Consider the following 144179-nt stretch of genomic DNA (forward strand, 5'->3'; position numbering starts at 1 on the left):
GAGTAAAGTGTAGGTGGTACTTGATTCCGACAGTGGCAGTCTCCTGTTGTGTGCAACCTTCTCCTGCAAGAAATAAATTAATATATTAGTGACAGTTTAGTGAGGTGTTTGGAGATGTATCTGTCACAGATGAATAGTTTGTATGCAGCCTATAAAATGTGCGGTGTGGGGAAGTGAAGGTTGCATTCGTGCTAAGTGTGTGAGTATGAGTAAAAGAGGTGGAAGGAAGTGGGGTCTTTAATATTGGGAGAATGAAGGGTTGCATTAAATTAACTGAGGATAAAGGTGAGATAGGTTTTAGCAATTAGCTTTTCCAAAATTGCATGGTGTCCTGAGTGCTGATATATTGGCATTAACCTCCTTTGCTGCCTGATCTTGTTGGATGTACAGGAAGAAGTCTTACAACACCAGGTTAAAGTCCAACAAGCTTGTTTCAGATCACTAGTTTTAGGAGCACTGCTCCTTCCTCAGGTGAATCCTCAGGATTCCGAATCATTATAATGAGGCTGCAACTTGCTCTCACTTGCTCCTCAGTACCATCTGAGCAGGCGATTACAGCGCACACCTTCTCTATCATTTTCAGGCATGATTGGATTTCCATTTTTTTTTACCTGATGCTTCCTGAGTATTAAGTACATCTTCCTTTCTGAATATAGTTAACCAACTACATCTAAGAGCAGCAAATTCTTTGATTACAAAATGCTAAAATTAATGGTGCAAAATATCCAGATCTCTCCGTCAAGTATATAAAGTCTAGTAACTAACTTGCATGGATGAAGAATTCATTAAAATTTCCTCCTGTGGAGCGGCATGTGGTGCAGTGGTTAGCACTGGGACTGCGGCGCTGAGGACCCGGGTTCGAATCCTGGACCTGGGTCACTATCCGTGTGGAGTTTGCACATTCTCCCCATGTCTGCATGGGTTTCATCACCATAATCCAAAGATGTGCAGGTTAATTGGATTGGTCACACTAAATTGCCCCTAAAATTGGAAGAAAAATAATTGGGTGCTCTAAATTTACAAAAAGAAATTTCCTCCTGAAAAAATATTGATGCCGTTCGATTTGAGAACATTAACGGCAACTGTATTTGCCTAATAACCGTGTTCTTGGCATTTTACTGAGATGATAGACCATGCATCGACTGTTCCACAAGGCCTTGAAGCCTACTACCTCCACTGTTTTTCAGAACACACAGCAGATTTAGAGCTTGCTATCTTGAGTGGCCTCTGCCATGTGCTGTCCAACTTCAAGTTCTTTCAGCTGTTCTTATCAGCAAATGGACAAATAGTTGGGGAGGTTCAGAATGCGCCCCCTCAGCTCTTTTGCTCAAAGTAATCTAATTTTATTTTTAAAAATCATTAGCTTTCTTTCAGAAAACCTTTTTTCAGATAAGAGAAAATTGAATTTAGTGAAAAAAAAGTCATCAGGCAAAAATCATTAATTCTCAGAAATATTTGGTAGTCTTTTTGAATTTGAATTAGGTTTACTCGCCATCAATGTATTTTAAGTAAATTCCCATGGGAATAAATTACATTCAGCCACATTAACATTCATGCTGTTGCCATAGAATACAATCAGTCATTATCAGAACATAGGAACACAGGAGCAGTAGGAGGCTTTCAGCCTATCAAGGATGCTCTGCCATTCAAACAGATCATGGCTGATCAGATTTACCTAGATGCCATTTTTCCCCACTATCACAATATCCCCTGATGTCATTGGCATCCTGAAACTATTCATATCTGCACTTGACATGCTCAATGGTTGAGCTTCTAGACTCACCTGGGGTAGTGAATTCCAAATATTTCCTACCTTCTGAGTAAAGAAATCGCTCCTTATCCCGACTTAAAAGGCCTACCACTTAGCAATACTGAGAGACTTAATTACTTAGCATGAATACATCAGCTTTTAAAAAAATATTCTCTCAAGGGATATGGGTGTTGATGGCCATGCCAGCATATATTGCTGATCCCAATTGCTTTTGAGAAAGTGGTGGTGAACTGCCTTCACGAACCGCTGCAGTCCATGTTGGTACACCCGCAATGCTGTTACGAAGGGAGTTCCAGGATTTTGACCCAGCGACAGTGAAGGAATGGTGATAAATGTCCAAGTCTAGGGTGGTAACTGGCTTGGAGGGGAACTACCAGGTGGTGGTATTCCCATGTAAACGCTGCTCTTGTTCTTCCAGATTGTAGTGGTTGTGTGGGTTTGGAAGGTAGTGTCTGAGGAGCCTTGACGAGTTCCTGCAGCGTATCTTGTAGATGGTGCACATGCCTGCCACTGTGCATTGGTGATTGAGGAAGTGAGTGTTTTTGGATGGGGTGCCAATCAAGTTCTGGAGCACAAGTCTTCTGTACTATTGCCAGAATATTGTCAGGGTCTATATCCTTTGTAGTATCTACTGCCTTCAGCCGTTTCTCGCTATCAGATGGAATGAATCGAATTGGCTGAAGATTGACATCTGTAAAGTTGGGATCTCTGGAGGAAGCACATCATGTTGGGAAAAGCTATAAAACCATATTTTTTATTTAAAGGCTCACTCACAGATAACTTTACACATCACTGGGTTATAGTATGCGGATGAAAATGACTGTAATATAATAAAATGAATTGGGAGAGGGTTAACTGGTGAAGCCCAGTGAATAATGCTCCTATTATTTTCAGCTGGTGTTATGATCCCAGTTGATGTCACTGGTGGGCAAGACAGATCCCAACATGGAACCCAGAGTCAAAGCACTGCCGATGAACTTTTAACAAAAGAATAAAACATTTAATAAACAAGAAGATAAACTATTATCCACTACCTCACCTATACCTTCACATATATATTCAGCTTTGTATGGATAACATCACCTACAAAATCTGTCTTATACTCTAATGTCCTAAGTAAGTACACAATCCATGTAAATCAATAGGAAAACTGCAGCCTGTCACACCACACTCAGATGCTAGCCAAAACAACTTCTTGGATTTCTCAATAAATTTCCCCAAGATGCTTGTCACACTGTGAACCAATAGTTTCCAAACTGCCATTTCAAAGAACATGCCTTGGAATTTTCTTCCACACAATGCTTTCTCTCAGATCCACCTCCAGTATTTCACAACTTGTGCAGGTGACGACAAGAGATGAAGATGTAAAAAAGTGTGTCTGAAAGAATCAGCAGTGATGTTCCTTGTGCTGGTAGTGTGTGGGAGCCCTGTGGACTGTAACCCTGCAAAGGTCTGATGGCATTCTGAGAGTGGGAGCTGAGAGGGGGAGATTGACATAGCCTGCTGGAACAAATGAGATAATTCATCCTCTTACTGCAATGAAGAGTGTTCTTCATCCAGGGACCACTCTGGCCAACTCCTATCAGGCCTTGATGCTGAGGTTGGCGGAACTTGGGCTCCAATCACGGTGGAAGAGGACCTCCCAGCTGGTCCACAACTGCCTGGAGGAGTGCTATCAGTGCCTTGTCACTGAACACCAGGGCAAAGCATTTGTTTCTTCTGGGGGTTATCATCTGCAACATTACTCTTTGGCAGCAGAGAGTGAATGTGTGCGCGGGTACTCTTTAAATATGACGTCCGGAGCGGCATCCCAACGTGGTAATGGTGAGGTGGATGTATTCCAGCCCACCACATCACTACATACAACTTGCTGCTGTAGCCACCGAAGCTGGCCACTTCCCGACCTAAAATGGAGAATTGAAATGCATGCAGGGAAAATTGGACAATGTCAGAAAGACAAGCAGGCTGCAGAATCTCTCTGTGTATTCTGCCTGCAAAGAAACCAGACAGCACTGAAACTAACAGCTGCGCATATTAATTGAGCGATTCCCGGTGATTCCCGGGCACAATGGACACAATTAAGAATAACAAAGGCCAGGCTAGACTCTTCGGCGCCAGCAGGAGTCCCGGACAATACGTTACAAACAGCCCCAAGAACCGCCCAGTGGTCGGGAAACAGCCCCAGTATTGGGGAATTCAAACCAATCGATTGGTATGAGGTCCAATCGATTGCAAGCAGGTACAGGGCCTGCCCAGATGGGCGCAAAGTCCCTGTGACCTATAAAGGACAGATCCCAAGTCCAGCTCTCTCTCTTAGCCGGCCCTCCCAGCAGAACACCTTTGCAGCAGCTCTCTAAGAACTCGAACGTGAGAAGGAGAGGCCTGGCCAATTGCTACACCGACAAGTAGTGTCATACAACGGCTGCTACGAGAATAGACACTCCTTACCCCTTTAGTCCACACCAATTGGAAGCCTGTGGATCCAGGACAGAGCAAGAGGCCATTGTTCCCTGATCCGGCAGTTCCCTTATTCCAGATAAGTATTGGCCTAGTAGTGGTAGGAATAGTTTAGTCTTAGTATTATATGCATGAGTAGTAAATAACTGTGTAATAATAAACGTGTCTTGTTTTGAACTTACTAACTGGTGTATTGAGTCATTGATCTGAACTTGAACCTCGTGGCGGTATCATAAAGATACCTGGCGACTCTAGAGCTAAAGAATAAAACAGAGCCAATTGAATGTAAAGCACACTCACCCAGAACGAGCAACACTGTTTGTTTATGCATACATGAGGTGAAAGCCGTATGATCTGGTATTGGCAACCTGCCCCGCTGACCACCCGTCACCGGACTTAGTTTATAGAACATACAGTGCAGAAGGAGTCTGCACTGACCCACTTGGCCCATCGAATCTGCACTGACCCACTTGAGCTCTCACTTATATCCTATCCCCGTAACCCAATAACCCCTCCTAACCTTTTATTTCTGGACATTAAGGACAATTTAGCATGTTCAATCCACCTAACCTGCACATCTTTGGACTTTGGGGTGAAACCGGAGCACCCGGAGGAAACCCACGCAGACACGGGGAGAACGTACGGACTCCGCACAGACAGTGACCCAGCGGCGAATCGAACCTCTGACCCTGGCGCTGTGAAGCCACAGTGCTAACCACTGTGATACTATGCTGCCCACTTTTTTAAAGTGGAGAATATGGAGCAGAAAATTCCACACGATGAGCAAATTTATATACAGTACATGAGAGCTGAAAATATATATTTGACAAATTAATTTGTTCACACACTCGATCTAATTGAAGAATATCTATTTAAAAGGTAAGATGATCACTGCTTCTTTTGTTTTGATAATGTGCCTCCAAATGAAAGAAAACTCAACCCAATATTTGGTTTACATTCCTAAAGGAGTACAACAGACAAAGGAAAAATTGTGCACAAACAAAAATCCTATAAAAGCCTCTAGAAATGACAAGGAACTCTCTACCTTCCAATAAAGCATCTCATTTAATAGTCTGAGCTCGAAATCTGTTAGTTGCTATGTATTTGTCTTCAGTCCCTCTGGAACAGATGTGAGGAGGACTGGGAGCTATCTGGAGACGGCAGAAGTATTTGTAACACATTAAAAAGACCCAAGAGGATATTAAAAGAAAGCAAAGAAAGTCACTGTGGAATGTAGCAATCTGACAAGGTGCGAGTTCAGGCTGTTTGTGCATATTTGCAGTGAGCATCTTTATTGTGCAGTGGAGGCAATCTTATGTTCAACTGCCAGTCACCATCAGTTGTTTGTGTACAATAGAGATGGATATTTTCAATATACGTTAGTAGCCTTAACTCGACGTGTGTTGATTTTTTTTTTACATTTGACTCGCAATGTTGTTTCCTGAAAGTAGGAAATTAATAGTGACAACTTAATAAGTGATGAAATCGTTTCATAATTTTGATAGGTCCATCCATGGTTCTTCACTTATAAACATATTTCTCTTCCATTCCTCACTCAGTAAGTTTGCCTGCAGAACACTCAACTTCTCCTTTCTGTCTCCTTCTATAATTCCGAAGACTTGGGCATGAATTTTTGCAATGATCGAGACCACCTAGGTCATGGTGAAAATGCAGGAAGAGGCCAGAAATGGGCATTTCTGCGCCCAAACAGGATACCTATCATGTTTGTGGGGATGGAAATAAGCCTGGGTTAGGTTGTGCACTTATCTTCCGTGGAGGTAACATCCCATAAAAATCAGCTGCTGCCTCCACTCATGTCTAACTTTGGTGACCCAGGCATGTGAAGCACGGCAGGTACTGGGTAGAAGCCGGTCTGAACTTTGTGGAGTCCTTTGGAGAGGTGAGGTAACCTTTTGGAGAGGCAGGATACCACTCTGGATATGGCCGCAGGACACATTTGGGTTGTTCAGGCAATCTTTGGTGGAAGTCAGGTGCCCTTCGAGAGAGGCAGGCGCGCCTTTGAAGAGGCCACATGTCCCTTGGGAGAGGTCAGGTACCATTTGGGTTGCTTAGAGTAAGCATGAATATGCATAAACAGTGTATAAAATTATTAACTGCCAAGTGCATTGGAACTTCCAAAGGTAACTGTCAAATGTGTCAAATTAACTGTCAAAGGCAACTGTCAAGCTGGTAAAGTTTTCCCCTTTAAAACCTTGAAAAGGACATCTGGGGTGCTTAAAAAAGTAATTTATTTCTATTTCACTCGATCTATTGATATAAAACTGGGGAACGAACAGGGAAGCTCATGCTCCCAAAAGGATCGAAGTTCAGTACTGTCGTGCGTGTCTTCCTCTGCAAGGAGACGTTTCCCCAGATATCTGGATATAACATACTGGACAGATTGCTAGCACCCGTCTTGCTAGGTGGAGATAAATGTGGTGACATATACGGACAACTGTTAGAAGAGATAAGGGCCCCAATTGCCGAGTCGCAAATTAAATGGGAGGAGGAGCTGGACCCAGAGATTGGGGGGGGGGGGAGAACTCTGAATCGAAGCTCTGCACAGGATCAACTCCACGTCCTCATAGGCAGGGCTGAATCTAACGCAGCTGGTGCACAACACGCACCTAACCAGGACACACAAGTGGGTTCTTCCCAGAGGTGGAGGATAGGTACGAGCGATGTCAGGGTGGGGGGGGGGCAACCACATCCACATGTTTGGTTGTGCGCCAAACTCATCAGGTTTTGGACTGCCTTCTTTGAGGCCAGGTCCAGAGTGGTGGGGGTAAAGATGGAGCCAATGCTCGTAAGCCCGAGCTCTTTATGGGGAGAGGGGCCACGCCCTGACATTCACCTTCCTGATTGCCTGGCGGGGAATTCTGCTTAGTTGGAGATTGACAGCACAAGCCAGAGCCTCAGCTGCCTCTCCAAACTAGTGGAGTTCTTAAAGTTAAGAAAATTAATTTTGTCATTAGGAGATCGGATGAAGGATTCCACCAGGTGTGGAAACCATTCACCAGCCTTTTCGAAGATCTGTTCATGACCAGATACGAGGGGAAGGGGGAGCAAGCGAGGGAGGAGGGAGTTGGTGGGGGGGTGGGGGAGGGGTAGAGAGGTAGGAACAACCAGTGAAAGGAATGGAGGGGAGAGTCAAGGCATGTGGGGAGTAGGGAACACCTACACCATAGAGAGGAAAAGGGGAAATCGGCCCAATGCACTGAGGGGCGCAGGTGCAAATTGTATGTAATCCTGAGTGTAAAGAAGCAAAAGGGGCTTAAAAAATGAAGCCATCCATCTATATTTGTACTCATGCCAGTAAAAACAATGTAAATAGATCACCAGGTTTTTGCTATAGTATTTGTGTTCTATCTCATAAGTTTATTCTATGTGTTTATTTTATTTATTTTCTTTTCTTTATCTTTTTTAAATACTATTCTGTTTTTCTATTGATCTCCCAATATGCTTGATAACACTAATGTAAACTTTGACAACTTGTATAGCAAGAGATGTAAATCACTTATAACCTTGGTTAGAAGGGACAAAATGTTAAGATGGAACAAGACAAAGCAAAAACTCCTAGTAACAAATGAAACTCCAGGAAAAACATTTTTTAAGAATGCATGGTGCGTGACTTGGAGGGATACTTGCAGGTGGTCATGTTACCATGCATTTGCCGCCTTTGTCCTTCTAAATGGTAGAGTCTGAGTTTGGAAGATGGTGTCTAGGGAGGCTTGGTGACTTATTGCAGTGCATGTTGTAGATAGTACACACTGCTGCCACAGGGCATCAATGGTGGTGGGAGTGAATGTTAAAGGTCTTCGACAGGATGCCAATCAAATGTGTGGTGTTCTTTATGATTCTTATTATCAGGATGGATGTCAAAGTGTTCATAAAGACCACAGAAGCTAAGTTCAATAACACAGTTAACATTTATTCCACTACTTATTAAAGCTCGACCACTTACTTCTATAATGTGGAAATGCCGGTGTTGAACTGGGGTGAGCACAGTAAGAAGTCTTACACCAGGTTAAAGGCCAACATGTTTGTTTCAGACACGAGCTTTCGGAGGACTGCTCCTTCCTCAGGTGAATGACATGAAGGGATGACTTACTTCTATAGCAAGCAATAATCTAGTAATCTACACTTTACTAACACTAGTCTCCACACTCTATCTATAACTGTACTCTGCACTCTCTGGACCTCTCCTCTGCATTCTCTCCAGCCTTCTCCCAGAAGCCTGAGAGTCAGTGCTTTATATAGTTCTGCATCTAAATGAAATAAAAAATGAAATGCAAATCGCTTATTGTCACAAGTAGGCTTCAGTGAAGTTACTGTGAAAAGCCCCTAGTCGCCACATTCCGGTGCCTGTTCGGGGAGCATCTAGCTCCACCTAGTGGCCAATTATGATATTACATTAATTATTTATACTGTAGATATTCTACATAATGTCACAAAGTGGGCCCCTTTTTTCTGGATGATGTTGAGTTTTGTGAGTGTTATTGGAGATGTACTGATGCAGACAAGTGGAGAATATTCCATCACGCTCCTGACATGTGAGTTGTAGAAAGTGGACAGGCTTTGGGGAGCCAGGAAGTGAGTTATTGTCTGCAGAATTCCCGCTCCTGACCTGCTCTTGTAGCCACAATATTTATGTGGCTGCTCCAGTTCAGTTTCTGGTCAAAGGCAACCCTCAGATGTTAATTGTGGGGGATTCAGTGATGGTAATGTTAATGAATATCAAGTGGAGATTATTAGATTCTCTCTTGTTGGAGATATTCATTGCCTTGTACTTATGTGAGACAAATGCTACCTACCACTTATCAGTGTCACGACAGCCTGGGCTAGTGTGTAGTCAATTCCAGTCACACTTGACCCACAGTGGCAACACAGGTAAAATTAGATTTTATTTCGATAGATAGAGAAATACAGCACAGAACGGGCCCTTCGGCCCACGATGTTGTGCCGAACTTTTGTCCTAGGTTAATCATAGATCATAGAATTTTGGACACTAAGGGCAATTTATCATGGCCAATCCACCCAACCTGCACATCTTTGGACTGTGGGAGGAAACCGGAGTACCCGGAGGAAACCCACGCACACACGGGGAGGATGTGCAGACTCCACACAGACAGTGACCCAAGCCGAAATTGAACCTGGAACTCTGGAGCTGTGAAGCAATTGTGCTAACCACAATGCTACCGTGCTGCCCTTAGTATTTTAAGGGTATTTTATTTAAAATACCTGGTGTCCTTGGCTGAGCCCAATAAACTGCAGTCACCAACTTTAACACAAGTAACCTTTTACTATATGCAGTATTATAATTAAACTGGCAGAAAGTGTACCAGACTGTCTAATAACCTTTCCCAACCTTCCTTTGGAATTCCCCCGACTTTCTGCGCACACACACACACACACAAACAAACAACAAAGAGGGTAAAGGGTGGTTGACAGATAAAGAAAATGAAGGATAAAGAATCTTAAAGTAGAGGCATCGTGGTATTGCCACTGGACTAGAAATCCAGAATAATCCAGAACCCTAGGATAATGATATATGGGCCCGGGTTCGAATCCCACCATGCCAGGTGATTGAATTTAAACTCAACAAAATATCTGGAATTAAAAGTCCAATGATGACCATAGAACCATTGGTGATAGTTGTAAAAAATCATTAATGTCCTTTAGGAAAGGAAATCTGTCGTCTTTACCTGGTCTGGCCTACATGTGACGCCAGACCGATAGCAATGTGGTTGACTTGTAAATCCCCTCTGAAATGGCCTAGAAGCCACATAGTTGTTTTCAACTTCTACGAAAACACAAAAAAGCAATGAAACCAGACAGACCACCCAACATCGAACCAGGCACCGGAAACGACAACGGAAAACCTAGCCCTGTCGACCCTGCAAAGTCCTCTTTACTAACATCTGGGGGCTTGTTCCAAAGTTGGGAGAACTGTCTCATAGACTAGCTAAACAACAGTCTGATATAGTCATATTTCATATAAAACACAAAAAAGCAATGAAACCAGACGGACCGCCCGACATCGAACAATTTGGATTTTACCAGGATGTTACCTGGTATGGAGGGAAGATCTTATGAGGGAAGGTTGAGGGACTTGAGGCTGTTTTCGTTAGAGAGAAGAAGGTTAAGAGGTGACTTAATTGAGGCATGCAAGATGATCAGCGTATTAGATAGGGTGGATAGTGGGAGCCTTTTTCCTCGGATGGTGATGTCTAGCATGAGGGGACATAGCTTTAAATTGAGGGGAGATAGATACAGGACAGATGTCAGAGGTTGGTTCTTTACTCAGAGAGTAGTAAGGGCGTGGAATGCCCTGTCTGCAACAGTAGTGGACCCGCCAGCACTAAGGGCATTCAAATGGTCATTGGATAAACATATGGATGATAAGGGAATAGTCTAGGTGGGCTTTAGAGTGGTTTCACAGGTCGGCGCAACATCAAGGACCCAAAGGCCTGTACTGCGCTGTAATGTTCTATGTTCTATGTTCTATTCACAGAATTGTACCTTACAGACAATGTCCCAGGCAGCACAATAACCATTCCTGGGTATGTCCTGTCTCACCAGCAGGACAGATCCAGCAGAGGTGTCGGCACATTGGTATACAGTTGGAAGGGAGTTGCCCTGGGTGTCCTCAACATTGACTCTGGACCCTATGAAGTCCCATGGCTTCAGTTAATCATGGGCAAAGAAACCTCCTGCTAATTACCACGTGCGGGCCACCATCAACTGAAGAATCAGTACTCCTCCACGTTGAACACCACTTAGAGGAAGCATTGAGGGTGGCAATGACGCAGAATATGCTCCAGGTGGGGGATTTCAATGTCCATCACCAAGAGTGGTTCAGTAGTACCACCACAGACTGAGCTGGCTGGGTCCTGAAGGACATAGCTGCTGGACTGGGACTGTAGCAGGTGGTGAGGGAACCAACAAAAGTGAAAAACTTACTTGACCTCATCCTCACCAACCTGCCTGCTGCAGATGCATCTGTCCATGACAGTATCAGTAGAAGTGACAACTTTTCAGTCCTTGCGGAGACAAAGTCCCGTCTTCACATTGAGGATACCCTCCATCGTGTTGTCTTGCATTACCACAATGTTAAATGGGATAGATTTCGGACGGATCTAGCAACTCAAGACTGGGCCATCTGCTGCAGCACAACTGTATTAAACCATAAACACAGTAGCACAGTGTTTAGCATTGTTACTTCACAGCGCCAGGGACCCGGGTTCGATTCCCGGCTTGGGTCACTGTCTATGCGGAGTCTGCACGTTCTGCCCATGTCTACGCGGGTTTCCTCCGGGCTTTCCCGTTTCCCCCCACAAGTCCCAAAGGTTGTGCTTATCAGGTGAATGGAACAGTCTGAATACATCCTCAGTGTATCCGAATTCTGTTTCATTTCTATTAAATCATGCCTGTGGCAACTAGGGGATTTTCACAGTAACTTAATTGCAGTGTTAATGTAAGCCTACTTGTGACACTACTAAAGATTATTATTATTATTGCAGTTGGGTCAGCTTGGCTGAAACCAATTTGCTTGGTTGAAGAGATGGCAATGGAAAGTGCCTGAGCAGCTCCCTATTGGTGATGGTGAATTGCCAGTAGCAGGTGATGAAGGCAGTGCCAAATGCGCCTTGGAACATGGTGGTATTGGTTGCGGTCATGAGGACATTGACATGACAGGAAGTGCAAGGACGTGGTTGCACCATAATGGCAGAGCATCCATGATTAATGCAGTAGTGAGCAACAGAGTGTGCTTTTACAATGAGAAGGGTTATAGCTGAATGACTCCTGTGTCTCACATAGATTCTAGCCCTGCTCCCTCACCACTCTGGGCCAAATCATACTTTGGGAATCAAGAGGAGGAGACATCTGAGGACGAAGCATCACATCTGACTAGCCCACACACTGCCAACTCAGGCGCCAGCTTTTTGGATGGATGTAACGTGTGTGCAGAGTCTATCACGATCGAGGACCAGACGCCAACATTTGCTGGCATATGGGATAGGAACTCTGATCACTGTTTACAAATTTGCAAAACTGTAAGGAAAGGATATGTCGCTGGCACAAAGGAAGATGGTTGCGATGGTTGGAGGTCAATCATCTCAGCTTCAGGACACCACTGTAAGAGTGCTTCAGGGTAGTGTCCTTGGCCTAACCATCTTCAGCTGCATCATCAATAACTTTCTTTCCCCTAGTTGCCACAGTCATAAGGTCAGAAGGGGGGGATGTTCGCAGATGACTGTATAATGTTCACAACACTTCTGACTCCTCAGATACTGAAGCAGTTCATGTCCAAATACAGCAAGACCTGGACAATATCCTGACTTTGGCTGACAAGTGACAAGTAACATTCACTCCACACAAGTGCCAGGCAATGACCATCTCCAACAAGAGAGCATCTAACCATCACCGCTCAGAATTCAAAGACATTACTAGCGCTGAATCTCCCACTATCGTCACCATGAAGTTTACCATTGATCAGAACTGAACTGGACTAGCTATATAACTACCATGGCTACCATAGCAATCAAAGGCTAGGAATCCTATGGGGTATAACTCACCCCCGACCCCCCCCCCCCCCCCCCCCCCCCCCCCCCCCCCCCCACCCCCAAAGCCTTGCCACCATCTACAAGGTACAAGTCAGGAGTTTAATGGAATGCTTTCCACTTGCCTGGATGAGTGCAGCTCCAACAACACTCAAGAAACTCGGCACCATCCAGGACAAAGCATCCCCCTTGATTGCTTCCCCTTCCACAAACATTCAATCCCTCCACCAATGATGAACAGTAGCAGCCGTGTGTACCATCTACATGATGCACTGCAGGAACTCGGCAATATTCCTTAAGCAGCCTCTACCATCTAGGACAGGGGCAGCAGATACATGGGAACACCACCACCTGGAAGTTCCCCTCCATGTCACTCACCACCCTGACTTGGAAATATATTGCCTTTCTTCAGTGTCGCAGGTCAAATTCCTGGAATTCCCCACCTAACAGCACCGTGGGTGCACCTACTCCTCAGGAATTGCAGCAGCTCACCACTTTCTGAAGGGCAACTCGGGATGGGCAATAAATGCTGGCTGAACCAGTGACACCCACATCACGTAAAATTATTTAAAAGTCTGGTTTTAAACTGTCATTTTAATCCTAATTGCAGGTTGGCATAATTTGAATTGATCTGGAGGTGCTAAAGCAGACACCTGAAGGGTCAGTCAAACGCTGATCAGCTGCAATTTCCGTGCAGCAGTATACAAGATCTCCATGCACTGAAGCTGTGGAGTTAGCTAGCTGACACATGATGATAGGTTTCAGGATGGCTCTGAGTTCAAGTGAGACAATACACAGCTTCTTGGATGCAACACTGGACATTTCAATGGAGGAGGTCAGGAGGAGAAAGCATGTTCCCGTACCCACCTGATGGGGGGATGGGGCACTGGGACAGGTCCACCTCAACATTTTATCCATTCTTTAACTCAAGAGCTGCTGGTGCTGTTCTGCCTGGCCTTCTGCTCTCCTCCAAATCACCTACTAACATAGCTGGACACCTATCAAGATATCAATAACAAGCAATCCTGTTCCTCCCTTGATTCCCATAAGGTGCCCAGTATAATAACACAGCGCTGAATGCTTTCTAATTTCATTTGTCAAAGAACTTCCAGTTTAAATGTTGAAAGAGGCTTAGTGAAGTATTGATGAAGTGTCCTAGAAAGTCTTCTAATGTGTTTTAAAGTCCTCTTCAAACTTCCAGCAATAATTTAACAGTAAAGGGTGAGCGATCTTTAAGTAGTTCTTAAAACCTTCAGCAATGATTGGCTTACATCCAATTAGATGGTCGCTGTGAGGAGAGAGCACTAAGTTAAATGCTATGCACCAAAATGTCATGGGTCTCCTTAATGGTGATAGTAAACAATTAAGTGTTAATCAGCTCCTTTACAATCATAAGGGAAGCTACTGATGCTTCAACTACTTTACCAAAATGGTATCTTGCGCTCAGCGTGGGCAAAAACCATGTTTCAGCTTACGACCAACCCAGAGACTCTTTGATGACTACATTATTGGAGGAAATTTGCCCACCCCATCAGTCTATTTACGATTTGAATATATCGGCTGTTTCGGGGAACATGTCACATTCTAAGAGTAAAAACAAGAAAAATAATCTCTCATCTACAACTTCCTATTGCTTTGATTCTAGCCTGTTATGTTTTGGTCTTTCTCTTCTTCCCACTCTTCTTTGTCGGTCAAACTTTACAGGAATGATTTAATGGAAATGAAACAGATTGTCATTTTGGGCGCGGGTGCATTTAAAGAGGTGTTTCCCAGCGCTTTCAGTGCGAGAATGACCACACTATTAAATGGGACTCTGCTTCACTTTTAGGCCTCAGCGAGGAATGCCCCACCAAGGCTGGACATCGGCTCATTTCCTGCAGAAACAAGCTCAGCTCACCAGTGTAGGAAGCGAACATTTCATCATTAAATTACCACAACTTGATGCATCTTAACTACTCTCATTCTTTTTTTTCAATGCTAGTGATGATTTGAACAATTGAGTGTGAATTAAAATGTCTGAATATTCAACAAAGGATCTGGACCTGAGATTTCACCCTCTGGATGGACCATCAGTAATCATCAGAGGGTGGGTTCTGGTAGGACCATCAATAATCATCAGAGGGGTGGGTTCTGGCCGGACCATCAATAACTATCAGAGGTGTGGGTTCTGGCTGGACCCTCAAAGGGGTGGGTTCTGGATGGACCACTAATGATCATCAGCTGCCAGGCTGACTGACTGCAGACTCCAGTGATTTTTTAGGCAACACTTAACTGATTTTACTGGGCTCCTGAGGTCTTCCTTTGGTTTTATGTTCTTTGCAACTTGCCACTAAAGGGCATTGAAAATGATTGTTACAAAAGGCTCAGGAAAATGCAGGATCTTAATAGCAGGGCTTAACTGTGGAGATGTTCACTGCTGTTGAGGACTGCAATAGAATCATGAGTTCTGGTGGAGTTGACTTATGTTGGAACCCGGAATTTGCAGTTCTTCAGGAAAGGTGAAGGGGGAGCAGATGGTAACCATGACCTATGAGCTTCCACTAATTAACTTAGGCTTTTAAATCAGCAGACGTATGAAAGCATTCCCATATCTCCACCACTGCCCCATCCCATCACCGCTCTCCCAACTTCTGGTTCTGCCCGCAACACGCTCCTCACCTACCCCCATCTCTCAGCTTCCTCTCCTCCAATCACCCATGGATCCTCAGTGTCGCTGATGGTCAAAAAGAGGCAAGGCTGCGGGAGTGGGGAGGGCAGAGCCTGGGCTGCAAGGGGAGGGGAGTGACTAGAGCTTGGAGTGCAGGGAGGTGGGGTGTGCAGAGCCTGGAGTGCAGGGGGTGTGGGGAGCAGGGAACAGGGTGTGGGGGATATCAGAGCCTGGAGTACCAGAGGGAGCATGAAAGATCAGAGCCTGGGTTGCAAAGGTAGGGGCAAAACAGAGCAGGGGTAGCAGAGACTGAGGTGCCAGGGGAAATGGTGGGGAGAGAGATGAGCAGAACCAGAGGGGCCAGGGGAGGGTAGAGTGATGATAAGAGCCAGAAGTGTGGGGAGTGGAAGGGTGAGCAGAGCTTGTGGTGTAATGTGGGGTAAGGAGTGTCGGGCCTGGGATGGGGGGAGGGAGGCACTGGGGTGAGCAGAATTTTGGAGACGACTGATGGGGCTCTAGAATTAAAAGTTAAATAAAGGAAATATTTAAAGCATTTCAAAGCACTGTAGCACTTATAAACACCTGTGGAAACAGGAAAACCGTTAACAGCCCCTTTAAATACCTGCAACAGCTTGAAAGCGATTGTAAACATTTAAAAACAATGAAGTAATTCAACTAAGACAGACCAGAAAGGGGGTGTCCTTGTCTCATGATGTCAAAGGGGGCATGACATTACTGTGACTGCACCTTACCGTTAGGCCTGGTCATTAGACCCAGGCTGCAGCCAGCAATATAGTTCATATATGACTTAAATATCACCGCTGACAGAATGATCTGGAACTTTAAAAATGTGCACAAAATCCAGAGATGCATATCTCCATTCTATCTGCTACACATTGATTGCCAATCTTGCTTTGAACTATAAAATACTTAAAAATGTGGGGCTGGATTCTCCATCCGGTGCGCCCGAAATGCGTTCCCCGATGGGATGCAGAAATGGACGTCGGGGCAAAACCGGGATCAACACCCGAACGCCATGCTTCGCCATGCCCAGTAGGGGCATGAACAAGTACCATGTTGCATGCAAGCAGGAGCATGTAAATAATTGCAAATAAGTCGTCCTATGAGATGGAAGTATACTAAGTGCATTCCAATCACCCAAATATCTGATTTCACTGCACTTACTTCTCTTTGATGTGGTCATTGTTTACAAATACTGAGGTTTCACCACTTGGGGCCCTGAAGCTGAAAGGATATAAATGGATCTGATGGTTTTTACAATCTGTCAAACACTGACCACTATTCGGAAGCTCTGAATGGCTTGCCGATAGTGGATATTTGGGAACCAGATGCGGGGAGGGACCATGGGGTCAGGCAAGAACAGAACTTTAAGAAACAGGGCAAATCTCTTGCTTCCCACTCGGGAGAAACTTTCCCAAATGGGCATATATTTTTTCCAGGACAGTGGGTGCTAACTGGAGTTGGGTCCGCTGCCCTGGGAACAGAGCTGAGGGAGCCACCAGGACTGCTGAGTGCTGTGGTGTGCTGATTAAAAGGCCCGTCTCAGTACTCTGGGACTTTCAGTAAAAATAAAAACAGAAAGGCCCTCTATCCCTCATCTCTCATACTCTACATTTTACCATACCCCAACAATGCCAAACCTTGCCACCTTGTGCCTCTACCCAGCCCCATAGTCTCTCATAAATTCTATGACAAACTGTCCCTCATACCCTACATGACAACCCAAGACACCCCTCCAATCACCATGGTCCTTTTACCGCATGTGTCAATTTAGGCTCATGTTAACCCATGACACCACACCTTTGCCCATTCATCCTCCATGCCAACTCACCCAATATCCACCTTGGGGAGATCAAAGGAACCATGCTGAGATGAAATAAAATAAAACTCTAAGTATCTAACACAGACTTCACTGCATTAAAACCTCTCATTGATAAGTACCTATCGAAAACATTTAAATCCCTTAATTAAGTAATTATAAAAACAGACATAGAATTCTTAAAGAACTATAGAATTTCTACACGCAGAAGGAAGCCACTGGCCTATCGAGTCTGGACCAACCCTCTGAAAGAGCCCCCTACCTAGGCCCACTCCTCCACCCTATCTCCGTAACCCCACCTAACCTGCACATCTTTGGACACTAAGGGGCAATTTAGCATGGCTAGTCCACCCAGCCTGCACATCTTTGGACTGTGGGAGGAAACCAGAGTACCCGGAAGAAACCCATGCAGACACGGGGAGAACGTGCAAACTCCGCACAATCATCCAAGGCATGAATTGAACCATGTCCATGGCACTTTGAGACACAGGGAGATCAATCAGAGTATCTCCGTGGGTCTTATGGGGCATTATTACACCATGATTATGAACTTTTTATGCTCAAACTCATTAAAAGTGTCTAGCTGTCTAGAAATTGTCAAGCTGTGCTGAAAGTATAAATCTGACCAGGAACTGTCAAGCTGACAAGAAACTGATAAAGCTGTGAAATTGTCCAGGAATTGTCAAAGCTAGCACACTGTCAGAAAATGATGGGAGCATTGATGTAGAAGGGTAAGGACAATGGGTGATACCATGAGTTGTCACTAAGTTGGCATGGGGGGTATGAGGGGCAATGGGGTTGGTAGATGGACATAGGCTAGTGTAGGGAAACAAGGGGTCATGTGGGCATATTTATTGTCATAGGTTTGCATGGAGGGGGTATAGGGAGTGTATGCGGGATGAGAGTGGTGAGGGCTGGGCGGTTATCTTTTGATTTACTATTTTTAAAATTTAAACACAGTGCCAGAAAACAGAGGTTCTTGAAACCAGCTTACCTCCACACCCGGTAGCGTCCACGCTTGACCTGGGGTTGCCCACCACCACCACCAGTGACCCTCTCCCACCACATGACCAAAACTATGACCTGCAGGCAATCATTTTTAAAGGTCAAGTTCACCAGGAAATCTGCCAACTCTGCAAACCAGACCTGGTTGACGGCTTTCTGGGCCCAAAAGAGTTTTACCTGAATTTGGTGGTGAGTTTCTGTTGAACTTCTACTTTCAGTACTCAGTGATGAGATGCTTCCAGGACACAGAACTTAAATTGTGCGTGATGTGCAAATATTCTTTCACCCATTCAAAATTATTTTCAGACAGTATCAGTTATCACATAGCAAACTTTGCTCCCAAGTAAATGAAGAATCTGCCCTTCAGACATGAACTCCTTGGTGAAGGTTTAGGGAAGTAAGTTTTCATTCTATATTGGGATACAATACAAATTTTGAGAGTAGCAGATTGATTAAAAAAACGGTGAAAAATCAGTTATTGTCCATTGAAATAAAATGATGCTCCAATAGTACTGTACACAACTATTCAAATATACTCTGACTTGAATTTTACACGTTAAAATACTTTAGCAAACAATTTCTGGAACGATTAAATTCACAAATTAGATTATTATGCAACTGCAGTTCCTTTCCAGTAAAATGTAACTAATTTGCATAATGATCCATGTCTATGATTTTAAACTCTGTTATCAAATTTATCAACTTAGAACATTTTTCGTTCTTCTGACAAAATGAAAGAAGTCATGTTGCTTAGCGAGATATTTAAGTATGTAGTGCATCTTGATTATGTCAGTGAAAGGATCATTGCTTGATGAAAGCAAAGCTTTTCATAAGCTTCCACTGTGCTTTATGTTTCAAGTAAGCTACAGCAATATCTTTCTTTATTGAGAAACCAAGGTTATGGGTCAAAGCCCATCGTGAAGGACACAACTAAGATTGAAAATCCTGCAATGCAGCAAAGATGATGAGTTAAATCAGGAAGTAGTGATTAAGTGCCACTTTGCTAGGATTTCAGTAACTTCAATAACATAGTAGTGGGAAAGACTGAGGGAAACCATCTGGGGAGACATTTATCTTGGGTGTGTTTGTGGGAAAATGAAATGGATTCCTTTATGCAATTTAAATCTGTCACCTCGCAAGCAGGGCACTAACCAAAACTTTGTAATGAATCAGTTAAGTCAAATATAGCTAAGGGGATGTCAGTGATTGGGGAAATAATGAAAATTGTGACTTCATAACTACTACCAATATAATCACAACATGATTGACATTAGTATATTTACCTGGCCTACATACTCTTGTTGCAGTCAGCCAGGAGGTAAGTTTAATAAGGACATGGGGAGTTCACATCGAGTAAAAATAAGAAAGAAGTTTTATTCACAAACGAGATATGTACACTTCCCAGTAGACCCCTACCAGGTTCCTTTCTGGTCGGTACCTTACTGGTCGGCCTTATACACTCTGGGTAATTGGGCTACCGGCCCCTAGAGATGGAGCTCATACTCTGTAAGGAGCACAGGTAGACAGGCATTCCCACCCCGTAGGTCCCGTGCGGGATGTTCCAGTAAAAAAAGGAGAATGTTATCCCACATCATCAATCCCCATCCATAACAATGCGTACCATTACTAGTTGTTTTGCACACAGCCATTTTTGCCTATGTATGTTTCTCTAGTGTTAGAAGTCGTGACCAAGAACTGGAGGATTGTAGGTATAACAAATCTTTTCAAGGTGGGAGGAAGGGAGAAATAATAAACTGTGAATAAAATTGTAGCCGTAAATTGGTCAGCCTAAGGTTGGACATGGGTCGGCTTCTACAAGGCACTGTATGGGATAAAAGTAATAGTCAGTGAGATAGAAAATACATTGAGTACCAGGCTGAGTATGAAAGATAAAGAGGGGAGGCGAAGAAATAAATAAAAGGAGAAAAGAAGGGGGTATGATAAGAGACTGGGAGTCAACACAAAAGGAAATCCTCAGTCTTCTTAAGACATATAAATAGTGAAAGAGTAGTAAAAGGAGGAGTAGTACTGATTGATTATCAAAACATGGAGAGATAGTATAAATTAAAAAGCACAATTCTAACTTGGGTGCAGAGCAGAGGGATCAGGGTGTATATGTCATTGAAGCTGTAGAACAGGTCAAGAGCTGCAGTTATTAAAGCATATAGTATCCTAGGCCTTATTAACAGGGACACAAGGGTACAAGAGCAAAAAGGTGATATTGAACTTATATAAGACACTAATGTGGCATCAGCCAAAGTATTGTGCCCAGTTCTGGGTATCACACTTCAGGAAGGATGTAAATGCATTGGAGTGAATACAGATATGTAGATTGATTCAAAAAGTAGGGACTCTTTTCCTTGGAGAACAGAAGGCTGAGAGGAGAATTGTAAGACCTATTCAAATTCAGGGGGGGTCTGGACAGAGTAGATAGGGGGAAACTTTCCCCACTTGTGAAAGGATCAAAAACAAGAGGACACAGGTTTAAAGTAATTAGCAAGGAAGCCAAAGCAACATGAGGAAATTTTTTATCGTGCAGTGAGTGGTTAAGGTCTGGAATGCACTGCCTGAGAAGATGTTGGAGGCAGGTTCAATTGATGCATACAAAAGGGAATTAGACTTATCAGAAAAGTACGAATGCGCAGGGTTACGGAGAGAAGGCAGGGGAATTACGCAATTGGAAAACATAATTGGGTACTCTAAATTTAAAAAATAAAAATAAAAAATATGTGCAGATTAGGTGGGAATTGATCATTCAGTGTGCCAGTGCAGACAAAATGGACTCAATTACCTCCTTCGGTGTCGTAACAATTCTATGATTCCTTGATGTAGGTGGATTTTTCAAAGGCATTCAATAAAGTATCACAACGAAGGTTTGTTGATTTAAAAAAAGAGATGCTGTATTATTGAGAATGTAGCAACATGGATAGAGAGTTGGCTAAATGACAGTAAACAAAATAATGATTCATGAATTCACTTTGGCAACACACCTTGGCATGATCATTGCTCTTCTTAATATATATGACCTAGGCTCAACTATGGGTCACGATATTAAAATTTGCTGATAACATAACAGCAGTAAGCATGGTAAACTGCGAAAGGGACTGCAAGTGACATGAGGAGGATGGATAGGTTAATAAATTCTGTTAATAGATCTTGTGTACAATTTAATGTGGACAAATGTGAGGTTATATATTTTGGGAGGAAAGGTAAAGAGAGAAATAAATAATTAACAATAAAACTGAACAGAGAGGTAAAGCTTTTAAAATGGTTGATAAAACTGATAAAGAAAGAAATCTTATTTTTTATTGCATCAGTTTCTTACCGATCATGATAGTGAGCTAGCAGCCCAGAGGAAATTAATTCTAAATTCCACAATGACAGGTTGTGATAAGCTACATTGGAAATAGTTATTCCTGCTGGTTGGTGGGCTTGAAACCAAAGGACATCAGCTTAAGATCTTCACAACGAACAAAGGGAACGGTAAGGAGAACTTTTTTTAATGCAGACTTCTTAGAATACAAACTGCTCAATCAGAACCTACAATCGATGAGAGCCATTAAAGAACAAAATGGTTAAATATTTTTAATAGAAAAATCTAAACTGGTCAGGAGAAAAAAATGGGAAGGCAACTCAATGGGTTCAACAAGCTCTCACAGGCACACAGGAAGCCATATGTTTTCTGCTGTGCTGTAAAATCCTCTGAGTCCTGGATTTAACACTTTGTGCGCAGAGTTTGAAATGCAAGCCCTGTAGAATCAAGGTTGTTAAAATATGCATTTGACTTAGTCAACCTAATTTCACCATTCCTGCACTGGAACAATTTCTCAAGGTGCTCTGCGCTAGAGCTAATTCATAAACCATTTTTTTGCTTTAGCCTTGGGCTCTGCCCTTTTGTTACATGGTGTGATTTACAAAAACAACTCAAATACAGAAGCAGTTTTGTGATATTAGGAATATCTCTGGCATTTTACACATTTGAGCACTTGTAAGAAGCTGAAGGAGGCTATGAAATTTAAACTTGAGAATTGCAGTATTTAACCTAAAGCCAATGTGTGAATAAGCACTGGGATATTAAAAATTACTCCTCCATCTTAATCACTGTTCTTAAATATTATTCACAGTTACTTCAGTTTGAAATCACAAGGTAAACCTCATAATCATTTTTCTTGTAACAACTATTTTAAATATTAGGGTCCGTGCTGTTGTTTTTGAAGACAAATTTAGAAATCATGGGCTATTTACCAAAAGAAAATTGCATTCTTCTCATATCTAGAACATAGAAAATGTTTTCCCAGGTTAATGCACCCATATTAATCTATCGACTAGCTATTGATTATGCAAATAGAGAATACAGCAAGGTCATTTGCAACATCTACTTTCTGTCCTGTACTTCTTTGCTATGTATATTACTTCGGTCAGGCATTAGAAAATACAATTAACGTATCAGTAACGAAAGCTGAGGGATGAAATAATTTCATATATTCAACCTGGAGTGACCACAGCCACAATTTATGCTAGCTTCAATTCTGAAGATAACTTTTTTTTAAATTAGCACTTCAGCTCTAAAATGGTGTTCTTCAATATACACAGCACGTAATTTGGATGGTAGAAGTTGTTGAAACTGTGTCGTGATCTTTTTCTGTGAAGTTCAGGTGTTCTGTCCAATTAAAAGTTAAGGTAAATGTCACTCCAATGACAAAATGGCTCTACAATATAAATCTATTAATAATATGAAAGTCATCAGACAGAGAAAGCTAAATGAAGATCCTAAACTTGTATTCATTGAAGATTAAATTGACATTATTGTCAGGAATTTATCTAGGTTCTTTTCACCTGAGAAACATAACAACATCCAAGTAGATGAGGGATCTATAGAATCCATAGAATACCGACAATGCAGTAGGAGGCCATTCCACCCACTGAGCCTGCATCCACCCTCTGAAAGAGCTCTCTAACTAGGCCCTAGCTCTATAATCCTGCAATCCCACCTAATCTGCACATATTTTAATTTTTATTTTTTAAATTTAGAGTACCCAATAATTTTTTCCAATTAAGGGACAATTTAGCGTGGCCAATCCACCTACCCTGCAAATCTTTGGATTGTGGGGGTGAAACCCACGCAGACACGGGGAGAATGTGCAAACTCCACACGGACAGTGACCCAGGGTCGGGATTCAATCCCAGGTCCTCAGTGCTGTAGGCAGCAATGCTAACCACTGTGCCACCGTGCTGCCCCATCTGCACATATTTGGACACTAAAGAACAATTTTAGCATGGCCAATCCATCTCATTTGCACATCTTTTGGGTGGCATTTAGTCATCGAGATTAGTTCCTGATCTATGGAAAGGTACCTGATATCAACCAGATGGTGGCAGGGATAATAAAACTAACCACATGGAAATGAGTAACTTGACACCAGGTTGAATACACCACTAATATTTACCTTGTTATGAAGGTAGATTTATCTGTTCTGCAATCTGCCAATTATCAGCAGACTATCCCAGAGGTGTCTGTTGGGAGGTTGGGATGTTTGTAGTCCCCTGTCCACGACATGATTAGACATGGATGGTTTTATATGTATTAGTGGATATCTGTTGTAACCCCAATGGAGGTCCCGGGATCAGGACAATACGAACTTCCATGACCTCCCCGGAATATGAACTTTGCCTTTAAGTGAGGGGGGGGGACATGAATTCCCCTTCAAGGGGCATGGCTTCCCCTCTAATAGGAGAGCCACAGCATAGGTGAAAGTCGGGAAGGAGACTCTTAGGGAAGTGGATGAGTATTAGAATTGAACGGAAATAAACCTTGTACATAATTTCGAATATTGTCTATGCATTCTACTTATTGTGGATTCAACACCATCCCAAGGCATTTCTTATGCTGAATTACAGATTAGAAAAAAAATGATGCAAAGTAGTTCCGTTTTAAATGCTGTTCATTGAATTTTGAAAAAGGCTCTTTACCCAACCATCTCTTATAAACAGCCGGGCTTCCTGTCCAAAATATATATGTGTCAAAATAGTCTCAGGTAACAATGCGAGAGACATTAACTTTCTCAATCTGGTGGCAACTGACTGATAGGAGCAGAGTTCAAAGAGAAATTCTACCCGCCTCTGGATGGTGGAATGGGAAGCAGTTTGACGGTAAATGCCAGGGAACCACATCAGGACAGCTTCGCAACACAGTCATAGAACATAGAACAGTACAGCACAGAACAGGCCCTTCGGCCCTCGATGTTGTGCCGAGCCATGATCACCCTACTCAAACCCACGGATCCACCCGTAACCCAACAGCCCCACCCCCCCCTTAACCTTACTTTTTAGGACACTACGGGCAATTTAGCATGGCCAATCCACCTAACCCGCACATCTTTGGACTGTGGGAGGAAACCGGAGCACCCGGAGGAAACCCACGCACACACGGGGAGGACGTGCAGACTCCGCACAGACAGTGACCCAGCCGGGAATCGAACCTGGGACCTTGGAGCTGTGAAGCATTTATGCTAACCACCATGCTACCATGTTGCCCTTAGTCCTGCTGCCAGGGAAGTCATTCAATAGTCGTAACAGTGGCAACTTAGCTTCCCGCTGACTGGAGGTGGGTGGCAGATTTAGACAATTCAAGGCGCAATTTAGAATCATTTTCCCTTGGACTGGTGGCATTTTGCCACGCAGAGACACTGCCAGTTGCAAGGAGGCAAGCTTCCAAGCTTCCCTGAGTGGGTGGAATCCATCACAGCTACAGACGCCAAGTGCCCAAGATGGGCACTGGCCATTCACGTGGCCCAAACACTACAAAGGAGGGGTTTCCGCTCTGATCATCGGTGTCTGTCTGCTTAGCCCCAGCAAAAACAAACCAACTCTCCACTGTCCCTGATGGCACCTCAAAATGGAGTCACCCTCAGGTTTCTCTTGCTACCTTGGCAATGGCCACCTCCCTCAGTGGCCCTGCTGAAGCTGAAGAGCTGCCAGCCCTCCGATTGGGCAGCTATCCTTTTTTGGATGCATGTCAGCTCTTGATTGTTCCCTCCTGGCAATATCACAGGGGAAGAGGGAAGACCCTTCCGCTACCCCAAGTACACTTGCCACCCAAAAATCTGCCAGGAATCAGGATTTCCGGGGAAGATCCCCCATACTCTTCTCCTGCAATCTTCCTTTGGGCCTTTGACTGAGCAGTTCAGATGCTGTCCTGAATCAAGCGGCAGCCACATTAACCTGTGCTAATCAATGTTCTATGGCAAGCAGATGACACAATGCGTTTTTCAACTGTCAACATTTGACCATCTGCTCAGAACAAACTCTGGCCGTCCAACACAAGAGTCTGGAAAGGTAAGTGGTAAAAGTAGTGGGACTACGGAAAGCTGACAAGCTACACCTGATGCTCCTTTGACAGAAGCAGCTCACCGCATATATGTAAATGAGGACCAGCTCTTATAGTGGATCAGGTATCCTGCCAGAATGGTTGGCCAACTGGGGCACTCCACCTGTGAGTCACCAAAAAATTAAAATTGATCCCACTGTTTACTTAAGAACCCCAATGCATAATTCTTGGATTAAGAGGATGGGAACAACCGAATGGTAATGTTATTAGATTCATACGTTAAGAAAATTACCTTATATGGTTTCAGTATCCTCACTGAACAACAAGTAATTAAAATTTCACTCATAGCAGATGTATAAACAGATCTCCATTTCCTAATGCTGTTTTGTGATTTTCTGATAACTACCAGCTATTCTGGGCAATCGCAAGTCATAATCGTAAGCTTTAGTGCCTTCCAACATCCTTCCGACAATGCACATCAAATTAATGGGACTATCATTCTCAGGGCTGCTTTCTTCCCTTTTCAAAATGTTGTGGTCACATGAGCTTTTAACCTTACTATTTGAACTAACATTGACCTCAAAAGGCTGTTAAGTATATGGACCAATGACTACTAAATGTCTGAGTCAATGGTTTGTATTATACCATTCCCATTCCTTTCAGCAGCCCAATCAGCATTCAGTCCCTTAATTCTAGTTATGATAATTTCTATATTTATTGTTTTCCATACAAAATCACCTCAGTACAGCACCACTGGTAGCTCTGCATTATCTTCAACAGTGAAAATTGGTGCTAAGTATTACCTCAGCCATATTCTGGTCTTTAAATTTAACCTGCCCTGCTAAATCTCAGAAACCTCAGAAGGGATCGATGCCATCTTAAATTATTTTCTGACTTCTGACCTAACTAACAAAAAAAGCTTTATCATCACTGCCGCACGGGTCCATATTTCATTTCTGAAATGCCCTTTTGGCATTTGCAATGATGGTTTTAGTTATCCCTTCATTGAAGAAAATCTGAAGGTTCTGCTGGAGGAGATGTCATTAGGGAAGTGGCCATTTTGGGGTCAAAAGGGAATCCTCATCTCAAAGTAACTATACAGTAAGAGGTGAATTCAGGGTCAATGCAATCTCTAACATCCAAAGTGATTGGGAAGAAATATGCAAGAAACTCTCAGGGCTGAGGAAAGATGTTAAGGTAAGCTTTAGTAAATGCTGCCCATTGAAGAGAGGATGGAGGCAGTTGCGTAATGTTATTGTCGCTTGGCTAGTAATCCTGAGAACCCAGATAATGCTCTGGGGACCTGGTTCAAATCCCATCATGGCAGGTGTTGAAATTTTAATTCAATAAAAATCTGAAATTAAAAGTCTAATGATGACCATCATAAAAACCCACTTGGTTCACTAATGTCCTGAAGGAAATCTGTCATCTATCACCAGGTTTGGCCTACATGTGACTCCTGATCCATAGCAATGTGGGTGACTCTTAATTTCCCTTGGAGATAAGCAATAAATGCTGGCCCAGTCAGCGGCAGCCACATCCCATGAATTAATAAAGCGAAAGGAATGATTGTGTTGTCCGTGCGTCAAATCTCAGACCACGAAATGGCATTACATCACAAGCCCTCAAAACAGTGATGCCAAGGGCTGGATTGTCCTTTTCTTGATCGGGCCGGGACAGAGGCAGGGAAGTAAAACAATGACCACGACTTTGCTTGGGGGTGAGTCGGAGCTTCAGAATAGGCTCGCACCTGAAATTGATTAAGATCATAGATCATAGAATTTACAGTGCAGAAGGAGGCCATTCGGCCCATCGAGTCTGCACTGGCTCTTGGAAAGAGCACCCTACCCAAGTTCAACACCTCCACCCTATCCTAATAACCCAGTAACCCCACCCAACACTAAGGGAAATTTTGGACACTAAGGGCAATTTATCATGGCCAATCCACCTAACCTGCACATCTTTGGATTGTGGGAGGAAACCGGGGCACCTGGAGGAAACCCACGCACACACGGGGAGGATGTGCAGACTCCGCACAGACAGTGACCCAAGCTAGAATCGAACCTGGGACCCTGGAGCTGTGAAGCCATTGTTCTATCCACAATGCTACCGTGCTGCCCTTTTGATAATCTTTTCCTGACACTTCTTCTATATTCCCAGTGAGGTTAGTGTTTGGCAAATGTTTGAGTCATATGAACTGCATGGAGATGAGGAGCATCACAAAGGTGGGAAGAGTCAGTCATGGAGTTTTACAGTGCAAAAAGAGGCCCCTTGGCCCATCATGTCTATGCTGGCCATCAAGCACCAACTTTTCAAACCCTATTTTCCAGCACTTGGTCCATAGCCTTGTAAGCGATGGCATTTCAAATACTCACCAAAATGCCTCTTAAATGTTGTGAGGGTTCCCGCCTCGACTAATCTTTCTGGAAGTGATTTCCAGATTCTCACCACCCTCTGGGTGGTAAAGCTTTTGCTCAAATCCGCTTTAAATCTCCTGTCCCTTACCTTAAATCTATGCCTCATGGATATTGACCCCTCTGCTAAGGGGGAAATGTCTTTCCTATTTACCCTATCTATGTCCTTTCTCTCAATCAGGTCCCCCTCAGCCTTCTCTGCATTGAGGAAAACCACTGGAGCCTAAACAACCTTTCTTCACAGGTGAAATGCTCCATCCCAGGCAAATTCCTGGTCAATCTCTTCTGCACACTCCCTAGATATAAATATCACTATCAGGCCTTTATGCCCAGAAGCAAACTCCACCCCCCCCCCGCCAACATTTAGGGTACACTTTAACCACCGTCTTGCGGAATAAGTCGCAGCGGGAAAGGCCAAAATCTAGATTTGCGCTGGGCATGAACCAGTGTGCAATTCACCCTGCCCACTCAAGATAGAGTGTTCAAGATCTCACCCAAAAATGCCAAGCATATCATTAACCCTCATTTGCATTTATTTGAATCTCATTAGTGAGATTGAAGTCAAATACAGCGGCCTCCTGGGAATTACCGGACTTCCTAGCTGGAAATCACACGGCATCTTTTAAATACTCCTTTTAAAAACTAGAAGCTGGTGCAATGGGTGCTGAGGGGAAGTGAGAAGGTGACTAGCCATTTCCATTTTCCGGCATGCAGCACAAGGGCACCGGAGCTGTTGGCCCAGTGCTCGTGGGTGGTGGAAGACCCCTCAGGGGGGTTGGGCTTGGTCTTGGGGTTGAAGAATTCCGGGTCGAGAGTCGCCCCTGGGCCGGAGGAGGTGGTGAGAGGTTTTGTGTCTGTGAGGCCTTTAAGCCACCTTTAAGTATTGTAGAGACCCATAGCAAGGGCAACCACAGCTGCAGCCTGTCTGTCCAAACTCATCCAGGATGGAGACCTGCTGTGGCTTCAAAGCTGAAAGTCAATTTCACTCCCTTTGAGCAGCCTTCAGCTTCACAGCTGAATGCTATTGCAAATGAGGAATTAGCCTTGTTAGTTCTGTGCAGGGTTGACGAACTTCACCAGTTGAGCCGGGAAACATGGTGCCAGCTATGCTGTAACCCTAACCTGCCCATCCCCACCCCCCAGCCCAACCCCTGGACACCTGCCACCACTCTTCCCAGCACTAGCAGTAGCCCCCCCCCCACTCCGAACATCCCACCCCCCGCCTCCCCCCGGCCAGTGGAACGGATCCTCGACAAGTGTGGCGGTGCTGGACACTGTCCGCAGCCGGCAGGACTTGTTCCGGACCGCTGGGACCACACGTCGCCTGCGCTGTTTGGAACCTGGCCCACCAGGGACAGAGCATCGTGGGTGGGTCGGCTGATGACAGCCTTGCAACTGTGCACGGCGCGTGGCCCGATGACGCGGGTTTGGAGCATCGCGAACCAACGTCAAACTGGCAGCTGCCCCGAATCTGGCATCAGAAGACATTCTCCGCCCGATTGCCGAATTCGATGTCAATATCGGGCTATGGAGAATCCCGCCCCTTGTCTCAGAGGATGATTAGTGAATTGAATTTCAAACAACCTTTGATGCCTGAAAAATGTGCCTGAACCTCAGAAGTATCAGGACCATAGAGACAGCTGCCAACAATGAAATACTGAAGAGCAGAGCTACAGCACTGGGGACCCTCTCACGTGTGTGGACCTGGGAAGGGCACCTGAGCACGGTCTCCCTAATGTTCCCAGCAGAGGTCTCGGGTCTAGGAGCTCCTGGTGTGGCCAGGGGTGAACGTGCAGGGCAAGGTTTTACAGCACAGCTGGCTCACTGGATGGCACTCTGAGAGAAGGCGAGACACTTAAGCGTGTGGGAGGCTTGTGAGATTTGACGGATGGAAAGCTGAACTGATTGTCAGTTTATCACCTCCAATACTTTCCAGATACCAAAGTGGTTGGTGGTATCTGTCCCGTATGGCTGGCCTTGTAATGCTGGTGGCAGCCCAGGTGGACAGACGCTGGAGAAAGCTGCAACATCGAGGGCTGGAGGAGGTACCCCATGTGCAGGGGGCCGCCTCATAGCCTGAAGACTTGGCCGCCTATCAGGTTGAGGAGGAATCCAGAAGTGGAGACCAGTGATGGCCCAAGGTGCACAGACGTCATTGGTCTTTCAATGAGATGACAGACAGCAGGTGCCGCAGAAGCATTCCTCCCAGGACAGAGAGTACGACATTGGTGCCACGTATTTCCAGACTTGGCACTCCATGGAGGAGGAAGACACCCGCTCCTGGTGACCGTGAAGTTCACCACGGCTGCAGAATGTGCTGCCATCGCTGGGATACCCCAGGTTCAGGGGGCAATCAATGGCACGCATGTCACCCTTCATGCATCAAGGAGTGCCCTATATTAACGGGAAGGAGTTCCACTCGCTGAATGTTAAGATTGTGTGCGATCACCACCTCCGAATCATGCATGTTTGTGCCAATTACCCAGGGAAGATGCATGCTAGCTGCATCCTGCAGGACGCGGAGATCCCTGGCATCTTCACCAGGATGGTGGGTTGGCTCTTGGGGGACAAGGGATACCCGCTGAAGTTCTGGCTGTTGATGCCAGAGCGGAGGATTGAAACCAATGCGGAAATCCATTATAATGAGCCCCAGGTGGCCACCCGTGTTGTCATTGATCGGTACATCGGACTGCTGAAAGTGCAGTTCTGATGACTGGGCCGCTCTGCAGTACACCCCCTCAAGAGGGTCTCCTGTTTTGTGATCATTTTCTGAGACCTCCGCAACCTGGCACAGTAGCAAGGCCACATGCTAAAGAAGGAAGAAGAGGAACATGCAGCCTCATCTGAGGAGGAGGCGGCAGGAGGACGACCCCAGGGAGGAGCTGGAGGAAGAGCCAGAGGATTGAGGACAGGCAAGGATCCAATACGTCTAGAGGACCAGGGACGCTCTCATCCTCACCAGATTCTCACGGGATGAGGCTGTGTTCATCAGCTGAATGCCTCCCCAAATTTTCCTTCCTCCCCCATTTCCCTCCTCAACCCTCCCCTCCCCCATTTCCCTCCTTCCCTCTCCAATCCCCAACCCCAATTACCCCATTCCCCACACCCTATCACACCGCAACCCCCACCCCACCCCGACATGACAGAGGCTTCACATGTATCGGGTAACGTGTAACCTGTATTAATGGTGAACATTTGACATTTTATTTCCCCTAGCTACAGATAGTGAACGCCCAGTGCTCACTCGGTGCACCTCTATCTTCTTGATCTTTTGTGGTCTACTACTACATCTATGTGTATTCCCAGGATGCACATCAGACGTGGAGGCAGCCTGCTGCTTTCAGCAACCTATGGCATTTTATGCCTCTGGTGGGCATGCTCTGGAGGGCCTGGAGTTGAGGAGGGGGGCTGCCCGACCGGCTTACTACCCTGTTCTGTCCACTTGTGATGCTTCGGTATCAGGGGGGGCATTCGGAAGAACTGGAGACCACCATTGTGGCGAGCTCTGGGTTGGCCTCCAGGGCTTCCTACTCCCTGACGGTGCCTGAAGAGCCCTGGGGGACTCTATGGGACAGAGTGGCAGCTGGAGTGTGCTCCAGAGGCCTCTACGTTATCTGGACTGCAAGTCCTGGTGCTTCCCCATTGTCTGCAGCATGGTGTCGATGCCCTCAGTGATGGTCCTCGGTGACTGGGCCATGCTCTGCAGTGACGCAGCAATATCCACCGGCATCTGGGACCTGTCCCTCATCAACTGCGACATGATGTCGAGGCCCTCAGCCATGGTCATCACAGACTGGGCCATGCCTTGCGCATCACCACTCAAGACACGGATGGCGTGCTCCAAGATTTCCACTGCGGTCGCCATCCTAGCAGTGCTTACCTCAGCGCCACACGTTGCCGTCACTATCTCCTGTGCTGAAAGCCTTTGGGACTCCTCCAATCGGTTACGTAGTCTCTGGGATGTACCTGACATCCCTTCCTGGATGTCATGGCTCTGGACTATCATCTGCATCAGTTCTGGGAGAACCTTGTCCAGAGGCACAGCATCTGACTGGGTCACAGCTGAGTGCTGGGATCCAGCAGATGTCCGACTGCTGACTTCCTTGGATGTTACTTGGATGTTACTGCCTCCATCTGATGTGAGTCAGCAACTGTATGGTGCTCACCAAATTATCCCCAAAAGCCTATTGACTAATGTCGCCCACCGACATAGTGTCACTGCGCTGGTGGAAGGTGGGGTTGATTACCATGACGCCGCGATGGTGGTTTCCTCGGAGCTCTTCTCTGAGGTAATCTATTAGGTTGCAGCGAAGGGGGAATAACTCCAGATGGCCCGGCCTCAGCAGATGGAGATCCTGCGAGATAATGGACATGTGGTCAGTGAGAGGGAAGGATCATTTTGTCTGACATGAACTACTCAAGACAGTCCATCTGGTTGAAGGGGCATTGGATCATCATCTCTGTGGCCAGACCAACTTCGCTGTCAGTGACTGCTCACTCCTCGGTCAACACCTCAGTCTCCAGGGCTCATTCCTCATAAGGGGTGAGGACTCAGATCTCTGGCATCCTACCTCCTGTCTTGGCCCTTTCCTGCTTATTATGGGCTGTCTTCTCGTGCGTGGACAAAAGAGAGGGTATTGTGAACCACCACTTTATGGGTCAGGATGGTCTATACCAGGTGGCATGTATGGACACAGCACCTGGACATGAAGGGGTTGTGCTGGTAGGTTCCAGGGGGTTCTGAGAAACAAGCATGAAGATCGGATGTGGGGAGGGTGCGAGATGACAGCCAGTGATTTGTGGGGGTGAGGATTTGGATATTTGAGGGGTGGTTGGTAGAACTGATGTCAGGAGAGAGGTGGTAACTTACCCTTGCAGCTCGGTGGAGGTCATTGGTCTTCTTCCAACATTGGACGGTGGTCCTCCTTTCATGCTGTCCTCACTGATAGTCACTGCCACTGCCTCACCGGTGGCTTTGCTGACCCTGCTGCTGGTCATCTGACCCACTCGGGATGCTCTGCCTCTCATTTAGAGCATTGAGAAGCCTGGTCAGGTCACCATCCCCAAAGCGAGGAGCAGGTCTGCGCGCTGCCATGCTTGTACGCTGACTGGGAGCGTGGTGAGGGAGCATTTAAACGCTGCTCCCCCTTGTTAGTGGCAAGAAGCTGAGGTGTAATGGCATGATGTTCATGGGGGATTATTTTCCGCACTAATTGTCTTTGAATATGAGCCGTGATCTCGCCAACACGGCCGCCGAGGAACACCCCGCCAAACACATCCAAAATAACACTAAGAAATGTTTCCGTTGAATTGTGCCTTTAAGGTTTCTTGCTCTCACTGATCTGGGGGATGAGACCATTGCTTCCTTTAAGAGAAAGGTGGTTCAATATGTGAAGCAGAGAAAGATGTAGGACAAGATGCTCGGCACAACCTGTTACGTGTTTCCCGGTGGCAAAAACGGCCTGCCTTTTGCTGACAGTGGGATCATCTCTAACTTCTTTCAATTTGGATAACCTGAAATGCTAACTCTGTTTCTTGCTCCTCGGATATTTCTCTAGGCATGCTGACTGTAGCATGTTCTGTTTTCTTTTATGAGTGTGGTGTGCAATTCTGAGCACTCCATTATTGGTATATTGAACAACGGGCACAGAGAAAACTCAGAAGAATTCTGTCAGTTAAGAAAGGCTCAAGGAATTGTTTTATTTTAACTGAAACAGAGGTTAAGAGGAAAATAAGCAATGTTTCCAAATTATTTGCGTTGGGTGCTGAATTGCTCACAAAAGGATTGGTGAGAAAGTAGAGTGTGGAACTTGGGCATTGACCTGATTCCAAAGAGCCTCCAATTTATTTTGTTCCTCGCAACATCTTCCGACAGAGGTGACAGCGAGCACTTCTTATGTCATCTCCACAACATCACTGAAATCATAAGATGAAGGTGGATTGGCAGCTTGGCATCATTAGTCAAAAACTCCGCCAATTCCTCCTCAGTGGCATCAGGTTTGAAATATCCCCCCCCCCCGGGATGAAGGCGTACTTTTGTACCAGGTTGAAAGTACTGGCAACTGCAGTCTTTGTTCCTTCATGATGACCAATTCACCAACTGTTAGGTTTTGAGCTCAGTGTAACAAAGCAATAAACACCTTCATAACGAATGAATTGTGCTACACACAATATACAGTGGAAATCTGTCTCCTTGTTAATTAGTTCTGCGTTCCATTATTCCATGCTACAGGACTTTCTGTCTATAATATGTTGGGCATAATCTTTTCTTCTGTACATTGCCCAATATAGATTTGATTCTTTCTCCCATTTCTTGGTTGCGAGCAATAAATAGAAAAATAACTTGCATTTATGTAGTACCTACAACTACCTCAGGATGTTCCAAAGTGCTTCTCAGTTGATTATGTAATTTTGAAGTGTAATCATGTGGTAATGTAGGAATCCAATTTCTACAAGCAAACCCTCAGTAAGACTAAGGAGCTAATGACCACATAATCTGTTTCAGTGACATTGGTTGAGGAATTAAAATGTGCTAAAGCTCTTTTGCTTTTCTTCAAATAGGGTCAAATGTCTCATTCAATAACTGGCACCTTGGCCAATTCAATACTCCCCAGTACTGCACTGAAGTATCAACCAAGGTGCTGGTTGAAGTCTCTGGAGTTGAACTTGCAACCACATCCTTCTGACGCAAAGGTGAGAGTGCTGTCATTGACACCAAGGCTTAGCAATAGGGTTAACATGCATGAGGAGCCTGGAAACTAGAACATTTATTTCAGCAACAGTTAAGAATCAATACTAGTTTGCAGTTCTTTGAAGGCAAATATAACTCGGACTAGATAGAAAGTAACGTGTCCTCTGTTCTAACCCAGAAAGTCCTTTTTCACACCTATTAGATTGGAAGAAAATCAGCCCCAGGAGTTACTGACTAAAGACAATTTGTTTCCCTGTGAATTCTATATAATTTATTTTGCTCAAATCGATAAAAGGCAGAGTGTGTCACATTGTCAAATTTAATTATTTTTCCATTAAGAAAATAATTTTCTTGAGTGTTACTCAACTGACATGTCAAAGGCAATCAATTGTTTTTCAAAAGCTGTACAAACTGTGAGTGATACATCTTTCTGAACATTGAACTTGAATGTAACCGGTGGATAATTAATGGTATAGAAAGTATACTAATAGATGAGAGAGTGACCGATCAAAATGCTTTCAGACTATGCTGGATTAAAATATAATTTTCACTAGTTTTCTATGCCAGGGCATCTGTGGCATAGTAGAGTGTTGAATGCATCTCTGGGTGCCACAGTTCAATAATGGCTTTAATTAATATCCCTTTTTGATTTTGTATTTGCTTTACTTGTTTATGTTAAAAAGAAAGTTATTTCTTTAATGCTCAACAAGGTAAAGAATGTTAATATTGTGGAACTAAAAAATTTCCACTTACGTCATTTCGTGTCAGCGTGTAATTAAATATACAGTAAATGTCACTGCTGGATGTCAGAAGATAGTTTCCTTTCCCAATCCAGAGCCCTCATGGCCTCTATTTTTAAAAAATAAATTTAGAGTATCCAATTATTGTGGTGATATAACCACTGTAGTGATGTGTACTTGCAGTAGGGGGATGTATGCTTGTACCTGTAATACAGGTTCCTCCGGTAAGCCCCTGCCGGCTAGCTCCGCCCACAGGGAGCTTGTGTATAAATATGCGTGTGAGTCACTCAGACCCTCGTCTACAGTTGCAGATGGAGGAATAGCATCGCACAGCAATAAAACCTCTATTGTACTACTCTCTCGTCTTTGAGTATAATTGTTAGCGCTGCAATTTATTGCTGTGTGATTTTCCGTTCACCATGGACATCAGAATCAAGCCTGACCGTCTGCAGCTGGATCCGCAGTCGCCTCATGCCAGAAAAGACTCTGTTCACTGGCTGGCAGTCTTCGAAGCCTACATCTCTTCAGCGGACCCTCCCCCGATGGAGGCTCAGAAAAGGCAACTCCTGTACTCCAGACTTAGCTCCAGTGTCTTTCCGCTAATTCGAGATGCGACTGACTGCACCACAGCTATGAAACTGCTCAAGGAGAACTATGCACAGTCGGCGAACACCCTGTTTGCAAGGCATCAACTCTCTACTTGCGTCCAGCAGCCGGGTGAGTCGATTGAGGACTTCTGGAGGGCCCTTATACCTCTGGTACGAGACCGCGACTGCCGGGCCCTCACAGCCACGGAACACTCTGACTTACTCATGCACGATCTTACGCCGCTAGCCACTCAGCACACCCGTCCTACCCCTCGTGGACCCTGCAAATGGCCCCCCAGGCCCACCCGTCCTTGTGGCAAGAAAGGCCACTTTGCAGTGGTGTGTCAGTCCCGGACGGTTACCGCTATCGCGCCCCCGGTCCCCTCGCTTCAGCCGCTCGCTCAATGGGCCCCGCCGTTCGCTTCCCCCGACCCCACGTGGGATCAGTGGGCACCGCCATCTTTCGCCGCCCCCGCCACGTGCGCTCCATGGGCGCCGCCATCTTCATCCAACACCGCCATGTGCGTTCCATGGGCGCCGCCATTGTGTCCCGACCCCACAACGTGCGCTCCATGGGCGCCGCCATTTTACCCACAGGTACTCCAGACGCCGTCATTTTGTCCTCCCCCCGGGACAGAGCCACGGGACACGGGTCGCTACCGCTCCTCGCCGGACTCATCTGACTCGACCACCGATCGCCTGCTACTCGCCTCCGTTACGCTCGACCAGTCGCGTCCACGCAACCTGGCACCCTCTTCCACATCGGTGCTGGTCAATGGCCGCGTGACCTCCTGCCTCATCGACTCCAGGAGCACCGAGAGCTTCGTCCACCCGGACACGGTAATGCGCTATTCCCTTGCGATCCATCCCGCCGACCGGCAGATCTCCCTTGCCTCCGGGTCCCACTCTGTCCCGATCTGGGGTTTCTGCCTGGTTAAACTTACTGTACAGGGTGTGGAATTCGACCGTTTCTGTGTGTACGTTCTCCCCAACCTCTGCGCGTCACTCTTACTAAGCCTGGATTTCCAGTGCAATCTCCAGAGCCTCACCTCAAATTCGGCAGACCCCTACCTCCCCTCACCGTTTGCGGCCTCGTGACCCTCAAGGTCGAGCCTCCCTCACTCTTTGCCAATCTGACCGCAAACTGCAAGCCCGTCGCCACCAGGAGCAGACGGTACAGCACCCAGAACAAGGCCTTCATCAGGTCCGAAGTCCAGCGGCTGCTTCGGGAGGGTATCATCGAGGCCAGCAACAGCCCTTGGAGAGCCCAGGTGGTAGTGGTTAAGACCGGGGAGAAGCACAGGATGGTCGTGGACTACAGCCAGACCATCAACCGGTACACGCAGCTCGACGCGTACCCCCTCCCCCACATTTCTGATATGGTCAATCAGATTGCACAGTACCGGGTCTTCTCTACTATTGACCTGAAATCCGCCTACCACCAGCTCCCCATCTGTAAATCGGACCGTCCCTACACTGCCTTCGAGGCAGACGGTCATCTGTACCAATTTCTTAGGGTTCCCTTTGGCGTCATGAATGGAGTTTCGGTATTTCAACGAGAAATGGACCGAATGGTTGACCGGTACGGACTGCAGGCCACCTTCCCGTACCTCGACAATGTCACCATCTGCGGCCATGACCAGTAGGACCATGATGCCAACCTTTCTAAATTCCTCCACACCGCATCGCTCCTTAATCTCACGTACAACAAGGAGAAGTGCGTGTTCCGCACAGACCGCTTAGCCATCCTCAGCTACGTAGTCCAAAACAGACTACTGGGGCCCGACCCCGACCGCATGTGCCCCCTCATGGAGCTCCCCCTCCCCCACTGCCCCAAGGCCCTCAAACGCTGCCTTGGGTTCTTTTCTTATTACGCCCAGTGGGTCCCACAATACGCGGTCAAGGCCCATCCACTTATCCAGTCCACACATTTTCCCCTCTCGGCCGAGGCACAACAGGCCTTCGCCCGTATGAGAGCAGACATAGCCAGGGCTGAGATGCACGCAGTAGACAAGACACTGCCTTTCCAAGTAGAAAGCGACGCTTCAGATGTTGCACTTGCCGCCACGCTGAATCAGGCAGGCAGACCCGTGGCATTCTTTTCACGCACCCTCCACGCCTCTGAAATTCGGCATTCCTCTGTTGAAAAGGAGGCCCAGGCAATCGTTGAAGCGGTGCGGCACTGGAGGCATTACCTGGCCGGCAGGAGATTCACTCTCCTCACTGACCAACGGTCGGTAGCCTTCATGTTCAACAAAATGCAGCGGGGCAAGATCAAGAATGACAAAATCTTGCGGTGGAGAATCGAGCTCTCCACCTTCAACTACGAGATCTTGTATCGCCCCGGCAAGCTCAACGAGCCCCCAGACGCCCTCTCCCGAGGTACATGTGCCAGCGCACAAGTGAACCAGCTCCGTGCCTTGCACGAGAGCCTTTGCCATCCGGGGGTCACTCGCTTGTACCATCTAATCAAAGCCCGCAATCTGCCCTACTCCGTCGAGGAAGTACGGACAGTCACCAGAGACTGCCAGATCTGTGCCGAGTGCAAGCTGCACTTCTACCAGCCAGATCGCGCGCGCCTGGTGAAAGCATCCCGTCCCTTTGAACGCCTCAGTGTGGATTTCAAAGGGCCCCTCCCCTCCACCGACCGCAACACCTACATCCTTAGTGTGGTCGATGAATTTTCTAGGTTCCCCTTCACCATCCCATGCCCGGATAGGACGTCTGCCACCGTCATCAAGGCCCTGGATTCCATTTTCGCACTGTTCGGTTTCCCCGACTACATCCACAGTGACAGGGGATCCTCGTTCATGAGCGATGATCTGCATAATTTCCTGCTCAGCAGAGGTATCGCCTCCAGCAGGACGACCAGCTACAACCCCTGGGGAAACGGGCAGGTAGAGAGGGAGAACGGGACGGTATGGAGGGCCGTCCAGCTGGCCCTATGGTCCAGGAACCTCCCAGCCGCTCGCTGGCAGCAGGTCCTCCCTGACGTGCTCCATTCCATTCGGTCGCTACTGTGCACCGCAACTAGTAGTACACCCAATGAACGTGTTTTTGCCTTATCTCGGAAGTCTACATCCAGGGTGTTGCTCCCGACGTGGCTCACAACTCTGGGCCCAGTCCTTCTCCGTAGGCATGTCCGGCACCACAAGGCGGAACCCCTGGTGGACAAAGTACGCCTTCTCCACGCCAACCCTCAGTATGCCTACGTGGAGTTCCCCGACGGCCGCCAGAACACAGTCTCACTCCCGGACCTGGCTCCCTCAGGTGCCAATCCCATGCCCCCTTTCCCCCCCGCGCCACCCTCCTTTTCCCCAGCGCCCCCCTATTCGTCCCCACCAGGTCCATTCCCCGTCCCCCTGCCCACACTGGAGGACACGGAAGATTTCGGCTCGCTCTCGGAAGGCTTCGGCTCGCTCTCGGAGTCATCCCGCCAGCAGCCAGCACCAACACCGCCAGCACCTGCACCGACGTCGCCCCCACAGCTACGCTCTTGGTTTTCTTTGTTTGGACCCTCTTGTAAATAGCTCATCCTTTGTTTTACAGTTACACGTCACCCCCGCCGGACTCATTTTTTTACAGGGGGTGAATGTGGTGATATAACCACTGTAGTGACGTGTACTTGCAGTAGGGGGATGTATGCCTGTACCTGTAATACAGGTTCCTCCGGTAAGCCCCTGCCGGCTAGCTCCGCCCATAGGGAGCTTGTGTATAAATATGCGTGTGAGTCACTCAGATCCTAGTCTACAGTTGCAGCCAGAGGAATAGCATCGCACAGCAATAAAGCCTCTATTGTACTACTCTCTGATCTTTGAGTATAATTGTTAGCGCTACAATTATATTTTCCAATTAAGGGGCAATTTAGCATTGCCAATCCTGCACATCTTTTGGGTTGTGGGGGTGAACCCCACGCAGACAGAGGGAGAACGTGCAAACTCCACATGGACAGTGACCCAGGGCCTGGATTCGAACCCAGGTTCTTAGTGCCATAGGTAGCAATGCTAACCACTGTGCCACCGTGCTGCCCTACCCCATGGCCTCTCTGAGTGAGAATGCCAATTTAATCTAAATTATCACTAAATTACAACAAGGTTTGTGCTAAGGTTTAAGCTCCATTTGGAACTGATTTGAGGCTTATCAACTCATTTCACTTAGCAGATTCAGCCATTGGAAAGGAAAGACATTCTCCCTGCATCAGAATTGGAGTCTAAATCCCCCAGGCTGAGTCCACATTATGTTAACTTAGTGTTCCACCCAATTTCCTCCATAGCTGTTACTTAACTAGTTGCAAAGAGTACTGAAAAAATCCAAAGCAATTTAATCAGATTATGTAAAGAACTTACAAGATACGCTTGAATCATTTCCATATGATGGTTGCAGAAAATAATTGTAACAAAGTAGAAATTTAACCTGTTGCAGGAGATGGTTACCTTTTGGGATTGAGATATTCTTTGCTGGAGCTTGTAAAAAAATCACAAGTGTGAATACCCTTTTGAAGGTCTCGGTAGTGTAACCTTAAATCCAAGCACAAGAGATTTCTTCGCCTCCTCGAGTGTGAGAATTGGGCTTAACATCGAGAATGAAAATATGCACAGTTGTTTTTCCTGGGTCTAAAGTCCTATCATTAGTTTATTAATGATCAGTAATTTCAGATACGTGGAGAGACTAGAGAAACTGGGTTTGTTCTCACTAGAGTAGAGAAGGTTAAAGGGAGACTTAATTAAAGTGCTCAAGGTCATGAAAGGTTTTGATACAGTAACTCGGGAGAAATTATTTCCGATGGCAGAAACATTGATAATCAGAGGACATAGATTGAAGGTGTTCGGTAAAAGGACCAGCGATATATGGGAGGACTTTTTTTTTTGCTCTGTTATTTGTTAGGATCCGGAATGCATGCCTGAAAGAGTGGTGGAAACAGATTCAATGATAACTTTCAAAAAGGGATTGGATAAGTACTCAGAAGGAAATAATTTGCGAGGTTATGTGGAAATATGAGGGGAAAGGGACAATTTGTGTAGCTATGTGGCAAACAGTGAAGATGATATAGATAGCCTGCCGTAGAACATAGATCGACTGGTAGAAAGCGCAGACAAGTGGCAAAATGGAATTTAATTTAACTGTGAGATGATACATTTGGCAACAGGGATTTGGATAGGCAATATAATTGTAAAGAGTGTGCAGGCAGGCCGAATTATCTAGGGATGCATGTGTATGGATCTTTGAAGGTGACTGTACATATTGAGAGAGTTTTTAGCAAAGCGTATGGGATCTTGGGCTTCATAAATAGAAGCACGGAGTACAAAAGCAGGGAAGTTATTCTGAATTTATATGAACCTCGTTAGTGTTATGTATGCATTGTGCACACATTTATGCTTAATTTTAACAATTTCAAAGGGATTACCTTTCCCAAGTGCACTTGGCCTCTCCCAAATGTGTCCTGGGACCATGTCCAACAGGGTGCCATACCTCTTCAAAACGGTATCCTACCTCTTCAAAGGATGTTGGCAGCTTTAGACCCAGTTCTCCTACCCAGTTCTCAAGTACACAAGTCATGTTTTGGGCATCTCACTAGCTCAGAACAGATCTGACTAGATGTGCACATTAGAAACTACCCCTAAACCCTTGGCCCCATGTGAAAATGGTGGAGCCTGGGTTCAGGGATGGGATTTCTAGATCCAGGCCTCTGCCATCATTTTCGCTTTTTCATGTGTGCAAAAAATCTGGTTATGGCCTCAGCCAGATTCCAGAATGCTTTGTATGATGTCAGCTACTTAACTCTACAGCTCCACCCACAGGCTTATTCCAACAAGTAAAAAATAATAATAATAATCACTTATTGCCACAAGTAGGTTTCAATGAAGTTACTGTGAAAAGCCCCTCGTCGCCACATTCCGCCGCCTGTTCGGGGAGGCCGGTACGAGAATTGAACCTGCGCTTCTGGACTTGTTTTGCATTACAAACCAGCTGTTTAGCCCACTGTGCTAAACTAGCCCCAAGTACAGTAAACATAGATCAGTGAAAATATTAGCATAATCAAACAGAGACCAATTAAACCATTAAGCACCACAGTCAGGCTCCAACTAGAGTATTGCATTCAGTCCTAGCCACCACACTTTAGGAAATATGTGAATGTCCTTGACACGTGGGTACAAAGGAGATTTACCATACTATTTCCAGAAATGGTGTAGGTGGGTTAGTTACAAAGTCAGGTTGGATAGGTTGGAGTTTTTTTTCCTTCGAGAAAAGCAATTGGGGTAAGTTTTGATAGAGATGTACAAGATTATGATTGACTTAGATAAGTTGGACAAGAGAAAACTCTTCCCAGTAGATGATGACTTAAGAACTAGGTGACACAGATTTGTGATTTTGAGTAAGAGATGTAGGGGGCTGTGAAGAAGAACTTTCTAATCCATCAACTGGTAATAACCTGAAACTTGCTGTCCATGAAGGTGATGGCAGTGGAAACAATCAATGATTTCATTGTTGAGGAGACAATGGCGTAGTGGTATTGTCATTGGACTATTAATCCGGAGGTCTGGAGCAATGTTTAGCGGACCTGGGTTCAAAGAAATTGAAATTTGAATTCAATAAAAATATTTGGAATTAAAAACTCTACTAAGACCGTGAGACCTCTCTGTCTTAAAGACACATCTTCTCCGTGGCATCTAGGGATGGGCAATGAATGCTGCCCTAAGCAGCAACGCCACATCCCAGAAATGAATTTTAAAGCACAAAAGGAGAAGGGAGAAGATTGAGGGAAGTGTTCCCGAACACTTTGACTGAGATCAACTTTAGGGAAGGAAAACTGCCATCCTTACCTGGTCTGGCATACATGTGACTTCAGACCCATAGCATTGTGATTGACTCTTAACTTCCCTCAGAAATGGCCTAGCAAAGCACTCGGTTTAAGGGAAATTAGGGATGGGCAATGAATTCTGGTCTAGCCAGCGACACCCGCATTCCATGAATGAATTAGAAAAATACCATATAAACTGCACCCACTGTTACAGGTCAGATACTTTTTCTGTCTTATAAGTTAATGTATTGTATCTAAACTGTTGTTAAGCTACCTTAAAATTCTTTATGATTAGTCAACTGATTATTTAGGTATCTGGCGTTCCAAACACTTAACATTTTACAGTAATATTATATGCATTATAATTCATTTGTGCACAAAAATGATGAAATATCTGTTCGCTCCAGCACTTGCAAAGCCCTCAGTAATTTCAGCCTGAAAGTCTCTACGAGTTTCCATCTCTAATATATCCATCATTATTTCCATAAATTTACACATGCCACTCTGTGCTTTGATGGCCGGAATTTTCCAGTCCCCCTGCAGCAGGCTTTCTGCACCGCTGGAGAAAGCACGGCTAATGGCGACTTGCCTCCACACCAGTGGGGTGCAGGGGCAAAAAATCCCGACTGAGGTTTTTGAAGTTTACTCTTTAAGCAGAGAACATTATGGATTGAGGCAGGATAGTTTGCCCTGAAATTTTGCACCATATGTATTACTAGTCCAGTGACAATGCCATTAGGCTACATTCCCCCGCCTCTGTTCATTTATGAACAATCTTCATGCCTTCATGTTTCAGAAAAATTGGGCACTTTCTCTGCACGTCCCACTAAATCATCAAAAGTCCATGAGTTATGCGACAAATTGCCATGTTTGTTGTCTCGATGGAATGTTTGAAGGTATGTACCGTGTAAGGGCATGCCATTTCCCTCGAACATAGGAGACAAGGACATAAGCTTATCCAACTCTCTGCTTTGACATTCCACGAAATATTGTGCATCTCAAAGTTGAATATCCTAATTTTTCTTTAGATTTATGCCGGTTGAACCCTCATTATTTGCCTGGGAAGTGTTGACAGAACAATATTACATGTGCATTATAACAAATTCACAATAGTCAAAATAGTCCATTTCCACCATTTGGGGCATAAATACCAATGAAGAATGTATATTTTAAACAAACAAATATAGTTTCTTGAATACCTTTGTATAGATGCCACTTTTAGTAATATATTTTCTGCCTTGAGAGTGAGCTACCAGTCAACTATCTCCATACGAAAACACTGACTCTCTTCAATGTAATTGAAAAACATAACCTGTATGAAATATAAATGTGGCCTGTTAAATTGGCTTTTTTACACTAAAAAGGTCACATACATCCCCAAGGTAACTTTTACATATTTATTTGTTTTCAGCGCTCGCTGCTCGCATTGTTAGCTTGCCTCATAACATGGATTCTGTTGCACTGAGCTACGCTCAACCAACATTATTTAATGGCTAACACTGACTGAAATGTCAACATTTGCAATTCTGAAGCTTTATTTAAGCAATAAAAAAATAATTAAAAGGGTAGCCCCTTGGAGAGATTGTGTCAATTTTATCTGGTGCAAAGAAACGTACAGACGAGACAAATTCAAACAGAGTGCAAAAGAATTAATTTTTGATTGCTTAAGCTCAACAAACTGTGCAAGTTAATGAAGTCGAACGAAAATGTCTTCCCTGAGACCTGAAGCTATTCAGACTGTGATAAAATAGACTCTTTATTTCCCTCCACACTAAACTGTTTTAATCCCTGCTTGAAAATCGATGCTAATGACATTGATTCAGTGGGAAATGCAATAGAATAATAACATGAAAAGTAACGTGTTTAATGGGGTTCAGTTAGATGTTAGTACTCTAGCATGTCAGCAGGTTTCAGTTTTATAAATCTCATGGTTCCAGAGAATGAGAAAGAAAATTTTAAATTAGCAGCACTGTTATAAAGCAGGCATGAATGTATTCAAAGTTAAAACCCATAACTAACACACTGTGACATTTTGTGTTCACTGTTATTTAACTTTCTGCGAGCTAGAAATTTTCCAATATGGCTGCCCAAATTCCGAATTGTGGAACTGCCTTTGCTGAGCCGCTGCATCACTGTCAATGTTTGTACAAACAAAAATTTCCACCCTGTCAGCGAGCTGTAGCTTGCAACAAGAAAATTGTCAATTGGCAGCAGAGTTTACATGTACATTCAACCTGCTCATCTGTACCTGCCTTAACCTATTATGTGACAGTCTTTCTCTTGACTGTCCCAGAAGGAGTTATTTATATATTTTCTCTACTAGTGGTAGAGGAGGGATGATTTTACCAGGAAATGCTACATCAATTGAATATGTCCAATTATTATATTCATTCATGGGATGTGGGCACCGCTGACCGGACCAGCATTTATTGCCCATCCTTTAACGGAATGGCTTGCTGAGCCATTTCAGAGGGTAATTAGGAATCAACCACAGCCTTTTTAAAAATTTATTCATGGGATGTGGGTGTCGCTGGCTAGGCCAGCATTTATTGCCCATCCCTGAGGGCATTTAAGAGTCAATCACATTGCTGCGGATCTGGAGTCACATGTTGGCCAGACCAGGGTTAGGACAGTAGATTTCCTTCCCTAAAGGACATTAGTGAGCCAGATGGATTTTCACGACAATCAACAATGGTTTTATGGTCATCATTAGACTAGGGGATCAGGGGTTATGTGGAGAATGCAGGAGAATGGGGATGAGAAAAATATCAGCCATGATTGAATGGTGGAGCAGACTCGATGGGCAAGTGGCCTAATTCTGCCCCTATGTCTTATGGTTTTATGGTTTTGAGCTGCTACTTGAACTGCTACAGTCCCTGTGGTATAGGTATACCCACAGTGCAGCTAGGGAAGAAATCTCAGGATTTTGACACAGGAACAGTGAAGAAATGGCAATATATTTCCAAGTCAAAATAGTAAGTGACTGGAGAGGACTTTCAGGTGGTAGTATTCCAAGGTAACTACTGCCCTTGTGCTTGTAGATGGTAGTGGACATGGATTTGGAAGATGCTGCCTAAGTGAATTCCTGCAGTGCATTTTGGAGATGGGACATGGTTCGCCAATGGTGGTGGGATTGAGTATTTGTGGGAAGGGTAGCAATCAAGCATGCTGCTTTGTTCTGGATAACGTCAAGCTTCTTGAATGTTGTTTTAGCTGCATTCATCCAGGCAAATGGAGAGTATTCCATTACACTCCTGTCTTGTGCCTTGTAGCTCGTGGACTTTGGCTTTGGGAGTCAGGAGGTGAGTTACTCAACGCAGGACTCCACAATCTGACTTGCTCTTGTAGTCACAGTATTTGTATGGCTAGTCCAGTTCAGTTTCTGGTCAATGGTAATCCCAGAATTTTGATTGTGGGTACTTCAGCGATGGTAATGCCACTGAAAGTCAAAGGGTGATGGCTAAATCCTCTTTTACTGGAGATGGTTATTGACTGGGAAACATGTAACATGTAAAATAGGAGCAGGAGGAGGAGGCCATTCGCCCATTTGGGCCTGCTCCACCATTCATTATAATCATGGCTGATCATCCAACTCAATAGCCTGATCCTGCCTTCCCCCCATATCTTTTGATCCCCTTCGCCGCAAATGCTATACCTAACTGCTTCTTGAAAACATATGGGGCTACATTCTCCGCTGGTGGTAGTCTCTGTTGCGCCGACAGCACACCACGCCGGGTATTTCCCAACGGCATGGGGCTGCCCACAATGCAAAACCTCATCGACCAGCTTGCAGGACGGAGAATCCCGCTGCCGGCGTTGGCACGCTGTACCAGAAAACTGATGTGGTGGAACGGAGATTTCTGCCCATAATGTTTTGTCTTCAGCTACTTCCTGGGTAACAAACTCCACTGGCTAACCACTCTTGGGTGAAGAAACCTCTCCTCATCTCTGTCCTAAATGGTCTACCCCGTATCCTCAGAGTGTGACCCCTGGTTCTGGACACACCCACCATCAGGCATATCCTTCCTGCATCTACCATGTCTAGTCCTGTTAGAATTTTATAGGTTTCTATGAGACCCCCCTCATGCTTCTGAACGCCTGCAAATATAATCCTGACCGACTCAATCTTTCCTCGTACGTCAGTCCTGCCAACCCCGGAATCAGTATGGTAAACCTTCGCTGCACTCCTTCGAGAGCAAGAACATCCATCCTCAGATAAGGACACCAAAACTGCAGACAATATTCCACGCGTGGTCTCACCAAGGCCCTGTAGAACTGCAGTAAGACATTCCTGCTCCTGTACGCGGATCCCTCGCTATGAAATCCAACATACAATTTGCCTTCTTTGCTGCCTGCCGACTGCTGCACCTGCATGCTTACCTTCAGTGACTGGTGTATGTGGACACCCAGGTCCCATTTCACATTTCCCTCTCCTAATTTATCGTCATTCAGATTAGAATAATATCTTTATTAGTGTCACAAGTCGGCTTACACGAACACTGCAATGAAGTTACTGTGAAAATCCCCTAGTCGCCACATTCTGGCACCTGTTTGGATACACTGAGGGAGAATTCCAAATGTCCAATTCACCCAACCAGTACGTCTTTAGGGACTTGTGGGGGAAAACCGGTGCACTTGGAGGAAACCCACGTAGACACAGGGAGAATATGCAGACTCTGCACAGCCAGTGACCCAAGCTAGGAATCGAACCTGGCACCTTGGTGCTGTGAAGCAACAGTCATTTTGATTTGATTTATTATTGTCACATGTATTACTATACAGTGAAAAGTATTGTTTCTTGCATGCTGTACAAACAATGTATACTGTACATAGGGAAGGAAGGAGAGACTGCAGAATATAATGTTACAGTCATAGCAAGGTGTAGAGAAAAGATCAACTTAATACAAGGTAGGTCCATTCAAACGTCTGATGGCAGTACGGAAGAAGCTGTTCTTGAGTCAGTTGGTACGTGACCTCAAGCTTTGGTATCTTTTTCCTGACGGAAAAAGGTGGAAGAAAGTAGTCCGGGGTGCATGGGGTCCTTAATTATGCTGGCTGCCTTTCCAAGGCAGCAGGAATTGTAGACGGAGTCGATGGATGGGAGGCTGGTTTGCGTGATGGATTGGGCTACATTCACGGACTTTTGTAGTTTCTTGCGGTCTTGGGCCGAGCAGGACCCATACCACGCTGTTATACAACCAGAAAGAATGCTTTCTATGGTGCATCTGTGGAAGTTGGTGAGAGTCGTAGGTGACATGCCAAATTTCCTTAGTCTTCTGAGAAAGTAGAGTCGTTGGTGGGCTTTCTTAACTATAGTGTCGGCATGGGGGAACCAGGACAGGCTGTTGGAGATCTGTACACCTAAAAACTTGAAGCTCTGGACCCTTTCTACTTCATTTCCATTGATGTGGACAGGGGCATGTTCTCCACTACGCTTCCTGAATTCGATGACAATCTCCTTCATTTTGTTGACATTGAGGGAGAGATTATTGTCGGCGCACCAGTTCACCAGATTCTCTATCTCATTCCTGTACTCTGTCTAGTCATTGTTAAAAATCCGACCCACTACTGTGGTGTCATCAGCAAATTTGAAAATCGAGTTGGAGGGGAATTTGGCCACAGTCATAGGTGTATAAGGAGTATAGTAGGGGGCTGAGGACACAGCCTTGTGGGGCATCGGTGTTGAGGATGATTGTGGAGGAGGTGCTATTGCCTATCCTTTTTTTTTTAAAATTTAGATTAGCCAATTATTTTTTCCAATTAAGGGGCAATTTAGCGTGGCCAATCCACCTACTCTGCACATTTTTGGGTTGTGGGGGCGAAACCCACGCAGACACGGGGAGAACGTGCAAACTCAACACGGACAGTGACCCAGAGCCGGTATCGAACCTGGGACCTCAGCGCCGTGAGGCGGTTGTGTTAACCACTAGGCCACCGTGCTTCCCTTCTATTGCCTATCCTTACTGATTATGGCTTGTGGGTTCGAAAGTTCAGGATCCAGTCGCAGAGGGAGGAGCCTGGCCAAGGGCACGGAGTTTGGAGATGTATTTCGTAGGAATAATGGTGTTGAAGGCCGTGCTGTAGTCAATAAATAGGAGTCTGACACAGGTATCTTTGTTATCTAGGTGTTCCAGGGTAGAGTGCAGGGCCATAGAGATGGTGTCTGCTGTGGACCTGTTGCAGCGGTAGGTTAACTGTAGTGGATCAAGGCAATCCGGGAGACTGGAGTTAATTTGTGCCATGTCTAGCCTTTCGAAGCACTTCATGATGATGGATGTCAGAGCCACTGGACGACAGTCATTGAGGCATGCTGCTTGACTTTTTTGTGGTACAGGGATGATGTGATGGATGTCTTCTTGAAGCAGATAGGTACCTCAGGTTGTTGTAAAGAGAGGTTGAAGATGTCTGCGAATACCCCCACCAGCTGATAAGCGCAAGACCTGAGTGCCCGGCCATGTACCCCATCCGGTCCAGTGGCTTTCCGCGGGTTGACCTTCGAGAAGGCTGCTCTAAAACCTGCAATGGTGATCTCACATACAAGTTCACCCGAGGCTTCTGGGGTGGAGGGTTTGCTCTCGCTGACCTCTTGTTCAAAGCGTGCAGAGAATGCGTTGAGCTCATCGGGGAGGGGTGCATTGGAGCCGTGATTTTACATCCCTGCATCTTGTAGCCCGTTATGTCTTGCAGACCTTGCCATAGACGGCGGGGATCCGTGTGGCTAGCCTGGGACTCGAGCTTGGTCCGGTACTGTCTTTTGGCATCTTTGATGGATCTCCTTGGATCATATCTGGCTTTCTTGAATAGGTCAGGGTCGCCTGACCTGAATGCGTCAGACCTAGACTTCAGCAATCAGTGGATATCCCTCTTCATCCAGGGTTTCCGGTTGGGAAACACACGGATTTGTTTCTTTCGCACAGTCTTCTACACACTTACTAATTAAGTCAGTTCCTATAGTGGCGTACCCGTTCAGGCTGGTCGCAGAGTTTTTAAACACTGACTCTAAGCAGTCCCGTCGGAGATCATCCGATTCCTCGGACCAAAAATGCACAACTTTCTTTGATGAATTGTCCCGCTTCAGTTTTTGCTTGTAGGCTGGGAGAACAGCCTTGTGGTCAGATTTGCCAAAGTGTGGGCGGGCGATAGAGTGGTAGGCATGTTTGATATTTGTGTAGCAGTGGTCCAGGATGTTTGGGCCTCTGGTGGAACAGGTGACATGTTGGTGGTAACTTGGTAGTACGCTCTTGAGCTTGGCCTGATTGAAGTCCCCAGCTACAATGAACAAAACATTGGTGCCAAAGCCAATTTAATCAGCATGACTGATATAAAAAAAACTAAAAATTCAGCCAATTAGAAGAAATCACAAGATGTCTTTGAGGGATTATAATGGTTCAAGCATTAAATGTGACATGAATGTGGTGGTGAAAAACACTGTTTATTCCATCCCATTCTGTACTATATCCAAGGGATTGGATTCATTATTCGCTAATCAGTCCTGTGAGGAACTATGCCTAGTACAGTTGGTATATAGCACCCACAAAGGATTGTATCAACACTCCGATGATTCTGAGAACATTATCAGCAAATTTAATGATGTGTTCACTGATTTTAGTGCACTACCATTTGCCCAGATACAATTTAAAAAGATGCATTATCTAAAGCACTGATACAAAATATTAGTAGTAAAATTGCTGAAGATGTAGATCTGCATGTCAATCTCATTTCTATCCTACCACTCATATCAGATCTGAAACCACAAGTTATCAAGAAGATAGAAGAACCGACCAATGAGGTAAATTCCATGGTATGTGTGAAACAAAAAAATGGTGATGCTCATAGAGGTATGGATCCCAATGATCTCAACAAAAGTATACATATTGTCAAACAATCATTGCAGAAAGCAACGAACAGCCATTCTGATCCATATCTCATGAAATCACGTTACAAGCGTTACCTTGTCACATGGTAGATCAACAGCAGAGTTAGTCATGAATAGAAGATGGCGTACCACACTTCCATACTTGGAAAAGAAGGAGGAGAATGAAGTGGTACTGCAGGAAATGCAACACATTAAAGCAAAACAAAAGCAGTTATCTGATAGAGGGTCCAGAACTATTCCATTTCTGAGTAGTAATGACATTGTGAGAATAGAAATTTCAGGCAATTGTTCAAGAAAAGCCATTGTACTTGAAGAAGTAGCACCTCGTTCCTACAATGTACAGACAGAGGAAGGGTTGGTTTTAACAAGAAATCGTCGCAAGCTCTTGAAAACCAGTGAAGGCTTTCACAATAACATGATGGATGATGAATCAACGTCAGAATGAAACGTCAGCTGCAGTGTCAGATAGTTAGCAGTTCCTGAGCATGAGAATGTCAAAGAGAACATTGAAGCTACAAGTTCAAAGCAGCAAGGTCAAGCTTTGAGAAGATGAATCAGAGTCAGGAGAAAACCTGATCGACTCAATTTGTAGATTTGGACTATTTTTACATACTATGCTTGCTGTTCTTGTGTGTGTAGATTTATACAATTTATATATATTATATATTTGTTAAACCAGTTTAAAGAAACAAATTAATACTGTTAGACTCACAGGCTAATGATATCACATGTAATTATACTGATGATAATGTATTAATATATTCCTTCAAAGGAAAGGGGATGTACTGATATCATGATTGAGTTGTAATTCACCGACTGACCACTAGGAGTCTCATTAGTATATAAATTAATGTTAGAGTCAGGTGACGAGGGAGCTGGGAGAAAGGTTGCTTGTGCATGTTCATACTATTATTGATCTGTTGTTTGTATATATTTGACCCACAGTTAATATTAATAAATCATTTATAGCTTTATCGACGAGTCTTCATCTAATATAAATCAGGCCAGTTGACAAGAACATTACAGAGTCTTGAGTTGCTTGATCAGTTCGAAGTCTATCCCATTTAGCATGATGGTAGTGCCACACAACACGATGGAAGGTATCCTCAATATAAAGACAGAATTCTGTCTCCGCAAGGACTGTGTGGTGGTCACTCCTACCGATATTGTCATGGACTAATTCATCTGCGGCAGGCAGGTTTGTGAGGATGGGTTCAAGTATGTTTTTCTGTCTTGTTGGTTCCATCCCCAGCTGCCACAGAGCCAACCTAGCAGCTCATATCTCATTGTAATTGATAGATCCCAGCCAGCTCGGTCTGTGGTGGGACTACCGAGCCACTCTTTGTGATGGACATTGAAGTTTCCCCACCCAGAGTACATTCTGTGCCCTTGCCACCCTCAGTGTTTCCTCCAAGTGATGTTCAACATGGAGGAGTACTGATTCATTAGCTGATGGTGAACAGTATGTGATAATCAGCAGGAGGTTTCCTTGCCCATGTTTAAGCTGGTGCTATGAGACATCATGGGATCCAGAGTTGATGTGTGGACTCCCGTGGCAGCTTCCTCCCATCCGTCACTGTGCAACCATCTATGCTGAGTCAGTTCTACCAATAAGACAGGGATGTACCCAGGAATAATGATCGGGGTGTCTGGGACATTATCTGTGATGTATGATTCCATGAGTATGTCTGTGTCAGGATGTTGCTTGACTAATCTGTGAGACAACTCTCCCAATATTGGCACAAGCCCCCATATGATAGTAAGGAGGACTTTGCAGGGTTAAGAGGGCTAAGTTTGCCATTGAGAGGGCTGGGTTTGCCGTTGTGTTTTCCAGAACCAATTTCGATGTCAGTTAGTCTGTCCGATTTCATTCCATTTTGTTAACCTGGTAATGATTAAATACAACTGAGTGGCTTGCTCGGTAATTTTGGAGGCCATTTAAGAGTCAACCACATTGCTGTAAGCCTGGAGTTACATGTAAGCCAGACCATGTAAGGACGGCAGAGTTTCCCAAAAGGACTTGTGAAGAAGCTAGCTGTCCTAAGAGCATTGCCACCTGACCAGCAACTCAGCCCCTCCCACCAGTATAACACTAATATATACATATAGGCCGGGATTCTTTGTTGCCCGGCGCCAAAATTGGGAAGAAAATGGCTCCCGGCACCAGTTTGATGCTGAGTCACGATTCTCCGTGCCCTCCAAATCGGTGTCATTGAGACGCGTGCTGTGCGCAGTCGCAACCACGTTTGAATATCATTATCGGGCCCGCTCGCGCTGCTCCGCCTCCAATGGCCCGTATTATACTGTATATATGGGTTTTACGGTAAGGCTCCTGTACTACAGGTAAGGGCGTAGATCCCTGCCTGCTGGCTCCGCCCAGAGGGCAGTGTATAAATGTGTGTGCTCGCCGTGCAGCAGCCATTTCGTCAGCTGCTGTAGGAGGCCAGACATCTCTGTGTAATAAAGCCTCAATTACATTCTACTCTCTTCTCATTGTAATTGATAGTACATCAATTTATCACACAGAGATTTTTCAGAGATGGACCTCTGCATCAAGCTGGATCGCCTGCAGCTGCATCCTCAAGCAGACAACGCCAAAAAAAGACTGAACATTGGCGAGCCTTTTTTCAAGCTTACATCGGGTCTGCGCCAGACGCAATCCAGAAGCACAGAAGCTCCAGATTATGTACACACGGCTGAGCTCCAATGTTTTTCCCCTCGTCCAGGACGTGCCGACCTACGCAGAAGCCATGGCGCTGCTGAAGGAGAATTACGCTTAGCGGACCAACACAATCTACGCCAGGTATCTCCTATCCACGTGGCACCAAATTCCAGGTGAGTCTGTGGAAGATTTCTGGCCTGCCCTGCTTGCCCTAGTTAGAGACTGTGACTGCCAGGCCGTTTCGACCAATGAACATTCAAACCTGCTGATGAGAGACGCGTTCGTTACGGGTGTAGGGTGTAGGGTGTAGCGACCAAAAAACTAGCGCTCTTGCTTACAGTCGCCTCACACAGCGTACAGGCCTATGCCCCCAACCGCGCGGCCCACCCTCCCTGTGTATTGTGGACCCCGCCGACGGCCACCCCTTCATGGACCCTAACCAACCCCATGCCTGCGCCGCGGCAGCCAACCAACCCTGGGGGACCCAAATGCTACATCTGCGGACAGTCAAAAGACCGCCGGCAGCACGGCCCGGCGCGGAGCACGCTCTGCAAGGCCTGTGGCAAGAATGGACATTTCGCTGCAGTGTGCCAGGCCCGCTCAATCGCCGCTATTGTCCCGACACCCCCCATGTGCGGTCAGTGGGCGCCGCCATCTTCCCCACCTCGGACCACGTTCGGCCTGTGGGCGCCGCCATCTTGCTCTACTCACAACACGTGCGACCCGTGGGCGCCGCCATCTTGCCTGCCTCAGAACCAATGGGCGCCGCCATCTTGCCTGCCCCAGGACACGTGTGGCCCGACGGCGCCGCCATCTTAACCGACTCAGGACCCCTGCCCATTGGGCACCTCATCAGGCCGCTCATCGCCTAGGTCACGATTGACGAGTCTCGACCGCACAACCTCACGACCGCTTCGACAAAGGTGAACGTCGACGGGCACGAGATATCCCGCCTTCTGGACTCCGGGAGCACTGAGAGCTTCATCCACCCTGACACAGTAAGGCGCTGCTCCCTCGTGGTACATCCCGCTAACCAGAGAATCTCCCTGGCCTCTGGATCCCACTCCGTGGCAATCCGGGGGTAGTGCATTACCACCCTCACTGTCCAGGGCATAGAGTTCAGCGGCTTCCGCCTCTACATTCCCCCCCCCCCAACCTCTGGGTTACTATTGCCTTACTACTCGGCCTGGACTTCCAGTGCAACCTCCAGAGTCTAACCCTGAAATGTGGTGTGCCCTTACCACCCCTTACTGTTTGTGGCCTCATGACCCTTAAAGTCGACCCGCCTTCCCTTTTTGCTAAACTAACCCTGGTTTGCAAACCCGTCGGCACCAGGAACAGACAGCACAGCGCCCAGGACAGGACCTTCATCGGGTCTGAGGTCCAGCGGCTGCTGCGGGAAGGTATCATCGAGGCCAGCAACAGCCCCTGGAGAGCCCAAGTGGTAGTGGTGAAAACCGGGGAGAAAAACAGGATGGTCGTTGACTGCAGTCAGACCATCAATTAGTACACGCAGCTCGACGCGTACCCCCTCCCACGCATATCTGATATGGTCAATCAGATTGCACAGTACCGGGTCTTCTCGACAGTGGACTTGAAATCAGCCTACCACCAGCTCACCATCTGTTAGGCGGACCACCCATACACTGCATTTGAAGCGGACGGCCGCCGTTACCATTTCCTTAGGGTTTCCTGCGGCATCACCAACGGGAGATGGACCGAATGGTTGACCGGTACAGACTGCGGGCCACTTTCCCATACCAACGTCACCATCTGCGGCCACGACCAGCAGAACCACGACGTTAACCTTTCCAATTTCTCCATCCCGCCACTCTCCTCAACCCCACTTACAACAAGGAGAAGTGTGTGTTCAGCACGAACCGATTAGCCATCCTCGGCTATTTGCTTCAGAACGGAGTTTGAGGGCCCAACACCGATCGCATGCGCCCCCTCATGGAACTCCCCCTCCCCCACTGCCCCTAGGCCCTCAAACGATGCCTGGGGTTCTTTCCGTATTACGCACAGTGGGTCCCAAACTATGCGGACAAGGCCCGCCCACTCATTCAATCCACTGTTTTCCCACTGACGGCCGAGGCTCATCAGGTCTTCGACTGTATCAGGGCCGACATCACCAAGGCCGCGATGCACGCGGTCGACGAGACGCTCCCCTCAAGTCGAGAACGATGCATCAGACGTCGCTCTGGCCGCCAGCCTGAACCAGGCAGGCAGGCCCGTGCCTTCCCGCACCCTCCATGCCTCTGAAATTCGGCACTCCTCTGTCGAAAAGGAGGTCCAAGCGATCGTTGAAGCTGTGCGACATTGGAGGCATTACCTGGCCGGCAGGAGATTCACTCTCCTCACTGACCAACGGTCGGTTGCCTTCATGTTCGGGTAGCACGGTAGCATTGTGGTTAGCACAATTGCTTCACAACTCCAGGGCCCAGGTTCGATTCCCAGCTTGGGTCACTGTCTGTACGGAGTCTGCACATTCTCCCCGTGTGTGTGTGGATTTCCTCCGTGTGCTCCGGTTTCCTCCCACAGCCCAAAGATGTGCAGGTTAGGTGGATTGGCCATGATAAATTGCCCTTAGTGTCCAAAATTGCCCTTAGTGTTGGGTGGGGTTACTGGGTTATGGGGATAGGGTGGAGGTGTGGACCATGGGTAGGGTGCTCTTTCCAGGAGCCGTTGCAGACTCAATGGGCCGAATGGCATCCTTCTGCACTGTAAATTCTATGATGTTCAACAACACACAGTGGGTCAAGATCAAAAACGATAAAATCTTGAGGTGGAGGATTGAGCTCTCCATCTGCAATTACGAGATTTTGTATCGCCCCGGTAAGATCAACGAGCCCCCCGATGCCCTATCCGAGGTACATGTGCCAGCGTACAAGTGGACCGACTCCGGACCTTGCACGACAATCACTGTCACCCAGGAGTCACCCGTTTTTACTACTTCATTAAGACCCGCAATCTGTCCTACTCCATCGAGGAAGTCAGGACTATCACCAGAGACTGCCAGGTCTGCACGGAGTGTAAACCGCACTTCTACCGGCCAGACCGTGCGTGCCTGGTGAAGGCCTCCCACCCCTTTGAACGCCTCAACGTGGACTTGAAAGGGCCCCTTCCCTCCACCGATCAAAACACGTACTTCCTCACTGTGGTCGACGATTATTCCCGACTCCCCTTTGCCGTCCCATGCCCTGATATGACGTCTGCCACCGTCATCAAAGCCCTCAACACCATCTTCGCTCTGTTCGGTTTCCCCGCCTATGTCCACAGCGACCGGGGATCCTCATTTAAGAGTGATGAGCTGTGTCATTTCCGGCTCAACAGGGGCATTGCCTCAAGCAGGATGACCAGCTACAACCCCAGGGGCAACGGGCAGACGGAGGGGGAGAATGGGACGGTCTGGAGGCCTGTCCAGCTGGCCCTGCGGTCCAGAAATCTCCCGGCCTCCCGCTAGCAGGAGGTCCTCCCCGGCGCACTTCACTCCATTCAGTCACTCCTGTGCACCGCGACTAATGAAACCCCCCATGAATGTCTCTTTGCCTTCCTCAGGAAGTCCACCTCCGGGGTTTCGCTCCCAACGTGGCTGGCAGCTCCAGGACCCATTCTCCTCCATAAACACATGCGACTCCACAAGGCGGACCCGTTGGTTGAGAGGGTACAGCTACTCCACGCCAACCCGCAGTACGCTTACGTAGCGTACCCCAACGGCCGCCAAGACACAGTCTTCCCCAGGGACCTGGCACCAGCTGGTTCCCCACACACCCCACCTCTGCCCCGGTGCCATCCTCCCTTCCCCCGGCGCACCCCACCACAGCCCCCGCTCCAGGACAATCCGTCCTCCCCTTGCTCCTTTGTCTGGGCAGCAAGGTAGCACAAATGATTAGCACTGTGGCTTCACAGCGCCAGGGTGCCAGGTTCGATTCCCTGCTGGGTCACTGTCTGTGCGGAGTCTGCACGTTCTCCCCGTGTCTACATTGGTTTCCTCCGGGTGCTCCGGTTTCCTCCAACAGTCCACAGACGTGCAGGTTAGGTGGATTGGCCATGATCAATTGCCCTTAGTGACCAAGAAAGGTTAGGAGGGGTTATTGGGTTACGGGATAGGGTGGAAGTGAGGGCTTAAGTGGGTTGGTGCAGACTTGATGGGCTGAATGGCCTCCTTCTGCACTGTATGTTCTATGTTCTCCCACCCGGGGAGTCACTGAAGACCAAGCCGACGCCAGAGTGGCCACCAGCACTGCGGCGCTCTCGACGACAGATCAGGGCACCGGACCGCCTAAATTTGTAACCTTCTATGTAATTTTAAAACCAATCTGTATGTATATAGTTCTCCACCACCCCCGCTGGAATCATTTTTAACAGGGGGTGAATGTGGTTGTCACCACTGATGTATTATGTTGTATATATGGGTTTTACGGTGAGGCCCCTGTACTACAGGTACGGGGGTAGATCCCTGCCTGCTGGCCCCGCCTAGTAGGTGGAGTATAAATGGGTGTGCTCTCCATACAGTAGCCATTTCGTCAGCTGCTGTAGGAGGCCACACATCTCTGTGTAATAAAGCCTCGATTACATTCTACTCTCATCTCGTCGTAATTGATAGTGCATCACCGTGTTACCAATGGCGCGATCACGGTCTCAGCGGTCGTGAGCCTGGCATGGTGGCTACAGAGCAAGAGAGAGGGTGTGCGGACAGTCTCCAGCATAGCCATACTCCGCTGAGAGTCGTGCCGCTGGTGTGGGGGGTGTCTGCCAGGATTGGGGGGAGTAGTGGGGGATAGCCAGGAGGTCGGGGTGGACGGGTACATGGTCCAGCACAACCAGCGCCATCTTTTCCAGCGCGATCGGTGCACGTTTGGGGAATGTAGGCGTATGTGCGGCTGCAGTTTGTCAGTCCTGCACATGTCCAGCATGAACCCGGCGATCCTCCCACCACTTTTTGCGCATTCTGCAGGTGTTTCACACAATGCTGGTCCTAACCCCTCACTGGTAGCGGAGTCGGTGCGTGTGTGGAGCCGATTTTTCTGTCATGAAATACCTTAGATGTAGAAATGGAGAATCCTTACTCATTTCTGGGTACTGGTAGCTACCCCACTGTCAGTAATCTTGCTATCTTTTCTGAGGAATGGATCTCGGACATATATTCCAAAAATCAGAGTTTTTATCACTCCCCTATGCATCTCCCTGCTCGAGGTCAGCATTTTTACTTCACATCCTGTGTGATGTTCTTGTGTTCATAGTATCATTTTATTCATTTTTGTTATGTCTTCCTTTATGGTACCTTTGGATTATGACCAGATTCAATTTAAGCAATGACCAGCCAGCATGACATGAGTGTAGGAACCGAGATGATGTGCCAAGATCCTGCTTGTGCCAAGATTGTGACATGAGCTAATTTTAACATCATATTGCCTGTTAAGAAACTCAACTTGTGTTGTACTGCCTGATATGTTGAGGTATCAATCTATTCCAACCAGCTGATTTTTAGAGGTGACTACAGCGATTGACCATTGTGATTGTGAGGAAAAACATAATTTTGATTCTCTTTTTTGTCGGGAATCAAATGCAAACTCGAGTCAGGTCTGTACAAAGAGGAGCTAATATTTCTTCTCATCCATTTAATGCAAAATTCAGTCAACTTATTCAGTCCTTCTGAAACCATTAGAGAAAGAAAGGCAACAGAAGAGAATCACTTGGTTTACAGGAAGTTAGTCGCAAATCTCTATGTAAAGCTACGGTGAAGGATATTGGTTCACATCCAGTTTCATATGATGTCTCAGTACAGGAGGGAGTAATGTTTGGTAATTTTTTCATTCCGAGGAGCAATGTTTCAACTCTATGTTCGTGGAATCTGTTGCTCGATTTTGCTACTGGCTACTTACTATTTATTTTTAATGAATCTGCTTGTTTAGTTTATTATCTGAGCTATCATTTGTTAGACAGGTTGTGAAATTCTCCAGAGCTGGTTCTGATCTGCTGTTGAAACAACAAAAGAAAATCTACAGCACAGGCAAAAATGAAATAGGGTAGTTTAAGCATTTCTTGATGCATTATAATAGCATAGGGCTTATGGCAGTAGCCTAACACAAAGGTTCGGATTTCAAAATGCAACTGGACGAGTCTGGTTTTATATATCGGCTGACACCAGAAGTGCTGACCTTTGGGGAAAAAAACTCAATTCGTTCACCGATATCCTTCTTGCAGCCCCACCATCTGGGCTGGTTAAACGTGGGCCGGGATTCTCCCCTATCTGGCGGAGCGGGGGGTGACGGCGGGATGGAGTGGCGTGAACCACTCCGGCGTCGGGCCTCCCCAAAGGTGCGGAATTCTCTAGGCCCGCGCTGGAGTGGCTCCCGCTCCGCCGGCCGGCATGAACGGCCTTTGGCGCTCCGCCAGCCGGGGCCAAAAAGCCTTAGCCGGCCGGCAGAGATCCGCGCATGCGCCGGTGCGTCAGCGGCTGCTGACTTCATACTGGCGCAGGGGAGGGGGTCTCTTCCGCCCCCACCATGGTGAAGGCTATGGCGGGGTGGAAGAAAAAGAGTGCCCCCACGGCGCAGGCCCGCCCGCCGATCGGTGTGCCCCGATCGCAGGCCAGGCCACCATGGGGGCACACCCCAGGGCCAGATTACCCCGTGCCCCACCCCCAGGACCCCAGCGTCCGCCCGCGCCGCCAATCCCGCCGGCACCAGACGTGCTTTGATTCCCGCCAACGGGAAATGCCTGCCATTGCGGGCCGGAGAATCGCCGCGGGGTGCCCGCCGACTGGCGCGGCGCAATTCCCGCCCCCGCCGATTCCCGGGTGCCGGAGAATTCGGGCCACGGCAGGGGTGGGATTGACCGCCGGCCCTGGGCGATTCACCGATGCCCGGGGGGTCAGAGAATTCCGCCCGTTGTTCCTGTTTGACGCTGTTTATCTAACCAAATTTACATCAGACAAAGAGTAGAAACCGTATGGGAATACGCACTCACACACTCACTACTTGAGCCCTGAGCTCACGACAGTACCCAGGACATTTTCTCGGAGACATTCACTGCTCCACTTTTGTAACTTTGCTGGAAACATATTTTCACTGTGACATCAGTGAAGCTATGATGATAGAGCAAGATTGAATTTAGGGGAATTACTGGCTATCCTGTGTATGAAGAAAAACTGCATTGTAGGTATACAGGGCTGACTTTCAGGAATAGAATTAAACATAGTTCATCAGGAAAGCCTCTCAGGCAGAAGTTCTGACATGCAATCCACTGTCCTTACCGATTTTTGAAAAAAGGGTAGTGATCTGCATGAAACACTTGAAAAGCACCATCACTATCCATCTGTCAGCATTGGTTCATTAGCAGCACTGGCAAGTCTGAATCAGAAGTCTGTGGGTCCAGGGCCCACTCTGGTAACTTGAGGACATGATCTTGCATTGGCTTTTCAGTGCAATTTTGAGGGAATGTTGCACTGTCGGAGATGCTACATTTTACTGAGATATTTATCTCCAATCCTATTTACCTTCTTGGGTGGATAGAATCATAGAATGGTTATTGCACAGATGAGGCCATTTTGGCCATTACGCCAATGCCAGCTCCCTGCATGAGCATCACAGCTGGTCCCACTGCCTTGCCTTTTCCACACACCTGAAATACTTTTCTTCCCATCTGATAATTCTAAATTCCTGATTGAAACCGCTTCCACCATTCCCTCAGGTGATGCATTCCAGATCCTTCCAACCTGCTGTGCTTAAAAATAGTTACTTCTCATGTCACATTTGATTCTTTGGTCATTCACCTTAAATCCATGTCATCTGGTTCTCAGCCCTCCCCCAATCTACTCTGTTGGGCCCTCCATGATTTTAACACCTCAATCAAATTCCATCCCTCTCTTCTTGTCTGTATGGTAAACAGCACCAGCATCTTCAATCTGTTCTCATAACTGAAGCAATTGAATGTAAAAGATTTCACAGTTCTGTTTGGTGTCCTGATCAATATAACCAACGCACCATTAGTTAAAAGAAAGATTAGCTGGACATTTATCTCATTGTTGATCAAACCAAGTTTCTGAACAAAGCTATTTAGTATTGCACAGGTATTTCAATTACAAGCCTATATGACGCTCCCCTATCCAATAAACATTGAAGGATGGATAAATGAATTCAATAAATTCTGCCAAATGCTGCAACTAATATCCGACACCATGCAAAATAATAATAATAAAAAAGAATGCCTTGCATTCGTATTGTGCCTTTCATGACCTAAGAATGTGCCAAAGCTCTTTCCAGCCAATATAGTAATTTTGAAACAAAAACGGAAAATGCTGGACAATCTCAGTAGGTCTGACAGCATTTGTGGAGAGGAAGGGAGCTAACGTTTCGAGTCTGGATGACTCTTTGTCAAAACGCTTTGAAATATAGTCAAGTAATGTTGGAAAAGTGGCCACCAGTTGGTGCATTGCAAGGTTCCGTAAACAGTAATTAAATAAATAACCAGCCTTTCTGTGATTTTTTTAGGCATTGATTGAGTTGTATCGGTCAGGGTACCAGCAAGAAACTCCACTCATCATCTTTGGAATAGATTCTTCGCTCCATTAACATCCACTTCAGAGGGCAACTGGTACCTCGGTTCAATGTCTCATCTGAAAAACAGTGCAGTACTTTGTCAGTATTGCAGTCTAGATTGTATGCTTAAGTCTGAGTCTATCACAATTGTGAAATCCAAACCAAAAATTGGAACATTTAGGAGGACTATTTGTGAACAAAGTATTGGAATCATTTTCTTTCAAGATCTTTCTTTTTAGATCAGTACTTCTTGTTCTCACATGCATGATTGCAATTTATAACTTAATTTTTGTAGAATCACAAAATTGTTCTCGCGCAGAAGGAGACCATTTGAACCATTGTGTCCATACTGGCTCTCCGAATGAACATTTGACCAAGTACCATTTTCCCACCTTCGTTCGACCTGTAACCCTGCGGATTGTTTATTTTCAAATAGTCACCTAATTCTGTCGTGAATGCCTCACTTGAACCGACCTCCACTACACTTTCAGGGAGTGCCTTCAAAACTCTAAACATTCGCTGTGTGAAAATGTTTTTATGTCTGATCGATTTTGTTTCTTTTACCAATTACCTTAAATCTGTGCCCTTTGGTTCTCGATCCTTTTTTCACTGGGATCAGTTTCTATATCTACTCTCTCCAGTTACCTCATGATTTTGAAAACCTCTGTCAAATCTACCCTCCGCTTCCTTTTCTCCAAGGAAAACAGTCCCAACTTCTTCAATCTATCTTAATTACTGAAGATCCTCATCCCTGGAACCTCTCGTGAATCCTTTCAGCGCTCTCTTCAATGAATTCACATCCTTTCTGAAGTGTGGCATCCAGAACTGGACACAATACTCTGACTGCTGTTGAACTAGTGTATTTTACATAACCTCCTCGCTCTTGTACTCTATGCCCCTATTGATAAAGCCCGAGATACTGCATGCTTTGTTAACTGCTCTCTCAACCTGTCCTGTCACATTAAGTGACCTACACACATATACATTTATGTCATTTAAGGTCTTGAGCTGTATTGACAGGGTGAATATGGGGTGGATCTTTCTCTTGTCAGAGAATCTAGAACTAAGGGGCCACTGTTTAAAAATAAGGGGTTGCTCATTTAAGATGAAGGACATTTTTTCTCTCAGTGGGTCATGAACCTCTGGCTCTCCCTCAAAAGGCAGCAGAAGAAAAATCTTCAAATATTGTTCAGGTAGAGCTACGTAGATTCTTGATTAACAAGGGGGTGAAAGGTTATCCAGGGGTAGGCAGCAATGTGGAGTTGAGGTTACAATTAAATCAGCCATGATCTTATTGAATGGTGGAGAACAGGCTCGAGGGAAAGAGTGGCCTACTCCCTGTCCTAATTCATATGTTTATACGTCCCTCTACTCTTGCACCCCCTTTAGAGTTGTACACTTTATTTTATACTGTCTTTCCATGCTTTTCCTACCAAAATGAGTTACTTCACATTTCTCTGCATTAAACTTCATCTGTCACATATCAGCCCATTTCACCAACTTGTCTGTCTTTTTGAAGTCCTACACTGTCCTCCTCACAAGTTGTAATGCTTCCAAGTTTTGTATTGTATGCAAATTTTGGAATTGTTCCCGCTATGCCAAGGTCTAGGACATTAGTATATATATATCAGGAAAAGCAAGGGTGCTTCCTTTCTCATTGTACTGGCCACATCCAGCTGTACAAAATTCTCCAATACAGACTCTAGGAGCTCTTGCCCTTTTCTGCCCTTTACACTGCCACTATCGCAGTCCATATTTAGAGAATTGAAGTCCCCATTATAATTACTCCATAATATTTGGACCTCTCTGTAATTTTCTTGCAGATTTGCTCCTTTACATCCTCCTCACTAGTTGGTGGTCTATAGACTATGCAAAACAATCTAATTGCACCCCTTTTGTTCATTAGCTCTATCCAAATAGATTCTGTCCTTGACCCCTCTGGGGACATTCTCTTTCTCCACCACTGCATGCTCTCCTTAATCAACGCCGCCACTTCTCCTCCTTTTGTTCCTTTCCTAACTTCCTGTAAACCTTGTATCCAGAGATATTTAACATCCAGTGCTGCCCTTCCTTGAGCCAGGTCTCTGTTATTGCTACAACATTGTATTTCCATAAGGCCTGTATCTCATCAATCTTATTCACTCTGCATGTGCATTTGCATACATGCATAGTAACCCTGATTTAAACTTTATTTCTCTCTCCCTCACTCTGACCCCACCTATTAATTTTCAATTCTCTTTTCTTGTGCTATTTTTCTATCCTAGTATTTTGTGCATCTTGGTATTCCTCTTTGACATTTTCTCATACCCTTGCCGAGTTGGTTTAAATCCTCCAGGCAGCACTAGCAAAACTCATTCCTGTTCAGGCCCTTCTCTCCCAGAGCCTGTCCCAAAAGCCCTCCCTCGTCCACCATCTTCCAGACACATTCATCTCTCTTATCCTCCCATGCCTGTGCTCATTTCTATGTGACACTGGGAGTAATCTGGAGATTACTACATTTGAGGTTCTCCTTACTAATTTTCTACCTAGCTCCTTAAATTCTGAGTGCAGTACCACATCCCTTTTTCAACCTATGTCATTGGTACTGATGTGGACCATGAATGCGGGATGTATAAAATTGTGGGTCATGACTGCATGAATTTGTATGTATGAAATGTAGCTTTCAAATAACCTATCCCTATTCTTCTCTAGACATTCTTATAATCTCCTGAGCCTGCCATGGATTTGGCTCTGGTTGCACTCCCTTTATGAACTACCACTCTCATCAGTATTCAGAACTTAATACTGTTTGGAGAGTGGAATGCATGAAGGAGAATCCTGCTCCTTTTTGACTGCCTGGTGGTCATCCATTCCCTCTTTCCTGGCATAATCTTAAACTGTGGGGTGGCCACATCTAGAAACAATCTATCCGCATAGCTTTCAGCCTCAAAGATACTTCATAGTGACACCAGCTGCTGCCTAGGTTTCAAAACTTAGAGCTTAAGTTGCTGCAACTGATTGCACAAATTATTTTCCAGGACATGAAATGAAATGAAATGAAAATCGCTTATTGTCACAAGTAGGCTTCAATGAAGTTACTGTGAAAAGCCCCTAGTCGCCACATTCCGGCACCTGTCCGGGAAGGCTGGAGTTCCCACTTAGCACAGGATGTGCATTTAGGAGGTTAGAGCAGCCTTGCCATTGTTTCATTTATTAGTTAACCTTAATTAGTAATAATATTTATTGTCATAAGTAGGCTTACATTAACACTGCAATGAAGTTACTGTGAAAAGCCCCTAGTCGCCACATTCCGGCACACAGAGAGAGAATTCAGAATTCTCAGCTGCTACGGGAATTGAACCCGCACTGCTGGCCTTGTTCCATATCACAAACCAGCTGTCTAGTGCACTGAGCTAAACCAGCCCCTTTACCCCTGCTAAAAGAAACTTAGCAATACGCATACATCTTACCAGTATAGATAAATTCCAGTACGATTTAACAAGTTACTGTTATAACAAACATTACTTAAAAATAAAATGATAATACTCACCAACCTACTTGTTTCTTATTATTATTAGCCAATAGTTTTATCATTTATAACTTTCCTGCAGTACCAAGAAAGACCCCGCTATTTAACATCACTTTCCCTTTTTTCTGCGCTTGGCGAGGAACTCTCCATCGAGGCCACTCTTTAAGTAATTTTCTGCCACAAGCTCATCGGTGCACCATTTATAAAGGCAGCCCTGATCTTTCAACCTCCCCCCACTGCGGCCTCGGGACCTCCCCCCCCCCCAACTTCATCCAGCTTACCTGTTCTGGGTTCTTGCGTTCCATCCCTTATGAGCCATGCCCCTCGTCCCAACCCCTGGCACAGGTAACCTTGCACGTGGGCATCCTGGCACTGCCAGTTTGGCATGCTAACATTGCCACCCAGGCATTGCCAGGGTGCACATGTGCACTGCCAGGGGTGCCAGGCTGGCAGTACCCAGGTGCTAGGGTACCACCTTGCCCAATGTCCAACCAGATGGGGGCCTCAACTCCCCAGCGGGATCCCCCCAGCTGTGCCTGGATCTCACGCAGTGAGAGTGAAATCCAGATCCCAAAGCCTTCAATCTAGTAAGACATTTTGAGCATAGCAAATCACGCAAGAGGCCTCTCTCGAGATTCAATGCTTTGGTCCCGACACCAAGTCATGCGCACAAGGTCGCTGAATCATGCCGCGAATCAAAAGGAAAGGCAAACTCGGAATAGAGCATAGCTCAAAGATTACTCAGCTCAAAAATTAGTTAGATCAAAGATTACAGTGGTAAGAGTCTTCCCAACTGAGCCGAGTAATTGTTGAGCGGAGTAAACTTTGAGCTGAGTAAACTTTGAGCAGAGTAAACTTTGAGCAGAGTAATCTTTGAGCAGAGTAATCTTTGAGCAGAGTAATCTTTGAGCAGAGTAATCTTTGAGCAGAGTAATCTTTGAGCAGATTAATCTTTGAGCAGAGTAATCTTTGAGCAAAGTAATCTTTGAGCAGAGTAATCTTTGAGCAGAGTAATCTTTGAGCAGAGTAATCTTTGAGCTGAGTAATCTTTGAGCAGAGTAATCTTTGAGCAGAGTAATCTTTGAGCAGAGTAATCTTTGAGCAGAGTAATATTTGAGCAGAGTAATCTTTGAGCAGAGTAATATTTGAGCAGAGTAATATTTGAGCTGAGTAATCTTTGAGCTGAGTAATCTTTGAGCTGAATAATCTTTGAGCTGAGTAATCTTTGAGCTGAGTAATCTTTGAGCTGAGTAATCTTTGACCTGAGTAATCTTTGAGTTGAGCAATCTTTGTGTTGAGTAATCTTTGAGTTGAGTAATCTTTGAGCTGAGTAATCTTTGAGCTGAGTAATCGTGAGCTATGCTCTATTCCGAGTTTGCCTTTCCTTTTGAATCTTGACCGCTGCTCAAGAATTAATTGTAAACTCTTAAACCTGGAACCAAATTAAAAGGTGGAATGAGTTAGACTCACAAATGACACAAATTGTCTTGTGCCATCTCCGGTTATACAAATAAACACATTAATTAATTATTTATTCCCCACTAAAGACTGCTTTTCATTTTATTTCCTGTATTATGTACAATTAACAGAGTCTTTTATTTTTTAAATTAATCAGAAGCTGAACTATTTTAATTCATTCCTTCCCAGGATCTCAGACAGTTCAAATCAATCTCGTCACCCATAACATACATGTGTTGAATTTCCGTGACAATGAATCCTCACACGTTGCTTGAATTGGCTGCCAGGAATAAAGCAACTGAAAGAATAGACTGTAGCCCCAGGCCATATACTGTAAACCAAAGATCCAAACAACCATAACTCATCCAGTGCCCACACACTATGGAAACAATCACCATTGAATCTGAGCATATTCTTGAATACAATGAGTATTTCTTTGTAACTCAATGCATAAGTATGTGAGCAATTGTAATTTTCCTTTCTTGATACCATGAAAACAATTTCAACTCTACATTACAAAAATTGTCACAATTATTTCAGATTAGCAAGCTGGTTCCAGTCCAGACTAAGCATCTGGATCAAAACACAAGTCACTAAGAATTGCAGAGAAGGAGAATCGCAGACTGTAAAAGTAAAGATAGGAGTTATCCTGTATCCTAATTGCACCACCTATAATGCAACTATTAGTTAGTTTGGTTGTATTCTGTACATATTCTGTAATAGCTTGTTTAATTTGCTTTGGATAATAAAACTTTATTATTATTGTTCCTGTCAATGTCTCAATAGTAGTTTGTTGGAATCTAGCACATTATTCAATTCAGCTTTCCATTAAGAGAGTTTGCAATCTATCCACATAAAACGTGTCATCCAATGGGTTAGCAAAATTAAATTTAGAGACATAATGACAATTTTATTAATTTTCTAATTTAATAATTTAAATAATAACACAGCTAATTATTTAATTACTTAAAAATCTTCTGCAAACCTATTTATTACGTGCTTTCCTCTTCACTTTCAGACTCCAGCATTTCTTCTTTGATATTCTTCCCAGGAACCTTTTACCTCACCTTTGGCTATTGACAACCTTGAGACCTGTGACACACATCTTCATAAAACAATTGTATTAAAAAAGACAACATACTGCATTGGTATCTCATTATTTGGACAAACTGATTAATCGCTTTCTGTAGTAAACAGAAAGTGGCTGAACATTGCTCATGTCCACTATTGCATAAATAAAACATGATGTTCAAATTGGTGAAAGACACTAAAGAGGATTTTTTCCCCCTAGAACACACAGCCTTGACTGAATAAATTGTTGCGGCTGAAGACCATCATCATTGTGCCTATATATTTGAACGCTGAGGAAGATGGCATTTTGTTGGGGATATAAATGTTCTAAAATGCTGGTGCATGTAATATTTATGATAAGTATTATAAGTGTTGAAAGGAAGGCTGAATAAATTTTGTTATTTTTAACTCTGCATTGCTTTAATGTCATACATAAATAAAGCCATACTTTTATGTTATACCTGTTTCTTATCTCTCTAATATGCAGAAAGTTAAGACATGCTTTTTTTCTTGCTTGTAACAACAGACAGTGCTTTTTATTTTATTGGTATGCTAATTGTAAGATTGCACTGAACTTCCTACTATGTGGAATGCTTTGTGAACTTAATAGTGTAAAGGGTCTTTCCTGCTGATTCCCTTATTTCCTCTTTCTTTATGTTTGCTGTTATCATTTTGATCCATGAATGCTTAATGGACATCTATCTTTAAGTCAAGTAGCAGAGAGAATGAGGAGTTCAAAAAGTTACAACACAGTATATGGTATTGGTTTTTCAAATGAGAGACCCAGACTTTTTGGCATCTGAAAGATGGGCGGGATTTGATTTGATTGATTGATTGGTGGTCAATGAATTGGCCAAAACGTCATATTCTACCCGGTAACAGGTTGTGATTCGATCCTGCCTGAGTGGGATGATTTTCAGAGATCCAAGGATCTGAAAGCTTACTTGGAAGAGAGGTCTGATTAAAGACAACCATCTGAAACAAAGACTATTTTTCCTTTTACTTACAATTTTCACGCCTCCCCTCCCCTCTCTGTTTGTCTGTCTTGTGTTTGTATGTGTATAGTGTGGGGGCAAATTAAAGTGGGGCATTAGGAATTGGATATCACTTAAGCAGTTGATTTGCTGTATATTTATTTATAGTTCTCATTATAAATAAAAAGTAATTGTGTTTCAATTTACAAACCTGGTCACTGTAATTATTGGGCAGCCAACGGCCAATGACTGATGGTATTTTTCTGAGAATTACCGGTAAATTCTATTGTGTTGAAACTCAGGGTCAAGTGGGGCTAGAATTGACCATGAATTAGCCCAGAGGTTCATAACAATCAAAAATTAACAGTGTGTCAGATTTGTCACCTTACTGTCGGAGAAACATTCTGCGCCTGACATTTTCATGAACTCATTTTGGATTAATCTGAGCTAAACCTTATCGATGGGAAATTTGATGCAATCGGACCAGTTGCTTGATTTGCACACTTTGAAAGACAAATTAAATCAGGCACTATGTAATAGAGATAGCATGTGAGAGCTAGGTAGAAGGTAGAAATGTACAGGGTGTCAGTCGGGCAGCCAATCAGAGTGCTCCAGGTTTCCACTGAGCAGACATGGGTTCCAATCCTGGAAAATTGGGTGAAAAAATATGACCCGTTCACTTCAAGATTTGTTTCAATCGGTTTTGAGTTTCCATGTGCATAAAATGTTTAGCGATGGTGATTCATATCCTCCTACCAGTATTATGTTCTGCAATTCCTTCTTATATCATTTTGAATGCATTTTGTACTTTAACTATTACAGTTTTCTTTTCATGCTGTTAATTTATTGCCTTAATTGATAAAAATTACAGTCATAAATATTCAAATGGATAAAAAGCTCAAATCTATTTCATTGACTTTCTGAAAACAAATCTTAAATCAGTTTAACTCACCCAAAGCAGAAGAGCAAGTAAAATGATCCATCTCCTTGATTTATATCATTCCTTTCATACTTGTCTTTCATTGTATACTTCATGCACATTTGCAGTGTATTAACGCATCAGTATTAATTCATTTTGCAGATGTTTGCTCATTTAAATTCATATTCATTTTTCTAGCATGTCATCATGTATTGATGTTTAAAACATAATCTTTAGAACAACTACAGGCTAGCAATTATTGTTGGCAAGAGCAGGCTTGCATGCTTAATCCAGTCTTCAAAACCTTCCCGTACATTGTTTTAAATAAGTTGTAAACTTGTTTATTTTACATAGGTCAATTGCCTGAATTAAAATGGCACACACCAGACATGATCCCATTAAGCGGCAGAGCAGGTTTTGAGGGACCATATGGTCCACTCCTGCCCCTGGTTCTTTTCTTCTTAATGTCTAATTTCATATTTGTGTCACAAAAATAACACAATAGGCCAGGAGGTATCGCTTTCCGTGCAATATGGTGGTCCCAGTGTATATTGCACCCAGAATTGCTCTAGTTTTCTGAGTACCCAATAATCTTTTTCCAATTAAGGGGCAATTTAGCGTGGTCAATCCACCTAACTGCACATCTTTGGGTTTTAGATGTGAAACCCACGCAGACACGGTGAGAATGTGCAAACTCCACACGGACAGTGACCCAGGGCTGGGATCGAATCTGGGACCTCAGCGCCATGAGGCAGCAGTGCTAACCACTGCACCACCGTGCTGCCCCTCTTGTTGTCTGAGTTGATTATTTTTCTCAAGTTTCTAGTCAAACAATTTGCATTTCTCCGAGCATAAAATCTTCCACGAACCATACAATCGGGCAGCATATTAAAATATATTTTTTTTCCAAATTACATTAGAAATACTCCATGATGTATGAAATTTAGGAGTGATAAACTGGTGCAGTTTGATTCATACAGATAAATATGGAGTTGTCGCAAAATAAACTTTTAAGCTGTGTGTCTGGTGTGCCATGTGTCACCTGATTTTCAATAACTGAAAATGGCTGTACAAATATGCAGAAACATTTACTAGCTATATGTGTGTGCCATCTGTAGTCAGTTTCTTAATAATTAAAAAAACAATTGCTAGCTTCTGAAAGGTGCCTAATGATTCCCTTGTACCCAAAAAAAACACAGTTTAACTTCAAAGGTCTTTTGAAGGTGGGCAAATGAGTGCAATTAGCAGATACTTGTCAGAGTAATTAATTCCATCTGGGGATATGGCTAGTTTTGTGGACGGGGCGGCTTGCAGCAAAATGTTTGTTTAAAACAAGTGCAAAAGATTGTGGCATCTTGATTTGCACTGGATGTACATTGTGCTTAAAATTATTTTGCTTTTGCACTGTTTAGCCTCATTGTGTAAACCCTTGTAGAATAGAATGACAATTTCAGTTGCATAACATTTTGCGTTATTGACTTGTCAACATCATTCAAATCTAGCAAAACTATGGGTCTGGATTCTCCATTGGTGGGATCCTCCGTTTCACTGACAGCGCACTCACGCCCGCGGATTTCCCGATGGTGTGGGGGTGCCCACAATGGGAAGCCCCATTGGCCAGCTGCCATGACGGAGAATCCCACTCTGGCGGCGGCATGCTGCACCAGAAAATGGGTGCGGCAGGACTTGTAATCCCGCCCATAATTTTTTATAAATTGGCTGGAATGATCATGGAAGCACCATTTGCACAAAGGTTCAAGGGTCAGATGAACCATGACCTTGACAGTGGCAGTCAGCTTTGGGATGTAAAAGCAGCCTTGATAGTATTTCCCATATCCTGAGAACAAATGAAAGGAAATCAACATAAGTAGTCTGATGCAAAAATGTTCAAAATTAATGAACACCAAGTTGTCTGTCGCCTCACCACAGAATCTATTCCAATATCAAATTCAGTCATATTAAACCAACATATGTAAGACCTGTGTTGATTACCCTTATTTTTTTAAATACATTTTAGAGTGAAATAAAAATTGGAACATATTTCAAAGCTGAAAGGTTATAAATTTTAAAATAAATATTTTTATAGGAAAGGGGTTGTGGATTTTAACGTTGTGGAACAAAATGGTGTTATAATTAGTTTTAATTACACCTAATCACAACTTGTAAAATTACTTTTCCAGTGTCAGAGAGATTATCTGGCATCGTTATGACCCAGGACAGTATTAAGACCCTGTTGTACCTCCTTGAACATGACACAACTTTTTCAAAGGTTTTTGCAGCCTGGCAATTGGATAAAACAGGGAATTCCTGTCAGTTCAATTGATTTCAAAAGATTTCCTTTCACGGGGATTTCAACAGGGGAAGGGAATTACTGACATACTGTCACTCCTTGGACCTCCTGCACTCTATCCACTCCTGAAGTCTACATCTTGTCCTGTCCTGTATTTTGTTGTGTTCTGTTGCTCAGCTTTTTCTTCACTTGCTGTGTTCTGCACTCAAGTAAAATAAAGTTACTGTAATAAAGTACAGTTAGCATAAGCAAAGTAAAGTTGAGGCGTGGTAGGGCAATTCGGTCATGTGGAATGCATGTCCTATAGTATGTTGGAAGTTGTGTGTGCTGCTAATGTCCTAGACAACCACATGTGCAGGAAGTTTCACCATCTGTAGAAACTTGAACCTTTGGCTTGGAGCATGGAGGCAAGGGAATGGGTGTGGTAGTCACCACTGATGTATATACTGTATGTATATATATGTGTTTTACGGGAAGGCCCCTGTACTACAGGTACGGGGGTAGATCCCTGCCTGCTGGCTCCACCCAGTAGGTGGAGTATAAATATGTGTGCTCACCGTACAGCAGCCATTTCGTCAGCTGCTGTAAGAGGCCACACATCTCAGTGTAATAAAGCCTTGATTACATTCTACTCTAGTCTTCTCGTAACTGATAGTGCATCAATTTATTACACTGAGATTTTTCAGAGATGGACCTCCGCATCAAGCCGGATCGCCTGCAGCTGCATCCTCAAGCAGACAACGCCAAAAAGGACTTTGAACATTGGCTAGCCTGTTTTGAAGCGTACATCGGGTCTGTGCCAGACGCAATCCCAGAAGCACAGAAGCTCCAGATTCTGTACACGTGGCTGAGCTCCAACGTCTTTCCCCTCGTCCAGGACGTGCCGACCTACGCAGAGGCCATGGCGCTACTGAAGGAAAACTACACCCAGCGGACGAACAAAATCTACGCCAGGCATCTCCTCTCCACGCGGCGTCAAATTCCCGCTGAGTCGGTGCAAGATTTCTGGCGTCCCCTGCTCGCCTTAGTTAGAGACTGTGACTGCCAGGCTGTTTCGGCCACAGAACACTCGAATCTGCTGATGAGAGACGCATTGGTTATGGGCATAGGGTCTGACTACATCCGCCAGTGCCTCTTAGAAGGGGCCACGCTCGAACTTGCAGTGACCAACAAACTAGCGCTCTCACTTACGGTCGCCTCAAGCAACGTTCAGGCCTATGCCCCCGACCGCGCAGCCCACACCCCCCCCCCTGTGCATCGTAGTCCCCAACGACGGCCACCCCATCGTGGACCCCATCAGCGACCGCCCTCAGCCAATCACACGCCTGTGCCGCGCAGCAGCCAACCAACCGCAGGGGACCCAAATGCTACTTCTGTGGGCAGCCAAAAAAACCCCGACAGCACTGCCCGGCGCGGAGCGCCCTCTGCAAAGCCTGTGGCAAGAAGAGACATTTCACTGCAGTGTGCCAGGCCCGCTCAATCACCACTATTGTCTCGCACCCTCCACATGCGGCCAGTGGGCGCCGTCATCTTGCTCTACTCACAACACATGCGTCACGTGGGTGCCGCCATGTTGTCTCTCTCAGAACCAATGCGCACCGCCATCTTGCCTGCCCCAGGACACGTGCAGCCCCAGGGCGCCACCATCTTGCCTCCCCCAGGATACATGCGACCCGTGGGCGCTGCCATCTTACCCACCTCAGGAACCCTGCCCGTCGGGCATCTCATCAGGCCACTCATCACGTGCAACCGCCGCGACCGCCGATTTGGCGGGCCACTACCACCCCTTACTGTTTGTGGTCTCGCGACCCTTAAGGTCGACCCGCCTTCCCTTTTTGCAAACCTAAGCCCAGATTGCAAACTCGTCGCCACCAGGAACAGACAGTACAGCGCCCAGGACAGGACCTTCATCAGGTCTGAAGTCAAGCAGCTGCTTCGGGAAGGCATCATTGAGGCCAGCAACAGCCCCTGGAGAGCTCAAGTGGTGGTGGTCAAAACTGGGGAGAAAAACAGAATGGTCGTTGACTACAGTCAGACCATCAATTGGTGCACGCAGCTCAACGCGTACCTCCTCCCATGCATATCTGATATGGTCAATCAGATTGTACAGTACCGGGTCTTCTCGACAGTGGACCTGAAATCTGCCTACCACCAGCTCCCCATCCATAAGGCGGACCACCCATACACGGCGTTCGAAGCAGACGGCCGCCTTTACCACTTTCTTAGGGTTCCCTTCGGCGTCACCAACGGGGTCCCGGTCTTCCAACGAATGGTTGACAGGTACGGTCTGTGGGCTACCTTACCGTACCAGGACTATGTCACCATCTGTCGCCATGACCAGCAGGACCATGACGCCAACCTTACCAAATTTCTCCCCACCGCCACTCTCCTCAACCTCAGTTCTTGCTCAGCACGAACCACTTAGCCACCCTCGGCTACGTGGTCCAGAACAGAGTTCTGGGGCCCGATCCCGATCGCATTCCTCCCCCCCCCCCCCCCCCCCCCCCCAGCCCCCGCTCATGGAACTCCCCCTTCCCCACTGTCCCAAGGCCCTCAAAACGATGCCTGGGTTTCTTTTCGTATTATGCCCAGTGGGTCCCAAACTATGCTGATAAGGCCCACCCACTCATTCAATCCACTGTTTTTCACCAGGCCTTCAATCGTATCAAGGCTGACATCGCCAAGGTTGCGATGCATGCAGTCGATGAGACACTCCCCTTCCAGGTCGAGAGCGATGCATCAGACGTTGCTCTGGCTGCCACCCTCAACCAGGCAGGCCTGTGGCATTCTTTTCACGCACCCTCCGTGCCTCCAAAATTCAGCACTCCTCCGTCGAAAAGGATGCCCAAGCCATCGTTGAAGCTGTGCAGCATTGGAGACATTACCTGGTCGGCAGGAGATTCACTCTCCTCACTGACCAACGGTCAGTTGCCTTCATGTTTAACAACACACAGCGGGGCAAGATCAAAAACGATAAATCCTTGAGGTGTAGGATCGAGCTCTCCACCTACAACTACGAGATTTTGTATCACCCCAGTAAGCTCAACGAGCCCCCCCGATGCCCTATCCCGAGGTACATGTGCCAGCGCACAAGTGGACCGACTCCGGACCCTGCATGACAATCTCTGTCACCTAGGGGTCACCCGTTTTTACCATTTCATCAAGGCCTGCAATCTGCCCTACTCCATCGAAGAAGCCAGGGCTATCACCAGAGACTGCCAAGTCTGCGCGGAGTGTAAACCGCACTTCCACCGGCCAGACCATGTGTGCCTGGTGAAGGCCTTCCGCCCCTTTGAACGCCCTTTCAAAGGGCCCCTCCCTTCCACTGACCGAAACACGTACTTCCTCAGTGTGGTCGATGAATATTCCCGATTCCCCTTCGCCGTCCCATGCCCCGACATGACGTCTGCCACCTTCATCAAAGCCCTCAACACCATCTTCACTCTGTTCGGCTTCCCTGCCTACGTCCACAGTGACCGGAGATCCTCATTCATGAGCGATGAGCTACGCCAGTTCCTGCTCAACAGGGGCATTGCTTCGAGCAGGATGACCAGCTACAACCCACGGGGAAATGGGCAGGTGGAGCGGGAGAATGGGATGATCTGGAAGGCCGTCCAGCAGGCCCTATGGTCCAGAAATCTCCCGGCCTCCCGCTGGCAGGAGGTCCTCCTCGACGCACTCCACTCCATTCGGTCGCTCCTGTGCACCGCAACTAATGAAACCCCCCCTAAACGTCTCTTTGCCTTCCCTAGGAAGTCCACCTCCGGGGTTTCGCTCCCAACATGGCTGGCAGCTCCAGGACCCGTTCTCCTCCGTGGACACGTGCGACTCCACAAGGCGGACCCATTGGTTGAGAGGGTACAGCTACTCCACGCCAACCCGCTGTATGCTTACATAGCGTACCCCGACGGCCGCCAAGATACAGTCTCCCTCAGGGGCCTGGCACCAGCTGGTTCCACACACACACACCCCCCTCTGCCCCGGCGCCACCCTCCCTTCCCTCGGAGCACCCCACCACAGCCCCCATTCCAGGACAATCTGTCCTCCCCTTGCTCCCACCTGGGGATGAAGAGGATTTCGACACGCTCCCGGAGTCACCGAAGACCAAGACGCCGTCTGAGTCGCCTCCAGCTCTGCGGTGTTCTCGACGGCAGATCCAGGCACCGGACCACCTGAATTTGTAATATTCTCTGTGATTTTAAACACAACTTTCTGTATATAATTCTCCACCACCCCCGCTGGACTCAATTTGTAACAGGGCGTGAAAGTGATAGTCACCACTGATGTATATATATGTGTTTTACAGTAAGGCCCCTGTACTACAGGTGCGGGGATAGATCCCTGCCTGCTGGCTCCGCCCAGTAGGCGGAGTATAAATATTTGTGCTCCCCGTACAGCAGCCATTTCGTCAGCTGCTGTAGGAGGCCACACATCTCAGTGTAATAGAGCCTCGATTACATTCTACTCTCATCTTCTCGCAATTGATAGTGCATCAATGGGTGACTGTTCAAAAGTACCAGGCAAGTAGTACAGGAGTCCCCTGACATCCCACTTGCTAATTGCTTTCCCGTGTTGGATGCAGGTGAAAGTGTTGGTTCCTTGGAGGAGTGCAGTCAAGTTCACGGCATCACAGATGGTTCAGATGTACAGGAGGGGAGGAATAAGATGGGAAAAGCAGTTGTTATAGCGGGTTCATTAGTTCGGGGAACAGACAGGCATTTCTATTGCCGTAGATGTGACACCAGGATGGTATGTCAGTGGGCAAAGGTTTGGCAGATGGAGTATAATGTGGGAAATTGTAAACTTGTTCACTTTGCCATGAAGAATAGAAAAGTAACATATTATTTAAATTTGGAGAGATTGCAGAACTCTGGGGTACAGAGAAATTTGGTCGCTCTCATACAATTGCATACGACATTGGTAAGACCACATCTAGAGCACTGTGTACAGTTTTAGTCTCCTTATTTAAGAAATTATTTAATAATTGCGTTAAAAGCAGTTTGAGGACCGTTCACTCGACTGATTACTCGTTATACTATGAGGAAAGGTTGGACAGGATGGGTTTGCATCCATTGGAGGCTTGAAAAGGTGATGTTGTGAAATGTCAAAGGGAATTAGACAGGATGAATGCTGAAAGGATGTTTCCCTTTGTAGGAAATACTATAACTAGGGCACACAGTTTAAAATAAGCGGTCTCCCATTTCAGCTGGAGTTGAGAAGAATATATTTTTTTTAAAGAGGGTCGTGAGTCTATGGAACTCCTTTCTCCAAAGGGGGGTGGAGGCAGGGGCATTGAATGAACACATCCAAGTTAGGCTGCTCAAGATCCATGGAGGGGAATTCAATTCTGGAATCTGGAAAATTTTGAAACATCTGTTAAACTTTGCTGCAAATTTGTATGTAATAATTAGATGATGCATGATTATTTAAGTATGTTTTTTAATGGACTGATTGATGATGGGGCTTCATTCTTAAAATGTAAGTGACTGTTAAATGACCAGCATTATGAAAGTGTCCAGATGCATTACAATACATTATCCAGTTAATAAAGTGTTTTTCTGCATTCAACGCAAATATGTCATTCAGAACTGTGCTTAATCTTTGCATCGATTCATAGTCCAACCATTTGTTTAACCTTTTGAGCCAGTGGAGGAGATGGTTATCTGTTCCACTACTTCAAAAGCCTTTAATGTAATATGTCCAGCCCTTTTTTCCGTCTTTTAAAATAGGGGTGCAAATTGTCATAATTTCCACAGTATCAAAACATTTTAATATATTCAGCTCTGGTGGCTCTGATAACACAGCTGTGCTTTGGAATTCCAATGATGTACGTTTGTCAGAGCTTCAAGTCCCACTAATGTATTGAGTTCAGCAGGGATTATTTATTTAGTTCTGCAAGGGGAGAGTGGACAACATTAATGTACAGGATTGGGCCAATGACTCAGGGAATGGAGGCAGGCCTTTGAATGTGGCTATTTAAGTACCCACCACCTTGGGCCTGCTTCAGGGGCTGGTGCCCTTGACATCACAGGGTGATAATATGGTGAGTACCAGGGTAATTTAAGAAGTGGAACTGTGAATTTGGGAAATGGCCAGACTTGTGACTTCTGTCTTGAAGTGGAAAATCTGGCTCTTGCACTTCCAAGGGCTAATCACAAGGAGAGATTACACAACCTATGGTTCTACTTACCTGAGAACATTAAGGGGTGATTTGACTGAAGTTTTTAAGTTGTTAAGGAGAACTGATAGGTAGATAGAGGGAAACTATTTCCACTGGTGAAGAGTTCAGCAGGTGGACAAATCGACTAAAAGTTAGATCTAGATTTAGAATTAGCAGTACATTAGAAGTGAAGCTAGTAAGTGAAAAATGAAATGGAATGAAAGTAGTAAGTGATCTGCATCCAAAGAATCGTAGGTGTTTGGTACTCTCTTTTGAAAATGACAATTAATTTCAGATCAATTTTAAATTTGACAGTGATAGATTTTTGTAAAACAAAGATATTAATGGTTGTGGAGCAATGGCAAACATATGGAGTTAAGTTAAAAATCTGCAACGGTATAACTGAATGGTAGAACACGGTTGAAGGGTGAAAAGGCCCTTTTAAGTTTCTATGTCTTCGCCATACTTAAGTTTAAAAAACAAAAATTGCACCTTCACCCAGGTATACTTTTATAAAAACTCATCATCAGTACCATTGTGTAACTGGTAGACTTCCATATTATAGAATGGCCAAGGAATTAATCCCACTGCTATTGCATAGCACATTTTACATTTCTTCACATTTTCCATGTTTTCTTTGTTGCCCCTACTGCTGTTGATCTTAAATTAGAACGTTAGAGTGCACTGAGTAACAAAATTGGTCACAGCTGCCATTAGCCTGGAAAACAGAAGGCACACTTCTGCAGAAATGTGACTGATACTACAATCCCCTGCTTGGCACCGAGTCTGCAACAAGGAAGAAATACTCCAAACAACTATACTGCCAAGGCCCGGTGATGCAAGCTTATTAGGTCAAGGATCACCTTTTGTATTCCCACCTTTATATTCTAAAAACTATACATCCATCAAAAATGGAAACTTTGATACCAGCTGAAGCAGTGCTTTTTGCTTTTAACCATCTATTACGCTTCTGCTTGCTGATGTTGACTAATTCCTCAATAATAAAACATGATACAAATTACAATAACCTCAAATGTGAGTATGAAAATATCAAGCATATAACAAAGAGAATGTATTTGACACTAATATTCAGGATCTGTCCTGCTACATATGTTCATCTTAATGTTTAATTATATTATCACCAGGGTAGTAATGTATTGAAGATACCTTCGGCTCTGTACAAATCAGAAATGAAGAAATTCTTTGTTCAATATAAAAAAATGTTGCATTTGATATATTGTAGACTTCTATCTCGATCCAGGTGCAGGAATAGACAGTATTTTTTTCTTTTTCTCTCTATGGTGTATAATTGAAATGCAAAATGCATGAAAACTGTTGAGCTGATGGATGCAGGCATGGCTAATGATGTACCACAGAGCGTGACATTTGCTGGAGTATTTTTAGATCCATCATTGTACTTCATGCTTACTTGACATCTGTAACACTTAGCAGCATGGACTCCAGCACTGAGCAAAAGTCAGAGAACCTCCCCTGTTTGACATATTCATGTCTTCCCAGAAACCCATTATGCCGTTGTCAATGAGCTCCACTGACTGAAAGGTGAAGCGTCCAAAATCATGTGACTTTCGACCACCTGACAAAACCTCAGGGAATGAGGCTTAAGAATCAGAAATTGATGAGCAGTGAATTTATTTAAGCTGCTGAGCGCCACTGTGTTACATTGATCCCAAATGCTATGGCTACCTTTCCCCTAATGAAAATCAGTGAAAAGAGGACTTGGTGTTTGAAGGTGTTGTTCTTTGATGTATCAAAGCTCAGTCATTCAGGTACCATAGGGTAAAGCAGACAGTAGATGCAAACATAACATTTAAAATCATAGAGAGTCGATGTTCAGGGTTGTGTTTAAAGTTACTGCTGTTTGAACTCTGTGTTTGAGTTTCTTTCTCCAGGGCTCACTCTTTTGTTGTACAATGATGATGTTATTCTGCAACAATGGGTATAAAAATTGTAAAGCTGTACAAAGTTTGAAAGCAAAATCAAAGAGGAAAATCTAAATAACTGTTAATTTATTTATACTATATATCATAATGAAGAATACCGGAGAGAATGCCAGGAGCAGCTACAACATAGGATTAGTTGCATGCCAATAGGTGGAAGAAGCATGTGATATACAAAGCTAACTGATCCCACAGCCAATGCATCTGATCTAAGGTCTGCAGGTTCTGCCACACCCAGTCGTGAATGTTGGTGGATAATTAAATAACTACCAAACTGAGGAGGCGCCTCACATTGCCACATCCTGAATCATGAAGGAGTCCAGCACATCAGTGCAAAGGATAAGACTGAAACATTTGTGACTACCTTCAGCCAGAAGTGCCACGTGTATGATCCATCCTGGTCTCTTCCTGATCCTCAGTATCACAGATGTCACCTTCAGTCAACTTAATTCACATTACATGACACCAAGAAACGTCTGAAGACACTCAGTACTGACAGTGCTATGGGCCCTGAAAACAGGGGGCGGCACAGTTGTTAGAACTGTAGCTTCACAGCGCCAGGGACCCGGGTTCAATTCCGGCCTTGGGTATCTGTGTCGAGTTTGCACATTCTCCCCATGTCTGTGTTGGGGATGCTCCGGTTTCCTTGCACAGTCCAAAGATGTGCAGGTTAGATGGATTGGCCATGATAAATCGCCCCTTAGCGTCCATAAGGCCATTAAACATAGGAACAGAATTAGGCCACTCGGCTCAAGGAGTCTGCTCCTCCATTAAATCATGGCTGATATTTTTCTCATCCCCATTCTCCTGCCTTCTCCCCATAACCCCTGATCCTCTTATTAATCAAGAACCAATCTATCACTGTCTTAAAGACACTCCGTTATTTAGCCTCCACAGCCTTCTGCAGCAAAGAGTCCGACAGATTCACCACCCTCTGGCTGAAGAAATTCCACCTCATCTCTGTTTTAAAGGATCGTCCCTTTAGTCTGAGATTGCGTCCTCTAGTTCTAGTTTTTCCTACAAGTGGAAACATCCTCTTCACATCCACTCTATCCAGACCTCGCAGTATCCTGTAAGTTTCAATAAGATCCCCCCTCATCCTTCTAACTCCAACGAGAATAGTCCCAGAGTCCTCAACTGTTCCTCATATGAGAGGCTCTTAATTCCAGAGGTCCAAAGGTTAGTTGGCGGTTACAGGTTTGTGGGTAAATGAGCCTAAGTAGCGTGCTCTTTCGGAGGGTCAGTGCAGGCTCGATGGACTGTCGGAACTCAATGATCCTAACATTCTGACAATAAACTTGTGCATCAGAACTTGCTGCAGCCGAAATCAAGCTGCGCTAGTACAGCTGCAACACTGGCATCTACCCAGCAATGTACAATGTTGCCTCGGTAGGTCCTGTCCACGAAAGCAGGCCAAAGCTAATTTGGCAAATTACTGCCCCATCAGTCTGTCTTGATCGTCAGTAAAGTAATGGAAGATGTTGTCGACAGTGCTATCAAATGACTCTTACACTGCAATAGAGGCAGTGAGTTCTTGACCTCATGGTAGTCATGTTCCAAACATGGACAAAAGAGCTGGGAGAGGAGAGTGACTGCTCCTGGCATCAACGCAACATTTTACCGAAAGCAGCATCAAGGAGCCCAAGCAAAACTGACTCGCAGTAAACTAGTATGCAGGTACTGCAGGTAGGAAGGCAAATGGAATTTTGGCCTTGATGGCTAAAGAAATAGGGCTGGATTCTCTGCAACCCCACGCCGAAATCATGTTCGGTTGGAAGGTGGAGAATCCAATTTCTCGCCGAAATTGGGTCCGGCGTCAGTCCGGCGATTCTGCGGGACCCGAGAATCGGCGTGATCGCGGAGTACATCGCACGGCTGGGGGCCCATTGACAGAGGCCCGCACAGCGATCCTCCGCTTCCGACCGGCCTATTTCCCGGCAGCGTGGAACTAACTACCTATTTCTGATCGGGATGCTACCGTGCCTACTGCGGACTCAGTACGCGGCTGCCCTGGTGGGGGAGCGGAGGGATCGGACACGGTAGGGGGGGGGGGGGGGGGGGTGGTCCTTATAGGCGGCCGGGGTTAATATCTACGCGGTCAGATCCTCGGGCACGCAGCCAACCGGGGGAATCTAATTTTTATGTCTGCCTCCGCGGTCCGAGTCCGCCATGGTGCTTGGCGCGGCCGCTAGAGGCCGCCACCGTGTGCATGCGCAAACTCAAAACCGGAAGTGCGGGGGCCCATATCCGCAGCTAAAGCTGCGTGAATTACTCCGGGTCCCTGCCATCCCCATGCATTAGCTGATCTTTTTTACAGGAATCTCCAGAGTAAAACTCCAGTGTGGGGACAAAGTCCCATTTTGGGAGAATCCAGCCCTTTTTAGAGTATAAAAGTAGGGAAGTGTTGCTGCAACTGTACAATGCGGTGGTGAGATCGCACCTGGAGTATTGTTTACAGTTTTGATTCCCTTATTTGAGGAGGGATGTAATTGCATTAGAGGCACTTCAGAGGAGGGTTTGTTTTATGAAGAGAGATTAAGCAGTTTAGGCCTAAATTCTCTCATGTTTAGAGGAGATCTAATTGAGATACATAAGATGATAAAAGATATTGACAATGTAGACAGAGAGTGGATGCTTCCTCTTGTGGGGCAATCTAGAATGAGAGGTCATAGTTTTAGGATAAGGGGTAGCAGATTTAAAACAGAGATGAGGAGAAATTACTCCTCTCAAAGGGCCATGAATCTGTGGAATTCACTACACCCTGGTGCAGTGGATGCCAGACTTTGAGTAAATTTAAGGAGGAGATAGACAGATATTAATTAGTAAAGGGTTATAGAGAATGGACGTGAAAGTGAGTTGAGTCTGAGCTGAGATCAGCTGTGATCATATTGAATGGTGAAGCAGGCTCAAGGAGCTGAATTGCATTTCCTGCTCTGAGTTCCTATGTTCTTATGTTCTAATGGGAATTGGGTGAAAACGCTCCACTGTTTGCATTCATACCAGTACAAAGAAAAATGATTGTGGTTGATGGAGCTCAATCATCTCAGTCCCAGGACATCACAGCAGGGATTTCTTAAGGTTGTGTCCTAGGCCCAATCATGTTCAGGTGCTTCATCAATTACCTTCCCTCCATCATAAGATCAGAAGTGGGAATGTTGGCTGATGATTGCATAATGTTCAGCACCGTTTGTGACTTTTCAGATACTGAAGCAGTCCTTATCCATGTTCAGCAAGACATAGACAATATTCAGGCTTGGATTGATGAGTGGCAAATAACATTTGTGCCACACAAGTGTCAGCCATGACTATCTCCAACAAGAGAAAATCTAACCATCTGCTCATTACAATAAACATCATTATTATCGCTGAATCCCCCACTATTAACAACCTAGGGACACTATTGAAACTGACCTGGACCAGCCATGTAAACAAAATGGTTACAAGAGCAGGTTAGAAGCTGGGGATGCTGCAGTGAGTAACTCATCTCCTTACTCCTCAAAACCTGTCTCCACCATCTACAGGGCACAGATCATGAATGTGCCAGAGTATTCTCCACTTGCCTGGATGAGTGCAGTTCCAACACACTCAGAAAGCTTGACACCATCCAAGGCAGAGCAGCCCGCTTGATTGGCAACCCTTTCACAAACATTCATTCCCTCCACCATTGACAAACAGTGGCAGCCGTGTGTACCATCTACAAGATGGACTGCAGCAACTCACCAAGGCTCTTTCAACAGCACCTTCCAAACATGTGACCTTCATCACCATGGAGGATAAGGGCAACAGGCACATGGGAACACCGCCATCTGCAATTTCCCTTGCAAGCCACACAGCATCCTCATCTGCAAGTGCACTGCTGTTTCTTCACTGTCGCTGAGTCAAAATCCTCGAACTCCCTCCTTAAAGGCACTTTGGGTGTACCGACACCACATGGACTACAGAAGGTGAATCAGCACCACCTTCACAAGAGCAATTATGAATGAGCAATAAATGCTGGCCTAGTCAGCAACACCCACATCCAATAAAAATAAATACATTATCTAAGTTCTTACTATGTTATTTATTGGCATTTCTTACAGCAAAATAACATAATAACAGGAACAGGAATAGGCTAGCGTGGGTGGCGCAATGAGTGTCCCAGGAGCCAAGTCTAGTGCAGAAAGAGGTTTAATGACCTCAAAAGATCAGAAAAGCAGTTTGACAGCAGCAAGCAGTTGTTATTGTGTTTTAGATACATTTTAGACTCCAGATCGATGTTCACCTTAAACGTGCAGTTGCACCCATAAGGATAAAACCTTGTAAAGTTAATGCACATTTAACTAGACTCCTTCACATGGAAGTACATTTTATAGCTATGGAATCCTGTGTATTGTAGCCCCATTCGCTCAATATCAGACCTGTTAAAAGTTCTCAAACAGTTGTCGAATTTGACCTGTCTATGCATAAAAGAAATAACATTTTCTTCTCATGCTTCCTCTGTGATGAGACAGAAGACATAGAAGGAGAAAGCTCTCAGTCTGTGGCCCACCATATTTTAAGTCTTGGAGGCAGATCATCTCCATTAATAACCAAAGATTGAAAGGTGATATTCAAGTCTTGTATCACCAAACTGAGAGACTGAAGAGGCACATATATGACACAAAACACTTAAGAAGTATATCTTTAGTAGTGTCACACGTAGACTGGCATTAACACTGCAATGAAGTTTGTGGCGCTAACAATTGCACACAAAGACTCAAATCGGTACAAGAGAGGCTTTATTACAGTGAGATGCCATTCCTTCGGCTGCAGCTGTAGAATGGCATCTCAGGGAAACTTATGAATATTTATACTGCTTCCTGAGGGTGGAGCTAGCCGGCAGGGGCTTACCGGAAAACCTATAATACAAGTACTGTCGTACATCCCCTAATGCAAGCACACACATATATATATATATATATATATATATATATATACAGTGGTAGATCACCACATTCACCCCCTGTAAAAAATGAGTCCGGCGGGGGTGACGTGAAACTATAATACATAAACATAATCTATTTACAGAGGGGTGGAAAAAAAAAGAACCAAGTGTCCATCAGGCAACTCGGTGCACGTCAAAGGTTGAGTCGGACCGGCGGTCGGACGTTCCGTTGTGAGCGATGCAGCAGTGGTGGCGACGTCTGCACAGGCGGTGTCGGTGTTGACGGCGTAGGTGCTGGCAGTGTTGGTGCTGGCCAGTGGCTGGATGACTCAGGGAGGGAGCTGAAATCTTCCATGTCCTCTAGTGTGGGCAGGGGAACGAGGGATGGACCTGGTGGTGCTGAAGTCGGGGGCGCCGGGGAAAAGGAGGGTGGCGCGTGGATAGGGAGGAGAATGGGCATGGGATCGGCACCCTAGGGAGCCAGGTCCCTGAGCGAGACTGTATCCTGGCGGCCGTCAGGGAACTCCACGTAGGCATATTGGGGGTTCGCGTGGAGCAGGCGTACCTTGTCCACCAGAGTGTCTGCCTTGTGGAGCCTGACATGCCTACGAAGAAGGACCGGCCCTGGAGCTGCGAGCTAAGTCGGGAGCGAAACCCCGGATGTAGACTTCATAGGGAAGACAAAAACACGTTCATGGGGTGTGTTGTTAGTTGCGGTGCACAGCAGTGACCAAATGGAATGGAGCGCGTCAGGGAGACCTGCTGCCAGCGAGCGGCTGGGAGGTTCCTGGACCGTAGAGCCAGCTGGACGGTCCTCCAAGCCGTCCCGTTCTCCCTCTCTACCTGCCCGTTTCCCCGGGGGTTGTAGCTGGTCATCCTGCTGGAGGCGATAACCCTGCTGAGCAGGTACTGACGCAGCTCATCACTCATTAACGAGGATCCCCTGTGGATAAAGTCGGCGAATATGGAATCAAGGGCCTTGATGACGGTGGCAGACGTCATATCTGGGCATGGGATGGCGAAGGGGAACCGAGAGAATTCATCGACCACACTAAGGATGTAGGTGTTGCGGTCGGTGGAGGGGAGGGGCCCTTTGAAATCCACGCTGAGGCGTTCAAAGGGGCGGGCGCTTTCACCAGGCACGCGTGGTCTGGCTGGTAGAAGTGCGGCTTGCACTCGGCACAGACCTGGCAATCTCTGGTGACTGTCCGTACTTCCTCGACGGAGTAGGGCAGATTGCGGGCTTTGACCAGATTGTAAAACCGAGTGACCCCCCGGATGGCAAAGGCTCTCGTGCAAGGCACGGAGCTGGTTCACTTGTGCACTGGCACATGTACCTCAGGAGAGGGCGTCTGGGGGCTCGTTGAGCTTGCCGGGGCGATACAAGATCTCGTAATTATAGGTGGAGAGCTCGATTCTCCACCGCAAGATTTTGTCATTTTTGATCTTGCCCCGCTGCGTGTTGTTAATCATGAAGGCTACTGACCATTGGTCAGTGAGGAGAGTGAATCTCCTGCCGGCCAGGTAATGCCTCTGGTGCCGCATTGCTTCAACGATTGCCTGGGCCTCCTTTTCAACAGAGGAATGTCAGATTTCGGAGGCATGGAGGGTGCGGGAAAAGAATGCCACGCGTCTGCCAGCCTGGTTTAGAGTGGCGGCAAGGGCGACATCTGAAGCGTCGCTCTCTACTTGGAAGGGCAGTGTCTCGTCTACTGCATGCATCCCGGCCTTGGCTACGTCTGAGCGAATCCGAGCGAAGGCCTGTTGTGCCTCGGCCGTGAGGGGAAATTGCGTGGTCTGGATCAGTGGGCGGGCCTTGTCCGCGTATTGTGGGACCCACTGGGCATAGTAAGAAGAGAACCCATGGCAGCGTTTGAGAGCCTGGGGGCAGTGGGAGCTCCATGAGGGGGCGCATGCGGTCAGGATCGGGCCCTAGTAGTCCGTTTTGGACTACGTAGCCGAGGATGGCTAAGCGGTCTGTGCTGAACACGCACTTCTCCTTGTTACAAGTGAGGTTGAGGAGAGATGCGGTGTGGAGAAATTTAGCAAGGTTGGCGTCATGGTCCTGCTGGTCGTGGCCGCAGATGGTGATATTGTCTAAGTACGGAAACGTGGCCCGCAGTCCGTACCGGTCAACCATTCGGTCCATTTCTCGCTGAAATACCGAGACCCCGTTAGTGACGCCGAAGGGAACCCTAAGAAATTGATACAGTCGACCGTCCGCCTCGAAGGCAGTGTAAGGACGGTCTGATTTACGGATGGGGAGCTGGTGGTAGGCAGATTTCAGGTCAATTTTTGAGAAGACTCGGTACTGTGCAATCTGACTGACCATATCAGATATGCGAGGGGTACGCGTTGAGCTGCGTGTACCGGTTGATGGTCTGGCTGTAGACCACGACCATCCTGTCTTTCTCCCCAGTTTTAACCACCACCACTTGGCTCTCCAGGGACTGTTGCTGGCCTTGATAATACCCTCCCGAAGCAGCCGCTGGACTTCGGACCTGATGAAGGCCTTGTCCTGGGTGCTGTACCGCCTGCACCTGGTGGCGACGGGCTTGCAATCTGCAGTCAGATTGGCAAAGAGTGAGGGAGGGTCAACCTTGAGGGTCGTGAGGCCGCAAACAGTGAGGGGAGGTAGGGGTCCGCCGAATTTGAGGGTGAGGCTCTGGAGGTTACATTGGAAGTCCAGGCCCAGTAAAAGTGTCGCACAGAGGTTAGGGAGAACGTACAGGTGGAAAACGGTTCAATTCAACGCCCTGTACGGTGAGTTTGACCAGACAGAAGCCCCAGATCGGGACAGAGTGGGATCCGGAGGCCAGGGAGATCCGCTGGTTGGCGGGATGGACCGCGAGGGAGCAGCGCCTTACCGTGTCCAGGTGGATGAAACTGTCCGTGCTCCCGGAGTCGATGAGGCAGGAGGTCGCATGGCCGTTGACAAGCACCGTCGTAGAAGCGGTGCCCAGGTTGCGAGGACGGGATTGGTCGAACGTCATGGAGGCGAGTAGCGGGCGATCGACCGAAGAGTCCGACAAGTCCGATGAGTAGCGGCAATGACCCGGGTCCCGTGGTCCAGTTCCGAGGGGAGGACAAATGGAAGCGTCTGGAGTACCTGCGGGGAAGAAGATGGCAGCGCCCATGCAGCGTACGTTGTGGGGGCGGGGCAAGATGGCGGCGACCATGGATCGCACATGATGGGGGCGGCGAAAGATGGCGGCGCCCACTGATCGCACCTGGAGTCGGAGAAGGAAGATGGCGATGCCCACTGATCGCATATGGCCCCGGGGGCAGCGGACGGCAGGGTCCTTTGTGCGATCGGCTGAGGCGAGGGGGAGAGTTCGGGCGTGATAGCGGCAACTGCGCGGTACTGACACACCGCTGCAAAGTGGCCTTTCTTGCCACAGGATTTGCAAGTCGCGGTGCGGGCCGGGCAGCGCTGGCTGGGGTGCTTCTGCTGACCGCAGAAGTAGCAGCGGGGACCCCCAGGGTGCGCGGTGCGGTGAGTAGCGCAGGCATACTGCGCGGGAGCGGCCCCAGTCAGAGGGGGTCTGTTGCGGGGTGCACATTACAGGAAGAGGCCGTCAATGAGAGCGCTAAAGGCTTTGTTGCCGCAAGGTCGAGAGCGGCCCCTTCCAGCAGCCGTTGCCAGATGGGGTCCGATGCAATGCCCATCACAAAGGCATCCCACATGAGGAGATTCGAATGTTCCATGGCCGAGATGGCCTAGCAGTCGCAGTCCTGTACTAGAGGGATAAGGGCCCGCCAGAAGTCCTCAATCGACTCACCCGGTTGCTGAACGCGAGTGGCGAGTACATGTCTTGCAAACAGAGTGTTCGTCGACTGGGCGTAATTCTCTTTGAGAAGTTCCATGGCCCGGGCGTAGTTAGGCACGTCCTGAATCAGCGGGAACACGCTGGAGCTCAACCTTGCGTATAGGAGTTGTACCTTCTGAGCCTCCGATGGTGTAGGGTCCGCTGAGGTGATGTCAGGCCTCAAAAACAGCCAGCCAGTGGTTAAAGTCTTTCCTGGCGTGCGGCGACTGCGGATCCAGCTGCAGGCGATCGGGCTTAATTCTGATGTCCATGGTGTTGGAAAATTTCACTGTAATAAATTGTGGCGCTAACAATTGCACACAAAGACTTGAATCGGTACAAGAGAGGCTTTATTACAGTGAGATGCTATTCCTTCGGCTGCAGCTGTAGAATGGCATCTCAGGGAAACTTATGAATATTTATACTGCTCCCTGTGGGTGGAGCTAGCCGGCAGGGGCTTACCGGAAGACCTGTAATACAGGTAGTGTCTTACATCCCCTAATGTAAGCACACACACATATATACAGTGGTAGATCACCACAAAGTTATGTCCAATTCACCTAACAAGCACGTCTTTTGGGACTTGTGGGAGGAAACCGGAGCACCCGGAGGAAACCCACGCAGACACAAGGAGAACATGCAGACTCTGCACAGACAGTGATCCAAGCTAGGAATCAAACCCGGGTCCCTGACGCTGTGAAGCAACAGTGCTGACCACTGTGCTGATGTGCACTTGCGACGCCACGGCATACAAGGCAATGGGCCAAGTGCTGGGAAATGGAATTAGAATGGGAAGGTAGTTGTTTTTGACAGGCACAGACTCGATGGGCCAAACTGCCTTTTCCGTGCTGTATTACTCTATGGGCTGGATTTTTTGGCCACGGATGGGACAGGGACCATTTAAAGTTCTGTTGACCTTGGGCGGGAATTACCAGTCGCTGGACGGTCGCAGCCAAAAAATCCCTCCCTCTGACTCTGAAACTATCCAAAATCACAAGGACACCATTTTGGAAAGGTTGCAGGCTATTTAGTGCGACCATAGATGGCCACTGCCTGTCTTGAAACAAGATGCTAACTACCAAAACCAATAAGTTACACTGCTCTAGCTGCTCCACTCCCTCAAGAGTATAAAATCCATTACATTTCTCCCTCTCTTTAGCTCTGAAAAAGTTATATGGACTCAAAATGTTAACTTTATTCTCTCTCCACAGATGATGCCAGCATTTCCTGATTTAGTTCAGTCACTTTGTTGTGTTGCAACAACTGAGCCAATTTTTAAGCAATGGCCCTTCCCGCAAGTGGTGCAGGCATTAACTACAGAGCCAGACCATTTTCCCACACAGTATTATTCTTGAAGGTTGATATGCATCTCTCTCTCTCTCTTTCTCTCTCCCAGTCAGCTCTCTTCAGCCTCTTTTTATTACCAACCTCATGGATAATACAAATTCCGTAAAGTCAATTCTCCTGCTGGTCTCTGACAAGGACTTTCCTAATCCAATTGCTAACAAAAGAGCAGTAGATGTTTCCAAGCATTCTGCCTTCCCTCAGGAAAGCAGCTCCGGTAATTTCTCTGCTGATTCTCCATAAGTGCCTTTGTTGAGGAGAAAAAGTCAGCAAGTTAGGGTTGCTGAGATCGCTAGTCCAGGGAAAAGATCAACATGGGCACCTTCACAGGCTCAAGATACTTTGATGTTGTGTCCATCCCCAGATGAGTCATGTACATAGGGGAATGGATAAGTCATAGGGCAGTACTCTCCGTCAGCTGATGCCGAAATTGGGGCGTGCGATCGGGTGGAGAATAGCTTCCAACGGCAAAATCGTGGCAGCCGCCGATTTGATGTCAAATTGCGATGCTCCGTCACCTCGAAAACGGCTCCAATCTGATCCACACTGCGCGTACTTTAATCAATGTTTGCATATCATTAGTGGGCTCACACATGATTCTCCACCTCCGATGGGCCGAGTCCCTGACGGCACGGTCCACGTGTGCTCTCAAAAATCATGAACTTGGTGTAGTGGCTGCTGAGAAAGAGAGAGGGCGTATGGACAGTGTCCAGCACCGCCATACTTACCGACAGTCATGCCGCTGTCCAGAGGGCTCCTGCCAGGGCACGGGAGTAGTGGGGGTTAACCAGGAGGTGGCTGTGGGGTTGGGGTGGACGGGCATGCAACACTATTACTGCAGCCAGCAAGGCAGCCTTGCTGCTGCACATGCTGCTGACAGCCCACTTTAAAACTTGTGCCCTGGGTCATTTGGTGCCCCCCGGAGCACCCCACTGGGTGCCCTCTGGCCCCAGCCGACCCATCAACTTGTCCCATCATTTTGGCTTCAATAAGTGTGTGGGGGGAGTGTATCTTTTATGCGCGGCTGCAGCCTGTCAGCCCTGTGAGTGTCGATCACGGACCCGCCGAATCCTGCATGGGAATTTTTTCATGGGAGTCAATGGTATTCCATCTGGCATCGGTGCTGGCCCCTCACTGGTAGCGGAATCGATGCAAGTGCAGCGCCGATTTTCCTGTCATAAAAGTTCACGGATTCCCTGTTGGCGTCAACACTGAACGCAGAAACGGAGAACACAGCCCATAAAGTACGTGCATGGTGAGTTCCACTGAAATTTCTTTAACTTCTTAATTTGCATCCTCTCTTGAAATTCTTAAAGCCTGGCAGATTTGGATCATATTCCTGAATATTCTGAATAAAACAGTAACAGCTTCTGGAATGGAAAAGATATTGTGGCCATGGAGTCTTCTTGTGACTTATTCTTTTCAAGCTGTGCCTTGATGGGGGCAGGGTGCTGTGGGGATAGTGTTGTGTGGAGGGGACAGTTGGTAGAGGGCCTTTGTCTTATTGATATTTTGTTTAAGACCATTGCTCTTGTATGCCGCGTAACTGGCTAGGAACCTCCGAGTGCGTGCAAATCTAAGCATCGTCTGCATACTGTAGTTCAATGACAGAGATTGGGGCAACCTTGGATCTGGCCTGCAGGTGGTGGAGGTTAAACAGATTTCTGTTTGTTCTGTAGTTTATCACTACTCCAGCAGGGAGCATGCTGACAGTGATATGAAGCATTGCATCCAGCAAGGTTGAGAAGAGTGTTGACGCAATGACACAGCCTTACTTGACCCCATGACACAGCCTTACTTGACCCCATTCCAAACATGAATTGGGTCTGTGGTGGATCCGTTGGTCAGGATTACAGCTTGCATGTCATCGTGGAGCAGGCAGAGGATTGTGACAAATTTTTGAGGCAGCCGAAACAGGGGAGGTTTCTACCTAATCCCTCATGAATGACAGTGTTGAGGGCCTTTGTGAAGTCAAAGAAGACCATGTACACTGGTAGCACAGTGATTAACAGAGTTGCTTCAAGTGGATGGGACTGCGGCGCTGAGGACCTGGGTTCGAATCCCGGCCCTGGGTTACTGTCCGTGTGGAGTTTGCACATTCTCCCCTTGTCTGCATGGGTTTCACCCCCACAACCCAAAGATGTGAAGGTTAGGTGGATTGACCATGCTAAATTGTCCCTTAATTGGAAAAAAAAATTGGGTACTCTAAATTTCCAAAAAACCAAAAAAACAGTTGCTTCGCAGTGTCAGGGTCCCAGGTTCGATTCCCGGCTTGGGTCACTGTCTATGTGGAGTCTGCACGGGTTTCTTCCGGGTGCTCCGGTTTAAGGAGGACACTTGTGATGACCTTTACTTGTGGCTGACAACAGGTAAATTCCCGCTAGTTACTGCAGTCAGACTTGTCACCATTCTTGAAGATGGTCATGATTACGGCATCTCTGAGATCTTCTAGCATGTTCTCCTCCTTCCAGAAAATTAAGTCATGTATTCACACCAATTGTGCTTACTCCAACATATAAAATAGAGGGACTGTCAAAGTATGAAGTCATCACTGTAGCTTCCTACATAATTGGCATTGACAGGCAGAAATCAGTACCTGTAGTTGCTTATTAATTAGTCATTAAAGAAGTAAAAACTCTCCCAGTTCATACAATGGTGTGTGTAAAAAATAGGGCTTCCTTTGACCACATGAGTGAAATCCATTCAGAGAATCGTGGATTGAAACAGCGAAGACCCATCATATCAATGCTGGCTCTTTGAAAGGACTATCGGATTAGTGCCACTCCCCTACTTTTCTTCACATCACTGCACATTTTCCTTTCCAAGTAGATTTTTCATTCTCTAATGAAAGTTACTATTATATTTGCTTCCACAATCCTTTCAGCTTATCCATTCCAGATCATAGCAACTCGCTGCATTAAAAAAGTTAATCTTCATCCCCTCACTGGTTCTCTCAGTCCAATCCTCTTGCCAGTGGATTTGAAAAATGCTCTGAGGATGTGGGTTCAAATCCCACCACTGCAGATGATGGAATTTGAATTCAGTAAAAATCTGAAATTAAAAGTCTAATGATGACCATGAAACCATTGTCAATGTCGTAGAAACCCATCCGGTCCACTAATATCCTTTAGGGAAGGAAATCTGCCATCCTTACCTGGTCTGGCCTACATGTGACTCCAGACCCACAGCAATGAGGTTGACTCTTATCTGCCTTTCAAGGGCAATTAGGGATGGGTAATAAATGCTGATCCGAGCTTGCGACGCCCATGTTCCATGAACGAATAAAAAAAAATGGTTTGCTTATTCAGTTCTAGCTTTGCACCAAAAATACGTAACTGGGCAATTTGCTTTTTGCAAGGCCAGCTCCAGAGACTTTGTAATTTTTTTTCCTTTATTCATTTTGCGACAAATGATAATAGTTGTCATGGTCACCATTACTTAGACTAGCTTTCAATTTCAGATATATTAATTGAATTCAAATTTCACAAGCATTTTTCTAGGCCCAACAACCCAGTCCATAAGACCATAAGATATAGGAGCAGAATTAGGCTATTTGGCCTATCTGGTCTACTCCGCCATTTGATCGTGGCTGATATGTTTCTCATCACTATTCTCCTGCCTTCTCCCCGTAACCCCTGATCCTCTTATTATCAAGAACCTATCTATCTCTGCCTTAAAGAGACTCAGTGACTTGGCCTCCACAGCCTTCTGCGGCAATGAGTTCCACAGATTCATCACCCTCTGGCTGACAAAATTCCTCCTCATCTCAGTTTAAAAGAATCGTCCCTTCAGTCTGATGCTATGACCTCGGATTCTGGTTTCTCCTACTACTAGAAACATCTTCTCTGTGTCCACTCTATCTAGGCATCTCAGTATTCTGTAAGTTTCAATGTGATCCCCTTCATCCTTCTAAACTCCATCGAGTATAGACTCAGAGCCCTCAACCGCTCCTCATATGACAAGCCCTTCATTCCTGGGATCACTCTTGGTTACCTCCTCTCGACCGCAAGGCCAGCACATCCTTCCAGTCACCAAGAAATAAAGCAGTCCATCAACTTTCTGAGCCATATGCTGACCTGTTTCTTGTGGCAATATGCTAATTTCTCCATAAGACCCTTCTGGGAGAAACCTTGCCCCTCGCACCTTAAACCTAGTAATTGACCCCTCGACCCTGCGAAAAAGTCTCTCACAATATCCTCTGTCTATACCCCTCATAATTTTGTAGACCTCTATCAGGTCACCCCTCAACCTCCTTTGTTCCACTGAGAACTGGATTGTTGTTTTTTTATTGGGGTGTTTTTTTCCCTTCTGGAACTGGGTGGGAGGGGACGGTATGCCTTGGGATTGGGGGGGGGCACCCGCGCTAGCTAACTAAAGTTGGCTAGTGAACGGAGTTGAGGTCAGAGGAGATTGCAGACATTGGAGCCTGGTTCGCAGGTTTTGATGGGCCTACGAGGAAGGCAAGGAAATGAAAATGAAATGAAATGAAAATCGCTTATTGTCACAAGTAGGCTTCAAATGAAGTTCCTGTGAAAAGCCTCTAGTCACCACATTCCTGTGCCTGTTTGGGCAGACTGGTAAGGGAATTGAACCGTGCTTAAAAAAGATTAGGATCCGACGGAGTGTGGATCGTATAGGCCCATATCACTTTTAATCTTGGACGCAAAAGTATTGGCGAAGGTATTGGCTGGCAGGCTGGAGGAGTGCCTCCCGAAGGTGATAGGTGAAGATTAGACAGGGTTTGTGAGGGGGAGGCAGCTCTTTTTGAACATCAGGAGGGTATTGAACGTGGTTATGGCACCGGCGGAGGAGAAGGAAACAGAGGTGATTGTGGCATTGGACGCCGAGAAAGCATTTGACCGGGTAGAATGGGGGTACTTAATAAGCACTAAGAGCAGGAGTAGGCCATCTGGCCCCTTGGGCCTACTCCGCCATTCAATGAGATCATGGCTGATCTTTTCTGGACTCAGCTCCACTTTTCGGCCCGAACACCATAATCCCTTTCATCCCTTTATTCTTCAAAAAATTATCTATCTCTATCTTCAAAATATTTAATGAAGGAGCCTCAACTACTTCACTGGGCAAGGAATTCTATAGATTCACAACCCTTTGGGTGAAGAAGATCCTCCTAAACTCGGTCCGAAATCTACTTCCCCTTATTTTGAGGCTATGTCCCCAAGTTCTGCTTTCACCCCTAGTGGAAACAACCTGCCCGCATCTATCCTATCTATTCCTTTCATAATTTTATATGTTTCTATAAGATCCCCCCTCATCCTTCTAAATTCCAACGAGTACAGCCCCAGTCTACTCAACCTCTCCTCGTAATCCAACCCATTCAGCTCTGGGATTAACATAGTGAATCTCTTCTGCACACCCTCCAGCTCCAGTAAGTCCTTTCTCAGGTAAGGAGACCAAAACTGAACACAATACTCCAGGTGTGGCCCTACTACTGGGCGGCGAATTTGCCTTCTTAATCACCTTGGACCTGATTAAAACCAACTTTTTGTGACTCATGCACTAGCACACCCAGATCTCTCTGCACAGCAGCATGTTTTAATATTTTATCATTTAAATAATATCCCTTTTGCTGTTATTCCTCCCGAAATGGATAACCTTACATTTGTCAACATTGTATTCCATCTGCCAGACCCTAGCCCATTCACTTAACCTATCCAAATCCCTCTGCAGACTTCCGGTATCCTCTGCACTTTTTGATGGCAGTTCTGGAGCGGTTTGGGATTGGACCAAGATTTGTGGTCTGGGTAAAGCTACTATATAAGGAGCCGAGGGTGAGTGTCCGCACAAATAACATCAACTTGAGATACTATTCTCTCCACTGTGGGACGAGGCAGGGATCTCCCCCAGCTGTTTGCACTCGCGATTGAGCCGCTGGCCATCGAGTCAAGAGGTTCGGAGGTATGGAAAGGGATAGTGCGGGGGCGGGGGGGGGGGGGGGGGGGGGGGGGGGGGGTAGGAGGGGTAGTGCAGAGAGTGTCCTTATATCCCGATGACTTGTTATTATATATGTCGGAACCGAGTCCGTCAATAGGGGGAATATTGGAGCTACTTTGGTTGTTTGGGTCTTTCTCGGGATACAAATTAAATCTAAACAAGAGTGAGTATTTTGTAGTGCCTCTGCCGGGGGTGGGGCAGGGGTGGGGGGGGGGGGGGCGCTGCCATTCCGTAGGGCAGGGTCTCACTTTAGATACCTGGGGGTGCAGGTTGCCCGGGAGTGGGAGGGTCTCCATAAGTACAACATTTCTAGTTGGGGAGTGTGAAAGTGATCTGGCAAGGTGGGATGGTCTCCCTCTGTCATTGGTGGGTCGTGTACAGGCGGTTAAAATGAACATATTGCCGTGATTTCTGTTTATTTTCCAATGCCTGCCAATTTTCCTGCCAAAGGTATTTTTTTAAGAGATTGAGGGAAAGATTAGTTTGTTCATATGGGGAGGGAAGGTGGCCAGAGATAGAAAGGTGCTGCTACAGAGGGGAAGGCAGGCAGGGGGTTTGGCTCTTCCGAACCTGATGTATTATTACTGGGCGGCAAAGGTGGAGAAGGTGCGGAGCTGGGTCAGAGGGGTTGATTCCCAATGGGTCAGAATGGAGGAGAGTTTGTGTAGAGGGTCGAGTTTGAAGGCGCTAGCAACAGCGCCGCTCAGGGAATCCGGTAAAAATAGCTTCATTGAGAATTTGGAGGCAGTTTCCCCAACACTTCAGGTTGGGAGCAGGGTCAAGGGAAATGCCGATTCAGGGGAACCACAAATTTGAGACAGGGAAGTGGGACAAAAGTTTAGGAAATGGGAGGAAAAGGGGATTAAGACACTCAAAGATTGTTTTCTTGGGGGTCGGTTTGCAGGATTGAAGGAGCTGGGAGCGAAGAATGGGCTGGGGCAGGGAGAAATGTTTAGATACATGCAGGTTCGAGATTTTGCCAGGAAGGAGATACAGAGCTTCCCAATGGAGCCAGCTTCCACATTGCTGGAGGAGGTGCTGATGACAGGTGGGCTGGAGAAGGGGGTAGTGTCGGCGGTTTACGGGGCTATTTTGGAAGAGGAGAAGGCTCCACTGGAAGTGATCAAAGCAAAGTGGGTGGAAGAGTTGGGAGAGGGTATGGAGGAGGGGTTCTGGTGTGAGGTGCTCCGGAGAGAGAACGTGAGGTTGGGGCTGATACAGCTGAAGGTGGTATATAGAGCACACCTCACAAGGGCGAGGATGAGCCTGCTCTTTGATGGGATAGAAAATGTGTGTGAACATTGCAAATCATGTTCATATGTTTTGGTCCTGTCCAAAACTAGAGGATTACTGGAAGAGGTTTTTAGGGTAATCTCTAAAATGGTGCATGTGAAACTGGACCCAGGCCCTCGCGAGGCCATATTCGGGGTGTCAGACCAGCCAGGGTTGGAAACGGGAGCAGAGGCAGATGTTGTGGCCTTCGCCTCGTTGATCACCCGAAGGCAGATCCTGTTGGGGTGGAGAGCAGCCTCTCCATCCTGTGCCCTGGCGTGGCGGGGGGACCTGTTGGAATTCTTGACTCTTGAGAATGTTAAGTTTGAACTGAGGGGAAGGACGCCCACTTATTGGGCGTTATTCATTATGCACGTTCAAGAATTGGATAACATTGAACAAACCTTACCAGCCACCCCGAACAGGTGCCGGATTGCGGTGACTAGGGGCTTTTCACAGTAACTTCATTTGAAGCCTACTTGTGACAATAAGCGATTTTCATTTCATTATTTGGGGGGGAGGTTGGGAGGGTTGGGGGGAGAGGGACTGTTTGTGTTAATTGTGACTATGGGTGATTCCTTTTCGTTATTTGTTTATGTTAACATGCAGCGGGCAGCACGGTGTCACAATGAGTTAGCCCTGCTGCCCCACGGCGCCGTGGTCCCAGGTTTGATCCCGGCTCTGGGTCACTGTCTGTGTGGAGTTTGCACATTCTCCTCATGTTTGCGTGGGTCTTGCAACCCAAAAATGTGCAGGGTATGTGGATTGGCCACACTAAATTGCCCCTTAATTGGAAAAAAAAATTGGGTAATCTAAATTTATTTAAAAAAAGAAAATGTTTACATGCGGGCAGTTGATTGGGGGTTGGTGGGAGGATGGGATTGTTGCTGTTGATATGGGGATTGAAATATTTGTTAGTACTTAATGTTTATTGTTGGTGGATGTAAATTTGGGAGAAAATATGAAAAAGGAGCAGAATAAAAATATTTAAAAAAAAATTTTAGTCTGAGTGATACCGGTTTGGTGGGCTTGCTCCACTGACATCGGGACAGAACCCCACCAATTTCAGGCAGAATCCCAAACCGTAGGCCATAGACCCTATCCCAAATCACAGAGTAATTCACGTGGCATGCCGGATCAACCAGGTACTTCAAAGGTCATATCCCTGCCATTGGATATCACAATGTGGAGATGCCGGCATTGGACTGGGGTGAGCAAAGTAAGAAGTCTTACAACACCAGGTTAAAGTCCAACAGGTTTGTTTCAAACACTAACTTTCGGAGCACTGCTCCTTCCTCAGGTGAATGACGAGATATGTTCCAGAAACATACATATATAGACAAAATCAAAGATGCCAGACAATGCTTAGAATGCGAGCATTTTCAGGTAATTAAATCTTTTCAGATTCAGAGATAGGGGTAACCCCAGGTTAAGGAGGTGTGAATTGTCTCAAGCCAGGACAGTTGGTAGGACCCACAGCGAAGAATCACTGAAACGACTACACAGTGACATCAATCAGTTCCATCCCACCATCAGACTCACTATGGACTACTCTCCAAAATCAGCTGCATTCTTGGACACACTCATCTCCATCAAGGATGGTCACCTCAGCACTTCGCTTTACCGCAAACCCACAGATAACCTCACTATGCTCCACTTCTCCAGCTTCCACCCTAAACAAGTTAAAGAAGCCATCCCCCATGGACAAGCCCTCCATACACACAGGATCTGCTCAGATGATGAGGGGGCGTAACAGACATCTACAGATGCTGAAAGATGCCCTTGTATGAACGGGATATGGCGCTCGACTCATCGATCGACAGTTCCAATGTTCCAACAGTTCCCATACCAGCCTCCCCCGACAGACGCGCAACCTCAAACAAACCATTGTTTGCAGCAAACTACCCAGCCTTCAGAACAGAGACCACAACACCACACAACCCTGCCATGGCAATCTCTGCAAGACGTGCCAAATCATCGACATGGATACCACCATTACACATGAGAACACCACCCACCAGGTACGCGGTACATACTCGTGCAACTCAGCCAATGTTGGCTACCTCATACGCTGCAGGAAAGGATGACCCAAAGTGTGGTACATTGGCGAGACCATGCAGACGCTGCAACAACGAATGAATGAACATCGCGCAACAATCACCAGGCAGGAATGTTCCCTTCCAGTCGGGGAACACTTCAGCAGTCAAGGGCATTGAGCCTCTGATCTCCAGGTAAGCGTTCTCCAAGGCGGCCTTCAGGACGTGCGACAACGCAGAATTGCTGAGCAGAAACTTATAGCCAAGTTCCGCACACATGAGCGCGGCCTCAACCGGGACCTGGGATTCATGTCGCATTACATGAATCCCCCACCATCTGGCCTGGGCTTGCGAAATCCTACCAACTGTCCTGGCTTGAGACAATTCACACCTCTTTAAGCTGGGGTTACCCCTATCTCTGGCTCTGTAAAGACTTAATTATCTGCAAATGCTCGCATTCTAAGCATTGTCTGGCATCTTTGAATTTGTCTATATATATGTTTCTGGAACATACCTCGTCATTCACCTGTGGAAGCAGCAGTGCTCTGAAAGCTAGTGTTTGAAACAAACCTGTTGGACTTTAACCTGGTGTTGTAAGATTTCTTATTGGATATCACAAGCAACTGTCAGCCTCTCCGCAAGGCACAAAGAGCCCCATCTTAAGACCAAAGCAAAATGAAAAAATTTTAAGACTTCAGCTCTGAAAGGAACAAAAGTGTATTCTTAATTAAGGCAATCATTGCCTTAATTAGCTTAGTCTCGTTAATTCCTTGGTACTTTTGGATGGCTCTGGAGAACTTATGTCACCACTCAGTTGATGAGATTTCTGATCCGGTCTTAGAAGGTTGTGCTGGATAAAATTGTGAGATTAGCCCAGGAACTCCCTAGACATTTACTTTTGACATAGAAAGGGCACATTTTGCATAATTGGCAAAAAAAAACCATGAGAGAAGATGAAGAGAATTTTGTTTAAAACTCAAGTACTTGGAATATCTGAAATTAATTTGCCTGAAAGGGAATGCTGGAAGCAGGCTCGATAATAACTTTCAAGAGAGAACTGGATAAATAGTTAAAAATGAAATATTTTCAGGATTATGGGGAGAAGGTGGAGAAATGGGACTGTTGGTAGTCCTTTCAGCATCGGCACAGACACAGAGGCTGAATGACCTCAATTTATTTGCACAATTCTATATTTTTTTTTATAAATTTAGATTACCCAATTCATTTTTTCCAATTAAGGGGCAATTTAGTGTGGCCCATCCACCTATCCTGCACATCTTTGGGTTGTGGGGGCGAAACTCACGCAAACACGGGGAGAATGTGCAAGCTCCACACAGACAGTGACCCAGAGCCGTTATCGAACCTGGGACCTTGGCGCCATGAGGCAGCAATGCTAACCACTGAGCCACTGTGCTGCCCACAAAATTCTATTGTTAACTCAATCCATTTCAGACTATCTCTGTACATGTTTTTGTCCAAACTGACATCACAGATCATCATCATCGAATTTACAGTGCAGAAGGAGACAATTCGGCCCATTGAGTCTGAACCAGCTCTTGGAAAGAGCATCCCATTTAAGCTCACACCTCCACCCTATCCCCGTAGGCCAGTAACCCCACCTAACCTAAGGGCAATTTAACATGGCCAATCCACCTACCCTGCACATCTTTCGACTGTGGGACGAAACCGGAGCGCCCGGAGGAAACCCACGCAGACCCGGGCAGAACGTGCAGACGCCGCACAGGCAGTGACCCAAGCCGGGAATCAAATCTGGGACCCTGGTGCTGTGAAGCAACTGTACTAACCACTGTGCTTCCATACCGCCCCATAACAACCTTCATCGCATATTCTTATTCGTTAAAAATATTACCCTCGAACACTGTTGCCTCACAGCGCTAGGGACCCAGATTCAATTCTGTCCTTCTGTGACTGTGCAAAGTTTGTACATTCTCCCCTATTCTCGTGGGTTTCCTCCAGGTGCTCATATTTCCTCCCACAGTCCAAAGATGTGCAGGTTAGGTGGATTGGCCATGTTACAAATTGCCCCTACGTGTCCAAAATGTACAGGTTGGGTGGCTTGGCCATGATCATTGCGTAGGGTACGGGGATAGGGTGGCAGATAATGTTTCAATTATACAGAGCACCAGTGAGACCACATCTGGAGTATTGTGGACAATATTGTTCTCCCTATTTAAGGAAGGATGTAAAAGGGTTCAAAGCAGTTTAGAGAAAGTTTTGTAAGCTAAACCAGAAATGGCCAGTTTGTCTTGTGAGGAACGGTTGGACAGGCTATGTTTAGAACCGCTGGATAAGCTATTATATAAGTCTTAGTTCACTCACTGTCTTTCCACAATATGGAATTAAAAATCTAATGATGACCATGACACGATTGTTGTAAAAATCAATCTGGTTCACTAGTGTCCTTTAGAGAAGGAAATCTGCCAATACTCGGTCTGGCCGACATGTGACTCCGGACCCACAATAATGCAGTTGATTCTTAATTGCACTCTGAAATAACCCAGGGAGCCACTCAGTTCAATGCCAATTAGGAATGGGCAACAAATGTTGGCCTTGTCTTGTAAATGAATACAAAATTAAGTTTTTCCATGAGCAATTGATCAACCACTCCGAGAGCCAAACAGTTCCAGGGCCTCTTCTTCTATTGGGGGTTCAGGATATGCAGGTCTGGGATTCCCTCACCACTCTTGTTTCTGCAGTTTTGTACCCATTTGAAATGAAAGCACAAGTAGGAACACTGTTAGTTTTTCACAAAGACTAGCGCAACACCTGTGCTGCTGGTAGCTTAGTGGTCCATGATGGGAAAGCACAGATGCCTCTTGCATGCGGCCACTCTTGAGGCGTCTTTTGTGGATCAGAAATGGCAGATGGGTGCAGGACCTCAATTACGCCTCTGATAGAGTATTTTACTGCCTGACCCCCTTGCCACAGATTGGGTGGTCACTCCCTCCCTGCCTAGTGCGCCGTCTCATGTCACCATATGAAAGCCCTGTAGAGGAAAGCAAAATCACCTTGGCAGAGTTGAGGGGGTCATTGATCCTTTTGTGGCACTGCATTCATGTTCATGGGTGACTGCTTGGCTCCTGACCTCCTCTGCAAACTCCATCAAGGCAGACCCACCCCTTGACAAGAGGACCACCGCCATGTCCTGGTAGCTTTGCGGGAGAACCTGCAGGGAGGCTTCGCTAAACCATGGGACCACTCTGTGTATTTGTTCTGCCATGGTAACTGCACTCTCTAGCTCAGCTCTTTGGGTATCAGCTATAGTCGGGCAGCTGATTGTTCTACTAGCCAGCCAGGAAGGAGCTATTGTGCAGCCAACCCTTTAAATACAGGGCCAATACCAGCCATTAGCACCTGTTTCCCTCCTCAATGCATTAATTGGACAGGACCTGTGCCTCGCTCAACATAATTGACCAGCTGTGGCTTCCATATAAAATTGAGCAAAGTTGTGAAGGCAGCGGGAACCGATGGCCACTGAGCTCAGTGCCACGAATCTGCCCTGAGGACCTGGAACAATGTTCGAAAATGTTCAATAACCTCACATGTCAATAAATGGATCTTCAAAATGCCATCCCCTCCCATCCACACCATTAACTTACACACTGCTCAATGCACCCCCCCCCCCCACCCCCCATCACTCACCCAAGAACAGTCCCAAGCAATAAGCACTGATGCCTAATATTCATATAGCCCATCTCACCCTCATACACTTACCACTGCTGCAAACTTCACAAGCATAGCTGGCAGCTTCTACAGATCTCTAACCCTTCACCTATCACTGGCACATAACCCAAAGAGATTGTAACATACTGAGTGGCGTTCTTCCCTCTCTCTTGATAAACAGGGTGGCATACATAACAGGAGACAGCAACAAAGAACCGGTGGGAGACAAGTACTGCTGCATCTCTTCATGAGATGCGGCGCTCAGCATTATTGGCATGGCTGTCACTGAAACCATGGCAGCTTAAGACATCCAGGATGAAAAAATGTTCCAGCCTTATACACCTTCTCAAATCCTACCTCAATCTCATTCCACAATCCGTTATAACGTACAAGTGACAGATCGAAAAACCATGCACCTCTTGTTCTCCATTCACCTGGACCTTCCCTCACCCCCAATCTTCCCTTTGTGCATTTATGCTGTCAGGTACCCAAGAACTGCCTCCTGGTCAGCCAGAGACCCCCAAGGGTGAACGCCCAGAGGGAGAGCCCTGAGGAAGAAACACATTCACTCGATCTGAGGCTGAGATATTAGCATTATGTGTACCTTAGAGAGTAGTATGGAGGCAGAATCTGAAGATCATTATTCACTGGGCAGAAGTGGGCTGATGCAAGGCTGGGAGAAGTGACAGTGTGTGTGCCAAATCACTGGACGCTGATGTCGCAGGTGAGGACATTGATGGGGCAGTGTATAGGAAAATGTTAATGATCATGCACACAGAGATGCTTGGTGGATTGGCACACTTGTCAGAGAGTCTGTTGTCACTGTCATCAAGCATGGAGAAATTAGATTCCAACTTAGCACAGAGCTTCATGCAGGGCCTGGAGCCCATCCTTTCCCGCATTCAAGTGGAGGCCATCACCATGGTAATGCTCAAGGATCCAGTCTTGATGCAGTGTCTGATGGCTAATGTCTCAGCTTTCATTTCAGCATAAGTGCAGCGCCCAATGTCTGAATCCTGCAATGAAAGTTCAGGCTGAAACCCTGTGATCTCTGCTTGTTGCCATGCAAGCCCAATTAGGTGGCATGCAGCCTCAGACTGGTGCCATCCCTGCTGGAGATGCCAGTTCTCAAAGCGGCATGTAGGCTCTCACAGTAGGACAGCGACCAGTGATCTGCCAAGTATGCAGGATTGCTGAGGAATTGCCCCAGGGAAGAGTTTGATTGGCTCCATGGAACACGGTCCTGCTGCCTCAGGATGACAGCATTCATGCTCCCACCTCTAACACTCGTCAGTATCGCCGTTGTTGCCTGTTGGCCAGTCAGTTGCCACCCATGCTGATTTGATATCGTCTGAAGTTGGGTCCCCAAGACTAAGCTGCTCAACGGCATCCGCAATCTCCTGCACTGAAAGTCAGCAATCTTTCACTAGCCAAGCTGTAACCACTGAGATAGCACTGTGCGGGAGCACAAAGACAGGCACAAATGCAAAGAGAAAGCACATGGAGAGCAGAGATACCATCCTCAGGATTCTGACTAATATTTATTCTTTAATCAACATCACTGAAAGCAGATTATCTGATCATTGTCACATGGATTTTGTGGGAGTTTGCTGCATATGTAAACATTGGTTAATATGTTTCTTACATTGTATGTGTGTATCTAGCCATTGTCCCCAAGAATCATTGCATCTCTCTTCATTGGACAGAGACATTTTACTTGTTTGTAGCTTTGTGGGGTACAAGACGAGAAGGCAAGGTCTCCATGAATTACCATAGGTGATATGAGAATTGAACTCATGCTGTTGGCATCATTCTGTATCACACTTTAGCCATCTAGCTAGCTGAGCCACTTGGACCCCAAATTGCAACGTTAACTATACTTCTAAAGTACTTTGTCTATCAGCAATTTGTGACATCCTGAGGATACGAAAGGTGCTATACAAATGCAAGTCTTTACTTTTTTCTTTTTTCTCTGGCACACAGACAAGATGCCGGACCTGTCACCCTTCAAGATGTGACAATCAGCATATGTCATGCTAGAAACTGTTGGGGGCAAACCCTTTGCCAATATTACTCTTTTGCAGCTCCATGGGTGTTGGTAACTCAGTTGGTTTGACGGCTGGTTCATAATGCAGAGCAATGCCAACAGCATGGGTTCAATTCCCATATTGGCTGATTTATTCATGAAGGCCCTACATTCTTAACTTCACTTGAGGTGTGGTGGTCCTTGGATTAAATCATCACCCGTCACCTCACTCAAACAAAAGGGGAGCAACTTCCATTTTTCCACGGTGCGAGAGAGTGGAACTTTGCAACCACTGTCTTTCTCAAGCAAAAACATGCTCACATGTCCCCTTAACCATGTTGTCCTGCACTTGCTATGCCCGTGCTGAGACTGACTGGTGTGCTGTCATTGAGTTATGTTCTATCATTATTTCACATTCCACAGCCAGCTTCTTGGACTTTGCAAAATTTATAGAGGGCTAAGTGGCTCATTAGCTTCTTCTGAAGCGTGGAAAGATCATTACTGCAGGTATATTTGATTGGCTGCTATTTCTTCATTGCTGCTTATTCATTTGCATTTCTCACAGTCGGCACAGAGTTACACTGTTTGATGTGACGCTTTTAAAAACGCTCTTTTCACCTGTCTTTTCACAAACCGGAGACCGAAGACCACACTTAGGACTGAGTTTTGAGCAGTGAAATTTAGGGTGAAGTTACCTTTGTGAATTTAATTCCTTTCTCTGGAGATTAACCATCACAATGACCATTGTCGGGGGATAGGCAAGAGGCCACACCCCTGAAGGAGTGACAAATATCAAAGCATCCAACAAACAATAATCAATATTAAACTAAAGAAAATAAATTGCTATCATTTTAGCTGGGGCTAAGTTTTGTTCAGTCCTACGTATGAATAGTTGCAGCACAGTGTAAAAGTAATCTTATTGTATTTATGAGGGAGACATTAATAACACACTTACTACTTTGTCATTTATACATTGTTAGCTCTCAGTCACTGACAAAAATGGCAATTCTAGAGTTCTCCCACTGCATGTCACTCCCACTCTCTGTGCCAAAGTAGGAGGAACATCCAAAACAACAGGGTGACCTCTTTAAGCTCAAAGGCATTTTTCATGTTTGCCTTCATGTATTTTTATGATTCGTTATTAATCTTCTTCAGTTCTCTGCCCAAAGGCACATCCGACCCACAGTGCCATGACCTTCACCACAGGTAGGACAAGGAGGCAGGTTCCAAATCCACCCCAGCCAGATGGGATTAGACGTCATCGTGCTGTTGGCACCAATTTAATCCACACCAGCCATCCCAGCCAATTGAGCCAACTGGCCCCCAAGGTGTCCAAGTTGGCGGTAACAAGATATACTTTTACATGCATGTTGCAGCCTGGAACTGTGCATAATGCAACCTTCTTTCCATCACATGGCTGACTAGGAATCTCTCATCCTTTTACCACGTATGATTGGCGTACCTTGGAAGGATTTTCAAATTGATACCATTAGTGACAAGGTATGACTTTGGACATGATTCATTGGCTGCATCCAACTGGAATCGGGATGAGAAGAAGCTGGTAGATCCCATGAGAGCCCTCTTCCAGGATACCCGACGGTCGTTACGCCCACAAGGTCTAATGAGAACTCGCAAGATGCCTACAATGGGCAGGATCCAGACTTGCATTGTTAAGTGATCCTAACAGCCAGATCTAACTGCCCCCCCCCCCCCCCCGAGATCTACCAGCCTCACCGAGGACACGGCGTTTAGCACTGATCCCCACAAACTTCGACCAGACAGAACAGCACTTGGGGAGGTCCCCCAGGTGATCGGAGTCCCCTCAGTGGTCAGCCTTTTGGCAGGGTGGCACTCTGGCACTGCTGATGCCTCCCAAGCTCCCTGGAACTGCCACCTGGGCACCCTAGAAGTGCCACTCTTGTGCCAGCCTAGCACTTGCCGGGTGCCCGGGTGCATTGCAAGGCTGTCAGGGACACTGCCAGGGTGCAAGGATGGCAGTGCCAAGGTGCCCATGTGGCATCTTGCCCATGCTGGGGATCAGGACCACGGGTTTCCTGCCTCTATGAGATGGGATGTAGCGCGGGGTGCTTGAGGATCCACCAACAGGTGAGTTGGGGTATTGGGGGGGGGGGTCACATCGGGGGGGGGGGGGTCAAGAGATCCAGGCGCTATCTAAAAATGGCGCACTGATATCTTCCGCATTGACGAGCATAGCTCCTCAGTGAAAGAAATGGGACTGAGTGCAGTGTTGGTGGGGTGTTCCCCACTGAGGCCCAAAAAATGTACAGAGTCCGTTCGATAGCGGGGTCATTCCCTGCACTACAAGCGCCAGGAGCGACACTGCTAATCCTGTTTTTTCCCATTAAATCACTCCCTTTTCGTTTAATTTCATTATAATACTGGGCCAGACCACAACAGTTGCAAGGACACCAGACAGAAATATCAATATTTAATTTAATTTGGAAGACTGTGAAGAAAAGATACTTTGCTCCAGGAGTGATTCCACATAGAAGTAGGGATTATGGTATATTAAAACCAACTTTATTACTAACACAGTATTACAGACTTTTGCATTATAAAGAAAAATAACCTACAATTACTCATTAAACAATGCTTAACAATACAATGAAATGTCCTAACTGTTACCTTTATCTCCGCTCAAGCAAAACCATATCAGGTCAAAATCTACCATTAAATATAGTTAACCAACCCAGGAATACTTGCTGTAAAACAATGTCTTGGATAACCATTTTGGAGAAAAAGATCCTCCAGGATACAGCTTGCAGTTTCTTACCTGCCTCAAACTGCCGTTTAAACTGCCAAACTGAGACACTGCTTCTGTCCTGTACACAGGCAAATCCTTAACTCACTGTCTTGAGATCAGCTGCTTGTCTCGTCAGCTCCAGCCAATTCTTTAACTGAACTGTTTACCCAGAAACTAGTCTATCCTTAGACAGAACTCATGATATTTGGATCAGCTGTTTCCCTGGTCACATCCCAATTTAAAACTGAATTTCTTAAACTGCAACCTCAACACCTGACTGCTTTAGCCCCTGGTTCCTCCCATTAACTACATCAACTTATTAAAACTAAACACAAAAGGTCTCTGATGATCTGCGATCAGCATTATAAGGGTTAATGTAGTATTGAGAGTAGCCACTAGAGGGAGCTGCAGATACAACTATATAAGGCTGTGATGTTGGACCTTAGGGGAGTAGTGTATACAGGAGATAGCGAGTGAAGGTCATAAGAGAAGTTAGTGTGAGAAGGTTAGATTATAGTTTATACTAGTAGTGAGATTAGCAGTACATGAGTTTTATTAGATGTTATTGACCAATTCTGTAGTCTAAAGGATAAAAGCAAATTACTGCGGATGCTGGAATCTGAAACGAAAGGGAAAATGCTGGCAAATCTCAGCAAGTCTGGCAGCATCTGTAGGGAGAGAAAAGAGCTAAGGTTTTGAGTCCGATGACTCTTTGTCAAAGCTAACAGACAGAGAAAGTGGGAAATATTTATACTGTGGAGTGAGAATGAAAGATGAGTCATAGCCACAGAAACCCAGGGAAACTGGGTGCTAATGGCCACAGATACCATGGGGAAAGAGTGTTAATGGCAGTCCCCAGAGAGGACAAAAGATGTGAAAGGTCAAACAGCAGGGAAACTAACATCAGAGGATGAACTGTAGGTGTGGGGGGAGGGGAAGGGGGAAGCAAAGAGGAGAAAGGTGCAGGAAAAGTGGATAAGATTGGGGGGGGGGGGGAATTAAATGTATATTAAGAAAGAAAGAAATGGTAAAAGACAGTTAAAATGAAATTAAAACAACATCTCATCTTCCGGTTAGGCACGTTACAGCCTTCCGGCCTGAACATCGAATTCAACAACTTCAGATGATCAGCCCCACCTCGACCCATTTGTTTTTGCTTTCATTTCATTTTAACTGTCTTTTACCATTTCTTTCTTTCTTAATATACATTTAATTTCCCCCCCCCCCACACACTCTTATTCACCTTTCCTGCACCTTTTTCCTCTTTGCTCCCCCTTCCCCTCCCCCCACACCTACAGTTTATCCTCTGATGTTAGTTTCCCTGCTGTTTGACCTTTCACATCTTTTGTCCTCTCTGGGGACTGCCATTAACACTCTTTCCCCTTGGTAAATGTGGCCATTAGCACCCGGTTTCCCTGGGTTTCTGTGGCTATGACTCATCTTTCATTCTCACTCCACAGTATAAATATTCCCCACTTCCTCTGTCTGTTAGCTTTGACAAAGAGTCATCGGACTCGAAACATTAGCTCTTTTCTCTCCCTACAGATGCTGCCAGACTTGCTGAGATTTGCCAGCATTTTCCCTTTCGTTTCTGAATTCTAAAGGGCTAAGTGTCGAATCCCAGTATAGTAGTGGAAATAAAATCTTAACTTTGTTTAAGTGAAAGCTATACTGTGGTCTTTGTGGAACACTATGCTGACCATCCTAAATCAGCAACACAAAGAGCACCACAGGCCCTTCAGCCTTCTTTGTAAAGAGGGCTGCATTGAAATATTTTCTTAGAAACTGGCAGTCATCTTCTTTTGTGACCTTGTCTGTGATGCTTCCAGCAGTGGTCAACAGGCTGATTTCCTCTACCAGACCCACACTGATCCTTAGGTGGTTTGAAACAAGAACTAGGGACTCCCTGCCCAGGCTGTGCCTCTTATTTGATGCCCTTGTTCAGATTATATTGAGATTTTGCAACTGATAACCTGTCTTAGCTACTCCAAAGCTGGACTGAGACCTAGCGTATTTGTGTCACAAACTAATTCCTGGTCCTACCCCACATTCACACTAGAGCTAACTTAGGAATCATTCAAGAGCTGTAAATTTCCAGCCCCTACCTTTTTGCTTGATGCGGTGCACAAAGGCCACAAAATTAGTTTCTGTCCGACAAATATAAATAACTTCATTTTAATTAGAACATAGAACAGTACAGCACAGAACAGGCCCTTCGGCCCTCAATGTTGTGCCGAGCCATGATCACCCTACTCAAACCCACGTATCCACCCTATACCCGTAACCCAACAACCCCCCCTTAACCTTACTTTTATTAGGACACTACGGGCAATTTAGCATGGCCAATCCACCTAACCCGCACATCTTTGGACTGTGGGAGGAAACCGGAGCACCCGGAGGAAACCCACGCACACAGGGGGAGGACGTGCAGACTCCACACAGACAGTGACCCAGCCGGGAATCGAACCTGGGACCCTGGAGCTGTGAAGCATTTATGCTAACCACCATGCTACCCTGCTGCCCAAATTGTCGGATGTTAATTGTCCCAGTATGATTTTCTATTCTATTAATAATGGAATTTTATGTCATATGCTTTGCTTGTCCATATGGAGTGGCAGGGTCGAATGGCCTACTCCTGTGCCAAAGTCTTACGTTCCGATGTGAAAAGGAAAGCGGAAAGGATCAGATATTTTCTATGTCCTGTGGTAATTTTCACTCCTTTAGCAGTATAAAAGTATTTTGCAACTAGAAATCTACTGCATCCTCTTCAGTTGGGAATTTCATGGAACAGGCCATAAATCAGATCCAACCTCCTCGCACAATAGTTACGGCAGAGGTTCATGAAAGGCATATTGACAGTGGCGCAGCAAACTCAGCGACGAACTGGAAACCTTCTTTGCAGCAAGGCCAGTGGCTTTTACCCTGCAGATCTACCATCTGGCGCTATAAAAAGTTAAAAGCGGGCAGCATACCTCCAGAGTGAGTTTTGACGTTTGGTGGTAAGTAGACTGTTTGTGCTGGAATCACTTTTAGTATATCATCTGCGGAACACAGGCACTCACAGCTCTTTGGCTGATGTTACAGCAGTTTCCAGTGTCTGCCCAAAAGGAAGTAAAAGGTGCATTTATTTTAGGGTTGTTTCTACTTTTTTGTCAAGGCCGTGGAAGAATGGCAGAGTTGATGAATGGAGGGCGACACTAGAGAAAGTAATGCATGTACTATGCCTGCATTCAGAACTCAATCACTGTACCGGGACACACTGACAATAAATCTCAGAAGGCTTTGGCTCCACACCTCACAACTGATATCACCTAAGTGCTATGGGTCTGAAATTCAGATTGAACTCAAGGCACAACTGAAATGGATTGTTCCTTGTTGGATTAGAAACTGAAGCAGAACCTGGTGCTGCCACGATTTCACCATATTTCAAAAGGGTAACAACATTTTTGTTTTGAGTGAATCTTCAGTCCGCATTCCCTACCTCTGTGGACATGCACGGTGGTACAGTGGTTCACACTACTGCCTCACAGTGCCAGGGACATGGGTTAGATTCTGACTGTGGATGACTGTATGGACTTTGCATGTTATCACTACATCTGCGTGGGTTTTCTCCGGGTGCTCCGGTTTCCTCCCACAGTCCAAAGATTTATAGGTTAATTGGATTGGCCATGATAAATTGCCCCTTAGTGTCCAAAATGTTAGTTGGTGTTATGGGGATAGGGCAGAGGCATGGGCCTAGGTAGGGTGCTTATAAATTACAATATGGATGTACTTGAAGTAGACATGGCCCCACTGCAGCCTCACTGGTAACGTTGGAGGTGTATGTCGCTGATGTCACTCATAGGCAGGGTATGCCTGCCCAAGTGCATAAAAACCATCTCATTGTAATTAGTAATAGCTGTCATTATCACTCTCCAATCAGTGGAGCAGCCTTCAGGCACCTATGTTTTTAAACCTACAGCCCGCTTGCCTCACAGAATTGTTGATAATTGTCACTAAGTCATGTCAAGCTAGATATTCTTCTGCCATCTCGCTGGATCATGTCCCAATATCACCAGTATTTGAGTGCTTCAATATTTGAGTTGAAATTTCTCTTCATCTCAATCTGAATTGCAGTCTGCTTAACTAGGGATTATTCCTTCCCACGTCAACCCTCTGTTTGAGTCTCTCCAGCAAGGAAAAGAAGACCTCTCGTCTTTCTAATGTCCAGGCAGTATGGGTTCATACGGCTCAATATGTCACTCACAGGACAACACTTTTATCCCCAGAATTAATCTGGTAAACCTTTGCTGCATCCCGTCCAAGGCAAATATCGTACTTCTGAGGTAAGGGGACCAAACTGTAAGCAGTAGGTTGAAATTGTTCGCAGTAGATTAAAACTGTCCGTAGGAGAGTAGTGGAGTGTGCCCCCATCTATTGCAGTAATTCCTTCACTTTATACCCATCATAGATGTGCTCTGAAGATGTATTATCCCAAAACCTGCAATTACAAACTATTTACTTTCTCCGCACTTATTTTACCATATATTGGGCCATCACACAAAAACTATGGAATGACTGTCAAAACGTTTCTATCCCAGACAAAATATAGAATCATAGAATCCGTACAGTGCAGGAGGAGGCCATTTAGCCCATCTAGTCTGTTCAAGCCACTGAAAGAGCCCTCCATCCAAACCCACTTCCCTGTCCTATCGCAATAATCCCTTAACCTAACCTACACATCTTTGGACATGAAGGAACAATTTTGCATGACTAATCCACTTAACCTGCACATCTTTGGACTGTGGAGGAAACCGGAGAACCCACAGGAAACCCACGCAGACAACACTGGGAGAAAGTGCAAACTGCACACAGACAGTCACCCTGGGTCCCTGGTGCTGTGAAGCAGCAGTGCTAACCAATGTGTCACTGTGCTACCCATGTTGTATTACAACTGCATTGGATATTCTGCTCTTCCCATTCAGCCAGCTGCCAGTGCAACACCCAATTCAGATTCAGACCTCATTCTGGATATAGAGTTTAGCCAAACCCCATAAAACGTTGGCATGATTTGTTACATCTGTTTAGGGTGAGTGCAAAGCTCCTGGCCATAAAAATGTCAACCTTGCCAGTGAAAACGAAATTAAATAAAAACCAGCTCCACAGCCAAGCCATCAACACCAGAAAACATTTGTGTCACGATTGTTTGTGTTGAACTAGGGTTGAGTGTAGGACAGAAGGTCACAATTAGGAATGTCAGAATGGCAATGGAATACAAAGAAAAGAACAAAGTAAAGTACAAAACAGGAACAGGCCCTTCGGCCCTCCAAGCCTGCGCCGACCATGCTGCCTGTCTAAACTAAAATCTTCGACACTTCAGGGGTCCGTATCCCTCTATTCCCATCCTATTCATGTATTTGTCAAGATGCCTCTTAAACGTCACTATCGTCCCTGCTTCCACCACCTCCTCCGGCAGCGTGTTCCAGACACCCACTACCCTCAGTGTAAAAAGCTTGCCTCATTCATCTCCTCTAAACCTTGCCCCTCGCACCTTAAACCTATGCCCCCTAGTAATTGACCCCCCTACCCTGGAAAAACGTCTCTGACTATCCCCTCTGTCTATGCCCCTCATAATTTTGTAGACCTCTATCAGTTCACCCCTCAACCTCAGTCGTTCCAGTGAGAACAAACCAAGTTTTGCAACCTCTCCTCATAGCTAATGCCCTCCATACAGGCAACATCCTGGTAAATCTCTTCTGCACCCTCTCTAAAGCCTCCACATCCTTCTGTACTCTGTACTCCAAGTGTGGCCTAACTAAGGTTCTATACAGCTGCAACATGACTTGCCAATTTTTATACTCAATGCCCCGGCCAATGAAGGAAAATGGAATAGTGTAGGTCAGATAAGCTTCAGATGGTTTCATGGTGCAACAGTCGGTGCAACATCGAGGGCTGAAGGGCCCGTACTGCGCTGTAATGGTCTATGTTCTATGCCGTATGCCTTCTTGACTACCTTCTCCACCTGTGTTGCCACTTTCAGTGACCTGTGGACCTGTACACCTAGATCTTTCTGTCAATACTTTTGAGGTTTCTACCATTCACTGTATATCCCCTACCTGTATTAGACCTTCCAAAATGCATTACCTCACATTTGTCCGCATTAAACTCCGTCTGCCATCTCTCCGCCTAAGTCTCCAAACGATCTAAATCCTGCTGTATCCCCTGACAGTCCTCATCACTACTCGCAATTCCACCAACCTTTGTGTCGTCCGCAAACTTACTAATCAGACTAGTTACATTTTCCTCCAAATCATTTATATATACTACGAACAGCAAAGGTCCCAACACTGATCCCTGCAGCACACCACTGGCCACAGCCCTCTGTGAGAGTCATCACTATTGTATTGTTGTACTGTATATCGTATATAAGGAATATTATGGTAAGCCCCCTGTACTACAGGTACAGGGGTAGATCCCTGCCTGCTGGCTCTGCCCAGTAGGCGGAGTATAAATGTGTGGGCTCTCCAAACAGCAGCCATTTCGGCAGTAGCTGCGGGAGGCTACACATCTCTGCAAAATAAAGCCTCGATTACTCTCTACTCTCGTCTCATCGTAATTGATAGTGCATCACCCTCCAATCAGAAAAGCACCCTTCCAATGCTACTCTCCGACTTCTATGACCTAGCCAGTTCTGTATCTATCTTGCCAGCTCACCTCTGATCCTGTGTCACTTCCCCTTTTGTACCAGTTTGCCATGAGGGACCTTGTCAAATGCCTTGCTGAAGTCCATATAGACAACATCCACTGCCCTACCTGCATCTTTGTGACCTCCTCGAAAAGGTCCATCAAGTTAGTGAGACATGACCTCCCGTTCACAAAACCGTGCTGCCTCTCTCTAATAAGTCCACTTGCTTCCAAATGGGAGTGGATCCTGCCTCGAAGAATTTTCTCCGGTAATTTCCCTACCACTGACGTAAGGCTCACCAGCCTGTAGTTACCTGGATTATCCTTGCTAACTTCTGAAACAACGGAACAGCATTGGCTATTCTTCCGGGACATCACCTGAAGACAGTGAGGATCTAAAGATTTCTGTCAAGGCCTCAGCAATTTCCTCTCTTGCCTCCTTCAGTATTCTGGGGTAGATCCCATCAGGCCTGGGGACTTATCCACCTTTATATTTTTCAAGATGCCCAACACCTCGTCTTTTTGGATCTCAACGTGACCCCAGCTATCTACACACCCTTCTCCAGACTCAACATCCACCAATTCCTTCTCTTTGGTGAATACTGATGCAAAGTATTCATTTAGTACCTTGCCCATTTCCTCTGGCTCCACACATAGATTCCCTCCCCTGTGTCCTTCAGTGGGCCAACCCTTTCCCTGGCTACCCTCTTGCTTTTTATGTACGTGTGAAAAGCCTTGGGATTTTCCTTAACTCTATTTGCCAATGACTTTTCATGACCCCTTCTAGCCCTCCTGACTCCTTGCTTAAGTTCCTTCCTACTTCCCTTATATTCAACACAGACTTTGTCTGTTCCCAGCCTTCTAGCCCTGACAAATGCCTCCTTTTTTTTTGACGACACCTACAATATCTCTCGTTAGCCAAGGTTCCCGAAAATTTGCTATATTTATCCTTCTTCCTCACAGGAACATGCCGGTCCTGAATTCTTTTCAACTGACATTCGAAAGCCTCCCACATGTCAGATGTTGATTTACCCTCAAACATCTGCCCCCAATCCTGCCTAATATTGTTATAATTAGCCTTCCCCCAATTTAACACATTTACTCTAGGACCACTCTTATCCTTGTCCATCAACAGTTTAAAACTTACTGAATTGTGGTCACTGTTCACGAAATGCTCCCCTACTGAAACTTCTAACACCTGGCCGGGCTCATTCCCCAATACCAGGTCCAGTATAGCCCCTTCCCTAGTTGGACTATCTATATACTGTTTTAAGAAGCCCTCCTGGATGCTCCTTACAAACTTTGCCGCGTCCAAGCACTAAGTGAGTCCCAGTCAATATTGGGGAAGTTAAAGTCTCCCATCACAACAACCCTGTTGCTTTTACTCCTTTCCAAAATCTGTCTACCTATCTGCTCCGCTATCTCCCGCTGGCTGTTGGAAGGCCTGTAGTAAACCCCCAACATTGTGACTGCACCCTTCTTATTCCTGATCTCTACCCACGTAGCCTCTCTGCCCTCTGAGATGTCCTCCAGCAGTACAGTTACGATATTCTCCCTAACCGATAGCGCAACTCCTCCACCCCTTTTTCCTCCCCCTCTATCCCGCCTGAAACATCTAAATCCTGGAATGTTTAGCTCCCAACCCTGTCCTTCCCTCAACCAGGTCTCTGTAATGGCAACAACATCATGGTTCCAAGTACTAATACAAGCTCTAAGTTCATCTGCCTCACCTGTTATACTTCTTGCATTAAAACATATGCACTTCAGGCCACCAGTTCCGCTGTTTTAAGCAATATCTCCCGGTCTGCTCTTCCTCAGAGCCATACTGGCCCTATTTCCTAGTTCTCCCTCAATTTTTTCACCCTCTGACCTATTGCTCCGGTACCCACCCCCTTGCCATACTAGTTTAAACCCTCCCGTGTGATGTTTTGAAATGTTGAGCAACAGGGAACAGATTTTCTGGCAAAAATGCAAATATCTGTAGAACAATCAACCAATCTGTGTTTCATGTCCCCAGTGTAAAATAAACTGCAACATAAGTTGTAAACATAGTATAATAGTTTGGAGAATGTATCTATAAATTGGTACTTCAATTTAAAGGAGCTTTTATGTGGCTCAATAGTGATAAGAAAAGAGACAAAATAACATTTGTTGCATCTTCTATGGATGCATTAGAAAATAACAGGAGATAGGCAGCCCTCCTCCAAGCTGCGATTGCAGACAAGGGGGGCAGTTAATTGGGCAGAAGGGTGGTGAGTGGAGACCCTGACCCTATCTGCGTCTGCCCCAAGTAAATTTAGGGCAGCAAGGGTCCAAAGTTGTGCAGGTTAGGTGGATTGGCCATGCTAAATAATTGTCCCTTTGTGTGCAAGGATGTGCAGCTTCGGTGGGGATACGGAGTTAGGACGGGGAGTGGACCTCGGTGGAGTGTACTTTCAGATGGTTGATGGGCCGAATGGCCTTCTTCTGCACTGTAGGGATTCTATGATTCTAAGGCTTGTGAATAGCCTTTCCGCCCTGTTGCAAATTGAGGCTCTTCTATGGGAAATTAGTGCCTACTTAAGGGGCTCAAGCTGCCACCACTGATGTTCAACCAGCAATGACGGGTGGAGCAGTTGTCATGTAGAAAATCAAAAGACAAACCCTCATCCAAAGGCATTGAGTGTCTGATCGAAGGACCTGGCATTGGGTGGTGGGGAGGGGGTGCTGAGAGCCACCCCTCTGCCCTTGCTGCCTATTCCCTCTTGATCCCCCAACTTCACAAGCCGTACCTTGCCCTGTTGATTTGTGGTTTGGGTCCCTCGTTGGGTTCTCCCTGGATGTATTGCCAGCAGCTGTAGTACAAAGCATTAACAGATGGGCTATCACTTTGACGCTGATGTATCAATGACACAAATCAATCATGTGTTCAACTCTTGAAGGAGACAGAGGAATTGTCCATTGGAGCTTTCTGCTTGGGGCTGAATTTTACATTCTCCCGATGGACATGTTTCCCAACACTGGGGCGGGCCATGTAATGGGGTGGGCGTACATTCCGCCATCTTTCAATCCACAGCTAGGTTCATCCCCATAACACAGGGGGCGGGTGGGTGCTGAAATTGGCAGCCCATATTTAAGTGAAAAATTAAGAGTCAGTTAGGCTTGTTATCAAACCTATTGATCCTGATATCGCACCATACTATGTTTAGTGTGGGCAGCAGGGCAGGAGCAGGAAGCCCAATTTTTTACATAAAATGTTTAAAGTTCTGGAAGGAAGAGAGGGGGGCCCACCCTGCGGGAGCTGCACTTTTCTAATTGCAGGGTGGCTCCCCCTGAGTCTCAACCCCCCCCCCCCCCCCTCCCCCCCCCCCCCCCCCCCCCCCCCTCATTCCTACCCCCTCCCTCCCTCCTTCCTAATGCTCCCAAATCCTCCCCGGCAAAGATCCTGGACTTACCTGCACTTGGGACCCTAGGCTTTGGGCTCCTCTCTTCAGCAGAAGTCCCGGCAGCTGTCACTGAGGCTTCCCTGGCACTGCAGGGATGATGGAGCTGTTGGCCATTCCTCTTCTTTTTCTGACAGTGTTCCAGAAAGTTGGTTATTTTTTTCTTCATCTTCTATATTAACTGAAATGGTGGATCTTCAATGTCCTTTCAATTATTGATACAGCAGTTGATGATGCAGATGTTACAATCCTTCTCGGAGTTGAAGATCCTTCTGCTCCTGAGCCTTCTTCCCAGAATCCTTTGTGGGAGCACTGAGTTTGTCAGACCATCCTGAGTTCTTCTCTTCCCATCCCAAAGGGTCCAAAGATCGATTCTCTTGAGTCACCTGATTGGATCAGTCTTCGCAGCTCAGTCATCCAGAAACGTACAATCAGCTTTCCAGAAATGGTGACAGCAAAGCTGATAAAGTCTTGTTTTATTCTGCAGAATACCAGATGCACAACAAAGCTCCAATGTCTCCAACATGTCTTCCATAACGACCAAGAATACAGAGGGATGTTGAATCACCCAGGACTGTGTCCTGGGAACAGGAAGAGCAGGAGTTGGAGTTGAATAGACTTTGAAATTGTAAAAAAGTACTTGCAGAAATGTAACTTAAAGACAGAGTTCCACATTGTTGTCAGAAGGTAGGATAACATATTTATTGAATTCATTTCTGGGAGATGGGCTTCGTTGGTTAGGGCAGTATTTATTGCCAATCCCTAACTGCATTTGAGTAGGTGATGGTGAGCTGCTTTCTTGAACTGCTGTAGTCCCTGTGCTGTAGGTACTCTCACAGTGCTATTCTGGAGGGAGTGCCAGGATTTTGATTCAGCTGCAGTGAAGGGATGGTGATATATTTCTAAGTCAGGACGGTGAGTCACTTGAAGGGGAACTTCCAAGTGATGGTGTTCCCACGTGTCTGCTACCCTTGATCTTTTAGATGCTGCCGAAGATGCTTTTGTGAGTTTCTGCAGTGCATGTTGTAGATGGTACACACGGCTGCTCCTGTGCGACAGTGATGGAGGGGGATAAATGTTTGTGAAGGGGTACCAATCAAACGGGCTGCTTTGTCCTGGATTTTGTCAAGTTCCTTGAGTAATATTGGAGCGGCACTCACCCAGCCAAGTGGAGAATATCCATCACACTCCTGACTTATAACTTGTAGATGATGGACAGGCTTTGCAGAGTCAGGGGGTGAGTTATTCACTCCAGGAGTCCTACCCTCTGACCTGCTCTTGTAGCCACAGTATTTATATGGCTAGTTCAGTTCAGTTTCTGGTCAACGGTAACCCCTAGGGTGTTGATAGTGGGGGATTCAGTGATGGTAATGTCATTGAATGTCAAGGGGTGATGGTTAGACTCTCTCTTGTTGGAGATGGTCATTGCCTGGTACTTGTGTGGCTCGAATGTTACTTGCCACTTATCAGCCCAAGACTGGGTATTGTCCACTTGTTGCTGCATTTGGACATGGACTGCTTCAGTAGTTGAGTAGACACCAGTGGAGCTGAACATTTTGCAATCATCAGTGAACATCCCGACTTCTGAGCTTAGAATGGATTTCCTGACCTCATTACAGCATCTGATTGGCTGTGGGACTGGATTTCAGTCTATGGGGTCTTTAATCCAGGGATGTCCCACCATTGGCCATGTAAGTGCCTGTTTGGTACTTAAATCAGAGCGTTGAGTGGAGTTCCCGCTGGCACTGTAGCCAGTGGGCAAGACTTCAATCACTTTGATTAAATACTGCCCATCATTTGAGGTAATGATCAGGTGTTTCTCAGAGGATTTTTCTTTTTGAAAACAGTGAGAGAGTGAGAAATGAGGAGGGAAATCTTAAGTGTGTCTGGTGGAAAAGATTGTCGATGATTTGACACAATCATGATTTTCACAACTACAAAAATAAAATACTTCCAACGCTGGAAAACTGAAATAAAAACTGAAAATGCTGCAAATACTCAGCAGGTCAGACAGCATCTGGACCGAGAAATAGAGTTAACAGGGAGAGATGTTCCATTGACAGTGGTGGGACCGCAAGATCCTGCCACAGCAAATGGGGGGGCTGCCTTGCGCTGTTGGCAAACATGCCATGGGGATGCCAGAGAATCTCGGCCACTGGGTGAAATTCTCCCAGGCCCCCACAGACGGGATTAAACGCAGTTCAGGGGGAAAATTTGGCAAAAGGTCCAAAAATCAGTTTCATGCCAGCGTGAAATTACAATGGGATCTTCCGATGGCAGGTCGGAAATCTTGCTGGAAGCTGAATTATAATAATAATAATCTTTATTGTCACAAGTAGGCTTACATTAACACTCCAATGAAGTTACTGTGAAAAGCCCCTGGTCACCACAGTCCGGCGCCTGTTCGGGCACACGGAGGGAGAATTCAGAATGTCCAAATGACCTAACATCAGATCTTTCTGGACTTGTGGGAGAAAACCGGAGCACCCGGAGGAAAGCAATGCAGACACGGAGAGAATGTGCAGACTCCACACAGACAATGACCCAAGCCGGGAATCAAACCTGGGACCCTGGAGCTGTGAAGCAACAGTGCCATGCACTTTGCTACTGTATTTATTATTGTCACAAGTAGGGCAGCACGGTGGCGCAGTGGTTAGCACTGCTGCCACATGGATCCGAGGTCCCAGGTTCGATCCAGGCTCTGGGTCATTGTCCATGTGGTGTTTGCACATTCTCCCCGTGTTTGCGTGGGTTTCGCCCCCATAATCCAAAGATGCGCAGGGTAGGTGGATTGGCCGTGCTAAATTGCCCCTTAATTTGAAAAAATGAATTGGGTACACTAAAATTATTATTTTTTAAATTATTGTAGGCTTACATTCACACTGCAATGAAGTTGGAACTGACTTGCAACCTGCTCAAAAGAAGCACATGATGGCCTGACTGGAATCTTCCCCCCACACCTGATTCTCCAGTGGGAAAACACACTTGGTCCAAAGCACTGGACCAATGTGGCTTGCAAAAGTTGGGACTTAACTGTAGAATGCCTGAGGCTGCCTCTGGAGTTTGGAATTGAGGCCAGCATCCATGAACCCTGGAACACCACAGCAGGGGGTGTAGGGAGCATCTATCAGTTGGATCTTCCAGTTTGGGTGTCTTCAAAGAGGCCTATTGCACAGCCTCAAGCTTCAGATTTAAAGAAAGCAAAAATAGGGCCTCATTGTGGGACGAGCCAGAGGAGTAAATCGGGCAGTTAGTAACCCAGTTCAGATTGGTTTCTTTAAGTAAGAGAAGCTGAGACTATGAATAACAAGCTTGGCAGTTGATGTACCATCAATTAAACGCGAGACGAGTTGCTGAACAAAAGTATGCCTTTAATATACTAGATGTTAAGCCCTGCGGTCGATTACAGTAGAAGGATGACCGCCGGGAGTACTGGGTATTTATACCCCACCCTGGAGGCGGGGTTAACTCAGCCTCTCGACCAATCGGGGAGCCATCACATGACTGGTCTCAACCAACCGGTCGAGAGGCACATGACCGACCAGGGCCAATGGTAAGCCGGTGTTCTGCACCAATGGCAGGCAGCTATGCTAATCATACCACCACATTCACCCTTTGCGGAGAAAGAAGCCGGGGGGGGGGGGGGGGGGCTGTGTCAACGAGAGCTGGGGGAGGAGGGAGAACTGGTGGTATGAGTAGTAAGGAGAAAAAAAATGTATCCTTGGCTTCCCACTGGCCCAGACATTTAGCAACAGTACATAGTGTCCATACAAGGTCCATGGTGGTGTTGAAGTTAAATGGACTCGATCAGCCTTTTCTTTGCCCGTGACGTCCTGGCAGACCGCTGCAGGGGAGTTGGTGACGTTGGTTCAGCCGATGGTGGTGGTTCAGCTGATGTCCTGGACTCTGGGAGCGGTGGTCCTTGAACTGTCTCCGTACCCCGGGCTGGTGATGGAGACGCCATGGATGGGGAAGGGGTGGCCTGGGTGGGGTGCTGGGGGAAAAAGGGCGGGGGGGGTCTGTGGTGAAGGGCAGGTGCCAGGTCCCGGAGGGAGACCGTGTCCTGCCGACTGTCGGGGTACTACATGTACGCATACTGCGCGTTAGCGTGGAGTAACTGGACTTGTTCCACCAACGGGTTGGACTTGTGCACCCGCACATGCTTCCAGAGCAAGATGGGTCCGGGGTCGGCCAGCCACGTCGGGGAGGGGATCCGGAGGACGACTTCCTGGGGAAAACCAGAATACGTTCATGAGGTGTTTGATTAGTTGTTGTACAGAGGAGGGAGCGGATGGAATGTAGGGCATCGGGTATAACCTCTTGCCATCGGGAAATAGGGGGATCTCTGGACTGGAGGACCAGTAGGATGGTCTTCCAGATGGTACCATTCTCCCGCTCGACCTGTCCATTACCCCGGGGGTTATAGCTGGTTGTCCTGCTAGAGGCAATGCCCCTGCTGAGCAGGAATTGACGCAGCTCGTCGCTCATAAAGGAGGACCCCCGATCGCTATGTATGTACGCGGGGTAGCCGAACAGGGAGAAGATGGAGAGGAGGGCTTTAATGACGGCCGATGTGGTCATGTCGGGGCAGGGAATGGCGAAGGGGAAGCGGGAGTATTCATCGATCACCATCAGGAAGTAAATGTTGCAGCTGCTAGAGGGAAGGGGCCCCTTGAAGTCTATGCTGAGATGTTCGAAGGGGCGGGATGCTTTGATCCGATGCGCGCGCTCGGGGCGGTAGAAGTGCGGTTTGCACTCTGCGCAGATGTGGCAGTCACGGGTTACTGACCTGACTTCCTCGATGGAGTAGGGCAGGTTGCGGATCTTTATGAAATGATAGAAACGGGTCACCCCTGGATGGCAGAGGTCCGCGTGGAGGGAGCGGAGGTGGTCTATCTGCGCACTGGCGCAGGTACCGCGGGACAGGGCATCAGGAGGCTCATTGAGCTTCCCAGGATGATACAAGATATCGTAGTTGTACGTGGACAACTCGACCCGCCACCGCAAGATCTTGTCATTCTTAATCTTGCCCCTCTGTGCATTATCGAACATGAAAGCTACTGACCGTTGGTCTGTGAGGAGGGTAAACTTCCTGCCGGCCAAATAGTGCCTCCAATGTCGCACAGCTTCGACTATGGCCTGGGCTTCCTTTTCCACTGAGGAGTGGCGGAGTTTGGAAGCCTGGAGGGTTCTGGAGAAGAAGGCCACGGGTCTGCCCGCTTGGTTCAGGGTGGCCGCCAGAGCTACTTCTGATGCGTCGCTCTCGACCTGGAAGGGGAGGGACTTGTCGATGGCGCGCATCGTGGCCTTTGCGATGTCCGCTTTGATGCGGCTAAAGGCCTAGCAGGCCTCTGTCGAAGGCGGGAAGGTTGTGGACTGAATGAGGGGACGGGCCTTGTCGGCGTAATTGGGAACCCATTGGGCGTAGTAAGCGAAGAAACCCAGGCAGCGTTTAAGGGATTTGAGGGTATTGGGGAGAGGGAGTTCCATCAGGGGGCGCATGCGTTCGGGGTCGGGGCCTATCACTCCTTTACGCGCTACGTAGCCGAGGATGGCTAGACGGTCAGTGCTAAACACGCACTTATCCTTATTGTAAGTTAGGTTAAGGAATTTTGCGGTTTGGAGATATTTTCGGAGGTTGGTGTCATGGTCCTGCTGGTCGTGGCCACAGATGGTGACATTATCGAGGTACGGGAAGGTAGCCCGTAATCCGTACTTGTCGACCATTCGGTCCATCTCCCGTTGGAAGACCGAGACCCCATTTGTGACACCGAATGGAACCCTGAGGAAGTGGTAGAGGTGCCCATCTGCCTCGAACGTGGTGTACTTGCGGTCACTTGCGCGGATGGGGAGCTGGTGATAAGCGGACTTGAGGTCCACCGTGGAGAAGACTTTGTATTTCGCAATCTCGTTTACCATGGCGGAAATACGGGGAGAGGATACGCGTCCAGTTGTGTAAACCGGTTGATGGTCTGGCTATAGTCGATGACCATCCGGTTTTTCTCCCCAGTCCGGACCACCAGCACTTGGGCTCACCAGGGACTGTTGCTGCCCTCGATGACCCCTTCCTTCAGCCACCTCTGGACCTCGGACCTGATGAAGGTCCAGTCCTGGGCGCTGTACCGTCTGCTCCGGGTCGCGACGGGTTTTCAATCGGGGGTGAGATTAGCAAACAAGGAGGTGGGGGTCTACTTTGAGGGACACGAGGCTGCAGACAGTGAGGGGGGGTATAGGGCCGCCGAATTGGAAGGTCAAGCTCTGCAGGTTGCACTGGAAGTCCAGTCCTAGGAGTGCCGGTGCGCAAAGGTCGGGGAGGATAAGGAGTTTATATTTTTTAAAAACCTTCCCCTGGACCGTGAGGTCCGTGATGCAGCACCCGGAGATGCGGACAGAGTGTGAACCTGAGGCTAACCCGATTTTGTGTTTTACAGGGTGGACAGGGAGCGCGCAGCGTCTTACCGTGGCAGGGTGTACGAAGCTTTCCGTGCTCCCGGAGTCCAGCAGGCAGTCCGTCTCGTGCCCGTTGAGGTGGATTTGCATCATTGTCTTTGCGAGCGTGCGTGGACGTGACTGGTCGAGCTGAATGGCCGCGAGCCGTGGAGAAGATCCATAGTCGTCGTTGGCCGAGTAGGTGATGGCAGGACCTTGTGTGCCTGTCCAGGATGGCGGCGCCCAGGACCCGCAAGTGGAGTCGGGGCCCCAAGATGGCGGCGCCCACGACCCGCATGTGCGGTCGGGGCCCCAAGATGGCGGCGCCCAGGACCCGCACGTGGAGTCGGGGCCCCAAGATGGCAGCGCCCAGGACCCGCACGTGGCGTCCGGGGCCCAAGATTGCGGCGCCCGCAGGACCCTCGTGGTTGCTGGGGGCGGGGTTAGCGGTGCCGGTGGGCCAATCGGAGCGGCTGAGAGCGGGGGCAGAGAGGCGCGCAGGCCGGACGCAGGGGCCCGGGGGGGGGGGAGATTGATGTGGTGCGCTGGAAGGGCCCGGAAGGGCCCAGAGGAGGAGATCCCCGGTCGCTGTGCGGCACAGCAGCGACCGGTTTGGCCTGGCAGTCGGTCGAAAAATGGCCCTTCTTCCCGCAGCTCTTACAAAGGGCGGAGCGGGCCGGGCAGCGTGGGCAGGGGTGTTTGGCAAGCCCACAGAAATAGCAGCGGGGCCAGCGGACTTGTCGGGGTGTCCCGCGGCGCAGGCCTGAGGGGGGTCAGGAGCGGCGGATGGCGGTGGGGAAGCATGCCAGGAGGCCCAGGGCGCTACAGCGCAGCTGGGGACATAGGCGTGGGCATTTAAGTCGGCGACCTCCAGGGAGGTGGAGAGAGTCCGTGCCTCAGTTAGGCTGAGGTTGTCTTTTTCCAGCAGCCGCTGGCAGATTGCGGCGGACTGCATCCCAGCCACGTAAGCATCTCTGATTAAAAGTTCCATGTGCTCAGTGGCTGAAACTTGGAGGCAGGCGCAATTCCTCCCCAGGACAGTGAGGGCCCGGTAAAAATCATCAAAGGACTCACCGGGGAACTGTTGTCTGGTAGCCAGCAGATGTCGGGCGTACACTCGGTTTACCGGCTTAAGAAATTGTCCTTTTAGCGTATCCATGGCCACTTCATATTCCTTTTCTTCCTCTATCATCGCGTAGGCCGCCATGCCCACGCTGGAATGGAGAATATGAAGTTTCTGTGCCATGGTGGGGGGGATGCTTGCAGTCGCCAGATAGTTATCGAAATACGCCAGCCAATGCTTGAAGATTGCCGATGCGTTCGGAGTTTGCGGGCTGATGCGGAGGCAGTCGGGCTTGATCCGGAGCTCCATCTTCAAATTTCTAGTATATTAATTGAACCATCAATTGAACGTGAGACGAGTTGCTGAACGAAAGTATGGCTTTAATATACTAGATGTTAAACCCTGCGGTCGATTACAGTCGAAGGAAGACCGGCGGGAGTACTAGGTATTTATACCCCTCAGCCTCTTGACCAATCGGGGAGCCGTCACATGACTAGTCTCAACCAACCGGTCGAGAGGCACATGACCGACCAGGGCCAATGGTAAGCCGGTGTTCTGTACCAATGGCAGGCAGCTATGCTAATCATACCACCACAGCAGTGCCTTGCGTGGATGACATTTTGCTGAGTGCTGTGAGTTAAGGCAAGAGGAGAGTTTTGGAGAATTAACCTTAATCTTTTTTTAAAATTCTTTTTCATATCCTATATGAATTGGTGATAAATTCACTGGATTTCAAATTGCTGGGAAAATTTGAAAATCCTTCAGATTTAAAGAAGGTAAAAACAGGGCCCCATAATGGGATAGCCAGGGGAGTATATGGCAGTTAGTAACCCAGTTCAGATTGGTTTCTTAAGCAGGGGAAGCTGAGATTGAGGGCAAAATTCTCTAAAAATGGGGTTCTGTCCCCACACGGCGTGAAAACCGGCACCAACGACTCCGGCATCAATGGTTTCCGAAAGTGAGGAATTCTCACCTTTCTAGGGGGCTAGGTCACCTCCGGTGTCATCCCGCAGCTCCAGCCGGCGGGGAACAGCTCACACGAGTCCGCGCATGCGCGGAACGGGTGGCGTATTCCTGCGCATGCGCGGAATGGCCGGCGTATTTCCACGCATGCGTGGGGGTTCCCTTCTCCACACCGGCCCCCAGGCAGTTTGGCAGAGCCCTATAGGGGCCCGGCTCGGAGTAAAGTAGGCCCCCAAGGAACCAACCCACCCGCCGATCGGTCGATCCCGATTGCGGACCAGGCCACCGTGCGGCCCGCCCCCCCGGGTTGGATCACCGACCCCCTCCTCCATGACGGCCCCTGCACAGTCACATTCCAGTCCCGCCGTGTGGGAGTTGAGTAATCCAAACTGGCGAGACTCAGCCAAACTCGTCGTTCACTCGGCCCATCGGGGCCCGGAGAATCGCTGGAGGAGGCCGCTGTCAACTTCCCCCGACTGGCGTGGCGGCGATCCCGCCTGCACCGAAAAACGCACCAGAGAATGGGGAAGCCGGCGTCAGGGCGGCGAGTCGCGATTCTCGCACCCCCCCCGGGGATTCCGGGTCAGAGAATTCCGGCCTGAGTTCTTGGCCTGCAATTTTTCACTATTTACATTTATAACCTGGAGGAAGGAACAGAACACAAGATTTCCAAGTTTGCCGATGATACAAAGGGCATGTTGTTATGAGAATATTGTGATTCTCCAATGGGATATGGATAGATTGGATGACTGGGCAAAAACCTGGCAAATGGAGTTTAATGTGGGGTCATGCACTTCGGTAGGAGGAATTAAAAGGCAGATTATCATCTCAATAGAGTGAGACTGCAGGTGAGTGAAGTACTAAGGGATCTCGGTGTTGTAGTACATGAACCACAAAAAGCTAACAGACCTGTCTAACAAGTAGTTAAGAAGGTAAATGACATTTTGGCCTTTGTTGCAAAGGGGTTGGAGTTTAAAAATAGGGAGGTTTTGTTACAATTCCACAAGGTGTTGGTGAGACCTCAGCTAGAATACTGCATACAGTTTTGGTCCCTTACCTAAAAAAGGATGTAGTAACATTGGAAGTAGCCAAAGGAGATTTGCCAGGCTAATTCCTGGGATGAGAGGGTTGTCCTGTCAAGAGAGACAAATCATCTGGGTCTGTATTGCTTGGAGTTTAGAAGAATGGGGGGGTCACCTTATTCAAAGATATAAGATCCTGAGGGGACTTGACAGGGCAGATGGTGAGATGTTTTTATTTGCAGGAGCATCTCGAACAAAGGGACATTGCCACAAGATAGTGGTTGGTGAATGTCTGGAATTCTCTGCCTCAGAGGGTGATGGAAGTTGGATCATGAGAAGCATTCAAAGTGGAGGTAGATAAATATTTGATAGATTGAGGAATAGAGGGCTATGGGGAAATGGCACAGAAAAGGAGTTGAGGCCAACAGAGAGCAGCATGATCATATTGAATGGTGGGGCAGGCTTGCAGGGCTCCGTGGCCTACTCCTGCTTCTAATTCTTGTGTTGTGTGCTCCTCGAGATTCATCTTCTTTATTCAGAAGGCCAATCTTCCTTCTTCAATGATTGGTCAGTGATGTCGGGTTCCTTTATGGCGCCTGGATATGATGGCCGGATACACCATGAAGTCTGCCACGCCATGGCACAAAGCCCCCAGATGTGTAGTTAATCATGTCGAGGATGGAAGATATGGCATGGTATTCCTCTGCCGCAGGAATCCGGTAGTCCTGAGTTCCACCCAATGTTTCAGGTTTCATGCCTTTTTGTCATTTTCACTGGGCGCCGAGAAATATCGTACTATTCAACTGCACTTTGTCGATTTTTTGGGCCTCAGGAAGATTCTCTCCACCGAGGCTTCCCGCAGAATGGAGCGGCATTTTGGAATGCTGCTCCGATCTTTCCCCCGCCCCTCTTTCAGGCCTCACCTGTTATCAAATCCCTCTCATGCCCCAACCTTGGGGATGCCACTGGAAACCCAGAAAAAAAACCCTCACCCCTCTATACCTGTAAGGTCCTCCCAGACCCAGTCACTGACAGTGTCAACCTGGCAGCTGGGCACCCTGGCACTGCCAGCCTGGAACCCTGGTAGTGCCAGGTTGACATCGCCATGGTGCCAGAGGAAGAGCCCGGGTGCCACACTGCCATCTCCCCGACCACCCGGGAGTCTCCAATGGCCCTTGGGATCCCCGATGGTGCCATTAAGTTTGGTCAATGTTAGTGTGGACCAGTACTTAACGCTGCCCTGATGAGGAGTCCTAGGCATGGCCGTTGAGTGCCGAGCGCTGGGTGAATCCGGCTAATCTGGATCACGGCCAGCGAGAGCAAAATCCAGATAGCGATGTCTCGCGAGATTCCGTCGAATCCCGTGAGACATTTCGAGCCTCACAGATCTCACGAGAGGCCTCTCACGAGATTTAACAACCTCGTTCCAATGGCAAGTCGAGCGCAATGAGACCATTGAATTGCGACCACTTTTTATCAACAAAACATCCATAATTAACTAATTTTACCTTTGTTCAGCCATTAACTACCTTTCTGTGACACCCATCAGAATTCTTGACTCTTGAGTCTCACTAATTTTTCCTCCCCCAGTTTTGTTCACTTCTCTGAAGGGAATTAATTGCCTTCCCTCAGTTTCCAGTCAAAGGGGCCTAAACTGAAAGGCTAAACTAACATCTGCTGATCATTTTTTTGGATTCTTCTCAACCTGCCATCATTGACAATATTCCCTGTTTTATTTCAGATACAAGCATTTGCATTTCTCACACAATGAAGGCCCAAAGCATTTCACAAATGGAAATAGATAAGGGACGAGATACTGAACCACGGAGGAAAAATTGAGATTGAATGTGAGTGTTTTGAGAAGTTTGTCGAAGGTAGTAGGGGAAGAGGAGAGGCAGGATGTTTAGGAAAAGAGTCCATTGAGAGACAACTGAAGGCTGTGTTGCTCGGGCAGAGGGGTGGAATGTATAGAAAGCACAGCCCGATAACTAAATAATGCAAGAGGAAGTCCAGAGGAATTTACAGGAATAGCAGCCTTGATGATGGATAGCGTGTACGATTTGTCACCAGTCTGCGTTGAATGTTTTGCAAGGTCAACGGGAGTGAGTGGTGGGGTATGGTTTGGGGATGGAGTTAGAGGCAAGGAAAGGTAAAATTTTGCTTTGCGTAATTTGGATTTTATATATATATATATATACTGATATGATTTGGTGTTGGAGATTATTTAAGTGTTTGTGGCTGCAAGGGTTATGAAAATCTCCAGGTGGAAAAGGTCTCCTTGAATTTATATACTATTCAGTAAAAAAAAATGTTTCCTTTGAAATAATCTCACTTTCGCAAGGAACTAAAATATAGCCTGGGGATTATAATATGATTTGATATGGTACTACAAGTTACGTAGCTCAGCAAAATTGCATTTTCTCCACCTGTTGCCAATGCAATCATTGAAATTATAGACCTAATTTTTGGAGACCAGAGAAATTGAGGCCATAGTCACACACTGAAAATGCAAATCATTTTAAATGGTGCCTGCACAGGGAAGTAGACCTTTCCCATGGTAAGCCAGAAAGCTCACTATCTGGAAAGTAGTTCTTAAAGGGCGACATTAAAGTGTTGCTTTCATTAACTTGCCTGCAGCATTTGAACATGTGCTAAAATTGTTATTGATGGAAAGGTTGCAACAAAGGAACGATGTTTGATGCAGAAGGCCACTGTCTTATTGAGTCACAGGCCCAAACTGCTTGATATAGCTTACAGATCCAACTACCAATTACGAAGAAGTTCAGTGGCACTTTGTGAAGTACCATGATTAGTGTAATCATCTTTACACCGAAGGCAGTAGAAGGTTTGACACAATTCTACATATTTTGCTTACTGAATCCTCAGGAAGACAGAATGGAAAGCTTTGGGATAAACTTGCACCTTTTCTTTACACTCTTTAAATGGCGAAAAGCTGGAATAAACAATTCTAGTGCAGCACAAAACAGTTTTGTAATTAAGCCCTAAATGAGTATTACCACTTCAAACATAATTTGCCGCACCCTCACAAAGGCAGGGGTGTGGGCTTGGACACAGAGGTAATGTTTGTGTTGTTTAAGCAGTTTTGAACATCTACGAATAGGAATCTTTGACTATTGTAGCTGAATATTTAGACTTCAGGAAATTGCTCACCTGATCCAATTTAGTGAGAACACCTAAAAGGCTTCAGCAGCTCCAATTTTGTTAGTTGCAGTATGAAGTTCAACAACCAATTGAAAACACTGCAGAAAATCTTGCTTTCCAAAGTTTTGCAGCAATGTACACAAGCTAATATAAATGCAAGACTGAAAACCAAATGCAGATAATTCCTGAATGGTCTTGACAACGTGAATGTGGAAAGGATGTTTCCAACAGAGAGGCGAGTGGGTGGTGAAGATCAAGGAGAAATGGGAAGCAGAGTTGGGAGGGGAGATCAATTGGGGAATATGGAGTGAGGCATTGCGTAGGGTAAACGGGACCTCCTCTTGTGCAAGGATGAGCCTGATACAGTTTAAGATGGTGCACCGGGTGCATATGACTCGAGCGAGAATGAGTGGGTTTTTTCAGGGGGTAGCAGATGAGTGTGAGAAGGGTGGGCATGGGGGGCGAATCACACGCACATGTTTTGAGGTTGTGAAAAATTGGGAAGATTCTGGGTGGGAGTGTTCACAGTTTTAGCCAGGATAATGGAGGAGGACGTGGACCCAGATCCTTTGGTGATGATATTTGGAGTTTCGGAGAAGCCGGAGCTCATGGAGAGAAGGAAGGCCAATGTCTTGGCCTTCTCCTCTCTGATTGCACGGCGGCAAATTTTGCTGGAGGGGAAGTCGGCATCGTCACTGGGGGTAGCGGCATGGTTGGGTGACGTGTATGACCTCCTGCGATTAGAGAAGATTAAGTATGAGTTAAGGGGCTCTTCAGAAAGGTGGGGAATGTTTGTGACCGTGTTTGAGGGGCCATGCATCATGGGGGGTGGGTGAAAAAGGGGAAAAATCTGTATGACTGTATAGTTGATTGTTGGGAAGTATGTTTCCCGGGGTGTTAATTCACTGTAACTTATTTTGATACATGTTTGTAATAAAATACATTTTTTTAAAAAAGGAAAGGATGTTTCCTTTTGTGGGTGATTCCAGAGCTAGGGGACAAACAGAGATTAAGAGATTGTGCGATTTTGGAGCTCTCTGCCTCAGAAAGAACAGGTGGGGTTATTGAATATTTTTTTTTTCTTATTTTTTAAATTTAAATTTAGAGTACCCAATTATTTTTCCAATCAAGTGACAATTTAGCATGGCCAATCCGCCTACCCTGCACATCTTTGGGTTGTGGGGGTGAAACCCACGCAGACACGGGGAGAACGTGCAAACTCCGCATGGACAGTGACCCAGGGCTGGGATTCGAACCCAGGTCCTCAGCGCCGTAGGCATCAATGTTAACCACTGTGCCACCGTGCTGCCCTTATTGAATATTTTTAAGGCCAAGGTAATCAAAGGTTATGGGGATAGATGGGAATGTGGTGCATACAGTGAGGCATCACAGGTCAGCAGAAGGGGCTTTGATGGGTTGAAGTGTTTCAAAAGTCACATAAATACTATGGCTGGGCCACGGGATCGACAACAATCTTGGCCGAGGTCCCTTGGATGGCCCCGCTTACCTCCTTAAAGTCTGCTGGAAATCTTGCCAGCACTGCATCTCGGCCATTGGAGCACATCTGGCACACTTGTTGCCAATCCAACCAGAGGTGCTTGAGCCAACTTCGTCCCAGTAAGCTGGGGCCCATCTCTCGGACTATTACCAATGATAGATTCACAGATTGTCCCTCTGAGGTGCTCGTGATTTTCAACGGCTCACTCGTTACGTTGCCAACCTCATGTCTGTGTCCCGTAGCTCCAATGATTGGACACCCGAATGAACATGGTCGAATGTGCGTCGGCTTACCACGGACACTGGGCCTGGTATTCAACTCCGTGAGGATTGGGAACCCATTGACCCTGATTGTGACACGAATCGGTGCCTTGGTGCAGCAATGCAAGGGAAGTGTTGGTCGTTGTCTAAGTCGTCGTCCACAAAATGGGTCCACCCCTGGAGGCTGTGATCGTCGGCGTAGTGGCAGATGGGTGGGCTTCCCTTCTGGCGTCGCTCTGTTCGGCTCTTCCAGGCACTGGTGGATCTTCCCTGTGGAGCCAGCTAAAGATGTCCCGCATTACGGGAAGGGCAATCCCAATGATGGGAGTCAACTTCTGTCTGGGGAGGGGGCCTTGCATTCTGTTTGGCGCCCTAGGTTCAGGACAGCCATCCCGTGCAGCCCCTGCACCCCTTTCTCCGCCCCTTCCCTGGATAAGGTGATTTTGGCGGTCTTCTGTAAATTTGCTGGGCATCGCCAGCAAGTGCTCTTGGGTCACCGCATCCCAGATGCCGTAGACTAACCAACCTCTGAGTGACTCTGATGGAGTTGGGCGAAACACGCAAAATTTGGCGGGCTTTTTCAAGCGGGCCAGGCATTCGGTCACTAATTCTGCCTGGTGCTGCGTGGCAGTGCGGAAACAAAAACGTCTCACTATGATGGGCGGTATTGGATTAAAGTGGTTACTCACCAACACCACCAATAGATGTCTGTCAGGTGTGTTTGGGTAGGTTAAACATTTGATCATGCTGTACGTAGTGGCTCCACAGGCCGAGAGAGCATCACCGTCTGCCTTTCATTGCCGATAATGGCATTGAGATTAAAAAAATATGGCATCCCCTCTATAGATTGGTTCCAGTCTCCCGTCTCGGCGTCAAACGCCTTTGACATCTCAATAAGTGGAATACCTGTTGCCTGGTCGGAGGAGTCCTGAGGCCTGTTCGAAGTGGGCCAGGTCCTGTGAAAATGGCATTAACTGCAGCCATATGTTATCCTCGTCACCAGTTTAAGATCCAGGCAAGCAACCACGAGGAAGCGATGATGGATTGGAACGAAAATGTTTTATTAGACTGACTCACTGCATACTCTACTCCCCGAGCAGTCGGGATATTTATTTTCCATGGTACCCTAGGTTAAGGGTGTAGCCCCGCCCCTCATCTGGGAGGATCATATTCAGGTGAGGCCTCGGGGAAGCTAATGGTACTGACCTGTTGGCCTCTGGTCAGGTTATAACAGTTTCCCCAACATTTAACTGGGGGAAATTTATATCTACAATATTGAATGTCAGATAAGCACTCTTAACAGTTTAAAAGCAGTGCGGAATTCGAAAGAGGCGATAGTGAGATAGAGTTGTGTGCACATGTGAAAATTAACACTGTGTTTTCAGATGATGCCACCAAGGGGCAGTATGTAGATGAGGAAAAGCACTGAATAGCTTCCTTTTCACTGTAAGTTTCTATGATTTTGTGGTTCTAAGCTGAATAATAACAGTCTGACTTTAAAGTTTGAACTAAAGCTGCCTAGAACCAAGGAAGCACTCAACCACATGCCTGACATGGATGAAGTGCATGCTGTGTGAGTGCACCTGAAATTCAGCATGGTGTCCTGCTTAAGTCAGGCTTGTGCTTATTTGATGTGCACTTTCATTCGAGCCAGCATAATCCTACCTTGTAACATTTGGTGTATTTTTAATTGTGCTCACATTCATGCCCCAAGCTGCCACCATTGAGAATCCAGACTACCTGTGCAGCTTTGAAAATAATGCCTGGTACCTGCGTTAATGGTAAAAGTGACAGCCTGTGACACGAGAGGATGGCCACATGCTTATTGGTGCAATGCACCAAAAGAGATAAAACTGCTTCACCGAAAACAAAGTAGCTTAGACTTTCACAAGAGCGTCACTTTGTTACATAACCACAGTAAAAAACAAACAAAGATAAACTCATAAAATGAGGCAAAACCTCAAAGTTTCAGAAAAATGTATTCATTTGGAACTTGTCAGATGGCTTGGGAGTGTTTGATGGACAGAGACAAACATCACAGCTACATTATGCTACTGGTGTGTCCACCAACGTGAATCATTCTTGCATTGTTATAGGGCTATCAATTTTACTTATGTTTGGTGAAAAAATGCATTGTTCAGCAGCCTGGGACAATTAAATATTGAATTTTGACATCTAAAATATTTGTCTGCCAGACTGAGAAGAGAGCAATAAGGACTGTTCCAAAGTTAAAGACAGTGGCCTCGACTTGAATTTTGGATATGATGAATGGAATTTTATGCTCTTTGGGATACTCTGCAGTCCAATTAAGGATGAGCAGGGAGGGATGCAGGTTCCTGATGCTACAGTCCCAATCAGAGTATTGCAGTCTTGGAAGAACAACAGCTTCAACAGCACAGGTGGGGGTTGTCACTGCAAGATGAGAATCACCAGGACGCTTCCATCTTGAGACTCCCTCTGGATTGGATTTGTTTATTGTCACGTGTATCGGGGTACAGTGAAAAGTATTGTTCTGCGTACAGTTCAGACGGATTATTCCATACATAAAAAGAAAATACATACAGCAAACATAAAACACACAATGTAAATACATAGACAAGACATCGGGTGAAGCATACAGGAGTGTAGTACTACTCGGCAGGAAAGATGTGTGAAGAGATCTGTTCAGTCCATAAGAGGGTCGTTTAGGAGTCTGGTAACAATGGGGAAGAAGCTGTTTTTGAATCTGTTAGTGCATGTTCTCAGACTTTTTTATTTCCTGCCCGATGGCAGAAGTTGGAAGAGTGAATAAGCTGGGTGGGAGTTTTCTTTGATTATATTGCCCACTTTCCCAAGAGGTATAGACAGAGTCAATGGATGGGAGGCAGGTTTGTGTAATGGACTGGGCTGTGTTCACGACTCTCTGTGGTTTCTAACCGTCTTGGGCTGAGCAGTTGCCAGGCCAGGCTGTGATGCAGGCAAAGAGGATGCCTTCTATGGTGCATCTGTAAAAGTTGGTAAGGGTTAATGTGGACATGCCGAATTTCCTTAGTTTCCAGAGGAAGTACAGGCGCTGTTGTGCTTTCTTGGTCATAGCGTCGACGTGCGTGGACCAGGACAGATTGTTGGTGATGTGTAAACCAGGAATTTGAAGCTGTCAACCACCTTTGCCTCAACACCATGGCTGCAGACAGGGGTGTGTACGATTCTTTGCTCCCTGAAGTCAATGACCAGCTCTTATTTCTGCTGACATTGAGGGAGAGATTGGTGTCGTTACCCCACTGGGCACAGGACAGAATGTTGGCCAATTCTCAAAGCTTTGGATTTGGGAGTTAAGCTCTCAAGTGTTTGATTTTTTTTAGTCCCCTTAGACTTACCTCTCAGAGGGAAGTAAGAGACTGCTGTGTGCTCTGGACAAATCATGCACATTGCCCCGTTTTTACAATGAGGAGCTCCGCTCACCGGAACTCCCCGTTGTAACTAGAGATCAGGACACCATTTTTAAATGGCATCCCGATCCCTGACCACCCCCCTCACCTGAACACAACATGAGAACCCCTGAATCCCCCAGTAACCCCAGCCCAATCACATGCGCACAACCTGGCGCCTTGGCAGTGCCCCAGCCAGCTGACAGTGCCACATGAGAAGTACCAGGGTGCCAGGTTGGCACTGTCAGGATACCCAGGCAGCACCAGCAGTACCAAGGCACCACCCTGTCCAAAAGGGAGTAGGTGGGGGCCTCCAATCCCCTCGGAGACCCCCCACAAATGGGGACCAGTACCAAACAACTCTCACCTGAGGTCCTCTCCATGTCACCCTATCCAGACCTTGCAGTATCCTGTAAATTTCAATAAGATGCCCTCTCATCCTTCTAAAATTCAATGAGTACAGACCCAGAGTACTCAACCATTCCTCATATGACAAGATCTTCATTCCAGGGATCATTCTTGTGAACCTCCTCTGGACCTTTTCCAAGGCCAGCACATCCTTCCTTAGATACGGCCAAAACTGCTCACAATACTCAAAATGGGGTCTGAGCCTTATCTAGCCTCGTAAGTACATCCCTGGTCTTGTATTCTAGCCCGCTTGACATGAATGCTAACATTGCATTTGCATTCTTAACTGCTGATTAAACCTTCACGTTAACCTGAAGAGAATCGTGAACAAGGACATGATGCGACCATCAATTCACACGAAACAAGGAGTAGAAGTAAACTGTGGCTTTAATCGACTAGAACAGTGCCTGCCTGCGACTGCTCTGCTACTGAGATCCGCCTACAGGGCTACTGTTCTTAATACCTCACCTCAAGGGGAGGAGCCAGGGATGGAGCCCACAAAGGCACCAACATGATACATCACAGGTAATACCTTACAATGGTCCATAGGTGGAGCCCTCATGGGCAACAGCGTGATACAGTTCATAAATGGTGAATGGTTAATGCAATGCATTCACCACATTCACCCCCTGTTAAAAAATGAAGTCCGGCGGGGGTGAAGAGTTGAAGGGGGTGCGCTGTGATCACCGGAGCTCTGGTATCGCAGCTGGCCCGGGTGTCAAACTCATCCATGCGGGCGTGGGTAATGACGTTGCTGATGCAGGTACAGACATGGACTCCGGGAGCGTGTCTTCCGGAGCTTCGTTCCTGTGGGTCGGTGAAGAGGGAATGGGGGGCGGGAGGGGTTGCAGGTGCCATGTAGGGACGGGGACTCCGGTCAGAGTAGGTTGGGTGGGGTAAGTTGGGGTGGCGGTGGTAGTGGAGCCTGCGGGCGCTAGGTCCCAGAGGGAAACCATATCCTGTCAGCTGTCGGGGTGTTCTATGTATGCGTACTGGGGGTTGGTGTGTAGGAGCCAGACCCTCTCAACCAGGGGGTCGGACTTATGGCTCCTGACGTGTTTGCGGAGTAGGATGGGTCTCGGTGTCTTCAGCCAGGATGGAAGAGAGGCCCCGGAGGTGGATTTCCTGGGGAAAACAAACAGGCGGTCATGAGGGGTCTCGCTTGTGGCTGTGCCAAGGAGGGACCTAATGGTGTGGAGTGTATCGGGGAGGACTTCCTGCCAGTGGGAACCTGGGAGATTCCTAGACCATAGGGCCAGGAGGACGGCCTACCAGACCTTCGCGTTCTCCCTCTCCACCTGCCCGTTTCCCTGGGTGTTATAACTTGTAGTCCTGCTCGAGGCAATGCCCTTACCGAGCAGGTACTGATGCAGTTCGTCGCTCATGAACGACGAGCCCCGGTCACTGTGAACATGCGTGGGGAAACCAAACAGGGTGAAGACACTATGTAGGGCTTTAATGACGGTGGCGGGGGTCATGTCGGGGCACGGGATTGCAAAGGGGAAGCGGGAAAATTCGTCAATGACATTGAGGAATGATGCACGATCAATTGCACAAAGACTTGAGTTGGATACAACTGAGGCTTTATTGCTCTAAGATGTGTGGCCTCCCACACTGGTGAAATGGCTGCAGCATGGGGGACACACATATTTATACTCTGCCTACTGGGTGGAGCCAGCAACGTACCTGTAGTACAGGTCCTACTATACGTCACCTAATAGAGGTGCAACAGTGGTTTAACACAAGGAAATATGTGTTGCGGTTGGTGGAGGGGAGGGACCCTTTGAAATCGATACTGAGGCGCTCAAAGGGCCGAGATGCCTTTACCAGGTGGGCCCTATCCGGACGATAGAGGTGTGGCTTGCACTCCACGCAGATTGGGCAGTCCCTGGTCATGGCTCTGACCTCCTCAGAGAAGTAGGGCAGGTTGCGGGCCTTGATATAGTGGAGAAGCCGGGTGACCCCTGGGTGGCAGAGGTCAGCGTTGATAACCCGGAGTCGGTTCTCTTGCGCGCTGGCGCATGTGCCGTGGGACAGGGCATCTGGGGGCTCGTTGAGCTTCCCAGGGTGATATACTATATCGTAATTATAGGTGGAGAGTTCGATCCTCCACCTCAAGATCTTATCGTTCTCGATTTTGCCCCACTGCATATTGTCGAACATGAAGGCTACCGATCGTTGGTCGGTGACGAGGGTAAACCTCCTACCAGCGAGGTAGTGCCTCCAGTGCCGCACGGCTTCCACGGTGGCGTGGGCTTCTTTTTCAACCGAGGAGTGTCAAATTTCAGAGGCGGTGAGGGTGCTGGCCTGCCTTCCTGATTGAGGGCAGTGGCGAGGGCGGCCTCTGACGCGTCACTCTCCACCTGGAAGGGGACGGACTCGTCCACTGTGCGCTCTGCAGCTTTGGCGATGTCCGCCTTGATGCAGCTGAAGGCCTGGCGGGCCTCAGCCGCCAGTGGGAAAGTGGTGGCCTTGATTAGTGGGCGGGCTTTGTCCGCATAGTTGGGGACCCACTGGGCGTAATAGGACAAGAACAGGAGGCATCTTTTCAGGGCCTTGGGGCATGGTAAAAGGGGAGTTGCAGGAGGGTACACATTAAGGATGGTAATCTACAACCATCCGATTCTTTTCCCCGGTCCTGATGACCACCACCTGAGCTCTCCAGGGGCTATTTCTGGCCTCTATGATCCCCTCCCGCAAGAGTCGTTGGACCTCGGACCTGATCAAAGTCCTGTCCTGAATGCTATACCACCTGCTTCTGGTGGCGACTGGCTTACAGACGGTGGTGAGATTTGCAAAGAGCTGGGGAGGGTCGACTTTTAGTGTTGTGAGGCTAAATATGGTGAGTGGGGGTAGGGGCCGCTGAATTTCAGAGTTAGGCTCTTGAGGTTACACTGGAAATCCAGTCCCAACAGGAGAGGAGCACAGAGGTCAGGGAGTACATATAGCTTAAAATTGGAGTACCCGGCGCCCTGTATCGCTAGGGTTGCGGTAGTGCACCCCCGGATCTGCACCGAGTGTGACCCAGAAGCGAGGGAGATTGTTTGGTGTGCCAGGAAGATTGGGAGTGAGCAGCGTCTTACCATGTCTGGGTGAATAAAGTTCTCATGCTCCTGGAGTCGAACGGGCAAGGTGTTTCGTGTCCATTTACCCGGACGGTCATCATGGAGCTCCGGAGGTGTTTGGGTCATGACTGGTCCAGGGTGACCGCTCGGAGTTGTGGGAGTCGGTGTGGTCGGAGGTGCTGGGGTGGTCCAAGATGGCTGCCCCCACGGTCGCACGTGTCGGGCGGCGAGGAAAATGGCGCCCAAGAATGCGGCCCCCACGAGTCGCACGTGGCGGGCCGCGTGGGCGAGGATGACCAAGATGGCGGCCCCCGTGAGTCGCACACGTTGTGCAGGCTTGGAGATGGCTGCCCCCACGGACAGCACGAGGCCGATGAGGCGTCTGGGGGCGGATCTGGCAGGCAAGCTGCTATACTGTGGGATGTGCGGGCCTGTGAGTCTGAGGGTCGGGCCTGCGATTTTGAGGGTTTGGACCTGGCCAGGCAAACCTTAGCAAAATGTTGTTCTTTTCCCGCAGTAACTGCAGTTCGCATCCCGGGCTGGGCAGCCCTGCCTGGGGTGCTGATGCTGGCCGCAGAACTAGCAGGGTAGCCCCCCCCCCCCGTGTTGGGTGGGCAGCAGCGCGGCACAGGCCTGGGGTACTCTTTGGTCAGGGGTCCACAAGGGGGTCGCGTGATTCGACAGGAACTCGTTGAGGCTTTGGAACGCTACTTCTAGGAAGGTGGCTAGCTTTACTGTCTCTTCCAGGTCCAGGGCACCCTTCTCGGGTAGGCGCTGTCTCACATAGTTGGACCTGACTCCAGCCACGTAGGCGTCCTGGACTGCGAGGTCCATATGTTGAGTGGCTGTAACGGCCTGGTAGTTGCAACTGCACAACGATTTTGAGGTCGCGTGGGTACTCCTCCAGCGATTCCCCAGGGCGTTGGCGGCGCTTAGTGAGAAGATGCCGTGCGTACGCCTCATTCACCGGTCTTACGTATAGGCGCTTCAACATCGCGAGCGCGTCTGCGTAAGTGGATGCTTCCTCGAGTTGAACAGAGATTCAATGGCTCACCCGGGCGTGGAGCAGGCTCAGCTTCTGATCGTCGGAGATGAAAGGCAAGGAGGAGGCTGCGAGGTAGGCCTCGAAAAAGCGGAGCCAGTGCGAAAAAAATCGCTTTTGCCTCCGTGGCATGCGGGTCGAGTTCCAGTCGGTCAGGTTTGAGGGCCGATTCCATTGTGGTGTTGTAGTCGATTAAATTGATGCCACCATAAATTCACATGAAATAAGGAGTAGAAGTAAACTGTGGCTTTAATCGACTAGAACAGTGCCTGCCTGCGACTGCTCTGCTACTGAGAGCTGCCTACAGGGCTGCTGCTCTTTATATCTCACCTCAAGGGGAGGAGCCAGGGACGGAGCCCAAAAAGGCACCAATATGATACATCACAGGTAATACCTTACAATGGTCCATAGGTGAAGCCCCTAATGACAACAGCGTGATACAGTTACATACATGGTGAATGGTTAATGCAATACATTCCCCACAGGACCCCCCAAGTCCCTTTGTGTTCCTGATTTCCTATGCATCTCCCCATTTAAAAAATAGTCTCTGCCTCCATTTCTCCTTCCAAAGTGCATTACCTCACACTTTTCCACATTGTATTCCACCTACCACTTCTTTGCCCACTCTCCCAGCCTGTTCAAGTTCTTCTGCAGCCTGCCTGCTTCCTCAATACTACCTGTCCCTCTACAGAACTTTGAATCATCCACAACAGTGCCTTCAGTTCCTTCTTCCAGATCATTAATGTATATTGTGAAAAGACTCCTGAGGCACACCATTAGTCACCGGCTGCCATCCTGAAAATGACCCCTTGACAGGCAGCCTGGGCGAATGCCCGCTCTCCATACCCACTGGCGAGGCCCAATTCCTGCAACTGTGGTGGTGAGGGGCCACAGGTCCTGCAGAACCCCTCCAGTCTGCTCTCTGCCCCTCTGTTGTGGGCCGCCTTCTCCTGTGGAGGGGGACATAAAATGCACAGTGTGAGGCAATCGGACATGGGCAGCAGAAGGGATGGGCAGCTAGTGGCCTGTGTGTATGCAGAGCACCTGGCCATTGCGGGCGGCATGGGTGTTGACATGTTGTGCAGGGTGAAGAGGAGCAAACTACCAGCATGTGGGGGTTCAGTCACCTTCTGTGGTGGGGGGTGGTGTGTGGGACAGGGGTTGGTGCCAGGGACACAGTGCTGGTCACTCAGCCTGGCCAGCCTGAGGAGGTTGTGCAGGTTTTTACTGCGCGGCTGGCCGGTCCCGGCGGTGGAGCCCACTCCGTCTGTCACCTGCGCCAAGGCCAGGTGTACGGTGGCAGGTGGCAGCCTCCTTCCCACCACAGAGTACAGGGAACAGAGTGGCCTGCCTCTCCTCCACGGCATCAAACAGCGTCTCCAGCCCAGCATCCGCGAACCGGGGTGCCATTCTTCGTGCTGCCACCTTCCTGGCTCGAATGAGCGTATGTGGGGAGTAAAGTGTTTATATGTGGCTGCAGCTTGTCAGTTTCTGGAATGCCAATCCCAATCCTGGTAATTTGGATGTGTTTTGCATTGGAATTGCACTAGTTCCATGTGGTGCAGATGCTATCCCATTGGCAGATCCTGAATTGCTCCGGAGTCCTGGGGTCCTGGCATTGACACTTAGTCTCTGAAATGGAGAATCCAGCCCTGTATTTTTTCTAAAAGGAGTTCAATATAGCACTAGGGGCAAAAAGGATCAAAGGATCCCCATGTCTCCGTGGGTCTTACCCCCAAAACCTAAATATGTGCAGGTTAGTTAGATTGGCCACGTGAAATTTCCCCTTAATTGGAAAAAAATAATTGGGTACTCTAAATTTATTTTAAAAAAGGATGAAAGGATTTGGGGGAAAAGGGGGACAGGTTACTGAGTTGGATGTCCAGCCATGATAATAATGAATGGCGGAGCAGGCTTGAAGGGCCAATTTGCCGACTTAACTTCTGTTTTTGAAGTCTCTGGGTGGGATTCTCCTTTCCGGGGACCCACGCCGCCGGGAGTACCGGCGCCAACTACTCTGGCGTCAACAGCCCCGAAAGTGGGGAATTCTCCACACTTCCGGGGGCTAGGTGGACGCCGGAGGGGTTGGCGCTGCTCCAACCGGCGGCGAAGGGACTGCGCGAGTTCATACATGCACTGAAGGCCATGCAGGCGCAGTCCAGCCGGCGTATTCTGGCGCATGCGTAGGGGGTTGTCTTCTCTGTGCCGGCTATTGCAGAGCCCTACAGCGACCGGCACAGAAGGAAGGTGTGCCCCCACGGCACAGGCCTGCCCGCAGATCGATGGGCCCCAATCGCGGGACAGGCCACCGTGGGTGCCACCCCGGGGTCGGATCCCCCCCCCCCCCCCCCCCCCCCCCTTGAGGACCGCCCCCACCAACTTACCTGCCAGATCCCGCTGTGTGGGACCATGCCGAACCCACGCCAGCGGGACTGGCCAAAAACGGACGGCCGCTCGTCCCATCGGGGCCCGGAGAATTGCCGGGGGGCCACTGCCAACGGCCCCCAACCGGCATGAATTATGTCCGAAAACTGCCGCCAGAGAATACGGCAGCCAGCATCGGTGTGGCGTGACAGAATTCACGCTGCCCCCCGGGAATGCTCTGACCCGGCAGGTGGGTCGGAGAATATCGCCTCCTGTTTTGATAAACTCAGTGTGGTTTACCTTCTCCCGAAGCAAAGTGGAAACAGTTGGATTCCAGGTACACTCTGCATTTCTGAAGATACCAGGATCAGAAGTCCTGCTCAAAAACCCAAAGGTCTAGCTTGGCAGCATGGTGGCACAGTGGTTAGCACTGCTGCCTCATAGCGCCAGGGATCCCGGGTTTGATTCCGACCTCTCGGGTGACTGTGGAATTTGCACATTCTCGCCGTGTTTGCCTGGGTTTCCTCCGGGTGCTCTAGTTTTCTCCCACAGTTCAAAGATATGCAGGCTAGGTCGATTGGCCATGCTAATTGCCCCTTAGTGTCCAATGGTGAGGTGAGGTTAAGGGGTTATGGGGTTAGGGCTGGGGGTTGGGTTTAGGTAGGGTCGTGGAGCAGTAATCCAACAGTGACTGTAGATTCTCGGATGATTCGGGCCATGGCTCGTTCTTTCCTCCAAAATTATAGGTTGGATTATTCCCCCTCCTCCCTGCATAACTGTTGTGTTCAAATGAAGTGTTATTGCTCAGGCTCCTGTCCCAAATTATTCCCTGCCCTTCCAACCTGTGGAACTCAATATCACCCTCAACCTTCCTTTCTCCCAAAGATACACAGGCTTTTAAATCCCCAGCTTGGCAGCCGTGAAGCGTCGTGGAAAACTAAAAATCTCTCCCCCGCCCGCCCCCCCTCCCCGCCGCCCCCCCCCCACCCCACGGCCCGCAAACCCTTGTTGAGTTAAATTGAACATTTGAAAACTGAAATTGAAAGGTCTTTGTGAGACAATTCGACCACGTTTAGATGCAGATCAGCCATATTCAAATTGCGTGGCAGAATAGGCTCAAGGGGCTGAATGGCCTCTGTTTCTATGTTCCACTCCTTCTTAATTCCACCCCTTGTCATTTTAAAAATTTGTTTGAAGCACTTTCGACATGGAGCAATCTCAAGAGTACACCTTTCACTATAGAATAGATGTGCTGACTCAAATAGATTATTGCTTTATTTTTATCTTTCCTGGGGTACAGTCAAGATGCTCTCTAGTTTTCAGTTATTTTCCTGCTTTCCTCTGGTCTCTCATTACCTTT

General features: G+C 47.0%; 1 long non-coding RNA gene across 1 annotated transcript; it reads left to right on the forward strand.

Moving 5' to 3' along the window:
• Positions 1–21673: 21673 nt before the first annotated feature.
• LOC119962708 lies at positions 21674–68249 on the forward strand. The gene is made up of 3 exons (XR_005459939.1): positions 21674–21767; positions 34587–34718; positions 67908–68249. It is a non-coding gene; the product is annotated as an uncharacterized LOC119962708 (long non-coding RNA).
• The last annotated feature ends 75930 nt before the right edge of the window (positions 68250–144179 follow it).

Source organism: Scyliorhinus canicula, chromosome 3 (assembly GCF_902713615.1).
Source record: "Scyliorhinus canicula chromosome 3, sScyCan1.1, whole genome shotgun sequence".
NCBI classification, from domain to species: domain Eukaryota; kingdom Metazoa; phylum Chordata; class Chondrichthyes; order Carcharhiniformes; family Scyliorhinidae; genus Scyliorhinus; species Scyliorhinus canicula.